The sequence below is a fragment of the Oncorhynchus tshawytscha genome, linkage group LG03, assembly GCF_018296145.1.
Source record: "Oncorhynchus tshawytscha isolate Ot180627B linkage group LG03, Otsh_v2.0, whole genome shotgun sequence".
Lineage (NCBI taxonomy): Eukaryota > Metazoa > Chordata > Actinopteri > Salmoniformes > Salmonidae > Oncorhynchus > Oncorhynchus tshawytscha.
The window spans coordinates 41,642,755-41,786,933 of record NC_056431.1 but is presented as its reverse complement, the minus strand read 5'-3'; the positions used below and the strand labels follow the sequence as shown (position 1 = coordinate 41,786,933).

At 42.0% G+C, this 144,179-nt stretch overlaps 4 protein-coding genes and 3 long non-coding RNA genes across 14 annotated transcripts; 3 read left to right on the top strand and 4 right to left on the bottom strand.

The window, feature by feature from the left end:
• Nucleotides 1-5,363: 5,363 nt before the first annotated feature.
• LOC112245508 lies at nt 5,364-6,818 on the bottom strand. The gene is made up of 5 exons (XR_002952758.1): nt 6,669-6,818; nt 6,467-6,564; nt 6,180-6,283; nt 6,001-6,089; nt 5,364-5,831 (listed from the first exon to the last, which is right to left on the bottom strand). It is a non-coding gene; the product is annotated as an uncharacterized LOC112245508 (long non-coding RNA).
• Nucleotides 6,819-7,039: 221 nt separating this feature from the next.
• LOC121846261 lies at nt 7,040-8,496 on the bottom strand. The gene is made up of 3 exons (XR_006083157.1): nt 7,598-8,496; nt 7,361-7,461; nt 7,040-7,173 (listed from the first exon to the last, which is right to left on the bottom strand). It is a non-coding gene; the product is annotated as an uncharacterized LOC121846261 (long non-coding RNA).
• Nucleotides 8,497-9,346: 850 nt separating this feature from the next.
• Nucleotides 9,347-45,775, top strand: LOC112234149 (activin receptor type-1-like). Of its 6 annotated transcripts, none has more exons than XM_024402166.1 (12): nt 9,347-9,365; nt 25,215-25,288; nt 25,705-25,959; nt 26,347-26,610; nt 27,112-27,372; nt 33,166-33,371; nt 35,458-35,557; nt 36,307-36,453; nt 36,768-37,043; nt 41,259-41,456; nt 44,025-44,155; nt 44,632-45,775. In XM_024402166.1, the coding sequence occupies exons 2-12, from the start codon at nt 25,222-25,224 to the stop codon at nt 44,764-44,766; spliced, it is 2,040 nt and encodes a 679-aa protein (XP_024257934.1). In that variant the 5' UTR covers nt 9,347-9,365; nt 25,215-25,221; the 3' UTR covers nt 44,767-45,775. The 6 variants fall into 6 exon arrangements, with proteins under 6 accessions (XP_024257934.1, XP_024257935.1, XP_024257930.1 ...); XM_024402167.2 differs by lacking the exon at nt 9,347-9,365 and adding an exon at nt 9,645-10,005 and having other exon boundaries at nt 33,169-33,371; XM_024402162.2 differs by lacking the exon at nt 9,347-9,365 and adding an exon at nt 9,647-10,005.
• Nucleotides 45,776-55,035: 9,260 nt separating this feature from the next.
• On the top strand, nt 55,036-88,868 carry LOC112234148 (activin receptor type-1C-like). 3 transcript variants are annotated; one of them, XM_042316079.1, is made up of 10 exons: nt 55,036-55,243; nt 66,499-66,729; nt 75,272-75,523; nt 76,059-76,289; nt 76,463-76,630; nt 77,349-77,505; nt 78,080-78,204; nt 84,251-84,381; nt 85,820-85,949; nt 86,182-88,868. In XM_042316079.1, the coding sequence occupies exons 1-9, from the start codon at nt 55,174-55,176 to the stop codon at nt 85,943-85,945; spliced, it is 1,491 nt and encodes a 496-aa protein (XP_042172013.1). In that variant the 5' UTR covers nt 55,036-55,173; the 3' UTR covers nt 85,946-85,949; nt 86,182-88,868. The 3 variants fall into 3 exon arrangements, with proteins under 3 accessions (XP_042172013.1, XP_024257929.1, XP_042172018.1); XM_024402161.1 differs by having other exon boundaries at nt 85,820-88,868; XM_042316084.1 differs by lacking the exon at nt 76,463-76,630 and having other exon boundaries at nt 85,820-88,868.
• A 3,248-nt stretch (nt 88,869-92,116) lies between these two features.
• LOC112234147 (cytohesin-interacting protein-like) lies at nt 92,117-98,142 on the top strand. The gene is made up of 8 exons (XM_024402160.2): nt 92,117-92,596; nt 93,057-93,106; nt 93,315-93,369; nt 93,482-93,584; nt 95,647-95,740; nt 96,056-96,122; nt 96,464-96,530; nt 96,763-98,142. The coding sequence occupies exons 1-8, from the start codon at nt 92,264-92,266 to the stop codon at nt 97,215-97,217; spliced, it is 1,224 nt and encodes a 407-aa protein (XP_024257928.1). The 5' UTR covers nt 92,117-92,263; the 3' UTR covers nt 97,218-98,142.
• Nucleotides 98,143-103,359: 5,217 nt separating this feature from the next.
• Nucleotides 103,360-116,060, bottom strand: LOC112234146 (polypeptide N-acetylgalactosaminyltransferase 5-like). The gene is made up of 10 exons (XM_024402158.2): nt 114,261-116,060; nt 113,951-114,117; nt 113,493-113,612; nt 113,196-113,331; nt 110,522-110,641; nt 107,731-107,848; nt 107,147-107,476; nt 106,534-106,614; nt 104,827-104,979; nt 103,360-104,447 (listed from the first exon to the last, which is right to left on the bottom strand). The coding sequence occupies exons 1-10, from the start codon at nt 115,403-115,405 to the stop codon at nt 104,307-104,309; spliced, it is 2,511 nt and encodes an 836-aa protein (XP_024257926.1). The 5' UTR covers nt 115,406-116,060; the 3' UTR covers nt 103,360-104,306.
• A 2,325-nt stretch (nt 116,061-118,385) lies between these two features.
• LOC112234158 lies at nt 118,386-127,311 on the bottom strand. Its single transcript, XR_002950860.2, has 4 exons — nt 127,024-127,311; nt 126,879-126,926; nt 125,906-126,015; nt 118,386-118,572 (listed from the first exon to the last, which is right to left on the bottom strand). It is a non-coding gene; the product is annotated as an uncharacterized LOC112234158 (long non-coding RNA).
• Between the last annotated feature and the right edge of the window lie 16,868 nt (nt 127,312-144,179).

Sequence of the window (144,179 nt, the reverse complement as noted above, 5' to 3'; positions counted from 1 at the left end):
TCTACCCTCTAGCTCAGTGCGAATGTTGCCTGTAATCCATGGCTTCTGTTTGGGGTATGTATGTACAGTCACTGTGGGGACAACGTCCTCGATGCACTTATTGATAAAGCCAGTGACTGATGTGGTGTACTCCTCATTGCCATCGGAAGAATCCCGGAACATATTCCAGTCTATGCTAGCAAAACAGTCCTGTAGATTAACATCTGCTTCATCTAACTACTTTTTTATAGACCGAGTCACTGGTGCTTCCTGCTTTAATTTTTGCTTGTAAGCAGGAGTCAGGAGGATAGTATTATGGTCAGATTTGACAAATGGAAGGCGAGGGAGAGCTTTGTACACCTCTCTGTGTGTGGAGTAAAGATGATATAGATTTTTTTTCCCTCTGGTTGTGCATTTAACATGTTGATAGAAAATAGGTAAAACTGATTTAAGTTTCCCTGCATTAAAGTCCCCGGCCACTAGGAGCGTCGCCTCTGGGTGAGCGGTTTCCTGTTTGCTTATTTCCTTATACAGCTGACTCTTAGTCAGTGCCAGCATCTGTCTGTGGTGGTAAATAAACAGGCGCAAATTTTTTTAATGAAAACTCTCTTGGCAAATAGTGTGGTCTACAGCTTATCATGAGATACTCTACTTCAGGCGAGCCAAATCAAGAGACTTCCTTAGATTTCGTGCACCAGCTGTTGTTTACAAATATACACAGACCGCCCCCCCTCGTCTTATCGGAGTGTGCTGTTCTATCTAGCCGGTGCAGGGTCAATCCTGCTGAATGTTCTCCATGTCATCATTCAGCCACAATTCGGTGAAACAAAAGATATGACAGTTTTTGATACCCCGTTGGTAGGATATTCGTGATTGTACCTCGTAACATAAGGCTGTGCTCAAAAAACAATGGCAGACGGAAGAGAGGGTGGTGTGGCTGCTGCCGCTTCTCCTACAGATGCTGTTATTTCATCTAAAACATCAGGTGTACGCCGACCCCAACTAAGTAACTCATGCAAAGATTTAAAGTGCAATTATGTGTTTTATCTCCAGTACATTGCCATGATTGTCAGTTATGTAGCTGCTCTTCTGATAATCTCAGTGCGTCCTTGCTGGGATGACACAATCAATCTACTGCCGAATATCAACACAGGGAATGTAATTTTGGGAAAGAGGTCATCTTAATGGGAGATTTTAACATTAATTATGAAGACAAGTCTTGTAGGAAAACCCTCAAACGGATCACTAATACCTTTGACCTTACACAGCTAGTTAAATGGCCAACCAGGGTGACTTGTTGCTCTAAAACACAGATTGATCTGGTGTTCAGTAATAAACCAGAGAGAGTGACTAAATCATTTCATATGGTTACTGGGCTATCTGATCATAATCTGACACTTATAGCCAGCAAGCTTTCTAAGAGCAAGTTTAACCTCTCTACTGTTAGAAAGCCGGATCAACTAAGAATGCCTAAGAGTGAATTAAATTATTTTGAAAATGCAATTAAGGGAATTAACTGGAATGATCTCTTGTCCTATACAGACGTGGAAGCTGATAGTCAGGTTTTTCTATCCACAATCCAGACTACAATAAACAGCTTCCTAATGAAAATCCAAACCTGGCCAAAAGACAACTTTTCCTTGGCTAAATGGAGAAATCTGGAAATTGATGAAAGAGCGAGATTATGCTCTAAAAACAGCCCTAAAATCCAAATTAGAGCGTGATAGATGTAGGTTAACCATGTTGAGAAATAAGGTGATGAAAGAAATCAGACAGGCCAAGGCAAACGTTTTGATTAACATAATTGGTGAAGCAAAGGGAAATCCTAAATTGATCTGGGAGAATCTAAAAACGTTAACAGGGAAAGACCATAAGTAACACTGCAAAAAGACTAGAAGTCATGGTGAATAACAATCTAACACAGGATGCAGTCGAAATAGCAATAGCCTTCAATTCCTACTTTATTGATTCTGTCTGGGTACTGACACAGAACCCCTCCACTGGTTTCTTGGGCTCAGTCCTAGTGAATGATGCTCAACCTGTCTTCATCATAAGGGAGGTTTCTGAGTCTAAGGTGAACAGGGTGATAAGCTCACTAAAGAACTCTACAGCCAAAGATGTGTTTGGGCTGGACTCTACCTTTCTTAAAAACTACCAAGAGTCAGTCATTGGCCCGATTACTAAGGTCACCAACACATCTATTCGCCAGGGGGTGTTTCCAACGGTATGGAAGTCGGCCATAATAATGGCCATCTTTAAATCGGGTGACCCTGCTGACGTGAGTAATTACAGGCCCATTAGTATACTACCTGTGGTGTTGAAGGTTGTTGAAAAGTGTGTAGCAGAACAACTGATTGCCCACCTCAACAACAGCCCCTTCACATTACACTCGGTGCAGTTTGGCTTCAGAGCGAAACACTCCACAGAAACCGCCAACTGTTTTCTTCTGGAAAATGTGAAGTCCAAGTTTGACAAAGGGGGCGTTGTTGGGGCTGTGTTTCTGGACCTACGGAGGGCTCTTGATACTGTTAACCATGAGGTTCTCATCACAAAATTGTCCAAGTTCAACTTTTCCCCCGATGCCTTGAGATGGATGAAATCATACCTTGAAGGCAGAACTCAGTGTGTCAGAATGAGCAATGAGCTGTTGCCCACTCTTAGCTATGATGTGGGTGTGTCCCAAGGGTCAATACTGGGGCCCCTAATGTTCAGCCAGTACATTACTGATCTGCCTTCTGTCTGTACTGGGTCTGAAGTTCAAATGCATGCAGATGATACAGTGATATATGTGCATGCAAAGAGCAAACAACAAGCTGCACAAGAACTCACTACTGTAATGGTCCAGGTTACAAAGTGACTCAATGGCTCATGTTTGCATCTCAATGTGAAAAAAACTGTCTGCATGTTCTTCACAAAGAAGATAACTGATGCTACTGAGCCAGATGTCTATGTGTCAAGGGAGAAGCTCCAGGTGGTATCTGATTTTAAGTAACTTGGCATCATACTTGATTCCAACCTCTCTTTTAAAAAGCAGGTGAAAAAGGTAATTCAAATAACCAAATTCAACCTAGCTAATTTCCGATTTATATGAAATTGTAGAGGTAGCAAAACTGTACTTCAACTCTATGATACTCCCCTACTTAACATACTGCTTGACTAATTGGGCCCAAGCTTGCTTTACAACATTAAAACCCATTCAGTCTGTCTACAAACAGGCTCTCAAAGTGCTTGAACGGAAGCCCAATAGCCATCATCACTGTTACATCCTCAGAAAGCATGAGCTCATGAGTTGGGAAAATCTTGTGCAATACACCGACGCATGTCTTGTATTCAAGATTCTAAATGCCCTGGCTCCCCCTCCACTCAGTACTTTTGTAAAACAGAAAACCCAAACATATGTCAGCAGATCCACAAGGTCTGAAATGGGAGGTGACTGTATAGTTATCTTAAAGAAAAGCACCTTTAGTCAATCTGCTTTCTCTGTGAGAGCTTCCCATGTCTGGAATACACTGCCGTCAGACACACATAACTGCACCACTTTCACAAAAACATGAAGACATGGCTAAAGGTCAATCAAATTTGTGAACATAATCCCTCGCTGTGTGTTGCCGCTTTCCATGTTGTCTGTTGTCTGTAGCTTGTGAGGTGTGGAAACACTTTGTTGTTTTTATGGATTTTGACTTGTTGCTTGCTTGTCCTATGTTGCTCTGTGTGTGCTCACTGCTCATTGATTGTCTGTATTGTAATTGTTTTTAATAACCTGACCAGGGACTGCGGTTGAAAATTAGCTGGTTGAATAACTTTTACCGTAACCTTTACTGAAACGTTGATTAATGTGCACTGTTCCTGTAAAAAAAAAAAAAAAAAAACTTAAGCTCAAAGTCAATATTCCCACTCGCAGATTTCCCACTCGCCATAGGCAGATTGTGACGAGGCACCCCGCCCTGTGTCCTCTATACCTGCGTCTCTTTCTCTTGCCAGTGACGAGGATTTCAGCCTTGTCGGGTGTCTGAAATATATCCTGTGTGTCCTGCTTGTTGAAGAAAAACATATTTGTCTAATCTGAGGTGAGTGATCGCTGTCCTGATATCCAGAAGCTCTTTGTCTAATCCGAGGTGAGTGATCGCTGTCCTGATATCCAGAAGCTATTTTCTGCTGTAAGATACGGTGGCAGAAACATTATGTACAAACTAAGTCACAAATAACGTGAAACCCCCCCCCCCAAATAATAGCACAATTAGTTAGATACCCATAAAACGGCTGCCATTTCTTCAGGCGCCATCTCTTTTTCAAATCAGCACCCTAGCTGATTTGGAAAGGCACACACCTGTCTATATAAGGTCCCACAGATGACAGTGCATGTCAGAGCAAAAACCAAGCCACGAGGTCAAAGGAATTGCCCGTAGAGCTCTGAGACAGGATTGTGTCAAGGCACAGATCTGGGGAAGGGTACCAAAAAATGTTTGCAGCATTGAAGGTCCCCAAGAACACAGTGAGAAACAGGATTCTCTGGTCTGATGAAACCAAGGCTGAACTCTTTGGCCTGATTGCGAAGCGCCACGACTAGAGCAAACCTGGCACCATCCCCACGGTGAAGCATGGTGGTGGCAGCATCATGCTGTGGGGATGTTTTTCAGCAGCAGGGACTGGGGGACTAGTCAGGATTGAGGCAAAGATTAATGGAGCAAAATACAGAGAGATCCTTGATGGAAACCTGCTCCAGAGCACTCAGCACCTCAGACCGGGGCAAAAATTCTCCTTCCAACAGGACAATGAACCTAAGCACACAGCCAAGACAATGCAGGCGTGGCTTCAGGACAAGTCTCTGAATGTCCTTGGGTGGCCCAGCCAGAGCCCGGACTTGAACCCGATCAAATATCTCTGGAGAGACCTGAAAATAGCTGTGCAGCAACGCTCCCCATCCAACCTGACAGATCTTGAGAGGATCAGCAGAGAAGAATGGGAGAAACTCCCCAAATACAAGTGTGTTCAGCTTGTAGTGTCATACCAAGAAGACTCGAGGCTGTAATGACTGCCAAAGGTGCTTCAACAAAGTACTGAGTAAAGGGTCTGAATAATTATGTAAATGTGATATTTCCGTTTTTAAAAATAAATGAGCAGATATTTTTGAAAACCTGTTTTTCTTTGTTATTATGGGGTATTGTGTGTAGATTGATGAGGGAAAAAACAGTTTCATACATTTTGGAAGTAGGTTGTAACCTAACAAAATGTGGAAAAAGTCAAGAGGTCTGAATACTTTCTGAAGGGACTGTATATGTATCTATTGTAGGTCCTAGGATAAAATAATGAATAATGTGGAACAAATAAATACCATCAAAGGATACCTTACAACTTACAATAATGAACACCTTGTGAAACAGTGGTGAAATCCAACCTGGCAATTATTTAAGATTTTAATACATAAAAGTTTATATTTTTCGGTACAGCTGTGTCATTAATACATTTTCACATATTTGTTTGCACACATGGCAATCATAGACTAAAATACGGAATTCTGTTGTGTAGAATATAGAGGACGTGGTCGGAGGTTCCGCCTGTCACTTGTTCTCAACAGGCAGGTCAATCTCGGAATGGAGACTTGAAGAGGGAGACTGCAAGGTCCAGGCACTGCTGCTCTCTTTGTTCTGAGTGTTTGCAGTGCTAGTGTTTTTAGGTAATCTGTGTATCTCACATATTATGTGCCCAGCATGATAGTGCAAGAAAACTTTTAATCAGATAATTACAACATGACAATAACCGTAGCTGTAGCTGATGTAATGAAAAGTTGGAGGGTGGTTGGTAACGGATGACAGGTGGATCCCCATCTGGGTGTTGGGCAGAACACCTAGATCCTGGAGAACAGGAGCAGAGTTATAGGGAACAGGGTAGGAGACAGAGACGTAAACAAGCAAGCAAGCAAACGCACAGGTTACACTTTACTGTGAGAAAATTTGATGGATTAGTGCAGTGTTATAAATGGGAGATATGTGCTTTTCAACTATTTTGGAAGGTATAGCCTACCTCAAACTGGTCCCCCTCCGACTCAGAGCACAGAGAATCAGACTGATCCGTACGCACTGGCTCTGGTGGGGCTTGGACAGTCAATGGTCCTCAAGTAATTTGGAGGTAAATTGAAGAGGTATATCTTTTATAAACTACCATTTCTTGCTTTCTCAAATGTCAACAAATGCTTAACATACTTTGTCTATTGGGCTTCACTGAAGTTTAGGGCATCAGGGCTTTCAGTGGTCAACCATCCAACTGCTCCAACTGGATAAGATTGTTGGCTTCCACCGAGGTAACCCTAGGAAGAGAAAAAATATCAGTGTTGGGGAATCTAAAACTAGCTTCAGGTTATTTTGTGTGCAAATGCAAATAGTTATTATCTGAGATGTTTTATATATTCACTTTAACAGATGGTGACCCCAGCTAGGAGCAAAAGAGCAGCGAGGTTTCCCAGGTCTCGCCTTCCTTTTGTCCTTCTTACATTTTTGCCTGGATGCGGTGGCACTTGGTCCCCTTCTTGATTCTGCTCCGGTAGCTCTCCTTCTGTTTCTCCTGTGCCTTGTCGATATTCAGTTTCACCTTGATTGATAACAGGAATAAATGCAATTATGGATCATTTTACAAATACATTTCTTTCTCTTGGAGGGCCAGAATTTTAATTAACAGTGGACAATCACTTTTACCTGGTCAAAAATCTCCACATCCTTCTCAGTCCGTGCCTGAAGGTAGTACGCGAAGGCGTTTGTCACGACTTCTTACGAAGTCGTTGCCTCTCCTTGTTCGGGCGGTGCTCGGCGTTCGACGTCACCGGTCTTCTAGCCATCATTGATCCATTTTTCATTTTCCATTGGTTTTGTCTTGTCTTCCCACACACCTGTTTTCAATCCCATACATTACCTGTTGTGTATTTAACCCTCTGTTTCCCCTCATGTCTTTGTCAGAGTTTGTTTTATTGTCAGTGTTGTTTATTTGTTGTTTTGGTGCGCGACGGGTCCTCGTACCCATGTTTTTTCATGTCTGTACTTTTTAGTGTTATGGAGCATGTTCTGTGGACATTTATTAAAAGACTCCATTTACACTCCATTTTGACTCTCCTGCGCCTGACTTCCCTGCCACCTATACACACCACGCTGACAGCGTTCTGATCTGGTCGCCAACTACCACCACATCAGGTGGGGTTTCAGTGATCTGAAAGTACGTAATACAAAAATAGCAATAGACAAACAACAACACTAAGTCAATCACAATTTTGAAAGACTACAGTATATGTAATAATTATATCTACAATTGCATTGTTTCCCTTAGTCAACAGCTGCGGCTCCCTTCCGTACTCGGTGGAGGCCTGGAAGCTGCTGTTGTGTGCAAAGTGAATTACCTTCAGGTTGTTCTCCCCCCATTCCTGGTACCCGTCAAGGGACTTGCCCATGGCGGTCTTGAGGGTCTGGTTGGTCCATTCACCAAACCTGGAGGAGGGGACTAGAAAAGCGATATCTATTGACACTGTAAGATATTGAAATATGTCTGATTATGTACCATGGAAAAACAAAAACAAATTGTAAAAAATACATTTGAAAAACCATTGGTGATAGAATATAACCTATAACATCCGTACCATGTTCAAGCGCTCATGACCTTAGTCACTCAAGAGGACCTCAGGAGAACCGTGGGTGTTGAAGATGTCCATCATCGCCTTGGAGGTGGCCTCTCCAGTCTCGTCCTTAATGGGTATTATACAAAAAAATACATTTTTGGTTCCAAGCACCCTTTTTGATGGGCTACAGAAGGGAATTTAAGGTTAAACACGTTCTCTTCTTTTACTGAATGGGTACCACACACTTGGTAATGTGATCGTTCTCCGTCAGACACCAGCTGTTGACATTCCTTGATTTTGTGAAGGGTCAAATGAGGTCCACCCCTAACACTTAAAGTGTTAAAGGGGAGATGACTTTAATCTTACATTAATCGGTGTCATCCAGTATGCAGATTTTCATATTTGTAAGGATACTGACACACACATTCTATAATATTGAACTCTGCTGTGGTCGAATAAAGCAACCATTACAAAACAACTTATCAGGGCAAAATTTGAATTGGGACACTACACCAATCATATGCCATGGTGAAACAACTTTGATGGGCTTCAACTCCGGGGACACAGTCTTCACACTTTCAAACTTCTAGCAGGTTAGACAGGGTACTGACCTTTAAGCAAAAAGTGACAAATTGAGAGATTGCATGCTCTCTGATATGACATTCATTGAAATCATAATAATTTCATATATGACAGAGATTGATAAATAATGAGATTGATAAACAAAAGCTTATTTCACTTGCCCAGCTGTCCACCCCCTTGACAATTCCCCATGAGAAGAAGCGTAGGCTGATTTTGGTCACCATGGCTTCCCTCCGAAGTGGCCAGCATGCATCTCGGTCAGCACGGCCTCCTTCTCCTCCTTAGTAAAAATCACCATCCTGTGTGGCTGGCCATTCTTCCCCCGTAGGTACGTGTGGTTGCCTAACAAGTTGGAATAGACGAGTTGTTGAAAAACCCAAGTCTAAGTACATTTGCACTGCTATGGCACTTTTTGGTAAGGGGACACTATTTGGCATGACAGATGATAGTCCCTAAATGAGATTTGGATGGGGGGGTAAGGCCCGGTTGGTATTCGGCCGTTATTAATACAAGTTTAGATAGCTGGCTAGACTAACTTAACAGTATAACAATTGTTAGCTGACATGGCTAATTGAGTGACTGTCAGTGACTGACATAAGAAGATAAAAACTGTTGATGCACAACAACCTTTCTAAATTGCACCTTCAGTATCTTACTGTTCTAACTCACAACAGTAAATTGAGACCCCGACTGAGTTCCAAAAAAAGTATTATGCTCAGGTAAAACAATTTGGCAAATCTATATTTCCAAGTCATATTCTTGAAGATCAAGCGGTATTGCTTTAATTGGAATGACTAGAAATCTGACAGACTTTGGTTTTTAACGTAACGACATAGCCTATAGAAGCCTACATAACCAACCCATAAAGTAAAATGCAACATCCATTACAGGCGAGCTATGTAAACTCTAATATTGATTTGTCCTGCAATAGATGTCGTTCAATTGGTAATATTCATTTTGCCTTCTTCTAATGCCTCTTAAAGGGAAAGTCATCTAAAAGTAACTGAAAGTAATCCGATTACGTTACTGAGTTTGGGCATAAAAAAAATTGTTACTGATTACAATTTTGGAAGGGTAACTAATTACTGTAACAGACTACAACCTACCCAACCCTGCTTACTATCTCATAACCGGTAATCAGATGTATTTATTTTTGCTTGCAGGAATGAGCTTCCATACTGATCTAACTCGGTTGGATACGACTAAGGTTGGTTTTTTCTATTACGACTCCTTGTATTTTATAAAATAGCGTATTGCTTATTCAGGGATATTTTGTTCTTGAATGTAGGTCTCGAGGATTAGAATTTGATGAACACTATCACATAGGCTATAATATTTTCCTAACATGCATGTTTTTCAAATCAGATGACTGAAAATGTATACATTTCAAATTCAAATATCCTAGATGACCGCCTCCCCAGGTGGCTGGTGTGGAAATATGCGCAGAGGAAATGATGTGGTCATGGTCCTCTTATTACAGTGAGTTGCAGGCTACTTCCTCCTAGGATTTGCCGTAGCCTAGCTCTGCTACATGAAATATCCGCCTAGGGGTTATTACCGTTCGTATATGGAGTGAAGAACACCAAAGCTTATGGAACTCTGGCGAAGTTACTGACCGCAATTTTGCGTTACTTTGGATGATGAACATTCGTTGTATTGTAACATAGTATCGAAGCAGAAGTAGGGCAATGTCGGCTGAAACCGGAGTCTTGCATTTAAGAAACCAAACAAATAGGCTCTTGTCGGTGAATTTTCGGGATATAGCAGAATAGCCTGACTTGTGCAGTAAGCACATTGTATGTTACGTCTGTGCGTCCTCAAATCACTTCGTAAGTTTAACATGCAAGGTAAGTTGTTTTGGTTTGTTTATATATTTTATTAGGAATGTCTGGCTACCTGTAGGAAGTAGAGTCCTATGCGCAGCCTATACTTTGGACTTGCGGGGACCCTAAAGAGTACAAATGTAGCCTTGTATGTAGCCCACTATCACAGTAGTTTTTTTGCTCAATAAGGCAGTGAGTGGCACATTCCGTCTCTCACAAGCTTTAGGTCAACCAGATAAGGTTAATTTATCTATTTGAAATATTAGCCCTATTATTTAGGTCACTTTTTTCAATCTGGAGAAACAAGAATCAATACATAAAACGACTGTTGTGGAGGAAAACATTTGTTACTATTTACAGAAGCCTAGACAGGATCAACGTTACCACAAAAACGAACTCAAACTCCCCTTGACTCAAGTATGTCAAGATATAGGCTAGATTTGGGTATTTGTTTGGCGGCGATTTTTGATGCTCAGGGGTTCCAGTCACTCATAGGGTCAATTGCGTCAAATTTTCTTTCACTTTGTTAGTGTGCCTTTTGTCATGTAGACTTTGTTGGGAGCATCACTCCTTGATCGTGTGTTTCCATCAAGCCCACGCTGGGCAATAAGCACCACAATGGTCCTGTAGCCAGAGTGGGGGAAGAACTATAAATATTTAACGAGATTGGGGCACACATTGAATACTCCCTGATAGTTCACTTTGTGTGCACAGACAGCACACTAACTAATTACTTTTGGCCTCACTTTGGCTACATTACATAATATGAACACTTTTTTTATAAATCAAATCAAATTTTATTTGTCACATACACATGGTTAGCAGATGTTAATGCGAGTGTAGTGAAATGCTTGTGCTTCTAGTTCCGACAATGCAGTAATAACGAACAAGTAATCTAACTAACAATTCCAAAAAAACTGTCTCATACACAGTGTAAGGGGATAAAGAATATGTACATAAGGATATATGAATGAGTGATGGTACAGAGCAGCATAGGCAAGATACAGTAGATGATATCGAGTACAGTATATGCATATGAGATGAGTATGTAAACAAAGTGGCGTAGTTAGTGGCTAGTGATACATGTATTACATAAGGATGCAGTCGATGATATAGAGTACAGTATCTACGTATGCATATGAGATGAATAATGTAGGGTAAGTAACATTATATACGGTAGCATTGTTTAAAGTGGCTAGTGATATATTTACATCATTTCCCATCAATTCCCATGATTAAAGTGGCTGGAGTAGAGTCAGTGTCATTGACAGTGTGTTGGCAGTAGCCACTCAATGTTAGTGGTGGCTGTTTAACAGTCTGATGGCCTTGAGATAGAAGCTGTTTTTCAGTCTCTCGGTCCCAGCTTTGATGCACCTGTACTGACCTCGCCTTCTGGATGACAGCGGGGTGAACAGGCAGTGGCTCGGGTGGTTGATGTCCTTGATGATCTTTATGGCCTTCCTGTAGCATCGGGTGGTGTAGGTGTCCTGGAGGGCAGGTAGTTAGTATAGCATATACTTATTAAATATTTGCTCATTACGTTTTGCACGAGTATGTTTTAAGAAAAACCCTATCACAGAAATGAGGTGCAGAAAAAAATGTGATCAAATGATCATGCGGCAAAGATTTGAAAGGCATTTCCTTGGCAAAGTAAGCAGACTGGTGCGTCTGAATCTGGTGCATATTTCATTTGAAAGGTATATGGATTTTTGTTTAACACTTACAAGTCATTGGTGTCATAATTTAGAGGTCCTGCTCTTAATGAACTTCTCTCAGGTTATACACACACACACACAGTCAGTTATTGGCTGTGAATGTCAATCTTAATATTAGCAGTTGTCCCTTACTCCCTTCTAATTGATGAAACAAATCATCTCCTTACATCCATGGGCATCAGTGTCTCTCCAGTGTGTCATAAAGTCTCCAAGGTTAGCCTCCATGCTAAAATGAGTCAAGAGGTCGTGATGATGTGTAAATTCTCTGCTATCTGAGTAATCGGGTTACAGCTGCGACTACTATGTGAGATCATCGTAATGTGTCGAGGCAGGTATAGAACCTTGAAAATAGTCTCTTTGAAGCTGATGATTGACTGCCCTACTGTTGCCATTGTCACACATGTGCACGATATGTGTATTGGCAGGTGAATTTGGTCATGGAATAGACTTCTAGACAGCTTGGAATACACAAATGAGTGGTCGGTCACTGGTCATTTCTTTGGTTGGAATCAATATTGAAGGGAATCTGTAGCTCTGACCTGTCTATGAAACAATGCTAGAAATGGTGCCTATAACTGATAGAAATGTCTTTTGAGGAACGTTGTTAATAATAGTTTGTACCTACTAATGGAGCTGTGTGAGTGGTTGGTGAACTGGAGTGTCTCACTAAGGTTAGTTGATTCCTGGAGTCTGCTGATCGCGGTCAGATAGCGCGACGTCAGTCAGTCTGGACGGAGACAGGGCTCCCACTCTATTCAGTTGAGGTGAAAGGTCCGTCTGACTTGTTCGTGCCTGCTCACCCATAACGTCCTGATAAGCTCTCTTTCTCCAGTGTCCCTCCTGACAATGTAATCATTGTGCTTCGGGCCAATGACACTAGTGGATGTTGTGGAAATCTATTGTAGACAAACTCAGAGCGTCAGCGCTCCTTTCTTCCATAAAGATGTCAAGTTAATTTCAAGTAGCGGTCAAAGCAATGGTATCTTGCGTATGCGATTCTGGATATGACCATGTTCCCTTTGACGCTCCTTAATGTTTTTTTTTCAAAACTTTATTTGACTTATGGAGTATTATATGCGAATCTCTAAAGGCTATTTGATTCATGCACCCTTCACCTACTGGGGTATTATAATGGCGTACAGCAAACAGAAATGCTCTATTCTGGTGTTTTTGTTCAAGTCCATTTCAACTCCAAGTGTTCATGTTTGGTTAGTGAGTTCAACATAGTTTCTGATTCATCATACTGTAATGTCAATTGTTTTTAACAGACGGTTTCTAATTCTCTCCCATAGACACGATCAAAGTAATTATTCCCACATTACATGATATCCACTTCCATTGGAGCAGATAGGCTGGCCTTTCCTCAGCAGATCCGTTCCGCAGCTGTTCTTTCAGAGCACCACAAAGTGTATAATTTGCCCACTGAGGCCTGAACATTTCAGAAAGCAGAGGCGCGAGAGAAAGAAAGAGCGCGATGGAAAGAATAGTCCTCCGACAGCAATCATTTCTCTGTGCACAGTAATTTGGCTGTCAGAAACAGCTGGCAGTATGGGCTGAGACAATAGCAGAGCAGAGGGAGAAGAGAGAGCGAGGGAGCACTGGTTGGCCTGCTGGAGGATCAGGTTACACACACGCTGTCTTTAACAGCAGACTGTGCCATGCACAGAGATGCAGTGCTTCAAGTCTGAGCAGGAATCTGGGGCTGGCTCAGGCGTGGTGGTGTAAGTGCCTCCGTCTCAAACCAGCCTGGGAGTGAGAGAGAAGAGGTTGTGTGAGAGAGAGAGCAGAGGGACGGAGGAAGAGCGAGGGAGGCGGGACTTGGCGGAGACTCCGACGACAGACGAGCGATCTCCTATAGTCGCGCTGTGACGCCGGCGCGTTTTTGGATTCCAACCCATTTTAAACATTGTGCGTTGGAGCTACAGACTGCTGGGTTGTTGCATTGGATTCGTGTATTTCTTCTGCATCCACTAATACCAACCATTAGTTAACGGGGGCTGAGCTAGAGCTGCGTTTTGCTCTCCGACGCTTACAAGCTACAAGAGAGTCGTCAGAAGGTAGGAAGTTCTACATAGAAGATCATATGAAATCCCAGGACATAGTGCCTTAAACTACTGCAATGTGCTCGCATAGTTGCTGTCAAACTCCACACAGTTGTCAGTGACTACTTGGATATTCATTTCTCACTGAGCAAACAATTTCTGTACTTACAGCATTCTTATAAATGCATTTTTTTTTAATCAGGTTTTTGCTTGGTGGACTTTTTTTTTTTTTTTTTTTTTAATTGACATTTGTCAATAAAACTCACCAGTTCAACTGTTTTATTTCAAATAGTTTTGTTTTCCTCGTATCCCTGGTTGTCCTGAAAAGCAAATGGCAAAACAGTTAATTACGAGGCTAAATATGAGGGCAGAGAAAGCCGATGAATGAAAGTAGTGAATTTGAGCTTTTTCACTGTGGGATTTCCTGAGACTGATAAGGTTTTAAGGACCCATCAGCTGTGAGGTTGGCACTCTTGACCTTATGTGGTGCACACTGACATGCGAGTAAATTGTACTTTTAGTTTTCTGTCTGGATTAGAGTTGGACTTGGCAGTTGTGGATGCGGGGGCTGCGGAGGAACACAGCATGTGTATGGCATTGCTTGCCCCCCGATTTCCCACTGCTTTTTAAGACGTGTTATTTTTAGTCAAAATCCTTGAGCCTTTAATAATCATAAGCCCTGTGCAGCCACAACATATCAGGATGAGTGCAGCCTCGCCGTCTGGGGCCTAGCTGGCTCTGCAGCCTCGGCTTGATGCTAGACAGGAAGTCAGACAGCGGCTGTGCCCCAGACAGACTTTGGTCCTACGTGTGTGTCTGCTTCCAGGATCTCCTTTGGTGGCTCTCCAGTGGGTTATTGATTTCAAGTTCTATTCTCTCTGCAAATGTGAGTGAAAGGCAAATCGAGAGGAGACTGGAGTCTGCTGTCTACGCAGACTAAAGCAGACACCGATACGCAGTGTTCCTGGCCTCTCTCTCTCCCTCTCCCACTACCCCGAGACTGCACTGGAGACCATCTGCAATACACATTTTATGAGCTCTTCACTCGCTTCAGAGCTCTTATCGCTCAGCTGTTAGGGGGAAAGTTATGGCTCTCTTTGGTTCTTCTCCCTTTCCCCATTCCTGGGCTTTGAAGTGGATGTAGTTTACGAGTAGAATGAATCAATGATCAATACCCTATTTTAGGAGTGACCTCTGTTTGATCGATCCCTTGATTTGTGTGATTTGTACATTTAATTTGGTTTGTTGAATTATTCCCTCATTTAGACAATTTTAAGGATTCCCTTATTTGACTCAAGTCTGTTTGGAAAGTTAAAATGAGCAGTGTTAGGGATGTGGGGCATGTACGGTTTTGTGTAATGTAATAAGCTGATGGTGAAGAGCTACAAAGATGCCATTTTTGGCATGATGTGTCAATGCTCAAACCATTTAGAATTGATCTGCTAGGATTTGTTTATCTGCCAGCAGATACCCATAGACTTAGCCATTGCGCTAGTGCTAGTTAGTTTAGCGAGCCAATGCTATCTCGAATTTACTTTCATACTGGACACAGAGACATAAGAAATGGTATCCGTGAGTTCTTTTGACTCTGGGGAAGTAGATAAAGGGCCTCATTGCAAAAAATCCCGAAGTATCCCTTGAAGACTAACATTGGTGAAACTCTCGCTAATATCAAACATATGTGCGTCTGTGGTGTGTTGCAGTTCTTGGACTTCCTTTCCAATTTTGTGATGCTGTTATTTGTTCTCTCTCCATGGCTTCGTAAGGAAGCTAGTTAACACCCGAGGATTGAGGCAGAACAGGAGATTTCTACACATTTAGAAATAGCCCGAAATCTGTCGCCTATTACCTCTGTTCTCAAGGACATTATGTGAAACTTTTGTGTGCTCCTATGCTTCAAGATCAATGAGAGCAGATAGGCTACAACGTCTTGTCGCCTGTCCTCTGTAATTGAAGGAACAATTGAATGGGAGTTGGTCCGACTCCTACGAAGAATTCTCACTCAGGAATATAAAACAAACCCAGGTCATAATGCTTCCATTGACAGGAGGGTGTGACTGTGGTGGTCCAGTAGTGCTGTGTGGGAAGCCTCAATCTGACGGGTAGACATGCAGGACTGGAGTGGGGGTGTGTGTGTGTGTGTGTGTGTGTGTGTGTGTGTGTGTGGCCGGAGGGGGGGGGTTGCTGATCTTGTTAAGCCCACTCTCAATGGCAAAGCTCACTCTCTGACACAGGACATCAATTCAATAGAAACGTATTGGAATTCTGTGCTGAGGCCACCTATGATTCTTCTTCTCATTGCTACTGTACATTGTGGGCGTTGAAGGCGAAACTACAGTATCTCTGGATATTTGTCCGGGAGTCCAATGTGACCAAGCGGGTCTGATGGTGGAGAAGAGGTGGAACAAGAGTCTGTGTGATACAAATCAAGGTGGTCTTGGAGAGCTGTGTCCCTGCAGCACACTGAACTTCATCAGTGGGTCATTCAGAGGGAGAGTGTTTGTGCATTCCACTTCCTGCAAACATTGCTAAAGGTCATAGAGACTGTGTTTGAATTGGCCCTGTCGAGTGTTGTGATGGTGGTCCATACAGAGAAATTTGCGGTGCCATGGTGACTGCTGCCGGTCGCAGTATACTCTGTCCATCAATATGCTGACTTCGTCTTGAATGTCTTCATCGTGGCGCTTGAATAATTGCCCTTGATATATCTCTCTAGCACAAAGCACATCTTTTTTTTGTTTTTTTTTTGTTCAGGAATTCACTTGATGCTTGGGGTTTTAGTACATTTTTAGAGCTTCTGTGATTGTGCAATCGTACATTTACCATTTCTTGCTTTCAAGTCTCACCTGTACAAAGTGTCAGCGGTTGAGGCTGAAGGCCACAGGGTTATGTTTCGTTCAGATCCTTTGCTGTATTCAATGGGATCAAACCCGCAGCCATCTCCTCAATCCAATGTAATTTCAAAGTAAACAAGGTTGTTTTGGCCATGTCATTCGTCCCTGCCAACATCTTTCATTCTACTCAGTGAGGAATAGATCATCTGAGACTAAGGAGAAACAAAATGGCTGTTCAAGTCTGACCATTTTCAGGAGGGTCTCTCTGGTCGTTGTCGAAGCCAGTGATGGTAAAAAAAAAAAGTACTACTGAAAGAGAAGACATCTTTTGTCTCAGATTACAAGGGATACACACAGGGGCATGGGTATTATATCAGAAATGACCCTTTCCTGCACTGAACCAAACCTGCTGCACTCACCTCTTACCAGGAAAGGAGTGTTAGTACTGTGAGTTTACAAGAAAAGGCCCATTTGCATTTGATGACATTCCTTACATTGTGAGAGAGTCTGCTGTTGAGTGAAGCCCTGGAGAGAAAAAGGAGAGAGCGAGAGAGAGAGCCCAGGCAGGGCTACGGCAGGGTCAGAATGGGCCACTGTAGGGTCCTGGGGGCCACGGAGGGCTGCCTGTGGGCTTTTAATCTCCCATTTGATGAGGCCCCTAGCAAGGGTGGAGGAGGATTTCCATAGCTTAATGAATGTTTTCTTCCAATGAACAGATTTAGTGTGATTATGGCAACCCCCAGTTGTTAGCTGTCTTGCGTGCTGTAATTAATTAACGTAGCAGAGTTGTTTATGGCCCTGGAATTCTTTCGACTGTTTAGCTTTTACAGAGCTCTCAGTCTCCATCTCGGTCTCCCTCTGTGGATTGTTCATTTTTCTATTGTTTGCATTTTTTGTTATTGTAGGATGACACATTCTTGAAGTGTAATATCTCTAAATGGAAGCACAAATGCTGCATGAATATGCAAGCCCCCCCCAAAAAAAAAAATCACACAAAACCAATGATTAATCATTGGATGAGTTAAACAACAGTGCCTGGGTAAGACAGAAGTTGTCCTTGCTCTTGATTTTAAGCACTTAAACTTAAGTGGGGCAATTCACTGCTGTTCAATTGGAAGCAAGGCCATTTTCTTTGCCTTCCCATGCTCCTAGTACACTGTAATAAAAAAACACTAACATCTAATTTGTTGGTTGAAATTGGCAAGTTTTTTTCCAATTTGAATTGTTTTGTATATGGCATATGCAATCTGTTGTGCAGTTATGAGATACTCCTGTTTCTCATATAGCCTATAGTATTTCTATTTGCCGTACGCCACACCTATCTTTAACTCTGACTATTCTCAGCTCTCTCTCTGGAGTTTCCAGACAGGTCTAGTGAACAACCGAATAAACACTGCAAATCTATGTCTGCTTTACTTTGTTCGCACTGATGCACTTGGCTGTTTGGCTGTGAGCAGCGATTGGTGGCATGTTTGATTCGATGTGCTGTGTGAGTCTGCTGTGTAAATGCAAGGTGAGCTAGTTTACCCCCAGCGCTGTCTGTGTCACACCCATATCTACCTCGGAGCGGGCCATCTGCGTGTTCCTGGTGTCACGCTCCTCTCTGAGTGGGATGGGGATATGTGAGGGGAGGCATGGGCCCCGGAGCAGGACAAGACTGGGTCAGCTGTGCCTTGCTCTGCCCAGCTCTCCCTGTGGATCCTCTGGGGCTATTTGTGCCATGGTAACTATGCCAGCGACAGCTCAGACACAGATTCCACCTCCTGTCTCCCAGCTCGGCAGCCTGATGACTCAGCAGCTCCTGCAGGGCTCCCAGGCCCAAGCAACACACACACACACACACACTCTCTCTCTCTCTCAATCACTCACTCAATATACTGTTATACAATGCATCGCACCAATCGTTACCTGAGCATATCACAACCGACCAAACATATGATGGAGTCATGATGGTTGGGTAAAAGCGGATGAATCCAAATATCTGGTGTATGCATGTGACTCAACAGTCAACACCGAAATGTTCATCTTGATGCAAATGTAGGGTTTTGAAAAGGAGCAGGGACTTTGAATCGTTTTGAGAGAGAAGGAAGACTGCATGAAACCTGATTATTTTCTCGAGCTGCCTTGACCACAACTTGGCCACATTTTTGTTTGGTCCCACTTGGTCCTCAAAGACAACATCTCAGCAAAGCCTTTCCACTGCCAACACCCACCCCTTCCAATCCCCTGCTTATGTACATTATTAGGGCGCTCTGTATTTGATCTCCCCTCTTGTATTTTTTATCCTTCCCTTGGTCGACTATTACAGTGATACTAGATTCTATCCCAAGATACAGAAAATGGCAGGGGGGAGCAGCACACCCCTGTCAGGATGTCGGCTCTGTTAACTCATTGCAACTAGGACTGCCAGAGATTTCAATATGCAGGGACAGAGGGAGCACAAGCACACAACTCCCAAAAATGTACTGCTCTTTCTGTTTTGCTCAATGTGTTCTGCAGATGTTGCTGGCCTCGTTTGTCTCCAACTTGCGGTCTAATATCAGGAGGAGCACATCTTAATCCCTCAGCCAAACTACTGCATCAGATCTGTCTGACTCTGCCTTGCCGAACCCAACTTGTTAATCTATCACCCGGCATTGGTGCAAGCTCAAGATGGCGGTAGGGTTTTTGCCTTTGATATGGTTCAAAAGCTAGGCTATACTCTCTCAAATTGGGTTGCGTTCTTGTCTTTGTGCGGAGGCAGACTGCAGACGGTGACATTTTTTGTAAAAGATACCAAATGAAACATGAAACACCCCATTTTTAGTTAAAGGCTAGAGGCAGATTAAGTGGAAGTGGCTGAGATGCATCGGGCAGATAATTGAGGTGATATATTAAGTGCCTGGAGGGACACATCCTGAATCACGGGGTTGGGGAGATCTGTTTCATTTTATGCCATCCCTGTCTGCTTCTGCACCTGTGGTGTTTGTTGCAAAAATCTGGTAGTTACCCAAAATCAGGGGGGAACATCATAGTGCCCACGAAGCTCATCACTAAGCTAAGGACTCTGGGACTAAACACCTCCCAACAACCTCTTCCTCAATGTGAGCAAGTCTAAGGAGCTGATCGTGGACTATAGGAAAAGGCGGGCCGAACAGGCCCCCATTAACATAGACGGGGTTGTAGTGGAGCGGGTCGAGTGGACACCAAGGAACTTGAAACACATCAACGAACTATCATGGTCCAAACATACCAAGACAGTTGTGAAGAGGGCATGACAAAACCTTTTCCACCTCAGGAGACTGAAAAGATTTGGCATGTGTCCCCAGATCATCAAAAGGTTCTACATCTGCACCATCGAGATCATCCTGACCGGCTGCATCACCGCCTGGTATGGCAACTGCTTGGCATCTGACCGTAAGGCACTACAGAGGGTAGTGCGAACGGCCCAGTACATCACTGGGGCCAAGATTCCTGCCATCCAGGACCTGTATAATAGGTGGTGTCAGAGGAAAGCCCATAAAATTGTCAGACTCCAGTCACCCAAGTTATAGACTGTTTTCTCTGCTACTGAACGGCAAGCGGTACCGGATCGCCAAGACTAGGACCAAGAGGCTCCTCAACAGGTTCCACCCCCAAGCCATAAGACTGCTGAACAAATAATAAAATCGCCAGTGGCTATTTCCCACATCCCTTTTGTACACTGCTGCTACTCGCTGTTTATTATCTATGCATAGTCACTTCACCCCCACCTACATATACAAATTACCTCAAATAACCTGTACCCCCGCACACTGACTCTGTACCGGCGCCCCCTGTATATAACCTCATTATTGTTCTTATTGTCTTACTTTTTTATTTTAGTCTACATGGTCAATATTTTCTTAACCAACAGTGCAGTTCAAGAGTAGTTAAGGGCTTGTAAATAGGCATTTCAAGGTAAAGTCTACACCTGTTCTATTCTGTGACTGTGACAAAGTTTTATTTGAAGGTGGAGATCTAGATTCTTCCAACCTGGAATTTGGGACTCCCCCCATTGTCCTCCCTTAAGGCCGATACAAGCTTAATTCCATTGATCTATGTGAGTGTGGGTAGAGTCTGATTTTTGGAGCACCCTTTGGCAGCATGATAACCTCGCTGGTCCGTGCTGCCTAGATTCCCATTCACAAGGGGGTGACAGCTGCCTTTTTTGTTTGTCGTCTTTGTGGTGAAAGCAAGCAAAAGTCATCTGCCCTTGCTATATGCTGCTAGTAGTAGTAGCTAGCTTTAGTCTGACTAAAAATGTAGCAAACTAGCTAGCCTTTTTAGCTTCCCATGTCTCCATGTGAATAATCTGATGTATAGTTGTGTAAAATATGCCCTGGCAAATATGTGTATACTTAGAACATTATCCCAATTTTGGTATGCTACTTCAATGTATTCATTCCCATATCAGCTAAAAATAGAATATAATTTTTAGTCATGCAGGAGAAGAAAAAAAGAAGCACGACTACAGCTGTTTTTACAAAATAGCATAGAATCACATAGTAATCCCTTCTAAACAAAATACCTTGTTGGAGGATTCTAATGTTGTCTGGATTATATTTGGTTATCAGTGCAAAATGGGATGCTTATTCAATGCCAAGCTAAATCAAGCCCGCAATCTTGAAGTGATTTTTGAAGTTGATTAGCTTCCCACATCTCCGTGTGAAATAATCCGATTTATAACTGGATAAATATTATACTTGCCGGTGTAACCTAGAATATTATCACAAATTTTAATGAGGCTTGAATGTATTCACTCACATACAGTGGGGCAAAAAAGTATTTAGTCAGCCACCAATTGTGCAAGTTCTCCCACTTAAAAATGAGAGAGGCCTGTAATTTTCATCATAGGTACACTTCAACTATGACAGACAAATTTAGGGGAAAAAATCCAGAAAATCACATTGTAGGATTTTTAATGAATTTATTTGCAAATTATGGTGGAAAATAAGTATTTGGTCACCTACGAACAAGCAAGATTTCTGGCAATCTCCCCCGATCTGGGGCTCCACGCAAGATCTCACCCCGGGGGGTCAAAATGATCACATGAACGGTGAGCAAAAATCCCAGAACCACACGGGGGGACCTAGTGAATGACCTGCAGAGAGCTGGGACCAAAGTAACAAAGCCTACCATCAGTAACACACTACGCCGCCAGGGACTCAAATCCTGCAGTGCCAGACGTGTCCCCCTGCTTAAGCCAGTACATGTCCAAGCCCGTCTGAAGTTTGCTAGAGAGCATTTGGATGACCCAGAAGAAGATTGGGAGAATGTCATATGGTCAGATGAAACCAAAATATAACTTTTTGGTAAAAACTCATCTCGTTGTGTTTGGAGAACAAAGAATGCTGTGTTGTATCCAAAGAACACCATACCTATTTTGAGTGAAAATCTCCCATCAGCAAGAGCATTTTTTAAATTTTTTAAAATTTATTTTACCTTTTATTTAACTAGGCAAGTCAGTTAAGAACAAATTCTTATTTGAAGATGAAACGTGGCTAGGTCTTTCAGCATGACAATGATCCTAAACACACCGCCCGGGCAACGAAGGAGTGGCTTCGTAAGAAGCATTTCAAGGTCCTGGAGTGGCCTAGCCAGTCTCCAGATCTCAACCCCATAGAAAATCTTTGGAGGGAGTTGAAAGTCTGTGTTGCCCAGCAACAGCCCCAAAACATCACTGCTCTAGAGGAGATCTGCATGGAGGAATGGGCCAAAATACCAGCAACAGCGTGTGAAAACCTTGTGAAGACTTACAGAAAACGTTTGACCTCTGTCATTGCCAATAAAGGGTATATAACAAAGTATTGAGAAACTTTTGTTATTGACCAAATACTTCTTTTCCACCATAATTTGCAAATAAATTAATTAAAAATCCTACAATGTGATTTTCTGGATTTTCTTTTCTCATTTTGTCTGTCATAGTTGAAGTGTACATATGATGAATTACAGGCCTCATCTTTTTAAGTGGGAGAACTTGCACAATTGGTGGCTGACTAAATACTTTTTTGCCCCACTGTATCAGCAAAAAAGGTCATGTTTTTGGCATAGGGGAAAAAGCACATGGCTTGCTTTTTTAATATTATTTTTAACCAAAATAGCCTGGAATCACTAGTTATTACTTCGAAACAAAATACTTTTTTGGGGGGGGATTAATAAAGCTACATTATCATTTGGTTTATTGTCGCTGAGATAATATTTGGTTGTCAATGCAAAATAGACTACTTTTGATGCATTCGGAAATTATTCAGACCCCTTGACTTTTCCCACATTTTGTTACAGCCTTATTCTAAAATGGATTAAATAGTGTCCCCCTCCCTCAATCTCTACTCAATACCCCATGATGACAAAGCAAAAACAGTTGTTTTTTTTGGTCAACATTTTTGCAGTATGATGCTGCCACCACCATGCTTCACCGTCGGGATGGTGCCAGGTTTTCTCCAGAGCATCACATCGTGGTGGTTTCAATCTTCAATTTAAGAATGATCCATCCTGGTCTTGGGGACCTTCAATGCTGTAGAAATGTTTTGGTACCCTTCCCCAGATCTGTGCCTCAACACAATCATGTCTCGGAGCTCTACGGACAATTCATTCGACCTCATGGCTTGGTTTTTGCTCTGACATGCACTGTCATCTGTGGGACCTTTATATAGACAGGTGTGTGCCTTTCCAAATTCTGTCCAATCAACTGAAATATACCACAGGTGGAATCCAAGTTGTATAAACATCTCAAGGATGATCAATGGAAACAGGATGCACCTGAGCTCAATTTCGAGTCTCATTAGCAAAAGGTCTGAATATTTGTGAATAAGGTATTTTTTAAAACATTTGCATAAATGTCAACCTGTTTTCTCTTTGTCATTATGGAGTATTGTGTGTGGATAAATAAAAGGTCATCTATTTTAGAATAAGGCTGTAACGTAACAAGATGTGGAAAAAGCCAAGGGGTCTGAATACTTTCCGAAGGCACTGTAGATCAGACCAAGGAACCAAGCGAGTTGGTGGTAACAAAAACCCGCTTCATTGCCTACACAACACTGCACCCACGGCTGCGCAAGGAATGATCAGGCACATTAACATTTTCATGTGGCACGGGAGTATGTAGGAATTTCGGAGAGTAGTACAAGGAGCTGCCCCTTTTAGTGACAAAACGGCATTGCATCACTGCACTGCAAATGACGCTTTTCCATTGGGTGTATATACTGTATATACTCCTTTACCTGTCTGTACCCTGTGCTCATTTTTGGGTGGCACACTTCACCTGCCCCCCTCCCTTTCCTCCCCGGTGCCCTCCCCTACCTGGTTGTCACTAGTTAACACAGCCACAAAGTCTTATGGCTAAAGCCTGACCATTTATACCACTTTTCTTCTTAATCTGATTTCAAACCTAATCTTAACCTTAACCACATTGCTAACCTCATGCCTAACCCTAACCTTACATTTTTGTAGCCGATTTCGACTTTGTGGCTGCATTATCCCCCGGTCCCTCTGCCCTTTCGTTGCCCCCTGGCCATACTTGTGTGTCCCCTGGGTTCCCCCCCTCTGTCCTCTTACCCCCACGCTGCTCTGCACAGAGCCCATGATTATCTTTCAGTGGGAGCCTCTGTTTTGTGCTCTGATTTTAAAAAGGAGCAACATGTGGTCTGTGTGTGAGCCGGGCCATACAGACGCCGTTGGGGTAATGCTAACATTGCGTGCTTAATCATTTATGTCTGGGAGCCGGCACAAAGGCTTTGGGGGAAACACTGGGGTATTTATCAGCGAGCAGACACAAACACTGCCAAGATAACGGTCTGCCCTGGCTTAGTATGTCATGAACACGCTGCATGGGGAATAGGTGGCGGAATTGTCGGGAGTATTTTGGCCAACGGCAACAATCTTCAAGTCTTATCAATGTGAAGTTGGTACAGGAATAGTTTGGAAAACATGCGTCCTCTTTATGGGGTGTGGATGTGTTGCTATGGAGTGCGGTGGGCTCTGTTTGAATCAGTCCGACAGGTCACAGCCGAAGTCAAATGGACGTAAATGTACATTTTTATGTTGCTGTGCCTAAAGATACATGCAATATTGAATGGTTAGAGGCAGCCTCTTCATTTGGAATGTTTCTATTTGGGCTCCCTGCTGTGATCATCTCGTCCTCCTCCTCGTTCTCCTCCTGCGTCTGTCTGCTCCACTCGCTGCCAAGTAGGCTGTTTTTCTCTCCCAGTACAGCTCAGCCAATAGGAGAGCACTAGTCGCCCAATTGCTTGCCACTCAATGCCTTGTTGCCAGGACAACAGGAAGGCATGAGACCCACTTTACTTGAGCATTTTAAACTTGGTGTTGACTCTTTACTGAAAACAAGGAAAGGTCTTTTTTTCTCTCAGTAAAATTCCCCTCTGTCATGGTGCTCCTTTAGAATTAAATCCTTTACTTTCATCTCTTTCTTTCCTTTTATCCTGTCACACCATTGGCGTGAATTCATTTTAGTGGACATAACAAAGGCATTTATACAGAAGCTGCTTGTCAATTTATCTGTGTGATGCAAATAAATGTGTTTTGTCTTGTCAGGGAATCTTCTGAGTACATGGATTGTAAGCTATCCGGCAGGTCCACGTTTAGCGAACACACTATTCCAATGGAACTTCTACCCTGTCTTCCAGGTCTACAATGTTAGACGGCGATATGTTTTTCCTGGTCTTCATACTTCTGGTTTTACCCTCCTCCAGCATGAAAGGTGAGTTAATAAAAAATGTCTGTCAAGGGCATGATTTGGCTCTCATTCTGTCCCCGTGCCGCTCTCCCTCTCCCCACGCTGTCTTGCAGCATTTTTTAACAACTGCAGTGACAGGCTCTCAGACTGAGCTCTGGGAGAACTGAGGATTTCACACTGTCACTGTCTGGCTGGCTGGGGATACTTATTATTCTGCATCATCTACTTTAGTGTAGCTGCTAAATGATAAAACTCTCAAATCAAAAAGAGAAGAAAATGAGGAAGGTTGAATATACCAAAGCTCCTGCACGAAGATGACCACAATATGACCATGATATTCACAATGCCGAGCAGCCACACAGTATACTGGATGCCATTATTGATGGTTAAATGTGTTTTTCCTTTTCGGCTCTGTCCCATTTTGACTGTTTCCTGTGCAGATGAGGCGAGTGTGAGCGACTACGAGTGTGCGTGCGATGGGCCGTCATGCGACGGAGGAGACCGGTGTTTTGGTCAGCAGTGCTTCTCGGCCCTCACCGTCCAGAACGCCATTTCCGTCCAGCGGAAGGGATGCATTGTGGGCCGGAGCGAGGAGTCCATAAGTTGCGAAAGCCCCCCATCCCATAACCCGATGGTGGAGTGCTGCCATGGCGACCTTTGCAACATGAATGTCACAGTGGCAACACCAGCGAGAGGTGACACATTTATTCTCACGGGATTCATCACGCTCATGCTTTTATCCCGCCCTCAACGTAGGCTTAGCACTAGCAATGTGCTGACTCACAAACATTTCTACTACCGATACCGAAACGTAGGCTTAGCACTAGCAATGTGCTGACTCACAAACATTTCTACTACCGATACCGACCTACCTAAGCAGCACATCACCACTTTGCACATAGATCTAGCTAATGACACATTTTACATTCAGTGTGTTCATTTGTGTGAAGGCCATTTGGGGACATAAGTGAATAAACAACAACTACCAGAACATGTGTTATATTCTCTTCAATGATTGAGAATTACAAGCGTTTGTTGATTTCTCCGATCTCCTCTTTTTTTTCTTTTCTTTTTTTTAACAGATGAGGAAGTGATGCCTGCCTTGCAAGGCATTGAGTGTGTGTGTGAGGGGCGGTCGTGTGATGGCGGGGAGCGCTGTACGGGCCAGCAGTGTTTCTCCTCTGTCAAGATCAGTGACGGGTTTGTGGTTCACCAGAAGGGCTGCCTTCGGGATGACGACCAGGGGAGAGCCACCTGCGCCACCCCTCCTTCTCCCAGCCACATAGTCAAGTGTTGCCAGGGGCACCTGTGTAACCTGAACATCACTGTGGAAACACCAGCGAAAGGTAACCTACCACCCTGTTTTCACTGAAATCATTACTATGTATTTGAATGTTTTAGTATCTTGGCCTCACCGAAGCCTTCTCACTTTGTTTCATAATTCATTTAGATTTAATTAGTGGTACAGATAAGCATTAAATCAGCAATCAGCAGTTGAAACAATAACAGAGTACTCCCTGCCCCTTATCCCGGGTAAAAAGCTGTGGGATGGGGCACGAGAAATGTTACCACTCTCAAATTCATGAACAGCACTATAGGATGCAAGGACTGACCATCCATGGTATCATCATTATATTTTTGGAGGCTATAAAGTGTTTCTTTAGTTTACACACAGGAAAGCTAATGTTTATATGGGGAATAACTTGCTCCTGGGTGAAGCTTGCCCTAAGTACAGATCTAGTATCCGCTTCCCCCATTCTTAACCATTAGTGGGGAAAATTCTAAACTGACCTAAGATCAGCGTCTAGGGGCAACTTCACCCTACTGTCTTCCTGTTACCTGTATAGAGGATAAAGTGAAGTCTGCCGGCGAGCACGAGTGTGTGTGCGAGGGGCGCTCGTGTGCCACCGGGCGGCGCTGTGTAGGCCAGCACTGCTTCTCCAGTCTGACAGTCAGCGACGGAGCCCTGGTCTCCCAGAAGGGCTGCTTCAAGGTGTACGAGCAGAGCAGGATGACCTGCAAGACGCCGCCCTCCCGCGACCAGATCGTGGAGTGCTGCCAGGGCCACCTGTGTAACATGAATATCACCGTGGAGCTGCCTGTCATGGGTAAATAAATGCACTTGCGTCCCAAATGGAACCATATTCCCTGAGTAGTGGACTATATAGGGAATAGGGTGCCATTTGGGATCCTCTCTCAATGGCTCACATTAATTTATATGCATCCCTATTCTAATGAGAGGTCTGCGTGATGCACATTTGCATTCAAACCAAGGTTATTCATGCCAGGAAAACGAAAACATTTCTGTGCCATATGCTCTCGGTGATCTGCTGTCTCTAATGGATTCACTGACACGGTTCACAGGCAGGTGCTCAATTGATAAACCAGTGGTGACGAGGCGCTGTGATTTTTCTTTGGGATATACTTTTCTTACCCATTCATTCATGATGCTCTACCAGTTTTGCCTTATTGTCAGGCCAAGTGCAAACAGGACTCTAGGAATCCTCTTTTCCAATTAGGACTGTCTGTAACCGTCTATAAGGGTTAGTTCTGCCTGCGTTTAAGGTCCGAGGAAGGCTCATTCCATCCACTTGGCCATTCTCCAGCGAGGGCACCACGCCAGGGTGTGTGAAATTGTCTGCCATAGCCGTTTGCTGCACGGCCATCTATTGGTTTGCTTTTCAGGGTCGGTGATGGCGGTTACACCCGGAGCACCTCTACAGCAGAGGAGGGGAGAGTCTTGAGGGAAGAGACGGACGTTTGAATATTGTTTAGTCACGGTCTACTACCTCCTCTGTCCTCTCTGAGATTGTCAGCGTGGTTTGACACAGAGCTCTGGGGCAAAGCAGAACAGAGGACACTGAGATGCGTCCCAATTGGCACCCTATTCCCTACGGCAGTGGTTACCACATCCTGTCCACAAGTACACCCAACAGTATACATTTTATCCCCAGACAAACACACCACATTCAACTCAAGGGCTTGATGATTAGTTGACAAGTTGAGTCAGCTGTGCTTGCCTGGGGCCACAATAAAAATGTGTACTTTTAGGGGGGTTGGGAAACACTGCCCTACGTGGTGCACTCCTTTGGACCAGGACCCAAAGGTTAGTTTACTAGGGAATAGGGTGCCATATGAGACACAGACTAAATACCATGTATAGCTGTGGTCACCCAACTCTGTTCTATGAACCTCAATGACTACTCTCCCATCCCCAGTAAAAAGAGTTTGTGTATCCACGTTAGATATTTCAGCAAAAAAAAGAAATGTCCCTTTTTCAGGACCCTGTCTTTCAAAGACACAGATCATTCATTGTTAAGGGTTTTAACACTGTTTCCCATGCATGTTCAATGAACCATTAACCATTAATGAACATGCACCTGTGGAACGGTCATTAAGACACTAACAGCTTACAGGCAGTAGGAAATGAAGGTCACAGTTATGAAAACATAGGACACTAACAAGGCCTTTCTACTGACTCTGAAAAACACCAAATGAAAGATGCCCAGGGTCCCTGCTCATCTGTGTGAACGTGCCTTAGGCATGCTGCAAGGAGGCATGAGGACTGCAGATGTGGCCAGGGCAATAAATTACAATGCCCGTACTGAGAGACGCCAAAGACAGCGCTACACGGAGACAGGACGGACAGCTGATCATCCTCGCAGTGGCAGACCATGTGTAACAACACCAGGATTGGTACATCCGAACATCACACCTGCGGGACAGGTACAGGATGGCAACAACTGCCCGAGTTACACCAGGAACACGCAATCCCTCCATCAGTGCTCAGACTGTCCTCAATAGGCTGAGAGAGGCTGGACTGAGGGCTTGAAGGCCTGTTGTAGTAAGGCAGGTCCTCTCCAGACATCACCAGCATCAATGTCGCATATAGGCACAAACTCACCGTTGCTGGACCAGACAGGACTGGCAAAAAGTGCTCTTCCCTGACGAGTCAATGTTTTGTCTCACTAGGGGTGATGATCGGATTCACGTTTATCATCGAAGGAATGAGCCTTACACTGAGGCCTGTACTCTTGAGCGGGATCGATTTGGAGGCGGAGGGTCCGTCATGGTTTGGGGCGGTGTGTCGCAGCATCATCGGAATGAGCTTGTTGTCATTGCAAGCAATCTCAACGCTGTGCATTACAGGGAAGACATCCTCCTCCCTCGTGGTACCCTTCCTTTAGTCTCATCCTGACATGACCCTCCAGCATGACAATGCCACCAGCCATACTGCTCGTTCTATGTGTGATTTCCTTTTAAGACAGGAATGTCAGTGTTCTGCCATGGCCATCGAAGAGCCCGGATCTCAATCCCATTGAGCATGTCTGGGACCTGTTGGATTGGAGGGTGAGAGCTAGGACCATTCCCCCCCAAAAAATGTCCAGGAACTTGCAAGTGCCTTGGTGGAAGAGTGGGGTAACATCTCACAGCAACAACTGGCAAATCTGGTGCAGTCCATTAGGAGGAGATTCACTGCAGTACTTAATGCAGCTGGTGGCCACACCAGATACTGACTATTACTTTTGACCCCTCCCCCCTTTGTTCAGGGACACATTGTTCCATTTGTGTTAGTCACATGTCTGTGTAACTTGTTCAGTTTATGTCTCAGTTGTTGAATCTTGTTATGTTCATAAGTATTTACACATACGTTTGCTGAAAATCAACACAGTTGACAGTGAGAGGATGTTTCTTTTTTTGCAAATACATTTGAAGTCGGAAGTTTACGTACACTTAGGTTGGAGTCACTAAAACAAATTTTTCAACCATTCCACAAATTTCTTGTAAACAAACTATAGTTTTGGTAAGACGTTTTAGGACATCTACTTTGTGCATGACACAAGTAATTTTTCCAACAATTGTTTACAGACAGATTATTTCACTTATAATTCACTGTGTCACAATTCCAGTGGGTCAGAAGTTTACATGCACTAAGTTGACTGTGCCTTTTTTAAATAGCTTGGAAAATTCCAGAACATGTCATGGCTTTAGAAGCTTCTGATAGGCTAATTGACATCATTTGAGTCAATTGGAGGTGTACCTGTGGATGTATTTCAAGGCCTACCTTCAAACTCAGTGCCTCTTTGCTTGACATAATGGGAAAATCAAAGTAAATCAGCCAAGACCTCAGAAAAAAAGTGTAGACCAAATGCCTGAAGGTACCACATTCATCTGTACAAACAATAGTACCCAAGTATGAACAGCATGGGACCACGCAGCCGTCATACCGCTCAGGAAGGAGACGCGTTCTGTCTCCTAGAGATGAACTTACTTCGGTGCGAAAAGTGCAAATCAATCCCAGAACAACAGCAAAGGACCTTGTGAAGATGCTGGAGGAAACGGGTACAAAAGTATCTATTTCCACAGTAAAACGAGTCCTATATCGACATAACCTGAAAGGCCGCTCAGGAAGGAAGAAACCACTGCTGCAAAACCGCCATAAAAATAGCTAGACTACGATTTGCAACTGCACATGGGGACAAAGATTGTACTTTTTGGACAAATGTCCTCTGGTCTGATGAAAAAAAAAATAGAACTGTTTGGCCATAATGCCCATTGCTATGTTTGGAGCAAAAAGGGTGAGGCTTGCAAGCCGAAGAACACCATCCCAACTGTGAAGCACGGGGGTGGTAGCATCATTTTGTGAGGGTGCTTTGCTGCAGGAGGGACTGGTGCACTTCACAAAATAGATTGCATCATGAGGCACGAAAATGATGTGGATATATTGAAGCAACATCTCAAGACATCAGTCAGGAAGTTAAAGCTTGGTCGCCAATGGTTCTTCCAAATGGACGATGACCCCAAGCACACTTCCAAAGTTGTGGCAAAATGGCTTAAGGACAACACAGTCAAGGTATTGGAGTAGCCATCACAAAGCCCTGACCTCAATCCTATAGAAAATGTGTGGGCAGAACTGAAAAAAACGTGTGCGTGCAAGGAGTCCTACATACCTGACCCAGTTACACAAGCTCTGTCAAGAGGAAAGGGCCAAAATTCACCCAACTTATTGTGGAAGGCAACCCAAAACGTTTGACCCAAGTTAAACAATTTAAAGGCAATGCTACCAAATACTAATTGAGGCTATGTAAACTTCTGACCCACTGGGAATGTGATGAAAGAAAGAAATCTCTCTATTATTCTGACATTTTACATTCTTAAAATAAAGTAGTAATTTTTACTTTTTATTTTTACAGGAATTGTGAAAAACTGAGTGTAACTGTATTTGGCTAAGGTGTATGTAAACTTCCGACTTCAACTGTACACACACGTATGTGGACACCACTTCCAATTAGTGGATTTGGCTAAATCAAATCTTCTGTAAACTAACAAATGTTTCTAAAAACATTAAACTAACGAGTGAGTTACCCTAATTATATATTTTGTTGACAAGACCACCTTGACTTTTTCCTCATTTTGTTACAAAGTGGGATTATAAAGTGGATGAAATTGTGACTATTGTATAAAATCAAGCACACAGCCATGACATCTACATAGACACACATTGGCACTATAACGGCCTTACGGGGAGCTCAGTGACTTTCAACATGGCACCGTCATAGGATTCCACCTTTCCAACAAGTCGGTTCGTAAAATTTCTGCAACAGTAGAACTGCCCCGGCCAACTAAGTGCTGTTATTGTGAAGTGGAAACGTCTCGGCGCAACAACGGCTCAACAAACCATTTCTGTATGGACCTCGCTTTGTGCACGGGAGCATTGCCATGCTGAAGCAGGAAAGGGCCTTCCCCAAACTGTTGCCACAAATTTCAGGACACAGAATCGTCTAGAATGTCATTGTATGCACTAGCGTTAAGACCTCGAACCATGAAAAACATCCGCAGACCATTATTCTTCCTCCTCCAAACTTTACAGTTGGCACTATGCTTTGTAGCAGGTAGCATTCTCCTGGTATCCGCCAAACCCTGATTCGTCAGTCAGACTGCCAGATGGTGAAGCTTGATTTTAGCACTTCAGAGAACACGTTTCATCTGCTGTGGCGGTCACAAAATTCTGTGAGACGGTGATTTGTCAATCAAATTATTGACTCTTGATTAACAAACACATGTATTATCTCTTGGCTTCGATAAGCCACTGACGCATAACTTTTTGTAGTATTTTTCAGTAGAATCAAAAGGCGTACTCGGAGTTATCCTTATGTTAGGTCCTGATCTGGCTATGCCATATGGCTGTGGGCTTCACTCGTTTTTCTTAGAATTCTGTGGCATTTTATAGTATGAAGAATACAATTGAACAAAGCTGAATAAAATAAAGGATATTTTCTCCAAGATTTGAAGGAGTGCGTACGAGGCTATTTTGTTGAGCGGTTAACAAGGAAATCGGTACTCCTATATGCTTAATTTAGAGTTAATGTAACTTTAGTTCTTAAAACGTTGGGCTATATGTTTTGATTTTTAATAAATTGAAAGACAAGTTTGCACAGGCTGTACACACTTCATCAGTCTCTTATTCACAATTTGACAAGCACTTGATAATGCCTCAAATTTCCTGTTGACATCCCCTTTGTGTGGCTGTAATGCACCCCATTAATTAAATCAATGACGTTGTGCCCTTGGGCTAAATATAATCATTATAATTCCCTTCTCCCTGAGTGCTGAGTCCCCCGAAGCACCTCTCACTCACTTCTCTTCATCCATGTAATCGGGTCTTTCTCACAGGCTATAAGTGAAGATCGACACATCGGGGACATAGCGTCCTTATCCAATTCCAAGGTGCATATTGAAGATAATGGAAGAACTGTCCACATTTTGTCAGCAACAAGATGAGTAGGTCTAATGAACAGCAAAAGCACTCGCCTATGTCAATGTCCTTGCCCCCATAATACCAAAGTACTGTATGTACCTAGATGTTCTAATGAACTTAAACTCTTTTCTTTTCCTCGTAGCAGGCGACCTTCCCAACTACAGCTTGACTACACTGGCCATCGTCATCGTGGCTCCTGTCATCGTGCTCATCGTCCTCTCAGGCATCGCCATCCTGGTGTTCAGACGGATCCACCAGAACCAGATGGAGAGGCTGACGGCCCGGGAGGCGGAGTACGGCACCATAGACGGACTCATAGCCTCCAACGTGGGGGATAGCACACTGGCGGTGAGTAGGACATGATCATACTGCACCATACCAGGGCCCATGTTATCAGAATTTCAGAGTAGGAGAGCTTTACAAGGATCAGGTCCTGCCTGTCCATAATGTAATTTCATTATGATCTAAAAGTTAACTGATCCTCGATCAGCACTCTACTCTGAGAGGCTTTAGAAATATGGGCCAAGGTCTGGGATGGGCTGGGTGGGGAGCTGTGGTTTGAGTGGTTAGTCCACACAGTACAGCACTGAAAACATTTATGGACTCTCAAGCTATGTGATTATGTTGAGCAATTTTGTGTGCACTAGACTAGAGTGCGTGCTAGGTAGTCATGCACTCCATGTTCCTGGGTGTTCATGTAGTTGGCCTATATCAACTGTGCTGGGATTAATTTTCTGCCCTCTCAATTGGGAATGAAAGTATTTCTTCTACAAATGTGATGGAAAATGGGCATCTTGTTTTACCAGAGAAAATTGAGTCTTATCACGGATACACATGATTTCAACAAAATTGCTCGTTGTGTAGAATTTTTGCGTACTGTCGTGAAAGAATGCTTTGAGCTCGCAACTGTAATCAGTGATTGTTTGATAAACTTTGTTTGAAAATCCCATGAATTTAATTAAAAACTTTAAGGAAAACACTAAACACGTCTAGTGTTTACAGCAAAGCGTGACAACTGACCAGTATCCCTAAAAACAGTGGGCTAGAGGAAATACAGATTTTTGGATCTATTTCAAGCTATTTCCAAACCCATCACAGTACTTGGCAACGGAAACCCAAAATATGCTGCCGCAGAATGTTTGTTTCAGTGTAATTAATAAGTGCTTGGCAGCACCCAGAGGAAAGTTATTAGGAACAGTGGTGGCAGTCAAACATGTAAACACATTTCCTTAAAACACATGCAGGTCTCCCTCTCCCTAGGCACTGGGTGCCTAAGTCTGTGGTGATTATGATAATGCTGTGTCTGAATTTCCCCCCACTCCTCTCTCCCCTAACCCCCTTCTACCGAACAGCCCAGATCTGCCCTCCCACCAAACAGGGATGTTAAACTCACAACAAAATGACTTCTCATTTGGATTTACAGCTTCCATTTAGCATTCCTTTACCTGCTTTCACACAACTGTTGTTTTATGCATGAAGTATCTATCTCTTAAATGTTTCCATTTTTGTCCTCTCTGCTTGTTAGTGTTTTTCTCAGCCAAATCTGGAGTTGCTCAACACTGCTCCCTTGTGTCAGTCATGGTGCCCTGCAGAAGCCTGGAGATAAGATGCACATTAAAGGCTTAGCAGCATTGTGCCTGTTTGGAGTCTAGGGCTGGGATTACATCACATCTATCAGCCCCCTCAGCTCACTAATCACCAGGGACTGCTGTTGTTTACCAAGCAGAGGACTTTCTGCTGCTGCTCCAGGGAGGCCAGACACACAGACAGACCCAACCAACCAACAGGACCCTGAATAGCTTCTACCCCCAAGCCATAAGATTGCTTAATAGTTAACCAAATAGCTACCCAGACTATCTGCATTGACCCTTTTTGCAGTAACTCTTTTGACTTATTTACATACACTCCTGCTACTGTCTATCTATCCTGTTGCCTAGAAACGTTATCCCTACCTATATGTACATATCTACATCAATTACCTCGTACCCCTGCTTATCGACTCTATACACACACACACACACACACACACACACACACACACGGCTATATATATATATATATATATATATATATCTAGAGCCAAGTTATTGTTACCCATTGTGTATTTATTTATTTTTTAAATCCTCTGAATTGTTTGGAAGGGCCGGGTAAGTAAGCATTTCACTGTTAGTCTACACCTGTTCTTTACGAAGCATGTGACAAATAAAATTTGATTTGACAGACCGACGTCTCTGCAGTGTGGCCACTAACCAGACAGAGAGACGGCAAGAGAGCCCTTGGAGTCTGAGCAGTATGAACAACTCCCACTCCAATCAGGCTCCAACGAATCCCAGATGCTCTGCTATGTCCAGGGCTGGGACAGCTTTTTAATCTCGGGACTACCGGCACCCTCTGGATGCTGTTCATTTATTGGCTGTCCCTCCCCTTCTCTCAGGATTTGCTGGATCATTCGTGCACGTCGGGAAGCGGCTCCGGACTCCCCTTCCTAGTTCAGAGAACCGTCGCTCGACAAATCACACTCAACGAATGTGTGGGTCAGTATCCAATACAGTCTGTTCTCTCTTTGTTCAGTAGCTGTGGTGTACGTTTAGGATCAGGGCATCCATTTTATGCATGGATGTGGTTTTTGAGTAAAATGCCCCTTTAAGACATCTTAAAGTGAAGCACTGTTGGAACAGATTTGTTTTGCAAAACAGAGCCCGTGCTGTTCCCTGACCCTCAGAGTTTTTCTTAGTATAATTGTTTTGGAAGTGTTCTTAGTTTTCTTACAGCTCGGTCTGAAACCTGGCCAGAATGCCAAAGTAACTACCAACAAAAATATTTTTAACAAACATGTTTGGTTTCGTGTCAAATGGGGATGTAGTTCATGCAAAAGGTCAAGTTGAGTAAGATGACCAAAATAAAGGTACTGTGTTCCATTAACTAATGGTCTACAGTTTTGTGTAACACTGACTTTATAAAACCAATAACAATCTCTATGTACAGAGATTATCTGACTTTTGAGTTAGGAGGGGAACATTCCTGTTCTGTATTCCTGTCTTAGTTTGACTGGTTGATATTTTTCCACTGTATTTGATGAATGTCATTTGAGGCCAGATCTGTATTCCCAAAGCATCTCAAAGTGCCGATCTGGGATCAGGTCTCCCCTGCCCGTATCATTTTAATAATGATGATCTAAAACTGATCCTAGGTCAGCACTTCTGCTCGAAAAACATTACTTATGAAAGCAGGACTTGAGAATGTCTGCTGTTTTCTCATCTCTCCCCTGTTTCCCCCGCTATAGGTAAGGGGCGCTACGGTGAGGTTTGGCGAGGCCAGTGGCAGGGGGAGAGTGTGGCCGTGAAGATCTTCTCCTCCAGAGATGAGAAGTCCTGGTTCAGAGAGACTGAGATCTACAACACAGTGCTGCTGAGGCATGAGAACATCCTGGGTACGTACCTCCAGATACGCTCTGGGCGAAGCAACCCAGCCTGACAGGAGCTGGTCTATATTGGGCAAATCCAAACTCCCACTAAAGTGGAATGTTTTTTTTAGTGTTTTTTTTACTTAGTCCTGCATTGGTGTCAATGGAAGACTAAGTAAACATTTGACCTGTGGGAGTTAGGATTCACCCCATCTGTCTGGCAATGTTTTTTTATTTTAGTGAAAAAATATCTGTCATATTGAATATGAAGAAATACCTTTCCCAGCTTTTCCCTGGGCTCTAATATGTGTGTGTCGGTCTGTGTGTGTCCTTGACTGCAGGCTTCATCGCTTCGGACATGACTTCCCGAAACTCGAGTACACAGCTGTGGCTAATCACCCACTTCCACGAGATGGGCTCCCTGTACGACTACCTGCAGCTGAGCACCCTAGACACAGCCAGCTGTCTGCGCATGGCTTTGTCTATCGCCAGCGGCCTGGCACACCTCCACGTGGAGATCTTCGGCACCCAGGGCAAGCCGGCCATCGCCCACCGAGACCTCAAAAGCAAAAACATACTCGTCAACAAGAACGGCCAGTGCTGCATCGCCGACCTGGGTAAGAGCATAGTGTTGTGGATATAAAGCATACTGTGTGCGTTCAGTCAAGATTTGTATTGGTTGTCAGAGGCGGCTGATGGGATGAGCTATAGAAGGACGGGCTCATTGTAATGGTTGGAATGGAATAAATGGAACGGTATCAAACGTAGAAACCACATTTGACTCGTTCCATCTATTCCATTCCAGCTATTACAGTGAGCCTGTCCTCCTATAGCTCTTCCAACCAGCCTCCACTGGTTGTTGTTCATTTAGATGTTGTAAATTAAAATAATGTGACTGATTTCTGTTGTGGCCATATGATATATTGGTGGTAATAGGGCCTCCCGAGTGGGGCGGTGGTCTAAGGCACTGCCTTTCAGTGCTAGCTGTGCCACTAGAGATACTGGTTCGAGTTCAGGCTCTGTCACAGCCGGCCGCGACCATAGATACTCGGCGCACAATTGGCCCGGATTAGGGGAGTGCTTGGCCGGCCAGGATGTCCTTGTACCATCACGCTCTAGTGACTCTTGTTTCCTCCAGCACATTGGTGTGGCTGACTTCCGGGCTAAGGGGACATTGTGTCAAGAACCAGTGCGGTTTGGTTGGGTTGTGTTTCGGAGGACGCATGGCTCTCGACCTTCGCCTCTCCCAAGTCCGTACTGGAGTTGCAGCGATGGGACAAGACTGTAACTACCAATTGGATACCATGGAATTGGGGAGAAAAAGGGATAAAAAATAACATTTAAACTGTCACCAAAGTTCTTGGGAGCTATCTAACTTCAAAGTTTGGATCACTTGACGCAGTTGCTGGGACTGCTGGTCTCTAGCCTAGCAGCTAGCTAGCTGCATATCAAGCAAGTTTTCTTGAATGCAGCCCGTGACACAGTTAGCCATTTGTGGCTGGGACCACAGGTTGTCCCGGGTTTGTGGCTGTCTACATCCCTGCTGTTATGTTATTTTCAATTTTCCCCGTGACCTGCCCTATCTGGAACTGCGAGGAGATACAGCATAACCTCCGTTGCTTGCTACCATGACAAAGACCAAAGCCGGAACTATTTGGTATTGTATTAGGATCAGCAGCTACTCTTCCTGGGGACACGCAAAACTTGAAACATAATACAGAATTACATAATACAGAACATCATTAGAACAGCTCAAGGACAGAACTACATACATCCCATTTTTAAAAAGGCACACGTAGCCTACATATCAATGCATACACACAAACTATCTAGGTCAAATAGGGGAGAGGCGTTGTGCCGTGAGGTGTTGCTTTATCTGTTTTTTGAAACCAGGTTTGCTGTTTATTTGAGCAATATGAGATGGAAGCAAATGTCATGCAATAAGGGCTCTATACTTTGTTTTCTTGAGTTTGTTCTGGATTTGGGGACTATGAAAAGACCCCTGGTGGCATGTCTGGTGGGATAAGTGTGTGTGTGTGTGTGTCAGAGCTGTGTGTAAGTTGACTATGCAAACAATTTGGGATTTTCAACACATTAATATTTATTATAAAAAGAAGCGATGCAGTCAGTCTCTCCTCAACTCTTAGCCAAGGGAGACATGCGTAGCATTTATATCAGCCCTCTGATTACAATTAAGAACGAAACATGCCGCTCTGTTCTGGGCCAGCTGCAGCTTAACTAGGTCTTTCCTTGCAGAACTGGACCACACGCCTGGACAATAATCAATATTAGGCTAAACTAGAGCCTGCAGGACTTGCTTTTTGGAGTGTGGTGTCAAAAAAGCAGAGCATCTCTTTATTACGGCTAGACCTCTCCCCATCTGTGCAACCATTGAATCTATATGTTTTGACCATGACAGTTTACATTCTAAGGTAACGCCAAGTAATTTAGTCTCCTCAACTTGTTCAACAGCCACACCATTCATTACCAGATTCAGCTGAGGTCTAGCACTTAAGGAGTGATTTGTACCAAATACAATGCTCTTAGTTTTAGAGATGTTCAGTAATGGTTTATTACTGGCCACCCATTCCAAAACTGACTGCAACTCTTTAAGGATTTCAGTGACTTCTTTAGCTGTGGTTGCTGATGCGTATATGGTTGACTCATCATCAGCATACATGGACACATGCTTTGTTTTAATGCCAGTGGCAGGTCATTGGTAAAAATAGAAAAGATTAGAGGGCCTAGAGAGCTGCCCTGCGGTACACCACACTTTAAATGTTTGACATTAGAGAAGCTTCCATTAAAGAAAAACCTTCGTTCTATTAGATAGCTCTGAATCCACGATATGACAGAGGTTGAAAAGCCATAGCACTTAAGTTTTTTCAACAACCGGTTATGGTCAATAATATCAAAGGCTGCACTGAAATCTAACAGTACAGCTCCCACAATCTTCTTATTATCGATTTCTCTCAACCAACCATCAGTCATTTGTGTCGGTGCAGTACATGTTGAGTGCCCTTCTCTATAAGCATGCTGAAAGTCTGTTGTTAATTTGTTTACAGAGAAATAGTATTGTATTTGGTCAAACACATTTTTTCCCAACAGTTTGCTAAGAGCTGGCAGCATGCTTATAGTTCTGCTGTTAAAACCAGTAAAAGCCGCTTTACCACTCTTGGGTAGCGGAATTACTTTGGCTTCCCTCCAGGCTTGAGGACAAAGACTTTCCTCTAGGCTCAGATTAAAAATATGACAGGAGTGGTTATAGAGTCAGCCACCATCCTCAGTAGCTTTCCATCTAAGTTGTCAATGCCAGGAGGTTTGTCATTATTGATCGTTAACAATCATTTTTCCACCTCTCCCACACTAACTTTACAAAATTCAAACTTGCAATGCTTTTCTTTCATTATTTGTTTTTTATGCATGAATATAATTGCTCACTGTTTGTCGTGGGCATTTCCTGCCTAAGTTTGCCCACTTTGTCAATGAAATAATCATTGAAATAATTGGCAACATCAAATGGCTTTGTGATGAATAAGCCATCTGATTCGATGAAAGATGGGGTTGAATTTGTCTTTCTGCCCATAATTTAATTAGAAGTACTCCAACATTTTTTCCATCATTCTTTGTATCATTGATCTTGGCTTCATAATAAAGTTTCTTCTTTTTGTTGAGTTTAGTCACATAATTTCTCAATTTGCAGTAAGTAAGGCAGTCGGATGTCCAGCCAGACTTATTAGCCACTCTTTTTGCCCCATCTCTTTCAACCATACAGTTTTTCAATTATTCATCAATACATGGAGCCTTAACAGTTCTAACAGTCAGTTTCTTAACAGGTGCATGTTTATCAATAATTGGAAGAAGCAATTTCATAAATTCATAAAATGCAGCATCTGGATGCTCCTCGTTAATCACACAGCAAAATATTTTGTAATGATCTCTTACGCACAATTTTAGGCCCAGCTGTTGGAACTTTGGCTTTCCTGGATATAGCCACTATACTGTGATCACTGTATCCAATGGGTACAGATACAGCTTTAGAGCAAAGTTCTACAGCATTATTGAAAATGTGATCGATACATGTGGATGATCTTGTTCCTGTATGTAGTGTTTGTAAACACTACAGTGTAGGTTGATTTAATAACCTGAACCAACTCATCTTCCATCTTATATGCATTGACATGTAGACTACGTGTGCCTTTTTTAAATAAATGTATGTAGTTCTGTCCTTGAGCTGTTCTTGTCTATTGATGTTCTGTATTTTGTCATTCTGTATTAGGTTTTGTGTGGACCCCAGGAAGAGTAGCTGCTGCTTTTGTAACAGCTAATGGGGATCCTAATAAAATACCAAATACCAAACCACTCCAACCCTCTTCCCTCATCTACCCTGTTTTTTTTAGCACATTAGAGGAAGAACGGAGCAGGAAGCTCTTTAAGCCTTAACCAAACATGCATTAAGGAGCACTCATGTCCCAAACTCAAAGTTCTCGGTGCCAATGATAAGTGAGTAATTTCAGGTAGCTCTGACTACTCATGGAGACTACTCCTAAGATCACGACCGTCATCCCTTTTAAGTTGTTTATGAGCTGCATTCTGCTCACAAACAGGATGTTGACAAGTTTTTGTTGTGATTACGATCGTGGCGTAATTTGATGTTGGATAAATGTGGTTGTTTTAAACAAGTGTTTTTTTCCAATGCTATTTTAATCACGTCCACCAGAGGACAGTATACTGTGCTTCAGATATATTTAGTTAATAGGGACAATCATTTTGGTACATAGACGCCATATTTTGAATCCTTTTAATGATAATAAAAATATTTTCTGGCCTAGGTCTTGCTGTGATGCATTTCCAAGACACAAACGAGTTAGATGTGGGCAACAACCCGAAAGTGGGCACGAAGCGCTACATGGCCCCAGAGGTCTTGGACGACTCCATCCAGATGGACTGCTTTGAGTCCTTCAAGAGAGTGGACATCTGGGCCTTTGGCCTGGTCCTGTGGGAGATTGCAAGGAGCACGGTCAGCAACGGTCAGTACAATACACGTTGAATGGTTTCTTCTGTTCTCTCTCACTCCTTTCCTCATTGACCATCAAATCAAAGTTGATTTGTCATATGCATAGAATACAGTGTAGTGGACACAGTGCAATGAAACACTTACTTGCTAGCTCTCATCTAAAACAGTGCAGCAACTATAACAAGTGGTCAGTAAAAATGTAGAATTAAAAACAAACATTTTAGAATGTCATACATTTAGGGCTATTTGATAAAGCATGTTAAACATGTCATGTAGTAGTTCAATCATACAGAGCTTCTGTAGGTACCTTTCTGTTAACTGCCTGTCTGCATATGCATGCTGTTCCTGGAATAGTCTCAAATGTCCCTGTCAGAGCGTAATCAAAACCTATCATAATACAGTTGAAGTCGGAAGTTTACCTACACTTTCGCCAAATACATTTAAACTCAGTTTTTCACAATTCCCAACAGTTAACCCCTAGTAAAAAAATCCCTGTCTTAGGTCAGTTAGGATCACCTCTTTATTTTAAGAATGTGAAAGGTCAAAGTAATAGTGTAGAGTGATTAATTTCAGCTTTTATTTCTTTCAGTGGGTCAGAAGTTTACATACTCAATTAGTATTTGGTAGCATTGCCTTTAAATTGTTTAACTTGGGTCAAACGTTTCAGGTAGCCTTCCACAGGCTTCCCACAATAAGTTGGGTGAATTTTGGCCCATTCCTCCTGTCAGAGCTGGTGTACCTGAGTCCGGTTTGTAGGCCTCCTTGCTCGCACACGCTGTTTCAGTTCTGCCCACACATTTCTATAGGAATGAGGTCAGCGCTTTGTGATGGCCACTCCAATACCTTGACTTTGTTGTCCTTAAGACATTTTTCCACAACTTTGGAAGTTATGTTGGGGTCATTGTCCATTTGGAAGACCCATTTGCGTCCAAGCTTTAACTTCCTGACTGATGTCTTGAGATGTTGCTTCATAATATCCACATTTTTCTTTCCTCATGGTGCCATCTATTTTGTGAAGTGCACCAGTCTCTCCTGCAGCAAAGCACCCCCACAACATGATGCTGCCACCCCCGTGCTTCGCGGTTGGGATGGTGTTCTTCGGCTTGCAAGCTTCCCCCTTTTACCTCCAAACATAACTATGGTCATTATGGCCAAATAGTTCTATTTTTTTTTCATCAGACCAGAGGACATTTGTCCAAAAAGTACGATCTGCACTTGCAAACCGTAGTCTGCCTTTTTTATGGCGGTTTTGGAGCAGTGGTTTCTTCCTAGCTGAGCTGCCTTTCAGGTTATGTCGATATACTCGTTTTACTGTGGATATAGATACTTTTGTACCCGTTTCCTCCAGCATCTTTACAAGGTCCTTTGCTGTTGTTCTGGGATTGATTTGCACTTTTCGCACTGAAGTACGTTCATCTTTAGGAGACAGAATGCATCTAATTCCTGAAAGGTATGACGGCTCTGTGGTCCCACGGTGTTCATACTTGGGTACTATTGTTTGCACAGATGAATGTGGTACCTTCAGGTGTTTGGAAATTGCTCCCAAGGATGAACCAGACTTGTGGAGGTGTACAATTATTTTTCTGAGGTCTTGGCTGATTTTCTTTTGATTTTCCCATGATGTCAAGCAAAGAGACATTGAGTTTGAAGGTAGGCCTTGAAATACATTAACAGGTACACCTCCAATTGACTCAAATGATGTCAATTAGCATATCAGAAGCTTTTAAAGCATGACATCATTTTCTGGAATTTTCCAAGCTGTTTAAAGGCACAGTCAACTTAGTGTATGTAAACGTCTGACCCACTGAAATTGTGATACAGTGAAATAATCTGTCTGTAAGCAATTATTGAAAAAATTACTTGTCATGCACAAAGTAGATGTCCTAACCGACTTGCCAAAACTATAGTTAGTTAACAAGAAATTTGTGGAATGGTTGAAATACGAGTTTTAATGACTCCAACCTAAGTGTATGTAAACTTCTGACTTCAGCTGTATGTAGAACATAATGTCCAGCTGGATTTGAGAATTGATTCCTCCACTTTTAGAGGAAGTGTTTAGCAATCTAATAGCAAGACCGCTGTATCACTTTGCTAAGTTGTATTGACCATTGGCAGAACAAGTCGAGGATTAAAATCAACAGTCTCATTGAGGAAATGAGTGAATGTGACGTCAGGGGAGAAGTCTCCCCCATGTCTGTGGTCTAGTCTGGGACTAGAGGCACTGGCATCTTATCTGAAATGGATCTTGCTTTCTCCACACAGTTAAATTGCTTACTTTCCCCATGGGTTTCCACCTAGTACATAAGTAGCAAGTGAGAACTATGCAAACAAAGTACCTTGTTAGCAATTTTATGTGCTATTTCTCGTATTTTGTGACACTTAAAAAAAATGCTGTCAAATTAAGTAGGATGGAATACAGTATAAAACCCCCATTCGGCAGATTTTATGGATATTTCTGTCATGTATTTTTCCTATTCTCTGTTACACTTGCATATTGCCCAATATTAAAATTCCCGTGCCGATTAATGTGAGATCTCATTGACATTTATATGTTGTGTATTCTCCAACACACTCCGCGTAGGCATTGTAGAGGACTACAAGCCTCCCTTCCATGACGCGGTGCCCAGCGACCCCAGCTTTGAAGACATGAAGAAGGTGGTGTGTGTGGACCAGCAGAGACCCAACATCCCCAACAGATGGTTCTCAGACCCAGTGAGTACAGAGATGAGACAAGCAGAGGTGGAGAGAGAACTAGCTAATATGTTTTCATAAAGAATATGAGCCTGTCCAAATCTCTCTCTTTATAAACAGTGCAGCATTTTGCACAATCTGCTAGGTTGTCCTTTCTCATCAGACGGTTACTTGTCTCTGTAAACAGCCTGTCAACCGCATTTCCCAGCTCCATTGAAAACATAATACGGTCTGATTGGCAGTTAAAATCTTTTGTGCTCAGAATTCATTTTTGCTTAGAATTCTAGCCTTTTTTATATTACTCAATCTGATATTTGTTCTTTTCGCTGCACCTGTGATAACATCTGCAATTCTGTGTATTGGACAAAAGCTTTTTTTAATTTGATTTTAAGAATAATTGCTTTACCCTTTGCTTTGCGGAACTATACACTTTCACACTTGATTTTTTAAAGTGAACTTTAATGGATTTTTAACTCTTATTTCCTCTTGCTTTCCAGACTTTAACGTCCATCGCAAAACTTATGAAGGAGTGCTGGTACCAGAATCCATCCGCCAGATTAACGGCGCTACGCATCAAAAAGACTCTGACAAAAATCGACAACTCTCTGGACAAAATTAAAACGGACTGTTGAGCTTCTTCCTTGTTGGTGCGCAGGGAGAGGAGACCTAAAGGCCTTTAAAGACATCCAGCAGGCAGTTCGGTTCCCCTGGACAACACACAGGAGAAAATGGACTGGTTGAGCTCAGTGCTCTTAAAGTGGCACGTTTGTATTTATTTTAAACACTTGGTGGGACAAATTTTGGCATCCAAAGATGGCTTACAGGGCATTTAAGACTGCCAATAGTCTTGGATATTAGGTGACTATCCCTTTTTAAGATATAGGAATATTGAACTAATAGTCACATTCTTCAAGGAAGAAACTGTTACCTGGGCATTTGAGTATTGTATATCGCTTTAGAGCTGCCGATTTTCTGAGAAATGTCTGAACATATTTAATTTAGCAATATTGGCCGTGCTTTATTGCTGTTATTGCACTAGCGATCTTTGCATTCCTGGCTTGCACTGTCGCTGATGCATTTGGAGAAAAGAAACAACTTGCCAAAAAATGTTATGTTTTATAGTTCACACAAACTCCAGTAATCAGAATGAGGGGAGAGAAGAAAAAAAAGTTAAGTTCTACTTTGACTGCATCGCTCTTGCACTGCTGTTTACAATATTGTTAGAACAATTCTCTTGGTATTTCATCCAACCTGTAACGTATTTAGCTAACACACTGTGTTGTAGAATTGTGCTGCAGACAGTTATAGCCACTCTTTACTCCTTACTTTGGCGACGTCGTCTAATGTGTCCTGTCACAGAAACGTTTTATATCACCATACATTTCACATTTGTGTACCTGTTTTTTGTTTGGTTGTTTCATCAGCTTAATTGAGACAAATGTTAAAAGAGCAAATAAAAATATTTACTAGATGACGCTGAACTCGATTCATACGGGAGCAGAAGTTATGCCTGTAAAGTTGTATCGTCTTAATTTGTGCATTGTCAAAGTAATTGAAGTCAAACTTCAGCCTTTTTTTCTTTCTTTTTTTACATTTTATATCAAGTAGTGATTTCTATGAATTAAATAGAGAAAAAAAACACAGATGCTCTCTGTCTCATCTGTCAGTTACAACATCAAATGAACCCTTTTTCCCCTCATCAAAACATATGCCCCACATTATTTGCCCACTGCGGAGCTCTGCACATCTACCTAAACTTGAACTTTTTTACATGCCGTGATATGTTTGCAAAATTCTGGAAACCTTCCAAAATCCCCAGGTTTTTCCAGAAATGACAGTTGGAAGATTCCCAGAATTTAGGTCGGAATAAACAGTAAATCTGGAATACTCCAACCAGAATTGCTGGAAATTCTGGGAAGTTTGTGAACGTTACCATAGTTTTGCAACTATGTCAGGATAAGCAAAGTATTAGGTGGTGAGTATTAGCATTGGTTGTTATGCAAATCCAGAGCGCATTTTAATTTCCTCAGCTTTGCATATTTTCCTTTGTCCTCCCGGACTAGACAGTTCCTTTGCCTTGGCATAGTGCAGCCCCTAAAGTCTTACTGACCTGCAGCAGAGATGTAAGCTGCTCACTGCACAAAGGAACTTTTCTTGTGTCCAGCTTGTCGACTACGAAACAAATAATGAAATGCAGCAAAGTATGTAGGGCATGTTAATCCATTTCCATATTAAACACAGCTCAATCTCGGTTGTAAAATGCAACAAATACATTTTCATTTGGGAAATGTCAGAGGGTAATCTAGGCCCTAATGACTAAATTGAACTGCTTAAATTGTGGCGCAGTTGCCCGAAGAGAAACAAAAGGCAAGTCTAGAATGGTACAGTAAATGGTGTCACCTGCACTCATTTGTATTCCTGAACCGTCATGGGGCCGGTAAATAGCAAAACAATGGATATGTCAGTTGTCTGCCGGAACTGACTGTGGCACCCAAAATGAGCATCTCCAAATTAGCATATGTTATAGACAACATCCTAGGTAATGTCCCAAATGGCACCCTGTTCCCTTTTATAGTGCACTACTTTTGACAGAGGCCAATAGGGATCTGGTCAAAAGTAGAGCACTTTTTATGCGGAGTAATGTGCCTTTCGGGACTCACACATGGTCAATATTAACTGGGCATTTTAACGGTCTCCTGACTGTGCTACTGTGAACTGATCCACAATCACCAGATGTAGTTTTGAAAACACGGTCTCATTTTGCTGCTTTGTGTTTACGGGCGGTTGTTCACTCACTATGCTTCCCATTTACATGCAAATGATAGCAAATGGCAGAAGTTATTTTAGACTAATTCCCACACAAGATGACAGTAATGCATATTATTTGTGTGCTTGTTTTCCCTCAGCTTTTAGGTTTGGTAGCTTTTTAATTAAAACATTGAAGCAAAGTGTTGCCTGTGGTGGTGGGGATCATTCAACAGAGCTCAAGAGATCCTGAGGGCCTTGATTTCTTCATATTAATTTCTAAACTTTGTCACTAAGCTGGCAAATCATTTTCTTTGAAGCAGTTGCTTTTTCAACTTCCTACGCAGCCTGACACCCTGGAAAACACACACACACACACACACACACCCCTCTCTTTCCCTCTTCCTTTCTCTCTCGTTCTTTCAATCTTCTGAAGCTGTGCTATTCACCCAGGAACAGCATGTACTGTAGGTAGCCTTGGCCTTGAAGAATAGAGGGATCATGTGAGAATGAAAGCGAATAGAACCCCCGCGTTCAATGTGGCTTTGCTAATGGGTTACTATGGAAATGCATTACATTTCCATTTTTTGTCATTTAGCAGACTTAAAATAGTGAGTGCAATGTGGTCACCCATGGCTGTTGTGTAGTGATTTTCATTCAGGTAGCTGTATGGGAGGCCTTCTGTCAGATTCACTTTGGATTTACAGACCATAGAAAGAGAAGGGAACACTGCCCGTACCTCGCTCTTCAACTAAGGTGCAAGAGGAAATCAATCGATTCTTGAAGGACAGTGGAAGTTAAGTGTTTATTGTTAAAACCTGATGAAGGCTAAGGATGCATTGGTCAATAAATAAGCACGCTTTTATCAAGTTACACTGTCCTGCAAGAATTCAGTAAATAGTACGGTACTCTCGAGTGGTTGTTGGACTTGGTCTGTATCTGAAATAGCCTTAACCTTATTCTGTTGCCCAGTTGGCTGACCTCTACATTCTGAAAGTTACAGAACTTAGATCTACATTAGGGACCTGATATGGAGGACAGAGTCCCAGACTACACCAGAGGCATGTCAGGGGTTGAGGGACTGTTGATCAGAGAAGTGCAGGGGCTTTTCGAAACAGTTTTTCCAAATGTACCACATTGGTTTCATAACTGGGATGGTGTTGCCAAAGCCTAGAGTTTTTCCCTGACCACGTGACCTGACCAGGAGGTATGTCTGGGCTTGAGGTACCGTAGAACAGACAGCACACAGGGTGCATACACCATATGGTGCTAGTGCAGTGTCCTGGCTATTGTACCATGTAGTTTGGCGCCAAGTTAAACACAGAGAATGAAGTAAATGACTTGCGATTTCACTTAGGGGCTCATTACACCTTGGTGTAATGGCTTTGATTGTACAGCTGCAAGGTTGTCCAGCTCTGGTGAATCCCTACACAATTGAAACAGTAGGAACAGTATTTTAAAGGTATAGCACCTACCAGTATTTGCAGATGGCATTCACCATGGCTTTTCATCAGTTTCATTAAAACAATTGTGTTGTGTGTTAAGGGTGTTTTTGGTATCCCTGGTGAATTACAAATGTATCAGCTTTTTTGACAATTGGTTTTAGATGGACAATTAGCTGGTAGATGCACCACTTTATATCAAGGTACCTTTTTAAAAACAGGATATAGGGGTTATAAGCAGTTCTGAAACTAGTTTATAGATGGTGAAAAGGGAAATCTAAATATTGCTTATCGTAGATGTTGATTCTGGTGACAATATTGCTTTACTGGATCATGGTGATATTGTCTTCTGATATGCCTACATAGGTGAATGAGAAAATGTGAATGCAGTTGATTGTGGTGCCAGATGCAGAGGTGAGTCATCATACCTCAAACTGTTTTAGTTTTACTGCTATGATGTTTTGAGAACCCAAGCACAGGACAATTTTATAAATGGAAAATTGATTGAATGTAGGCTGCAGTTTTCACAGACAAGTGTGTGCTCCACAATTTAAATGGATTAAACAGACAAAGATATTCAGCGCTCTCTCATTCACTTGTCTTTATCAGTGGGCTAGACCCAGCAAGCACATAATGTTCTGAGAACCATATGTTTCTTAGGGCTTGGTGAGAGCGTGGTTGTCCTATGGTTATTTTGCATATAACTTTCTGGGAATTGTGCAGGGTAGTTTCTTGACTTTGGAACATTATCAGCAGCACATTTTAAGGAACTTGACAAAAATGTTATTTTCTTGGGATTTCATTACTTTAACAGAATGTTTCCTAAAAATTCAAAAGTGGTTACATTTCATTTAAATGTTGGTAAGGTTCTAGTAACATTCTCCAACTGGTTTGACATTGGGAATGTTCTCAAATAGTTCAGAGAACATTAACGTTCTTTTGTGGGGTATTTTAGTACTTCAGCATAATGTTTCCTACAGGTTTCCTCATGGTTGTATTTAAAGTCATGTTCTCATTGTTCAGAGAAGATTAAAGCCCCCATGCAGTCTTTTTTAAATGTAATTTTAAAATTGTCACTTTGTCTAATAAGTCACTGTATTTATTTTTATAATACTCATATTTGTCCATTTATCTTGCTTTATCTTCCTTGGGCCACTGAAATGCTCAATCGCATTGTGTAGGCATTAGGAAACTAAATATAAAATGAGATATTTACATACACAGACTGATTGCCTTTTCATTCTCTCTGTATTGTTGGGAAGGGCCCATAAGTAATCATTTCACTGTTAGTCTACACCCTGTGTTTTACAAAGCATACAACAAATTACATTTGATTTGGCCTTACCCCTTAAAAACAAAACAAAGGCCTGTCAGTTGGAGCTGGAGTCGCACCCTGAAAGCGACAAAGTTCCACAGGTGTGTAGGCTACTTTGTTTTGTCATCAAAACAAAAGGCATACATAATGCGTCTTAATTTGCTATATCATTATTGTACTGTTTTCAATAGGTCACAAGAAGATGCAGGACCAGAACAGCCTGTTTATCTGGTGGACCGTCCTGGCCGTCTAGTCATTGCAGAATGACATGATTATCTACAAGGCTATAGGCCTATGCGTCTGAGGCAATACTAATAAACAATACTAAGTATGCTTGGTATTACTTGCTGTGTTAGGCCTCTGAGATGCAATGGCCCATGGTATAATCTTCAGTATCGAAGTCTATTTCATCACTTTGCAAAATAGACTTTGTGATGACACTGGAGTTAACATTCCATGTTTTTTAATGAGTAAACATTCTTAGGTCAATAAAGAAATCAGACTCTATTGAAAGGTTGTCATTCTTTGTAAATTCTCTTGTCAATTATTTACATAAGACCATAAAACAGATGCACTGCAATTGTTTTCTTTATTGTAAACTGTCAAAGTGCTCTGTTGTGGCACATGTATTTGTATAAATAAAACCTATATCTGTCTCAGATCGCAAACAAGGTTATAATGAAAGTACAAATCATGGCATGTTTGTCTTTTCAAGTTATTGTTTTTACAACTCAAGCTCTGGAAGGTATAACTCGTTCTCAATAAAAGGTATTTCCATTCTGATCCTGTTTTTGTGACTTATGGTACTTTTCTAAAATTCTACGGAATATTCCGTGATCAGACTCTCTCTTATCCAGCTAGTAAATTAAACGCATATCTGCACCAAAACAAAATCACAGAAAGCATTGACTCTTTCATATAAGGAAAGACGAGTGATATATTAATTAAACAACTTTATTGAAAGAATAAGGATAGGGGAATACATTTTCTAATTAAAACCTGAAAACAATGTACAAGTTACATCATTATAACTATAATATCATACACTACTGCTTGCCCTTGCATTCAGGTGCCACACAAAAAAAGTCATTCTCTTATCTTTCCTGTAACAAAGCCAACAATTTCTAGAGTAGTTCCTTTCTGTTCTGACAATCAGCCAAATGCTAGCTTGGTCTTTGATCTGTTTGTGCTATATATCAAACTCCTATGTATAGCCAAGCCAACATGGCATGACAACTATCATACATGAGTTAGCAAGACAGCATAAACAGATCTGGGACCAGGCTATAATTCTTTTTTTTAAATATATTTTTTTACCCCTTTTTCTCCCCAATTTCGTGGTATCCAATTGTTTAGTAGCTACTATCTTGTCTCATCACTACAACTCCCGTACAGGCTCGGGAGAGACGAAGGTTGAAAGTCATGCGTCCTCCAATACACAACCCAACCAAGCCGCACTGCTTCTTAACACAGCGCCATCCAACCCGGAAGCCAGCCGCACTTTACAGTTGGGATGAGATTTTGATGTTGCTGTGCTGTGCCTATTTTTCTCCACATATAGTGTTGTGTTCCTACAAAATAACTCAACTTTAGTTTCATCTGTCCACAGAATATTTTGCCTGTAGCGCTGTAAACATCTAGTTGCTCTTTTGCGAACTTCAGACGAGCAGCTATGTTTTTTTGAGAGCAGTGGCTTCTTCTGTGGTGTCCTCCCATGAATACCATTCTTGTTTAGTGTTTTACGTATCGTAGACTCGTCAACAGAGATGTTCCAGAGATTTCTGTAAGTCTTTACCTGACACTAGGATTCTTCTTAACATCATTGAGCATTCTGTGCTGTGCTCTTGCAGTAATAGCTTTGCAAGACGGCCACTCCTAGGGAGAGTAGCGACAGTGCCGAACTTTCTCCATTCATAGACAGTTTGTCTTACCGTGGACTGATGAACATCAAGGCTTTTAGAGATACTTTTGTAAATCCTTCCAGCTTTATGCAAGTCAACAATTCGTAATCTTTGGTCTTCTGAGATCTCTTTTGTTTGAAGCATGGTTCACATCAGGCAATGCTTCTTGTGAATAGCAAACTCATATTTGTGAGTGTTTTTTATAGGTCAGGGCAGCTCTAACCAACATCTCCAATCTCGTCTCATTGACTGGACTCCAGGTTAGCTGACTCCTGACTCCAATTAGCTTTTGGAGAAGTTATTAGCCTAGTAGTTCACATACTTTTTCCATAAATTATGTGTTCAATATAGACAAGAAAAATATTGTAATTAGTGTGTTATTAGTTTAAGCACACTGTGTTTGCCTATTGTTGAGACTCAGATCAAATTTTATACAAATTTATGCAGAAATCCAGGTCATTCCAAAGGCTCCACATACTTTTTCTTGCCACTGTATGCCTGTAGTAAAGTCAAACCAGCTAGACCTCCAGCCGGGGCTTTTATAGGTCATATGATATATCATAAGGGGTATACATTCATTCTTGCATTCAGCAGCCAGAAGGCTTTACATTTTTTGGGGGGGGGATCATATATCAGTAGCCTAAGCAGCCGATAGTGGGGCGCTAGATCTGCACTATTGTCTAAGATTGATATGCATTCCCGGTAATACACTTGTGACCGGCATGTACATAAAGCATCCTCCATTCAGGCTAAATTGTCCGAAAATACGAAAATGGTGGTGGAAACGATATAGTGACGAAGCATGCAACCCATGAATACCATGTCCTTTACTTATAATAGGAAAATAACTATCTGGACACTTGATGAATGGTTGCTGCTGCTGATGATTTCAAGATCTAGGCGATGCTTGATGGAGCTGCTGGGAAATCCACATGTATACCTAGCCTGATTTACAAAGTAGTCAGATGCAAAGTGTGCTGTGCAGAGGAGGTTCGACTGATTTTCTGACAGTTGATTATGAAAACAAATCAGATGAAGTGATTGTTTGGATGGAACACTCTTGCTTTTGGGCGGGACCAGCACCAAAACTTGGAGAGAATATGTAAATAGACTATGAACGTTAATTGGTTTATTATAATCAGATTGCCGTGGACCTTATCCCTTATGAAAAAAGATTGCAGTCAGAGTGCAGTATAACTGGAGTCCACTGCAGTAAAACTGCAATTAGAGTGCAGTATAACTGAAGTATGCTGCAAATCCTGTGTCCAAAATAACACCGTTTTTTTATTGCAGTAATTTTGCAGTATAATTAAGCAATAAGGCCCAAGGTGAAGACTTCTAGCTAAGGAGTTCATCTTAACTATACCACAATGACTCTCATGTATTTCTGCCAGTGGTCTGCTTTGCTTGCTTTGTGAAATCAACACCCTGTAACCCCAAACGAGTGTCATCCCAACTTTCTTTTGACATAAATACGTAACTATTTTCAATACAGGATCTTTCTCAGTTTCAAGTGCTATATCTTTAGCAGTGATTGGCAAGTCATCTATAAATGACACTCTACACAGTGGATTTGGGGTATGACCCCTACAATCACTCAGGGGGAGTCTGGACAACACATCTGGATTGCCATGCTGCTCTGATGGTTTGTACTGTATCTCATCTGTGCAAGCTGCTCAAATCAAAGACCATCACTGCCTTCTAGCTGCTGCAAGTGTTGGGACACCTGTCTTAGGACTAAGAATCTTAGGGTCTGTCAGCAAGGTACATTTCCTACCATACAAGTAAAGTTCAGAAAACGCTCTAAGAATGTTATTTCAACTCTGTCTCTCCTTTATTTTGTTAAGTGTGTTCAGGTGTGTGCGATTTACCGGTATTTACCACACAAAACCTCCCCCTTTTCCTGGGATAAATAACTGAGAGAAACCGGTAAATAATAATATATAATTTATATGAACAGCATGCAGTGAAATGGAACTGTTAAATTATATAAAATGTCTAAATCTGGCTTCTCTACAGCCTCTGCATGATGAATCATCAATGCTCAGGATGGGGACAGACAGCCCATCTCAGTATGGAGCGCAGTTCACAATGCATGTTGTAGACCTTTCATCTCATCATGGTTACTTTTTTTCTTGTGACAGGCAGGTCTGCATTTGCTCCAGCATAGTGTATGCTGCAGTAATATAAAGACCAAATACACGTCTAATTTACTCATCTCCATCTGGCTTTTGAGGGTCACCTAATTTTTTAATTGTAAAGATGTTTTGTTTTTATTATTGCAGCTCCAGAGTTTTAGAACAGCCTATCACTCGAATATCGTTGCTTTAAATCAGTGCCCCATGCGAGCTTCAACTCCATTCAAATTGCATCCAAAATAGATCATCCTGTTCTAGATCGATACAGTGCATTCGGAAAGTATTCAGACCCCTTGATTTTTTCACATTTTGTTACCTTACAGCCTTATTCTAAAATGGATTAAATCGTTTTTTCCCCCTCATCAATCTACACACAAATACCCATAATGACAAAGCAAAAACAGATTATTAGAAATTTGAGCAAAATTTGGGCGTCAACCCAGATCAAAGCTCTAATCAAATCCAGACAGGCCTATTTATATGCTTTTATATTGCGTTTGAATTTGGCAAGAAATATGCGACCTACACACTTCCTTAAACCTAAAATAAGTAAGAAGAAGAAGTCATTTTGTGTGGAAGTCAAACATTTGTTTTACGTTGGAGGCAGACACATTGAGCTCTTTAGATAACCCATCTCCCCTTGTTTATAGGAGGGACACCTGTTGGTGATTTAGATAGTCAAAATATGTAACATTTGTGAACATCACCAGCGTCATGATATGTTTGTTAAAGTAATAAAGGAGGTGAAATATTTTAGGTAGAAAAACAGAACTATATATGGACATAAAGTATGAAAAGGCTTATTCATTCAAAATTAGTTTTATTTATCATATCATATTTGTATATGTTTTATTATACTTTTATTGTGTATTAGATTATATCGGTTCAATAGTTGTTTTCCTCAGACATAAATAAACAATTCCAAGTGAAAACCAAAGGTCACAGCTTTCTGGGGGCTGGGACAACACTACTAAATTAAGAAAATATTGCCCTCTTGCTAGATTGATGGCTAAAGCCATAGCGAATCTGTCAGTTGTTGTCAGTTCAACTGGTTTTAAAAACTATGATTTCCATTCTCAGAGACTTGATAAAAACCTCCCAAGATTTTTTTCAGGGAACCAGAGTAAAATGTTCTCAGAACCTCCCTGTAACCTAAAAATGAACATTCCCAGAACAGGCAAAATGTTCACTTCTGTTTGCAAAACAATTCGTATTGCGGGTCTGGAAATCTATGTGGCTCACTTCCCACAACCAATGTGAAACCAAAAACAGACGTCCCCAGAACTTTTAATGTGCTAGCTGGGGAGCGTTAATCCTTTTAAATTCCAGTCGACAGAGGCGGAGCAAATCTGCCTGCTTATTCAGCTCTCTCACTGCTTATTTACAGTGGAGCAATGCGAAGTGTGTACGTGACGGATTTAAATACGAAAGTCATGATTTTCTCTAGAAACATGGTATAGACATCGCGTCCGCGAACCAAGCAGATGTGGCTCCGGCCATGACTCATCCCAGGCTCAACACGGTTGAAGCGGCGTTGATATTTATATCCGTCGCACAGCTGAGCACAGGTAGGCTATAAGACAAACTTTGTGCGACCACTGCATGTATCATGTGTTTCGTGATAACTTGTTTAGGCGGTAATTGTAGGCTGTTTTTCTGTGTCCTGTGTTGTAGTTGGACTTGAAATGTAGCCAACAGCCTGACAGTTTGAGTGGACTCAATCACACGATGTCCGCAGTTCATGTATGATATAGTTTGCATACATCTTTTTGTTACCACATTTTGTATCCTGAATATTAAGTAAAATAATTACACTCTAACCATACGAAAAATAGCTCATGTCAAAAGATCAGTCTAAAGCGCTTGGTTTATTTTGGAATCAACGTGATAGAAGTTCACATGTATGTGCTCAATTCATATGACTTGGCCAAACTGTAGGCTACTATGTCATAAACCTAATTTACTCTACTCTTGAAATTAATTTATTTCGCCGAGACTGAATTTGTCCCATCTTTCTAAACTGAACCAAACACAAATTGTATTACCTTTTACTTTTTTAAAAATTATTTAAAAACGTTCTCTGCAGTACTATGATGATTTTTTAATTGATTAAATAGGTAGATTCAATGTAAAATCATGATAAGAGCCTCTTTACATTGCTGGTCCAACTCGAGGTGTCAAAAATGCACCCTCCTCCTCCACAACCTTAAAAATATTTTCACATGACCCTCCCCTTGTACTGAAAATAAAAATTGAACACCCTCCTCCCTCATAAAATTAACAAAAACAATTATATTACCTCCATAAATAACTGTAGCAACTCTGTGTTCATAAACTAGGATATCGATTTTACCACTTCAGTGTTTTTTTTTGTGTGGCACAGTTGATGCCATGCAGGTCTACCCGGCCAGAAGATTGAGGGTTCGCGGACCACCACGGACGAGCTCACCCTGCCTGTTTTCATTACGCTACGATCAGAGCGGGCTGCAGACAAACATTCTGGAAATCAGATGTTCAACATTTGGATACTATACTCATAGAAAACAAATGCAAATAATTTTCCACCAACAGATTTCTGTGCCAATGCACCACACACAACCAATAAACAACGCGTAAATGCATACCAATTTAGTCATTTTGAGCGTTCATCATCATCACCAGTTTTGACAAACTCAATTTAATTGAGGTGTTAATCTCGACAAACCGAAAATGCATCCATTCCTTCCTACTTGTTATTTTTAGTATTTACGTTGCTGCGTTGTTGGGTTTAGTGCTTGCAAGAAAGGCATTTCACTGTACTTGTGCATGTGACATTAACTTGAAACAGGATCGATCGAAGGCTTGGTTTGACAATCTCCGAATGTCATTCAATTTTTGCGTGTTTTGTAACAGATGTCTATCCTTTAGTGGAATGGATTTAGCGCAGTTTGGATGCTGTAATTATTAGTGTGGATGAACGTGTGCAGGTAGCGTAATCAGATTAAAACATTGACTAGTTGTTTATACCACACGTACACTGAGTGTACTAAACATTAGGGACACCTTAATATTGAGTTGCACCTCCGTTTGCCCTCAGAACAGCTTCATTCTGTCTGGGCATGGACTCTACAAGGTGTCGAAATCGTTCCACAGGGATGCTGGCCCATGTTGACTCCAATTGTTGCCACCGTTGTGTCAAGTTGGCTTGATGTCCTTTGGATGGTGGACCATTCTTGATACACACGGAAAACTGTTGAGGGTGAAAAACCCAGCAGCGTTGCAGTTATTGACAATCTCAAACCGGTGCGCCTGGCACCCACTACCATTCCCCGTTCAAAGGCACTTCAATCCTTTGTCTTGCTTGCCCATTCACTCTCTGAATGTTTCAATTATCTCAAGGCTTTAACCTGTCTCCCCCCTTCATCTACACTGATTGAAGTGGATTTAACAGGTGACATCAATAAGGGATCATAGCTTTCACCTGGTCATGGAAAGAGGAAGTGTTCCTAATGTTTTGTAAACTCGGTGTAAAAGATAATACATTTTTAAAAGTATTGAAGCATTAGGTTCCCGGTTGACGAATAGCCCCTCGGATTGGAAAGGAAGCAGAACGCGTGTTAAACCTTCCTGAATAACTGGGCCTGCTGGGTGCATATAGTCCGTTGTTTCCCAAACTCGATTCTCGGGACCCCAAGGGGTGCACGTTTTTTTGGTTTTTGCCCTAACACTACACAGCTGATTCAAATGATCAAAGCTTGTTGATTAATTTATTATTTGAATCAGCTGTGTAGTGCTAGGGCAATAACCAACAGGTGCACTCCTTGGGGTTCGGAGAACCGAGTTTGGGTAACGTAGGCCTATGTGGTCATGACTTGAGAGAATGATGATCGGCAACAGACAGCTCATCAGTATTAGAAGTAAAAATAGAACCAGACTGGTTTGCCACTGTGCCTTTCTATAATCTATTGAGAGTGGACCCACAACTGATCCAAATGGAATGAAACATTTAAATAACAGGGCTTTTGCTCTAATATTCAAGTTACATTTTCACTGCATATTACAGCCTAGAGTAGAATTGTGCTCACTTGAAAACAATAATGCAATTATTCATTGGATTGTGGTGTTGTGGGATAATTGTATTGTCCCTTAACAAGATCAATAAGGAAGCTTTTTGAGTTGCGTCTCTGCACTCTTCTATCATGTGTAATGACGGACCTGGTCCTGCCTATCAGCTATTTCTCTCTTGTGGATTTTATATAGAAAATTGGTGCAGATTTGATAAATTTGTATGCGTGGTATGATTGCTAGTTAACACATTGCAGATCTGGACAAACGATCCAACTGTCACTATGGATGGAGGGCAGGATAGACAGTTGACTGGTATACTATACTGAACAAAGTTTTTCCACATGTTTACTGAGTTACAGTTTATACAAGGAAATCAGTCAATTGAAATAAATTCATTAGGCCCTTATCTATGGATTTCACATGACTGAGCAGCCGTGGGTGGGCCTGCAGGGCATAGGCCCACCTACTGGGGAGCCAAGCCCAGCCAATCAGAATTTGTTTTTCCCCACAAAAGGGCTTCATTACAGACCGAAATACTCCTCAGTTTCATCAGCTGTCCAGGTGGCTGGTCTCAGACGATTCCGCAGGTGAAGTAGCCGGATGTGAAGGGGCTGGGTTAGTTATGCATGGTCTGCGATTGTTCGTCCGGTTGGACATACTGCCAAATTCTCTAAAATGACGTTGGAGGCGGTATGTGGTAGAGAATTGAACATTCAATTATCTGGTAGCAGCTCTGGTGGACATTCCTGCAGTCAGCAGGCATTGTCATTAATACGTGTCACATATCAGTTTGCAAACAATGTAAAAAATAAAAATAAAATAACTTAGTTAATAAAGCCGCATACAAACATGGTCTCTTTTTTTTGCTTTCTTGAGTAAGGCAACTCCAAAATGCAGGTGTTTCAGCCTAGCTCAGTGCTTTCTGTGGTGGGGCAGCCAGCGGAAAATACGGAGCGTAGGGGTTGGCAATGTTCTCTAGTTGCGCCATGATTGGCTCAGTGTTCTGTCACTCATGGGGACACTACGTCACTGGCAAATCTAAGGGTAGAGCTCAAATTCAAGCCCCTTCGGTGCTGCCATAGTGTTACATTAGAACTGCCCATCCAAGAAGGCTCAAGGTCATTGGCCACAGATGAAATGACGTCAAATCACGTTATATCTACAGAAGCTTTGATTGGACTGAACATCATACTTTCAAAATCTTAGCTAGCAGTCATCATCATGAATAAAGTTGACAATCTACTGGTAAATCCTTTTTAATCCTTGTCATATGAAGATAAATAATGAATATAAATTATAGATAAAACATATCTATGCTCGTCGGCCATTGGACATAAACATTACACAAGTTGGAAATCGCAAATTCAACAATGAGTGGTTTAGAAGGAATCAGTGGCTAACAGCAAGCATTGAAAAGCAATACCTAGCCTGCTATTCAGTGGAGTGGGTGTGTGGTCCGTGTTCAGGGTTTAAGGTAGGGATGCACGATATATCGGTGAGCATATCGGAATCGGCCGATATTTGTTAAAAATGCCAGCATCGGCCCGATGTCTAGTTTAACACCGATGTGCAAAACTGGTGTCAAAGCTGACGTACGTTTAAATATAACGTAAGTAGATGACGTAATGACGCCAGGAAAAATACAGCGCTACACAGAACAAAAGCAGAAAAATACTAAGCGCACTTCCAACAACTAAACAAGTTCAAGTCCAGCAGTCATTTGAAGGAGTTATAAAATTTCAGCGACACAACTCAAAGGCAAAATCTGTTAACGCCAAGATAATGGATTTACTTATGCTACTTGCTATGGGCGTCACAATTGACATTTGGACCAACAATGTCAGCCCCGCAATTATGCTGAGTCTGACAGCATAGTGGGTCGATGAGGATTTTGTACTGAGGAAAGCCGCATTGCATGCTCAAGTGCTCAAGCTCAAGTGTGCTGGTTCTCATACCGCTGCTGCCATTTCGATGGCATTTGAAAACATGTTTGAAATTTGGAAACATGAACACACTCCTAGCTCCAACTGACTGGAGAAATAAGATAATCAACTGTGTCTGCAGCAGACATGAAACCCTCTGTCATGGCATTGAAACGCCTGCTCAACAAAACTGCCCACACAGACCGTGGGGTTAACTTGCGAAAGTACTTGAGGCTGTGAACAAGCGAGGCTGTGAACAAGCGATTCGGTGGCATTCTCTCTGAGCCTCTTCACTGTGTCGCCACCATCTTCGATGCTAGGTACAAGGACTGCTACTTCAATGCAGACAAGAAACAGGGTTTACCTGAAATGTTAGACACAGCTGGACAAGATGGAAACGGACACAGGGACTGTGCCCACCGAGGAAGAGAGGCCACGGACAGACAGAGCTGATACTCCACTGCTTGACATGTATGATAAATTCCTGGTTGAGAATCCCTGGTTGGGATCCTTGTCATGTTGAAAGACCCAGCCACGTTTCATCTTCAATGCTCTTGCTGATTGAAGGAGGTTTTCACTCAAAATCTCACGATACATGGCCCCATTCATTCTTTCCTTTACACGGATCAGTCGTCCTGGTCCCTTTGCAGAAAAACAGCCCCAAAGCATGATGTTTCCATCCCCATGCTTCACAGTAGGTATGGTGTTTTTTGGATGCAACTCAGCATTCTTTGTCCTCCAAACACGACGAGTTGAGTTTTTACCAAAAAGTTCTATTTTGGTTTCATCTGACCATATGACATTCTCCCAATCTTCTTCTGGATCATCCAAATGCTCTCTAGCAAACTTCAGACGGGCCTGGACATGTACTAGCTTAAGCAGGGGGACACGTCTGGCACTGCAGGATTTGAGTCCCTGGCGGCGTAGTGTGTTACTGATGGTAGGCTTTGTTACTTTGGTCCCAGCTCTCTGCAGGTCATTCACTAGGTCCCCCCGTGTGGTTCTGGGATTTTTGCTCACCGTTCTTGTGATCATTTTGACCCCATGGGGTGAGATCTTGCGTGGAGCCCCAGATCGAGGGAGATTATCAGTGGTCTTGTATGTCTTCCATTTCCTAATAATTGCTCCCACAGTTGATTTCTTCCAACCAAGCTGCTTACCTATTGTAGATTCAGTCTTCCCAGCCTGGTGCAAGTCTACAATTTTGTTTCTGGTGTCCTTTGACAGCTCTTTGGTCTTGGCCATAGTGGAGTTTAGAGTGTGACTGTTTGAGGTTGTGGACAGGTGTCTTTTATACTGATAACAAGTTCAAACAGGTGCCATTAATACAGGTAACAAGTGGAGGACAGAGGAGCCTCTTAAAGAAGAAGTTACAGGTCTGTGAGAGCCAGAAATCTTGCTTGTTTGTAGGTGGCCAAATACTTATTTTCCATCATAATTTGCAAATAGTTTCATAAAAAATCCTACAATGTGATTTTCTGGATTTTTTTTTTTCTTCTAATTTTGTCTGTCATAGTTGAAGTGTACCCATGATGAAAATTACAGGCGTCGCTCATCTTTTTAAGTGGGAGAACTTGCACAATTGGTGGCTGACTAAATACTTTTTTGCCCCACTGTATATGATAAAATCACTTAGTGTATTAAAGTAGTCATGGTTCAGTATTTGGTCCCACAGTCCTTGCACATAATGACTCCATCAAGCTTGTGACTTTGCAAACTTGTTGGATTCGTTTACAGCTTTGTTTAACCCAATAGGAAGTAAGTACATTTCCTGAATAGCTGGGCGCATATGTGGTCACATTATTATGGGACAACTTGGGAGAATGATGTGCCGTCTGTTACGGCTCATCTCAGAATACAGCCAGACTGACCTGCTACTGTGCTTTTCTAGACCTTTTGAACTTTTGAGTGTAGACCCACAACTTATCCAAACAGAATGAAACATTCAAATCACAGGGCTTTCGGTCAGTAATTCAAATGAGATATTCACTGCAGTTTACAGCGTAGAGTAGAATTTTGTACCCACTTAAAAACAACAATACAATCGAAGTTCCGTGGCGCCGTGAGGTCACCTAGGCAGAGGGCTCCTGTACATTTAAATATTTTTTCTGTTTTTTTGTTTGACACTCCTTACTTTTTTCTTATTTGATTTTGTATTTTTGAACAGCCAAATGTGTACAGATAAGGTCTGGATTGCGTCTATTTGTTTCCTGCCTATGAATTCATGGAAAATCATATTTCTAAAGATGGCTAGCTAGCAATTCTGCCAGGCTACGGTAGCAATGCTAACTAATGTATTTTGATTTGAATACACCAGACTATTTATTTTTTGGTCTGACGGTCTCCTAACCCAATAAAGAGGACTACAATGCATGGTGAGCTGGAAGTGACAAGTTGATTGCTCAGGAGGTTATCATCTGAAGGTATGAGCAGCTGTCACAATTATCCTGAGTGAGAGAGAGAGCTCAAAAACAAACTTCATCTCGTTCTACAAGACCAGAGATTCCACGGTTACGGAGAAGTCGTTCACACCACCAGGATGGCGAGACGCCGATGAGACACCTTCAGTGGAGAGTGAACTGTGCTCATCCTATGTGGTTCCTTCTTGACTGTCGCGCCATCTGTTTGAGTCTTGAAACACTCCACTTTAAACTAACAAAGAATCGTAATCCAGACCTACTCTATCATATCTGTATTTTATTTTTGTTTGTTTTGCTTTTTCAAGAGCTTTGAGATTCTTTTTGTAATTAAAAGTGCAATAGAAGTTGAATTAATTCTTCATTGCATTGTGGTACTGTAGTCTAGAGTCATTGTATTGTCCCTAAACAAGATCAATAGGGAAGCTCTTCGAGCTTCGTGTCTCTTGCCTTCAATGTTCTTTCAATGCTCAATGAAGCACCTGGTCTCTCCGCTGCCTATCTGCTATTCCTCCTTGTTATTGTGAATTTATATAGAAAATTGGTGCAGCTTTGAAGGACTTTTGTGTGGTATGATTGCTAGTAGTTAGCCTATTGCAGATCTAGACAGACATTTGGCTAGGATGGAAGAAATTGTATAGTAAAACTTCCAAAAGGACGAATGTAAACCAGTAAAAATAGCACTACCCTCCCCTGTGCCCAATTTTTAAAAAAATACAAAATAATACAACTCTCCCCTATTTTTGATATTCTCTACCGTCGCCTCATGAAACGTTTGTCAAATCCAAAATGCAGGAGTATAGAGACAAATGTACAATTTTAGCTTCACTGTCCAAATGCATACGGAGCGGAGTGTACCGTAGTTCATAGATATAATTTTAAAAAAGATGCATTACAAGGTCAAAACATTTTTCCACAAACATGACTTGCAAATTGACATAGTTAATGTATGACAATTTATCGTTACCCAAAATTCCATAATCATCACAATTCTACCCATGGGCATAAGCAAGAACGGCAAGTGAGATCCAATCATCACTATAAGAGAATTATGAGTTGCTTTCGTATAGGACAGTTCAAATCAATGACCATTTATAAACAGTACATGCTGCTAGTAGTAAAACAATTTGCAATGCGGTTTTATATCGATTTGTCATGATTGTGAACCCCAGATGGCAATTAAGACATATCCAGAGCCACAGGTTGCCTGCCTGTCGGAGCTGTTTTCCCCCCATTTAGTTTTCTTTCTTGTAAACAGGCACTCATCTACTCTGCCTCATTTGCAGTCTTACCATTGGCTGGTTAGGTTGAGTGTAGCTACTTTCTCTCTCTGCACTTTATGATTAGGTATAATTTACCAGACATCTGTTCACAGTAGAGTGCCTCTTATGCCAGAAACCCTCTATCTTAGTGTGCCTGCCCATGCTTGCCATTTGTCAGACACACGAAGAAAGTCCTCTACTTTCACTATGGCTTATAGGAAGGGCAGAGTATAATGTAAACAATCAATGGTAGATGGAGCGACAGGTAGCCTAGTTTTGACCCCAGCTCAGATGGGAAAAACTGGTGTGGAGTGAGCTGGCATCATCCCAGATGCAGTTGAAGTTTACATACACCTTAGCCAAATACATTAAAACTCAGTTTTTCACAATTCCTGACATTTAATCCTAGTAAAAATTCCCTGTCTTAGGTCAGTTACGATGTCCACTTTATTTTAAGAATGTGAAATGTCAGAATAATAGAAGAGAGAATGATTTATTTCAGCTTTTCTAGTTTGCGATCCATTACATGACTTAGTGATGGTGTGGACCAATAGACTTTCTCAGCTACTTGATCCAAAGTAAGAATCCCCGTCTTAAAAGGAGAAATGATTCTGATTAGCTTTTTGTCATTCGTGATTACTCAACTGGCAGCTTGGTTAAATAGTACCCCAAAACACCAGTCTCAACGCCACAACAGTGAAGAAGCGACTCAGGGATGCTGGCCTTCTAGACAGAATTCTTCTGTTCAGTGTCTGTTCTTTTGCCCATCTTAATCTTTTCTTTTTATTGGCCAGTCTGAGATATGGCTTTTTCTTTGCAACTCTGCCTAGAAGTCCAGCGTCCCGGAGTCGCCTCTTCACTGATGTGGCGTTGAGACGGGTGTTTTGCAGGTACTATTTAATGAAGCTGCCAGTTGAGGACTTGTGAGGCATCTGTTTCTCAAACTAGACACTAATGTACTTGTCCTCTTGCTAAGTTGTGCACCGGAGCCAGTTTGTGCTGTTCTGTGAAGGGAGAATCCATTTGGAATGGATTAGTCTATTCATCTTCCCATCAGCAGTGTTGTGGGGTGTTCTGATAGTCTGGGAAATCGAGCTTTGCTCAGACATGTAGCAGGGACCCGAGTTAAGGACATGAGAGATTCCCTACAGCTCTGTATCAACCAGGCAAACATTACCTCTACTCCTATAAAAGTTGGACGTAGTCCCATCCAGTGGCGGTCGGTGCCGTTTTTAAGATGAGGGAGGACGATTATTTTCATGAGCATGGCCTTATTTGTATTACAACATAATGGTTCTGTCATTCATTTTCCATTCCCCCAGTTCAATGTAACATCGATTTGGTTTAGGCTACTACATTATACTCAAATTTGACCTATACCCATCATGAGGTTGCTACAACCTAGCCTATGAAAAGTTGACAACGTAGGTGCACACAGGTTTAGATTTTTTTTTTTAGGTGACACATGGACAGACAGTGACACATTCAATACTGTCTTGCACACTCTTGCCTGCATCTAGCTGATCTAGGGTGTAGTCATTAGTCCAACAGTTGCAAACAAGAGTTTCTATTGGACAAAATGAGGTATGTTTATCTTTGTTCCATTTGCTTCCTTTTAAGAAACGTTTTTCTACAGAATAGGCAGAATGAATATACCCCTGATCACACATAAACACAGTTCACTTTCATAGCAGCCACATACAAACAGCTTGTTGTATTCCTACTCGCATCTCTGCGATTTCCACCTCTCAGCTTTTCCCTTCGCTTGCACAACACATCAGCTGTCTGTGACCAAGTGAAAGAACCTTTCCAAGCCAAACCTTCCTATCATAACTGCTACACACAGCCTACATCGTTGTCACCATATTAGCTAAAGTAATGTCATAGCTAATAGAACTAACGTGTTAGTAAGTTAAACCTGCTACAATCATGGAGTACAGTGTACAGTCAGTAAGCAATTTGGTAGTTACACTGGCTGGCCCCGGTGGCAATAAATTAGTAAAACCAAAAGCTTACCTTGACTTGAAAGAGTTCCAGTGTTGGATAGTCATGGCCAGATAGCTAACATAGCATCCCTAGCTAAGTAAGTGAAAGTAGAAACAATTACGAAATATATCTCTCTCTTGCTTCACCTTCATTTTTGAGGAAATTAATGTGTTCAAAATTGTTCAACTATTGTCTTTCTCTCATAGTCAACTACTCACCACATTTTATGCACTGCAGTGTAACTAGCTAGCTTTAGCTTATGCTTTCAGTACTAGATATATTCTCTGATCCTTTGATTGGGTGGACAACATGTCAGTTCTTGCTGCAAGCGCTCTGATAGGTTGGAGGACATCCTCCGGAAGTTGTTATTAATTACTGTGTACGTCTATGGAAGGGGGTGAGAACCATGAGCCTCCTAGGTTTTGTATTTAAGGCAATGTACACAGTAGAGGACGGAAGCTAGCTGTCCTCCGGCTACACCATGGTGCACCCTACATGGTGCTGTTTAGGCTACTGTAGATCTTTATTGCAAAACCGTTTTTTTTTTATCAATTATTTGGTGACATGTCTATATTTAGTATAGGATCATTTTTTAATGTTTCACTATAAAAAAAATGAAATTCACTGAGGAAGGATGGTCATCCCCCTTCCTCTACTTGTCCCATCCTACAGAATAGACCACCAATTCCTTGTGAGTAGGAGAGCCTTGCTGTCCTCGTGGCTTTATCAAAACAGGACAGGAGTGGGTAGGCATCCAAGAAGAGCACAATATTATCTGGGTGTTAAACTAAAGGTCATTATAGAATACTCTTTTAATTGTTTTTACGAGCATGTCCAGGATTACATAACAGGTAGGATGCTTCAGCTTCAAAAGTACGAGTGGCCACTAGCCATAATGGCCACTATCCCTAGAGGTCTGTAGTAGACATTGGTCAATGGCAACTGAGCGCCTCCAATTGTATTGTTGAAAGAATGTATGCAAAATGGTTTTAAATGGATAAAACGACTGGTTTCCATGCGGTACCTGAGACGGCATGTCCTAAAACATGAGGTATACAGTTGTTAATGTTGTTCTTCAGAAGTCTAAGTAATATGCAAGAAAGGCTCTAGAAAATCACAAACTTGGGAGTTTACTAAGAAGCGTATTCGTAGAAAGCCAAGCATCTAATGTCACACTGTTGCGTTTCAGCTCTGAAGTGTGTGTGCCAGCTATGTGCCAACAACACCTGTGAGACGGGTGCAGACGGGGCCTGCTGGAACTCTGTGATGCTGATCAACGGGAAGGAGGAGGCCATCAAGTCCTGTCTGTCCCCGGCTGAGATGAGGGGACAGGTCTTCTGCTACAGCTCCCGGAACGTCTCCAAGAGGAACTGCTGCTTCACAGACTTCTGCAACAACGAGACCCTGCATCTGCATCCAGGTATTTATAAAGTCATGCTACTTATCGCAGTCTATTGTACTGTTATTAGAATCTATTGCCCAATCATTGTGGTTTTCACTTCCTGGAATTTAACCCCATGGTTTTCGAAACTCAAACACATGTCCCTTAACCATTTAATACTCTCAGCCTGACCTGTGTTTATTCTACCAAAGGAAAGCGTTATAAAGAAATAGAAAACCCATGCGGACATCGTTTGTAGCTAGAGCGCATTCCAGGAGGGATTTCCCGCTCAGACCGTGGTCTAGCCAGACGAGCTAAGCTACCATTGATTGGCCTAGCGTATCCCGTGACATAATGTTGTCAGAGGTTACCCGCCGCCTGCCAGTGATCCCGCCCGTCAGGTTTATAGACACCTCGTCAGGCCAGGCGTGTGGAATTGGTTAGAGCGAACCGCCTGCTTTTGTCGACGGTAGAGGGCTTAGAGGTAGGTTAGTTAAAGCTGTCGGTACATGTTGCTGTTCTCAACACGGAGACCTCGGTGAGTAAACATTCTCGTCTTTGACGTTTCAACGTCGCCTGATTTCTGTTACTGCTCGGTATGGAAGATCTGTAGTTAGTTATGGTGCTTTGAAGCTGTATAACATCCACATCCTTCTCCCTTTTTAGTTCCTGGCGTTTCACTTTGCTCTCCTCAAAGTTACTCTTCATTAGGAATGTGAGGGTTTGTACACATTATAATCGGCCAAATGTATATTATTACTATTTAGGCCTCGAAATGGATATACAATGACTGTACAAAACATTAGCAACACCTTCCTAATATTGAGTTGTGCCCCTTTTTGCCCTCAGAAGTGCCTCAGTTCATTGGGTGTCCTTTGGGTGGAGTCTCCCATCATGTCCTTTTGGGTGGTGGACTATTTTTGATACACACAGGACATGAGCGTTGCAGTTATTGACACACTCAAACCGGTGTGCCTGGCACCTACTACCATAACCTGTTCAAAGGCACTGAAATATTTTGTCTTGCACATTCACTGTCTGAATGGCACACATACACAATCCATGTCCCAAGGCTTAAAAATCCTCCTCACCTTCATCTATACTGATTCGAAGTGGATTTAACAAGTGACATCAATAGGGTTCATAGCTTTAACCTGGATTCACCTGGTCAGTCTGTCATGGAAAGAGCAGGCATTTCTCATGTTTTGTATGCTCAGTGTACAGCTCGCAGTAGCACTGTACCTTGCAAGTTAACATTGGCTCGCTCCCTAAATAGCCCAAAACCCTAGAATTGTACTCTTGATATCATATCATTTTTTATGTGTGTGTGTGTGTGTGTGTGTCATAAACCTTCTTATATCTAGAATCGTATATGTAAGGTTTAGAATAGTTAAATCAAATCAGACTGTGCTGGGATAGAACAAAGGCCTGCACACCCGGTGTCTCTCCAGGGCCAGGGTTGGTAATAACTGATTTACAGTGACACTACAGGACCCAGACCAATCATCAGAGTGTACTTAGACCCTTTGAAGGGAAAAATCAACACACACAGTATGATAAAGCTGTTAAAGGTAACATTCGTCAGTTGATCACAGACGATCGTCTACACAACAACTTCGGGTATGAATGGATACGGGGATGTTGAAGCGATCTCTGCTGTTTCAGAGGAGAACTGCACTCTTGCTGACGACCTTTTGTTTAAGAGGCTATGGACTTGTATTTTAAGAGGGCACGGACTAGACTCTCTATTCCCTCTATTCTTCAGTGCCTGTGCTATGACCTTGATTACCGTTCCCCTGGTAACCACATTGATTGTATGCACCGAAGCAGAGCGGTCGAACAGCTTCCAAATTGCCCGAGCTACAGAGAAAAGATAAGCGCTATATCAATAACTCATAAAGGCCACTTAGACAACGATATAACTTACTACTATCCCTGTGGATGAAGTGTGTGTAGCTGTTTTACAGTTCATATAAGGTAATCAGTCAATTTGGCCCTAATCTATGGATTCCACATGACTGGTAATACAGATAGACATTTGTTGGTCACAGATACATAAAATAAAATAAAAGTAAACCAGTCAGTATCTGGTGCGACCATCATTTGCCTTGTGCAGCCCGACACATCTCCTTCGCATAGAGTTGAGCAGGCTGTTGCTTGTGGCCTGTGGAATGTTGTCCCACTCCTCTTCAATGGCTGGGCAAAGTTGCTGGATATTGGTGGGAACTGGAACACACTGTCATACGCAACGATCCAGAGCATCACAAACATGCGCAATGGGTGACATTTCTGGTGAGTACAGTGCCTTGCGAAAGTATTCGGCCCCCTTGAACTTTGCGACCTTTTGCCACATTTCAGGCTTCAAACATAAAGATATAAAACTGTATTTTTTGTGAAGAATCAACAACAAGTGGGACACAATCATGAAGTGGAACGACATTTATTGGAAATTTTTTGGGGAAAAAATTAACAAATCAAAAACTGAAAAATTGGGCGTGCAAAATTATTCAGCCCCTTTACTTTCAGTGCAGCAAACTCTCTCCAGAAGTTCAGTGAGGATCTCTGAATGATCCAATGTTGACCTAAATGACTAATGATGATAAATACAATCCACCTGTGTGTAATCAAGTCTCCGTATAAATGCACCTGCACTGTGATAGTCTCAGAGGTCCGTTAAAAGCGCAGAGAGCATCATGAAGAACAAGGAACACACCAGGCAGGTCCGAGATACTGTTGTGAAGAAGTTTAAAGCCGGATGTGGATACAAAAAGATTTCCCAAGCTTTAAACATCCCAAGGAGCACTGTGCAAGCGATAATATTGAAATGGAAGGAGTATCAGACCACTGCAAATCTACCAAGACCTGGCCGTCCCTCTAAACTTTCAGCTCATACAAGGAGAAGACTGATCAGAGATGCAGCCAAGAGGCCCATGATCACTCTGGATGAATTGCAGAGATATACAGCTGAGGTGGGAGACTCTGTCCATAGGACAACAATCAGTCGTATATTGCACAAATCTGGCCTTTATGGAAGAGTGGCAAGAAGAAAGCCATCTTAAAGATATCCATAAAAAGTTTGCCACAAGCCACCTGGGAGACACACCAAACATGTGGAAGAAGGTGCTCTGGTCAGATGAAACCAAAATTGAACTTTTTGGCAACAATGCAAAACGTTATGTTTGGCGTAAAAGCAACACAGCTGAACACACCCTGAACACACCATCCCCACTGTCAAACATGGTGGTGGCAGCATCATGGTTTGGGCCTGCTTTTCTTCAGCAGGGACAGGGAAGATGGTTAAAATTGATGGGAAGATGGACGGAGCCAAATACAGGACCATTCTGGAAGAAAACCTGATGGAGTCTGCAAAAGACCTGAGACTGGGACGGAGATTTGTCTTCCAACAAGACAATGATCCAAAACATAAAGCAAAATCTACAATGGAATGGTTCAAAAATAAACATATCCAGGTGTTAGAATGACCAAGTCAAAGTCCAGACCTGAATCCAATCGAGAATCTGTGGAAAGAACTGAAAACTGCTGTTCACAAATGCTCTCAATCCAACCTCACTTAGCTCAAGCTGTTTTGCAAGGAGGAATGGGAAAAAATTTCAGTCTCTCGATGTGCAAAACTGATAGAGACATACCCCAAGCGACTTACAGCTGTAATCGCAGCAAAAGGTGGCGCTACAAAGTATTAACTGAAGGGGGCTGAATAATTTTGCACGCCCAATTTTTCAGTTTTTGATTTGTTAAAAAAGTTTGAAATATCCAATAAATGTCGTTCCACTTCATGATTGTGTCCCACTTGTTGTTGATTCTTCACAAAAAAATACAGTTTTATATCTTTATGTTTGAAGCCTGAAATGTGGCAAAAGGTCGCAAAGTTCAAGGGGGCCGAATACTTTCGCAAGGCACTGTATGTAGGCCATGGAAGACCTGGGACATTTTCAGCTTCCAGGAATTGTGTACAGATCCTTGCGACATGGGGCCACGCATTATCATGCTGAAACATGAGGTGATGGCAGCGGATGAATGGCACGACAATGGGCCTCAGGATCTCGTCACGGTATCTCTGTGCATTCAAATTGCCATCGATAAAATGCAATTGTTCGTTGTCCGTAGCTTATACTTGCCCATGCCATAGCCCCACCCTCACCATGGGGCACTCTGTTCACAATGTTGACATCAGTAAACCGCTCACCCACACAACGCCATACATGTGGTCTACGGTTGTGAGGCCAAATTCTCTAAAACGATGTTGGAAGCAGTTTATGGTAAAGAAATTAACTTTCAATTCTCTGGCAATAGCTCTTGTGGACTTTCCTGCGGTCAGCATGCCAATTGCGCGCTCCCTCAACTTGAGACATCTGTGGCATTGTGACAACTGTGAGATATCTGTGGCATGTGACAACTGCACATTTTAAGGTGGCATTTTATTGTCCCCAGCAGAAGGTACACCTGTGTGATGCTCATGATGTTTAATCAGCTTCTTAATATGCCGCACCTGTCAGGTGGATGGATTATATTGGCAATGGAGAAATGCTCACTAACAGGGATGGAAACAAATTTGCGCACAAAATTTGAGAGAAATAAGGTTCTTGTGCATATGGAACATTTCTGGATTTAGTTTATTTCAGCTCATGAAGCATTTTACATGTTGCGTTTTTACATGTTGATGAAAGGTAAAACATTTTGAATAAGTAGAATAAACAGAAGGATCTGTTCCATATACTTATTATACATGTTTTGTCCAGTATATTTCATTAGCCTTCAAGTCACAGTTGATCTTGGCTTTGAAATCAGTGACACACATTCAGGGTTTTTCTTTATTTTGACTATTTTCTACATTGTAGAATAATAGTGAAGACATTAAAACTATGAAATAACACATGGAATCATGTAGTAACCAAAAAAGTGTTGAACAGTAAAAAAAAAATATATATATATAATATACAATACCTTTCAAAGGTTTGGGGTCACTTAGAAATGTCCTTGTTTTTGAAAGAAAAGCACATTTTTGGTCCATTAAAATAACATCTAATTGATCAGAAATACAGTGCAGACATTGTTAATGTTGTAAATGACTATTGTAGCTGGAAATGGCAGATTTTTTTATGGAATATCTAAATGGGCGTACAGAGGCCCATTATCAGCAACCATCACTCCTATGTTCCAATGGCACATTGTTAGCTAATCCAAGTTGATCATTTGAAAAGGCTAATTGATCACTAGAAAACCCTTTTGCAATTGTGTTTTCACAGCTGAAAACGGTTGTGCTGATTTAAAAAATAAATAAAACTGGCCTTCTTTTAGACTAATTGAGTATCTGGAGCATCAGCATTTGTGGGTTCGATTACAGGCTCAAAATGACCAGAAACAAAGACCTTTCTTCTAAAACTTGTCACTCTATTTTTGTTCTGAGTAATGAAGGCTATTCCATGTGAGAAATTGCCAAGAAACTGAAGATCTCGCACAACGCTGTGTACTACTCTCTTCACAGAACAGTGCAAACTGGCTCTAACCAGAATAGAAAGAGTGGGAGGCCCCGGTGCACAACTGAGCAAGAGGAGAAGTACATTAGTGTCTAGTTTGAGGAATAGATGCCTCACAAGTCCTCAACTGGCAGCTTCGTTAAATAGTACCCGCCTGGCCTCCCGGGTGGCGCAGTGGTCTAAGGCACTGCATCGCAGTGCTAGCTGTGCCACCAGAGACTCTGTGTTCGAGCCCGGGTTCTGTCGCAGCCGGCCGTGACCGGGAGGTCCATGGGGCGACGCACAATTGGCAAAGCGTCGTCCGGGTTAGGGAGGGTTTGGCCGGTAGGGATATCCTTGTCTCATCTGGGCGCAGTGCACACTGACCAGGTCGCTAGGGGCACGGTGTTTCCTCCGACACATTGGTGCAGCTGGCTTCCGGGTTGGATGCGCGCTGTGTTAAAGAAGCAGTGTGGCTTGGTTGGGTTGTGTTTCGGAGGACGCATGACTCTCGACCTTCGTCTCTCCCGAGCCCGTACGGGAGTTGTAGCAATGAGACAAGACAGTAACTACTAATAATTGGATACCACAAAATTGGGGAGAAAAAGGGGGTAAAAAAAAAAGTACCCGCAAAACACCAGTCTCAACGCCACAACAGTGAAGAGGCTCGCCTCTTGTGGCGTTGAGACTGGTGGCACAGCTAGCTAGTTGAGTCTCTGGTGGCACAGCTAGCACTGCGATGCAGTGCCTTAGACCACTGCGCCACCCGGGAGGCCAGGCGGGTACTATTTAACGAAGCTGCCAGTTGAGGACTTGTGAGGCATCTGTTCCTCAAGAGGCGAGCCTCTTCACTGTTGTGGCGTTGAGACTGGTGTTTTGCGGGCACTATTTTTTTTACGCCCTTGTCCTCCGAAACACAACCCAACCAAGCCACGAGATGCTGGCCTTCTAGGCAGAATTCTTCTGTCTGTTCTTTTGCCCACCTTAATCTTTTCTTTTTATTGGCCAGTCTGAGATATGGCTTTTTCTTTGCCACTCTGCCTAGAAGGCACGCATCCTGGTGTTGCTTTTCTTTCAAAAACAAGGATATTTCTAAGTTACCGCAAACTTTTGAACCGTAGTGTGTGTGTATATATAATGCTGACGTCAATGGATCACGTGAAAATGCTCATTTAGATATGTTTTATGGATCTTATTGTAACCGGTTAGAGCACATGACTGAAAGTTCAAAGGGTAGATGAGATCACTTTATCCCACTACAGTTGTAATGTTTGAAATCTACAATAAAATGGCTCTGTGCATGTAAAATGCTGAATCTGCCTAGTGCATGGAAATGGAATATATGATCTAGCTCCTATGGGTACGTTACAATGGCTACCTGTCCACCCATTATGCCCATCAATGTTTTGAATGGGGAAGCCTGTTCTATAGACTCTATTTCTTGTCATAATGACTGTTCTTTGTTTCAAACCGGGGACGTTGATTTCCAGAAATTTGCCTAGTCTTAAGAACACGTTGTTTCATACCGTCGTGGAGATATTGAGATTTGGATACAAATATTTGAATATGTCAAAAAATGATGAATGACTTGAGATTGCTGTCCTAACACATGCCACTACCGACATTAGACACAGATAAGTGGCCTATTCAAAGCATATGGGGAAGTAGATATGTCCCAAGTGCATCCAAACTGATATGCATGTTGAAAAACATTCAATCTCCACCAGTAGGGCAATGGAGGTTAGGGACGGACCCCCCCCCCCTGTTGTTTTGCTTCGTTGAGTGACTTGCTTTGCTCTACTTGGACGTGTGGTAGAAAGGCTTTTAGGTCAAAGGGAAAGAAGACATGTTATGAAATAGTTGACTCGGGTTGTCGTGTCCACATATCTGAATCTGGGTACAGTTCTCACCCTGTCAATGATGCAAGACGACTTAGACGAGGACACTCGAAGACTATTGCTGTAATTGGGGATAAGACCATCAGGTCAAAATAACATGACGCCACTTAAGCTCTAGAGTGCACTTTCTGTTTTGTTGATATTAAGGCTATTCCAACTTTGAAAAGTAACTGCTTTAGTACTTTTTTAGTATTAGTATTTCCATTGTAATTCCAGGACATTTGCATAAATGTCATTGTCAGTGCTCGTTAATTTCCAAAAATAATGACACAAACTGGATATGTCTTGCAGTACAGCCAGAGCCATGTCATATGTTGAGTGATTCATAGTCTAGATACTTATCTCCAAGATGCATTTTGCAGTCGGTGCATGACTCCATGGAATTTGTATTATTTATTGGTAAAACAAGCTGAACTTATAAAACCTATGCCCAGTAAAACCCTGCTTCTGTATCTTGTGCTGCTGACGAATCTGATTGCCTGAGAACATCTGGCAAAGAACAGGACTTTTAGAAACGTTGTTTAATTGCAACCCTAACTTTGCATCTGCAAATCCTGAGAGGATTTAGATTAGCTGAAGGGCTGTATTGATTTTCTGAATTTGATCGTTTTCTGTCGAGCCTGGGTTACTGTGCCTTTCTGTGTCCATACTAACTCACAACATCGTTTCGCAAGTCAAAGTTGTTTTTAAGCAGAATAGCACCCAGGCCAGGTTCGGTCCGACTGAATGATCATGGAGTAAATGATACTGGCAACCCCATTGGGATCTGGTCAAAGGTAGGGCACTACCTTTGGTTGTCATTTGGGACACAACCATATTCATAACATCATTAGCTGCTGGTGAACAGAATGGGGCCTTTGTTTTTGGTGAGATTTCTTCAGCTTCATATTTTGACCACAAGCTGGGACAGTATGTTACTACATGACGTACTGTACATTGTTGGAAGTAATGGGTTAATGAATAAAGTTGAAAATGACCACTAGAGGGCATAGAGATCATGAGAAGTATTAGCCTATGTATTATTTGAGTTCAGGAAGTATATATATTTTTTTAAATCCCTAAACATTCTCCATCCACGTTTAAAAAAAATCTTATATCACAAATGCATGGGCCATTGCACATTTTAATCTACTGACCTTCTTGTTACTGAATGAGGCCCTATGTTTTTGAATACATAGTATGGTGTGTATGCTTCTGTGTGTTGTGTAGGCTATGTTGAGAGGCCTTTGGAGGAGCCCGGCTGGGGCAGGCTGGAGCTGGCAGCGGTCATCCTGGTTCCCTCTGCCCTGCTGTGTGTGAGCATCCTGCTGGGGGTGTGTGTGGTGCAGGGCCAGCGCTGTGCCAACAACAGGGCCCACAAGAATGACGTGGAGGAGCCCCTGGATGACCAGAGTCTCATGCCCCCCGACAAGTGTATTAAAGATCTCATCTATGACATGAGCACGTCCGGCTCAGGCTCCGGTAAGAGAGAGTCTACAAATGGATTTACAGTCATAGAAATAGAATCACAGGAATGTACATCCCTTTTCAAGTCAATGGGTCTGTAATGGTGATTCCATTTAGGCGCACACCAGAGGAGAGCAGGCTAATGGCACTCTGATAGATAGACCTCATGGTTAGTGTAGCGAATCAATCTGTTGAACACCATTTTATTTGCTTGATATGGCCACAATGGGCAGGAAGTGAGAGAAACAAGTCGAGTTCAGAGAGATGATGTTCCTGGCAGATCAGTTGTAACTCCTGATGGCTCCCGAGTGGCGCAGCGTTTTAAGGCACTCTCAGGGCTAGAGGCGTCACTACATACCCTGGTTCAATTCCAGGCTGTATCACAACCGGCCGTGATTGGGAGTCCCATAGGGCGGCGCACAATTGGCCCAGCGCCATCCGGGGTAGGTCGTCATTGTAAATAAGAATTTGTTCTTAACTGACTTGCCTAGTTAAATAAAGGTTAAAAAAAATAAAACCTGATTAAACAGATTTAGTTTTTGTTTCACAGGGCTGCCGCTGCTGGTACAGCGGACAATAGCTCGGACCATCGTGCTGCAGGAGACCATTGGGAAGGGACGCTTCGGGGAGGTGTGGCGAGGGAGGTGGCGAGGGGAGGACGTGGCGGTGAAGATCTTCTCATCCCGAGACGAGAGGTCCTGGTTCAGAGAGGCAGAGATCTACCAGACCATCATGCTCCGACACGAGAGCATCCTGGGATTCATCGCAGCTGATAACAAAGGTACTTATTGACACATTTGGGCAAATGGCACCCTGGTCCTCATTAAGTGCACTACTTTTGACCAGGGTCATCTCTATTGTTTTGACCATTTGAGACCAACGTTCTCAATAGGACTGTACGCATACACTGACTTCAGGTGTATGACCATGCCCTTTGCTGTTTTTGCATTGCAGATAACGGCTCTTGGACCCAGCTGTGGCTGGTGTCAGAGTACCACGAGCACGGCTCTCTGTTTGACTACCTGAACAGGTACACAGTGTCTGTGGACGGCATGATCGTCCTGGCCTTGTCCATCACCAGCGGTCTGGCACACCTCCATATGGAGATCATTGGCACTCAGGGTGAGGGACTGGCACTGCAATCCTCTCAGCCTAGATCGGGCACTACAGCTCCCAGGTCCTAGCCACAGCTCCACAGATATATATATTTGCCCTCGGCTCTTTTTTTGCAGTATAGTAGCCTCCAATTCAGTAACAATTGCAGACCTGTGTATCTGTCAGTCTAGTGTTACAATGATGCCATTCCCGCTATAGATTATCTATTTAACATCCCACAGGATTCACATGTATTTATTTACCAAAGGTCAGAAGATTACTCACTGTGACTAGGTGAGGGCCTCCTACTGTACAGAGCACGAACAGCAGAAAATCCTCTTTTGTGGAGCACCTTGTTATTCTTAGCTACTATCCCAAGCACACTTATTGGTGTTGCTAGTTACTTGCTGTAGTGACCTTGTCACATTCATAACCAAAGCCCTACTTCAATAGTTACAATATGACACCTACGGTATTTTCTTCTGAATGGGTTTTCTTTGTGTCAGATGTGTACACAGTACTACTGTTAATCTATTGTGAGCACCAGACTTCTGTTAGCAAGTTATTGAAATGACATGAAGTATAACTGTATTGTAATGTGTTATTATCTATTATTAATCTATTATTCCTAGCCCTGGACATCTATTTTGCAAGGGCCATACAACAGGGACAGCAAACCCCATGTGTCACGTTAGCAAGTTGAAATGACATGTAACATAACTCTGATTTGGGATCTGTCTTACAGGGAAACCTGCCATTGCCCACAGAGACATCAAGTCTAAGAACATCCTGGTGAAGAAGAATGGGACAGCCGTCATAGCAGACCTGGGATTGGCTGTGAAACACGACTCCAGCACCAACACCATCGACATACCGTCGAATCACAGAGTAGGAACAAAGAGGTAACGAGGCAGCTTTTACCTGAGAGAAAGGCATGGGCATGTTTATTGGCCACTTTAATCTACTTATTCAATTATTAGTATTTTATCTTTATGTCCTTTTAGAGAGATGGAGGGAGAAATATTGGGCCGGTGATCAGGAAGGTCTCACATTGGCTTTGTGTACGTCCCAAATGCCACAGCTCTGGTCTAAAGTAGTGCACTAGAGAATAGGGTGCCATTTGGTACACACACCAAGTCTTTACCTCACATCACTCGCCCTCGTTTCGTTTAGGAAATTGACAGCGATCCCCTTCCACGTGCTCTCTCCATCATTCAGAGCTCCTTTTTTTTTTAGGGTCACCATATGCTTTGCTTGTAAACTGTTAGCAGAATGATTGGACCACAGCTCACATGGAGCCCTGTATCTATAATAATAAACTGACCGTGCGTATCTCTGTGTGCCTGCTGCCTGTCTGCGTATCTCTGCCAGGACATTGAGTCTTCTTACTCGAACGGACATATGCGTCATTGTTGACTCTCTCACCCTAAAACCCAGTTAATTAGGAGTTAACAAGTGTATCCTCCCTCCCGGCAGGTACATGGCACCAGAACTGCTGGATGACACGATCAATATGAGCAGCTTTGAGTCATTCAAGCGGGCCGATATCTACTCCCTGGGCCTGGTGTTCTGGGAACTGGCACGGAGGTGTTCCGTCAGGGGTAAGTTATATTTAAAAAAAGAAGAAGAAGAAACAAACTGAAGCAAATAAAATGGAAATCCACAGACTGTGCAACAAATACACTCCTAGAAATGACACTATTTAAAGCTGAAGCTAATATTCTATTCCCTGTATAGTACACTACTTTTGACCAGGGAACCTCTATGTAGGGAATAGGGTGTCATTTGGGACACAGGTCAAGTCATTTAACTGTTGGTACAAATGCAACCTTAAGCAAATGGAAGTGTCTAGTCTGTGCAGGTAATGCACTGGAATAAATTACACTGGAGCAGTGACTGATGCAGTTATTGGTTTATTTGGGTAGATGACTCGAATGACTTTATTCAGTGATTCATCACTTTTATAAATATTAAATTACAGCACAAGTAAAAAATGCCTTTTTGAATGACCAAAAACGTCACCCATAATATTTTTACACTATTAAAATGTTCAGAATTGAATCAAGTTGTACCTTTTTTCTCTCATCTATCAGGAAGCCTGAAAGAACAGGCAGAGTGGTCAGGGAGTTTATATTAATGAGCGCACCTTGACTGACAGCTTTTTCAAATACCCTTGTGGTCATTGCCAGGTAACAAGGTCATTCGGAGCCTATTTTATCAGGTAAGTTGATTGAGAACAAATGATCATTTACAGCAACAACCTGAGGAATAGTTACAGGGGTGAGGAGGGGGATGAAAGAGCCAATTGTAAGCTGGGGATGATTAGGTGAACATATAAGGGACAGCTTGGGAATTTAGCCAGGACACCAGGGTTAACACCCCTATTCTTACAATTAAGTGTCATGGGATCTTTAATGACCTCAGAGTCAGGACACCCATTTAACGTCCCATGTGAAAGACAGCACCCTACACAGGGCAGTGTCCCCAATCACTACCCTGGGGCATTGGGATATTTCTTTTTTAGATCAGAGGAAAGAGTGCCTCCTACTGGCCCTCCAACACCACTTCCAGCAGCATCTGGTGTCCCATCCAGGGACTGACCAGGTCCAACCCTGCTTAGCTTCAGAAGCAAGCCAGCAGTGGGATGCAGGGTGGTATGCTGCTGACCAGGACCAACCCTGCTTAGCTTCAGAAGCAAGCCAGCAGTGGGATGCAGGGTGGTATGCTGCTGGCATGGGTTGTTATCAATAAAACGTCATGATATGGTGCAGAGTGTTGATTTGGCTGCCGGGGGGGCGCAAGGAGACCACCAGTGCTGCTAAAACCAATGACAACTACGTGCCATTTTCAAGGGATTGTTAAATGTTAGAACGATTTGTTTTTAATATCATCACCTCTTGAAGAGCATTGTCAGAACTTCCCATTTCAGATTACTCCACATTTATCTCTCTCATCGGAGTTATACAGCATGTAACTGCATACTTTTCATGATCTGTAAACATCAATTGATCCTCGTCCTGTTGAAGTTGTCAGTAGGTCTACTGTTCTCACCACCATATAAGCAAAGCAAATATAGTCTAGCCATCTAAACTAAATGTCCCTTTTTCAGGACCCTGTCTTTCAAAGATCATTTGTAAAAATCCAACTAACTTCACCGATCTTCATTGTAAATGATTTAAACACTGTTTCCCATGCTGGTTCAATGAACCATGAACAATTAATGAACATGCACCTGTGGAACGGTCGTTAAGACACTAACAGCTGACAGACGGTAGGCAATTAAGGTCACAGTTATGAAAACTTAGGACACTAAAGAGGCCTTTCTACTGACTCTGAAAAACACCAAAAGAAAGATGCCCAGGGTCCCTGCTCATCTGTGTGAACATGCTGCAAGGAGGCATGAGGACTGCAGATGTGGCCAGGGCAATACATTTCATTGTCTGTACTGTGAGACGCCTAAGACAGGGAGACAGGACGGACAGCTGATTGTCCTCGCAGTGTCAGACCACGTGTAACAACATCTACACAGGATCGGTACACCTGAACATCACACCTGCGGGACCGCTACAGGACAGCAACAACTGCCCGAGTTACACCAGGAACGCACAATCCCTCCATCAGTGCTTAGACTGTCCGCAATAGGCTGAGAAAGGCTGGAATGCCTGATGTAAGGCAGGTCCTCACCAGACATCACTGGCAACAACATCGCCTATGGGCACAAACCCACCGTCGCTGGACCAGACAGGACTGGCAAAAAGGGCTCTTCACTGATAAGTTGCGGTTTTGTCTCACCAGGGGTGATGGCACCTCATGGTGCCATCTATTTTGTTAAGTGCACCAGTCCCTCCTGCAGCAAAGCACCCCCACAACATGATGTTGCCACCCCAATGCTTCACGGTTGGGATGGTGTTCTTCGGCTTGCAAGCATCCCCCTTTTTCCTCCAAACATAACGATGGTCATTATGGCCAAACAGTTCTATTTTTGTTTCATCAGACCAGAGGACATTTGTCCAAAAAGTACGATCTTTATCTCCATGTGCAACTGCAAACTGTAGTCTGGCTTTTTTTAATGACGGTTTTGGAGCAGTGGCTTCTTCCTTGCTGAGCGGCCTTTCAGGTTATGTCGATATAGGACCCGTTTTACTGTGGATATAGATACTTTTGTACCTGTTTCCTCCAGCATCTTCACAGGGTCCTTTACTGTTGTTCTGGGATTGGTTGGCTCTTTTCGCACCGAAGTACGTTCATCTCTAGGAGACAGAACGCGTCTCCTTTCTGAGCGGTATGACGGCTGCGTGGTCCCATGGTGTTTATACTTGCATACTATTGTTTGTACAGATGAACGTGGTACCTTCAGGCATTTTGGAAATTGCTCCCAAGGATGAACCAGACTTGTGGAGGTCTACAAGTTTTTTTCCCTGAGGTCTTTGCTGATTTCTTTTGATTTTACCATGATGTCAAGCAAAGAAGCACTGAGTTTGAAGGTAGGCCTTGAAATACACTGCTCAAAAAAATTAAGGGAACACTTAAACAACACAATGTAACTCCAAGTCAATCACACTTCTGTGAAATCAAAGTGTCCACTTAGGAAGAAACTCTGATTGACAATAAATTTCACATGCTGTTGTCCAAATGGAATATACCTCAGGTGGAAATTATAGGCAATTAGCAAGACACCCCCAATAAAGGAGTGGTTCTGCAGGTGGTGACCACAGACCACTTCTCAGTTCCTATGCTTCCCGGATGATGTTTTGGTCAGTTTTGAATGCTGGCGGTGCTTTCACTCTAGTGGTAGCATGAGACGGAGTCTACAACCCACACAAGTGGCTCAGGTAGTGCAGCTCATCCAGGATGGCACATCAATGCGAGCTGTGGCAAGAAGGTTTTCTGTGTCTGTCAGCATAGTGTCCAGAGCATGGAGGAGCTACCAGGAGACAGTACATCAGGAGAAGTAGAGGAGGCTGTAGGAGGGCAACAACCCAGCAGCAGGACCGCTACCTCCGACCTTTGTACAAGGAGGAGCAGGAGGAGCACTGCCAGAGCCCTGCAAAATGACATCCAGCAGGCCACAAATGTGCACGTGTCTGCTCAAACGGTCAGAAACAGACTCCATGAGGGTGGTATGAGGGCCCGACGTCCACAGGTGGGGGTTGTGCTTACAGCCCAACACCGTGCAGGACGTTTGGCATTTGCCAGAGAACACCAAGATTGGCAAATTCGCCACTGGCGCCCTGTGCTCTTCACAGATGAAAGCAGGTTCACACTGAGCACATGTGACAGAGTCTCTGGAGACGCCGTGGAGAACGTTCTGCTGCCTGCAACATCCTCCAGCATGACCGGTTTGGCAGTGGGTCAGTCATGGTGTGGGGTGGCATTTCTTTGGGGGGCCGCACAGCCCTCCATGTGCTCGCCAGAGGTAGCCTGACTGCCATTAGGTACCGAGATGAGATCCTCAGACCCCTTGTGAGACCATATGCTGGTGCGGTTGGCCCTGGGTTCCTCCTAATGCAAGACAATGCTAGACCTCATGTGGCTGGAGTGTGTCAGCAGTTCCTGCAAGAGGAAGGCATTGATGCTATGGACTGGCCTGCCCATTCCCCAGACCTGAATCCAATTTTGCACATCTGGGACATCATGTCTCCCTCCATCCACCAACGCCATGTTGCACCACAGACTGTCCAGGAGTTGGCGGATGCTTTAGTCCAGGTCTGGGAGGAGATCCCTCAGGAGACCATCCGCCACCTCATCAGGAACATGCGTGCGTGGAGGCCACACACACTACTGAGCCTCATTTTGACTTGTTTTAAGGACATTACATCAAAGTTGGATCAGCCTGTAGTGTGGTTTTCCACTTTAATTTTGAGTGTGACTCCAAATCCAGACCTCCATGGGTTGATACATTTGATTTCCATTGATAATTTTTGTGTGATTTTGTTGTCAGCACATTCAACTATGTAAAGAAAAAAGTATTTAATAAGAATATTTCATTCATTCAGATCTAGGATGTTATTTTAGTGTTCCCTTTATTTTTTTGAGCAGTGTACATCCACAGGTACACCTCCAATTGACTCAAATGATGCCAATTAGCCTATCAGAAGCTTCTAAAGCCATGGCATAATTTTCGGGAATTTTCCAAGTTGTTTAAAGGCACAGTCAAGTTAGTGTATGTAACTTCTGACCCACTGGAATTGTGATTTATAAGTGACATAATTTGTAAACAATTGTTGGAAAAAATACTTGTCATGCACAAAGTAGATGTTCTAACTGACTTGCCAAAACTATAGTTTGTTAAAGAAGACATTTGTGGAGTGGTTGAAAAACGAGTATTAATGACTTCAACCTAAGTGTATGTAAACTTCTGACTTCAACTCTATACTGAGATCATGTGACACTTAGATTACACACAGGTGTACTTTATTTAACCAATTATGTGACTTCTGAAGGTAATTGGTTGCACCAGATCTTTTTTAGGGGCTTCATAGCAAAGGGTTGAATACATATGCCCGCACCATTTTTCAGTTTTTTTTACATTTTTTTAAACAAGTATTTTTTTTTCATTTCACTTCACCAATTTGGACTATTTTGTGTCTGTCCATTACATGAAATCCAAATAAAAATCCATTTAAATTACAGGTTGTAACGCAACAAAAACTGCAAGGGGGGTGAATACTTTTGCAAGGCACTGTGTAGGCACCCGTCCGCCCTACAGTGTGCTTTAAGACTTTAGGAAATGCAACTAACAGCAGGGATTGATGCGGGGGGGGGGTCCATGTGCCCCACTTTGATCAAGTGGGCTTCAGTCACCCACTTGGCTTCAGTCATTCCCAAGATTGAAGCGGGACACAAATCCAGCTATGGCCTCCTCCTTATCAGGCCTCTCACACTGGGCAGACCGGTGTCCTGGGATGGACAGCTCACACAGCTTCCTCACATACGGCGCTGGATCAAGGCTGACCTCATTGAAGAGGAGATCCAGGATCCTGTCTACGTAGCTTGTTCTTTTTTTTTTTGAAAAGGGAAATGTTTGTTAAATGGGTAGTGAATTTAAAGTAATTTTATTTACTGTTCTGAGTTATGAAGCTATCAATTTGTTTATGTAGTGATCTACTCATTCTACAATATGTATTCTGGTATTTTTGAAGTACTCCATTTGAAATATGCAATATTTAGTCATGCACTTGTTGCTGAAACTTTTCAATGTTTGTATTTGGAATGTGTGTGTCTGAAATTCTCAATTGATTTGAAATGAATAACTATGACTTATAGTATGTTGGGTCGGGCTTCAGGGCATATCCCCCCCACAGATCCTTATGTGGACAACGTTCCATTCACATTTGATTGACTAACCGTGAAATGCTTACTTACGGGGGGGGGGCAGTAACTTCATGATCAACTTTCTCAATGTATCAGCTACAGTCATTTTTCATACTTGGATCAACCTACTATGAACTGTCTTCATCAAAATATCATCAAATTTGATTTTAAAAAACAACAATGTGATTTTCACTGTTGGGGACTTAAAAAAAAAAAATCATTATATTACCACCGATATTGAATAAACAACATGTTTAATATTGCCGTGGAATTCATGGAGGTACATTTGTGCCGCGGAACTGATGATAAAATGTGTCCTCTTTTTTCCCAAAGGACTTCAAGAAGATTTTCAGTTGCCTTACTATGATATGGTGCCTTCAGATCCCTCTGTGGAGGACATGAGAAAGATTGTCTGTGACCAGAAACTGAGACCTAACATTCCCAACCAGTGGCAGAGCTGCGAGGTGAGATACAATTCTGACTGCAATAGGGTCGCTGAATTCCGGTTAAGTTCCCCAAAATGTCCATGTTTTTCTAGTTGGAGGATTCCTGGAATCAGCAGTAAATCTGTGAATACTCCAACCGGGAAGCCTGGGAATTTAGGTGAAGCTACCTGAATTTTACAACCCTAGACTGGAATGTTTTATTATTTTTTTGTGTTTTACCACTACAGTGCCATAAGGTAAATACTGTATGTTGACTTGGCTAGCATGTTGAATTATACATTGAACTGCTGTTTGTGAAAAGGCTTTTGCTTGCGATGACTGTGATATGGGGTTGTGTTACACCTACAGTGCCTTCGGAAAGTATTCAGACCCCTTGACCTTTTCCACATTTTGCTATAGCCTGAATTTTAAAAGGATTTAATTGAGATGTTTTGTCACTGGCCTGCAGACAATACCTCATAATGTCAAAGTGTAATTATGTTTTTCCAAATGTTTACAAATTGAAAAGCTGAAATATCTTGAGTCAATAGGTATTCAACCCCTTTTGTAATGGCAAGCCTAAGTAAGTTCAGGAGTAAACATTTGCTTAACAAGTCACATAATAAGTTGCATGGACTCACTCTGTGTGCAATAAGTGTTTAACATGATTTTTGAATGACTACCTCATCTCTGCACCCAACACAAAATTATCAGTAAGGTCCCTAATTATATCATTAAGGACTGGGGAGTTTTTCAGGATAAAAAGAAACAGAATGGAGCTAAGCACAGGCAAAATCCTAGAGAAAAACCTGATTCAGTCTGCTTTTCACCAGACATTGGGAGGTGAATTTACCTTTCAGCAGGACAATAACCTAAACAACAAGGGAAAACCTACACTGGAGTTGCTTACCAAGAAGACAGTGAATGTTACTGAATGACTGAGTTACAGTTTTGACTTAAATCTATTTAAAAAATATATGGCAAGACCTGAAATTGGTTGTCTAGCAATGATCAACAACCAATTTGACAGAGCTCACACAATCCAATGCACAATCCAGGTGTGGAAACGCTTAAACTTATCCAGAAAGACTCATAGCTGTAATCGCTGCCAAAGGTGCTTCTACAAAGTATTGGCTCAGGGGTGTGAGTCCTTACATAAATGAGATATTTCTGTATTTTCAATATATTTGCAAAATTGTTCCAAAATCACATTTTCACTTTGTCATTAGGGCGTATTGTGTGTAGATTGGTGAGAACAAAAAAATATTTCATTTTTTTATTTATTCGGGCTGAAACACAACAAAATGTGGAATAAGTCAATGGGTATGAATACTTTCGAAAGGCATTGTACCTTAGTTGAATGCACTTACTGTAAGTCGCTCTGGATAAGAGCCTGTGTTAAATTACCGTAAAAGTCTGGTCAGACCATGTACAATCTGGGCCTGTTCATTGATAAAAATCCCTCTTGATTCGTTAGGCACTGCGGGTGATAGGCAAGCTGATGCGCGAGTGCTGGTACGCCAATGCTGCAGCTCGCCTCACCGCACTGAGGGTCAAGAAGACCGTCTCTCAGGTGACTGTACTCAAGGACATCAAAGATTAGCTTGGTAAGCTAGCCCACTGACTGCTGCCCCCCTGTCCAATGTACTATTATTAGTCGGGAGCAAAGCATCCTCTGGACCACACTGAAACACTCAACTGGGTGTTATTCATTAGAAACCAAACTGAATAAAACAGACTGGAGCGGGGAGGGGTCTACCTGAATTTGTCAAATAAGAAACTGAAATATTATATATATATTTTTTGCTATGTTGTGCACTAATGAATACGACTCAGCAGTGTGCATTCTCAGCTTGTGATGCCAAAGGAGCCTACTGCTGCTACCCAGCAGGGAACACTCCTGTCCTGCCCTGCAGTGTGTGACTGGAACTGCATCACCCAATCAAGAAAGAACAGGAAATGAAACTGTGACCTTTTTAGATGACAATGGATGATTTATAATGTACAGATTTTGTCTCTGCTACCTCAGATGTTTTTAAGTGCCCAAAGCTTGAAGTTGCACATTGAATGCTTCATGCTATAAAATAGTGTATGTACTGTAGTGCTAGGCAACATGCAAAAATGATTGTAAATGTTACTGAGTAATGCACTCACTGCTATGCCTGATTAGTAAAGGACACCCAAGGTATACATCCATAAAGATAACTGCTACTTGGGTGCTGCCCCCATCCCCGCCCTATTCTATTTCGTATCCATATATATTGTTGTATATGACTTGAAAAACAATGCCTATATCAACTATACTCCATATTTAAGAAAAACAAAGTCTAAGATGTTGTATAACACAATATATTATTGTTAAAGGGGCAATCTGCAGTTCTAACAACAACAATGACAAAGTGGACACCCACTGCTATTTTGGTTAATAGCTGAGGGATGGGGGCTGGAGAAATGTAAGCTATAGATGCAAGGACTGACCAGCCATGATATCAACATTATAGTATTAACCCTATAATTAGGAACTAGAATACTAATAGTTGAAATAAGTATAGTGATTTTAATAGGATCTCTGGTTTTAACCATGCTTTGAGGATATACAGTATTTGTGTACAATGGCACTGTTTACAAACAATGGCGTAAAACAAGTTTATATTTTGGTTTTCGATGTGCTACGACAGTTTTACTTAGCTCGTTTACAAGTTATATTCTTTAAGAATCAATAATGTAATAAAAGTGAAAAAACGGACGTCGCTATTGCAGATTGCCCCTTTAAACACATCCACATGCACATGTATTTTGCCTAACAATCACATCTTCTCTGTGAAGCACAACTTTTGTTATATTACAGAAGACAGAATTTTTAGAAAAAAACATTTAAATATATTTAATATATAAGATAGAATTATGGAAAGACTTTTATTCCATAGAAATATTGTTATATCCAAAGCCTTTAATTGAATGCTACAATATGTAGGGACACTATGAAATGCCAATGTGAAAATATATACATATATATATATTTTTTAAATAAAGTACAAAATGTACTACATTGTTGGTATAATGTACACAAAGCAGTACACCCTTTACCCAATATAATATGCAAACACAAAAAAATGACCAAATTGTTCACCAAATATTTTTGTTTGTCTACTAAAGAGGGATTTTTCAGTGAGCCGAGTTTGAACAGTGGCCGTGTTCAGACTGCTTATGTGAACACTAATGCCATTGTCAGACTTGGCTTGTAATCTCTTGCCATAACAGGCTTAGGAACGGGGACATAAGCTAAATCTGCTGTGGGTGTCTCCTGTACACAACGTGGCAGGCCTGGTGCTCTGTTTGTGTAAGGCCTGCAGCAAGTTCAATCAGAGGTATACGACGTGTATATCGCACAGACATTTTGCCAACGTATGTTTGGAAATTTACAAATGTATTGCCTGTAGTGTCATTTTGCTTAAACAAAGCCTGCGATTTGAGATGGTTTAAGATGGGTGCTGTTTAGAAAAATACACTTGGCTTTTAATGACTTATGTAGATTTGTTCTTGTTTACTTTAATATAGTTTGCTTATGCAAATCAGGGCTCTATTGAGTTTGGATCGCTAAAGTTCAGAGTTACAGCGTGATTGAAATCTAAAGGCAATGTTCCCGCGTTAGCGAAGCCTGCATTCACGGTAAACTCTGCATATGTCTGCTCAATCGGAAATGACCTTCTGATCTCACAACCTGGAACGCTTCGGCGATACAGATTGAATAGAGCCCTAAGCTGTTTAACATCTTTGTAGTTCATGCAAGTTAGCCTCTGTCTGGGGGATCAATGTACAGTAGCATGGGCAATGTATCATGGGCAATGTAGCATCTGCAGTTGCTTCATAGGTGTACATAGTGACAGGCTTGCTGCTCTGCTGCCCATATAGCTGTATCATTAAGTCAATGTTACAATTATGTTTTGTACGTAAAAACAATGACCGTTTCACTTTTAATATGTGTAATTATTTCCCCAAAATTGCAACAAAATATATATATTGACATTGCAGTATTTAGTGCTCTGCCTGTATCCTGTGGACAAGCAAGATAATGTTAATTGTCTAATTGGAAATGAAGCTGTGCTTTTGTTGTCATGGCCTACAGTCGAGTCAGTTTCCCTGAGGAACTGAACAGTCTGATCAATGTTTGACGACTGCTCAAGATGACGTGTGGAATTGTTTTGCTTCTACAGACCAACTGTCGTTCTGAAGAAAGGAGACTTAATTCTGTAATTTCTGGTCAAATATCTGTTGAAAGTTGTGTATGACACAATTTGGAAGTGTTGCCTGCTCTGGGACTGTGGTATTCGTTTTCTAAAGAAGGTTTTGCGTTGAGAAATGTCCTCCTCCAATAAATTTGCTTAATTCTTTCTGTTGACAAGAGCAACTATTTTGTGTTGTGAATTCAGATATGGGTCTCTTATGTCAATATGTCTTTCAGTCTTACACTATTTATTAAAAATATGTGACAACGGTGAGTCAATAAACTACATTTAATTGAAAATGACATTTTTCTTTGATATTTTTAATACCTTATTTTCTTGTCATATGTAATTCCCCATTACAGATTATGATAGAATCAGGGCATGATTTGAACTTCCGGAATGAGAGCGTTTCCCTCTCATTTTCGGTCGTTTACCTGAAATGACAAGTTCTTATGTATGTCATCTGTTTATCCTCTGCGAGGATTCATAAATGTACTGTGGTTCAGAAGGCAAGACGGCTAACTTGACAACTACAGCAGATTTGTCCGTTTTAAATGGGGGAAGTAAGCCTTGTCACCTTGGCTGTTAGCAGCACTACTCAGATGAATCAGCCACTCTCGAATGTGCTTCGGTTGAACCATATTCTCTGTTCAATTCTACAGCACTGTGACCGGGAACATGGACAATCATAACTTCACAGATGTGGCTTTGTGGGATACATTTCTGAAACCAGGCTTGTTCCCCCCCCCAATGGTGACGTAGAAGTATTCAAGGCCTGACAGTACAAATCAAATGAGTTTATGTTCTGCAGAGCTGAGGGAAAACTGTCATTAAACCACTTACAGTACCCGTACTTTACAAACTCCCCTGCTCTTTCCTCAGTGAATTTCCAACTAGGCAAGGCCTGTCTGAACAACTGACTGTAAACGTCCTACATTCACACAATTGGTCAATTAATATCCCAGCTACTTAAAGCTGAACAGCACAATGTAACATTTGAAACATTAGCGAGGAATGTTTTTGTCTTGATGAAATATTGCAATATGTTAAACGTGACAACCATCAGAATTACATTTCTAGTTGAGCCCTGTGTTCCAAATGCCACCCTATTCCCTACATATTTCACTACTTGACCAGAGCCCTAAAGTGCATTCAGAAAGTATTCAGACCCCTTTCCCACATGTTGTTACGTTACAGCCTCATTCTAAAATGGATTCAATAAAAATGTTTCCTCATCAATCTACACATAATATCCCATAATGACAAAGCAAAAACAGGTTTTTTTAGATTTAAAAATAATAAAATGTATTAAAAATATAAAAATTATACCTTTTAATTACATAAGTATTCAGACCCTTTGCTATGAGACTTGAAAGTTAGCTCAGGTGCATCCTGTTTCCATTGGTCATCCTTGAAATGTTTCTACTTCTTGATTTGGAGTCCACCTGTGGTAAATTCAATTGATTGGACATGATTTGGAAAGGCACACACCTGTCTATATAAGGTCCCACAGTTGACAGTACATGTCAGAGCAAAAACCAAGCCATGAGTTCAAAGAAATTGTCCGTAGAGCTCCGAGACAGGATTGTGTTGAGGCACAGATATGGGGAAGGGTACCAAAACATTTCTGCATTTCTGTTCTTGAAGGTCCCCAAGAACACAGTGTCCTCCATCATTCTTAAATGGAAGTAGTTTGGAGCCACCTAGATTCTTCCTAGAATTCTTCAGAGCAATCGGTGGAGAAGGGCCTTGGTCAGGGGAGGTGACCAAGAGCCCGATGGTCACTCTGACAGAGCTTCAAAGATCCTCTGTGGAGATGGGAGAACATTACAGAAAGACAACCATATCTGCCCTCCACCAATCAGGCCTTTATGGTAGAGTGGCCAGATGGAAGCCACTCCTCAGTAAAAGGCACATGACAGCCTGCTTGGAGTTTGCCAAAAGGCAACTAAAGGACTCTCAGACCATGAGAAACAAGTTTCTCTGGTCTGATGAAACCAACATTGAACTCTTTGGCCTGAATGCCAAGCATCATGTCTGGAAGAACCTGGGCACCATCCCTACGGTGAAGCATGGTGGTGGCAGCATCATGCTGTGGGAATGTTTTTCAGCGGCAGGGACTGGGAGACAAGTCAGGATCGAGGGGAAAAGATGAACAGAGCAATATACAGAGAGATCCTTGATGAAAACTTGCTCCAGAGCTCTCAGGACCTGACTGGGGAAAGGTTCTTCTTCGAACAGGACAACGACCCTAAGCACACAGCCAAGACAACACAGAAGTGGCTTCAGGACAAGTCTTTGAATGTCCTTGAGTGGCCCAGCCAGAGCCCTCACTTGACCCGATCGAACATCTCTGGAGAGACATGAAAATAGCTGTGCAGCGACACTCCCCATCCAACTGGACAGAGCTTGAGAGAATTTGCAGAGAAGAATGGGAGAAACTCTCCAAATACAGGTGTGCCAAACTTGTCGCGTCGTTCCCAAGAAGACTTGAGGCTGTAATCGCTGCCAAAGGTGCTTCAACAAAGTACCAAGTAAAGATCCTAAATACTTATGTAAATATGATATTTCTGTGGGGGTTTTTTGTATACATTTTGCACAATTTTGGAGGCTTGTGTGTAGATTCATGAGTAAAATGTTTTATTTAATCCATTTTAGAATAAGGTTGTAACGTAACAAAATGTGGAAAAGGTCAAGGGGTCTGAATACATTCCGAATGCCACTGTATAGCGAATAGTGTGTCATTTGGTGCGCATTCCTTGTCTGTACACAGTGTTACAGTGGAGGGGGAAATCTACTGGCCTGACAGTCCCGTGGAAGCTTGGTAGCTGGCTCTGCAATGGGTCACACAGGTTCAATGGGCTAGAGAGGATTAGAGTGAGGCAACACTGCCGTTAACTATTCTGTTTCGTGAGGGCTGGTCCCAAATGGCAACCTATAGGGCTCTGGTCAAAAGTGGTGCACTATATAAGGAATACAGTGCCATTTGGGACAGTGTCACAAAGACAGGCTTTAGGTGTGGGACATTCTGATGTTTCAATTTGACCAAATGTAATTGGTTTTGTATCCCAAACACATCATACATTTTGGTGTATTTGAATGAATGCAAATGGAAAGGTACTGTATACTCATCTAAAACATATTGTTCTTTATCTTAGAAAATGAATGAGGAAAATAGTAGTTTTTTATATGTCCTGTGAGTCTTCTGTAGCACATCCGACTTTGTTTTTATTCGTGACCATTGGCCTGTGTGTGATTTCCTCTTTGATCAAACCACCTCTGGCGGCTTCTAGCCATTGACCCATGCCGTGTGTTTGTAAAGCAAGTCTCTAGCCCCGAGCGAAAGCCTGCTTTTGTCTGTCCTCACAAGACAAAGCTCTTTGCTTGGTGGACCAGAGAGGCTCAGGTTGACTCGAAGCCATTCAGAAAACAGAAACTGGAGTAAGGGGAAGCAGGTGATGCTAGACTCGACCACAGAGGTGGTAGTTTTTCATGCATTGCTGATTTCTGACAGACCATAAATCGAATCGCACAGACTGAACAAAGAAAAGGGGGATGTTTGAAAAGAAAAGAAAAAACGTAAGCAGATTCCTTTTCCCGGCCGCAGCAGAGCAGACAAACAGTTCACAAGAAATATACGAGAAAAAAAGTGAGCACAGGGCTGTGATTGACGAACACAGGTTCGCCATAGTCACATGGTGTGGATTTCCGCTTTGACACATTTGCTTTCAGCAGCACAGCAGGGCAGGGACACACCACATATGACACATGCAGAGTTACTGTACGGAACTATCTGTAGCAGAGCTGCAATATGGTGCTGTGAAGAGAGAGCGCTCCACTCAACCATGCAATCCACCACGAACCTCAACAGGCTCCTGCGACAGAGCAGGCAGGACAGTTACATTATGGAGGGCTCTCTGAGGAAGAAGGGTCGTCTGTGGTATCAGCGCTCTCTGAAGGAACCCCATAACAAAACCAGTCAGAATGGGGGGGCTACTCCCGGGACTCTGCCAAGAGGCTCGAAACAGGTGAATGAGAAACCTTGGAAAGAAACAGGAAAAGATGGAACAGTTTTACTGTGTATTTCAGTCATGTGACCTATAAGCTGCACACAGTTTGTTATTCTTAGAGGTCATTGATGTTTGTAGATAGTATATGAAACCGTTTCAGTGGCATCCGAGAGGAATACATGAACTCTTACCAAAACAAAACGGAGCCCTTACAAAGACAAAAAGCTGTTTGACAATTGTAATATTTTTGTTTTACATGAGACAGACTAGTTCACTCGCAGAAAAAAATGTACCTGGAAACACACTGTGTTTAAGATAAATGAACATATTTTGTCACATTATTTACCAAGAATATGAAGAGACTGGTCTAAATATTGTTTATTTTACATGAAATGAATTTATAATCAGAATAGTTATTTTCACTGTTGTATTTATAAAATGTATGAAAATGTATACAAATATATTTTTGACTTTCCAGTCCAACAGAGCCCGCTCAAACTCCTTAGTGGATTACACTGACCCTCAGAGGTAAATACAAGCCCTTTGTCATTTGTATAGTGCACTGTTTGCTTGCTCTTTGGGGTTTTAGGCTGGGTTGCTGTAAAGCTGATGTAAGAAGGGCTTTATAAATACATTTTGATTTAAATTTGATTGACTGTTTACTATGATACAAACACAATTATGTTCAATGACTCAAGTTATGACAAGTGTGTAACTGAATTCTGCCTGCACATAGGACTACCATTATGTTGCAAAAGCAAGACAATGAGACTTTTGGATTTGAAATTCAGGTAAGACATTTAATCCGTTTTTTTACAAGGAATGCAAAATACATTTTCAAGAAATATTTATCTGCGCTATCAGTACTGCCTAGTGACAGAAGTATGATTCCTCTTGTTCTAGACGTATGGCATGCAGCTGAAGAAAAGCATGGCGGTGGAGATGTGCACGTTTGTGTGCAAGGTGCAGGAGGACAGCTCAGCTGAGAGTGCAGGTCTGACCGCCGGTGAGACACCCACCTCCTACTTCCTCTGTGGCCTAAACTCAGCGCTTGATTCAAACAGATCCGCTTTAGCTGACATCCGCATACAGTGAGGGGGAAAAGTATTCAATCCCCTGCTGATTTTGTACGTTTGCCCACTGACAAAGAAATGATCCGTCTATAATTTTAATGGTAGGTTTATTTGAACAGTGAGAGACAGAATAACAACAAAAAAATCCAGAAAAACGCATGTCAAAAATGTTATAAATTGATTTGCATTTTAATGAGGGAAATACGTATTTGACCCCTCTGCAAAACATGACTTAGTACTTGGTGGCAAAACCCTTGTTGGCAATCACAAAGGTCAGACGGTTCTTGTAGTTGGCCACCAGGTTTGCACACATCTCAGGAGGGATTTTTTCCCACTCCTCTTTGCAGATCTTCTCCAAGTCATTAAGGTTTCGAGGCTGACGGTTGGCAACTCGAACCGTCAAGCTCCCTCCACAGACTTTCCATGTGATTACGGTCTGGAGACTGGCTAGGCCACTCCAGGACCTTAATGTGCTTCTCCTTGAGCCACTCCTCTGTTGCCTTGGCCGTGTGTTTTGGGTCATTGTCATGCTGGAATACCCATCCACGACCCATTTTCAATGCCCTGGCTGAGGGAAGGATGTTCTCACCCAAGATTTGGCCCCGTCCATCATCCCTTTGATGCGGTGTACTTCTCCTGTCCCCTTAGCAGAAAAACACCCCCAGCATTATGTTTCCACCTCCATGTTTGACCGTGGGGATGATGTTCTTGGGGTCATAGGCAGCATTCCTCCCCCTCCAAACACGGCGAGTTGAGTTGATGCCAAAGAGCTCCATTTTGGTCTCATCTGACCACAACACGTTCACCCAATTGTCCTCTGAATCATTCAGATGTTCATTGGCAAACTTCAGTCGGGCATGTATATGTGCTTTCTTGAGCAGGGGGACCTTGCGGGCGCTGCAGGATTTCAGTCCTTCACGGCGTAGTGTGTTACCAATTGTTTTCTTGGTGACTATGGTCCCAGCTGCCAAGAGATCATTAACAAGATCCTCCCGTGTAGTTCTGGGCTGATTCCTCACCGTTCTCATGATCATTGCAACTCCACAAGGTGAGATCTTGCATGGAGCCCCAGGCCAAGGGAGATTGACAGTTCTTTTGTGTTTCTTCCATTTGTGAATAATCTCACCAACTGTTGTCACCTTCTCACCAAGCTGCTTGGCGATGGTCTTGTAGCCCATTCCAGCCTTGTGTAGGTCTACAATCTTGTCCCTGACATCCTTGGAGAGCTCTTTGGTCTTGGCCATGGTGGAGAGTTTGGAATCTAATTGATTGCTTCTGTGGACAGGTGTCTTTTATACTGGTAACAAACTGAGATTAGGAGCATTCCCTTTAGGAGCACACTCTTAATCTCAGCTCGTTACCTGTATAAAAGACACCTGGTAGCCAGAAATCTTTCTGATTGAGAGGGGGTCAAATACTTATTTCCCTCATTAAAATGCAAATCAATACTGATACTTAAAGTGGACATTGCCATTGGCTGCACGGGGTCGCATTATGAGAAATCCCATGCAGCCTTGTTTACAAGTTCGAACACTGAAATGTGAGATGTGATCTACAGTACACCTCGATTAGGCTGGTAGAAATGAATAGTTTTATGATTTTTCAATTTGAGCGTCATTATTATTTAGCCAACACTTTCTCGTTCTGAACTTCTAATGCGAGTGGGATGGGCGTGGCTTCGTGACAATGATCAAGAGCAGCTGCTCACCGATTTGACAGCTCCAACGCAGTTATAACTCTGCCACTGCCACAATATCAGCTATGCGGGTGTCAGCTTTCGCCGCTTAACGCTTGATCTGATTGAATCAGAGAGATGTCCATGTTACACCCATTACAATACATGTAACTTTCACACAGAGAAAGGCCAACAACGCAAAGGCCTGACTTCTCTTTCTCTCTCTGTCTATCTCTCATATGCTCTCTTTCTTTCTCTCTGTCTCTCTCTCTCTCTCTTTCTTACTCTCTGTCCCTCTTCCTCTTGCTCTGTTCACATAGGTGATGTTATCGTCACCATCAATGGGGTCAGCATTGAGGGGTCAAGCCATCAGGGCATCGTTGACCTGATTCGAGAATCCAACAACCTATTACGGTGAGTAAGACCTGCAATGAGACCCAAGCCAAAGGGTTACTGTCTACCTCTGAAGAATGAGAAAAACATTGAGCATAGAAACATTCTGATGAACCTTGATATTGTATCACGGTGTCAGAATTATTTGTGAGATTTGTTTGGGAGCATCTCAAATGGCACCCTATTCCCAATATTGTGCACAACTTTTGAACAGAGCTCTATGGACCCTGGTCAAAGTAGTGCACTATAAAGTGCCCTATGGGACATGGTCAGAATTAGCGCACTATATACGGAACTATGGCTGCTTGTGCTCATTTAGTCCCTGTGTAATCTCAGGATGGAGACGGTGTGTGGGACGGTGGTGAAGAGGATTGAACTGGAGAAGAAGATGAGCTTGCTCAAGGTGTGTCTCTCTTACAGGGCGAATGTTTGGCTTCAATAACACACCCTAGTTGAATAAGACCTTACAGTGGAAAATATGGGTGCTGTGCTCTGTGCTGTAGCCAACCACATAACCCCACCCAGCACAGCACAACTAAGCACACATGACAGAACAACGGTAGCACAGTATTGAAACAGGTTCAGTATAGCTATATGTATGCTCAACACCATTTCATCACTGACCCTACATAGATGAATTGGGTCACAGGGTAACACGTCATTATACAGGTCATGTTAAGTACTGTATGGCTGACCTCCGAGTCAACCGAGTCTAATCGTCATTCTACATCTTTGTCCACACAGCAAACCCTGAGAGAGAAAAGGGTGGAGTTGCAAGCGCTCACATTACAGGAAAAATGTCTTACGCGAGGTGAGAGGTTTTGCCCAGCTTTGAAACCCGCAGAACTTCCTTTCTCATTAGCTGATGTGAAAATGACAAGTAAATCGCTGATCTGTCTATTAATGAGCTTTGTTGAACATCATTGTGAGAAATGAACTGGGGGGGAAAATCCTGTCAATCAACCACATCCTTTATAATGCACATGAATACTGTGGTTGGATAAGTTCACACTGTCAACTAACTACCCTCCTCTTGTCTCAAGGTAACCTGAATGACAGTTCTCTACACCCCTCTATGGACTCCCTGATGTCTCCAATGTCTCTGTCGGGACACAGTGGCCACCGCGGCCACCGCTTCTCCAGTGACAGTAGCTGCCAGAGTGGGATGACGGAGGACAGTGACCTGGCCAGTGTGTTTGGCGACCTGGGCTCCCCGAGCCCCTGCAGTGTGGCCAGTCCAGACGATAGTTGCTTCTTCTCCAGAGACTTCACCGAGGAGGGGCCCCTCAGGCCCCCAGCCAGCCTCAGCCGTACCCGCAGCGGTAGCCTGTCCAGCCGCAGCAGTTCCCTCTCCTCCCCCTCCCCCACATGGGATGCCTCCAGAGTCTCCTCCCTGTTTGGGACTCTCCCCAGGAAGGCCAGAAGAGCCAGCGTCCGCAAACACATCCTGAAGTTCATCCCTGGATTCAACCACTCAGTGGAGGAGGAGGACACCTGAACTGAGCTATGAACTAACACTATAGTACGTCTTTGTGTGATTTGACGTCCAATACAAACATTTCTCGCTGAGACAGTCCTAATATGGATGCCATACCTGGACTTGGGAAGAGACACATACTATATGAGCATTATGGACATGAGAAGCATTAGGAGGAAGCAAACATTCTCCCTTTGAAAAAAAGCCTTCAGTTATCTACAGATACTATGTGCATGATGGACTGCTTTGGTGTTGCACTTTCACACAACCATTTTCAGAGGATTTGTTCTTGACCAAAATCCTAGAGGAAACAGCGTCAATTCTTAAAATTGTAACACTTCTTTGTAATAAAGAATGCAGTTATTTGTAATAAGGAACGCAAGAACTCAGTTCATGTGTGTGCAGCCAATGAAACAAAGATTGTGCTTGCCATTTCTAAAATTGTGACCATTGGATGTAGGGTGATAACTAAGAGAGACTATGAATGAAAAGGCTCGATCTTCCTCAATTAAACATTTTGCTCGTATATAACTTAAGACATGTATGCGTTGCATATTTACATGTGATCAAACAAGTTATTGGACAGCATGTCTGGTAGTTTTGTCACGTTAAAAAGTGTGAGTTCTTAGCTACGTGGTTAACTGCACAGTTCAAAACAGGATGTGGGCAGAGAAGGTGCTACGTTCTTCACTATTTCTGTTCCCATTGCCACATTTGGCTTGCTTATGTATCTACAACTTTCTGTCTTGATAAACTACACATCTGAAGTTTCCTGTAATTCAGGACATTTTTCAGTAACTTGGAGTGTCGTGTAAATGTAATTTGTTTTATGCTTGCTGTCTTCATATTGCTGCTTTTATTAAGGTTCAAAGCATGTATGTTTTGAAATTCTCTGAACACAAGTGACCTGTAAAAAATGCACAAATAAACTGTCACTCGTCACATATTCTCTATCTCATACTCTCATATTGCCTTCTTCTGTTGCTTAAATGAAAGGGTAGGTAGCATAAAAGTAACTTACATGAAAGGGTAGGTAGCATAAAAGTAACTTACATGAAAGGGTAGGTAGCATAAAAGTAACTTACATGAAAGGGTAGGCAGCATAAACGTAATTTACATGAAAGGGTAGGCAGCATAAACGTAACTTAAATGAAAGGGTAGGCAGCATAAACGTAACTTTAATTAAAGAGTAGGCAGCACAAACGTCACTTTGACCCACGTCTGACTTGAGACTCAAATGGATATAATTTTTTTTTTAACTTGACTTAGAACCTCAAGACTGGGGACTCCGCAGCAAGAGACAACATTGCACTCACAGGTTGGTGGCACCTAAATTGGGGAGGACGGACTCATGATAATGGCTGGAGCAATATACAGTGCATTCGTAAAGTATTCATACCCCTTGAATTTTTTCACATTTAGTTACTTTCCAGCCTTATTCTAAAATGGATTAAATAGTTTTTTCCCCCTCATCAGTCTACACATAATACCCTCTAATGACAAAGCAAAAACGTTTTTTTTTTAATGTTTGCACATGAACAAAAAACTACACATTTATATATTACATTTACATAAATATTCAGAGCCTTTACTCAGTACTTTGTTGAAGCACCTTTGGCAGCGATTACAGCCTCAAGTCTTCTTGGGTTTGACGCTACAAGATTGGCACACCTGTATTTCGGGCGTTTCTCCCATTCTTCTCTGCAGATCCTCTCAAGCTCTGTCAGGTTGGATGGGGAGCGTCGCTGCACAGCTATTTTCAGGTCTCTCCAGAGATGTTTGATCGGGTTCAAGTTCGGGCTCTGGCTGGGCCACTCAAGAACATTCAGAGACTTATCCCGAAGCCACTCCTGCGTTGTCTTGGCTGTGTGCTTAGGTTCATTGTCCTGTTGGAAGGTAAAACTTCGCTCCAGTCTGGGGTCCTGAGTGCTCTGGAGCAGGTTTTCATCAAGGATCTCTCTGTACATTGCTCTGTTCATCTTTCCCTCAATCCTGACTACTCTCCCATCATGTTACCATTGGTGTATTAAAACCAGTTGAGCTGACAGCTGATTTGCACTGTTTCGATAAGGGTTTTTCTTAATTTTATACTATTTATTATTATATTATATATCACAAAGTTGTAAGGACGTAATTGTCTAGAATGTCATTGTATGCTGTAGCATTAAGATTTTCCTTCACTGGAATTAAGGGCCTAGCCCAAACAAGGAAAAACACCCCCAGACCATTATTCCTCCTCCACCAAACTTTACAGTTAGCAATATGCATTGGAGCAGGTAGTGTTCTCCTGGCATCCCCCAAACCCAGATTTGTTCCTCAGACTGCCAGATGACGAAGCGTGATTCATCACCTCATAGAACACGTTTCCACTGCTGCGTAGTCCAATGTCAGCGAGCTTTACAAAATTCCAGCCGACTCTTGGCATTGCACATGGTGATCTTAGGTTTGTGTGCGGCTGCTCAGCCATGGAAACCCATTTCATGAAGCTAATGACAAACAGTTCTTGTGCTGATGTTGCTTCCAGAAACAATTTGGAACTACAATAGGTAGTGAGTGTTGCAAAAACTGTCCCGTTTTTTTAGCTTGTGTGGCCTACTACTTCATGGTGGAACCATTGTTGCTAATAGATATTTCCACTTCACAATAACGTTACTTACACTTGACCGGGGTAGCTCGAGCAGGGCAGAAGTTTGACGAACTGACTTGTTGGAAAGGTGGCATCCTATGACGGGTGCCACGTTTTAAAGTCAATGAGCTCTTCAGTAAGGCCATTCTACTGTCAATGTTTGTCTATGCAGATTGCATGGCTGTGTACTCGATTTGAAAAATCTGTCAGCAATGGATTTGGCTGAAATAGCCAAATACACTCATTAGAAAGGGTGTCCACATTCTTTTGTATATATATATATATATATACAGTATCAGTCAGAAGTTTGGACACACCTACTCATTCAAGGGTTTTTCTTTATTTGTACTATTTTCTACATTGTAGAATAATAGTGAAGACATCAAAACTATGAAATAACACATGGAATCATGTAGTAACCAAAAAAGTGTTAAACCAATCTAAATATATTTTATATTTGAGACTCTTCAAAGTAGCTACCCTTTGCCTTGATGACAGCTTTGCACACTCTTTGCATTCTGAGGTTGGGATATACTGTGAACATTATAGTGTAAGAGCTGTTTGAAAAGACTGCCTGAAATGTCAGCCTATTTTGGTGGGAGGGAGTCACAATAGACCAATAAGGAAGGGAGTTACAAACCTCTCTGCCAATGATAACTCATTTTCCCCTTCCCACTCAGACCACACAGACAGTCCAAGCAAAATTGCTATTTTCTAAGATGCTATTTAAAATTTTAAAAAATTGGACAAATTTAATTGAAAACAATTACATTACGGTACTTCATTGTTACCCAGAAACTATTTGACTTTGAGATAAAAACAGCTGCATTGGACTTTTAAACATGCAACATGTGGATGGGGCCTCTATAGGAATAAACTCTACTCTGTAGCTTACCCTGCTTTTTGGCTATATCTACAGTAGAATGTCAATCTAGCCTCAGAATGTCACAGGGAGAAGGTGGTCACTCAGGAGGGTTTAAACTGAAGCATCGTTACAATCAGTTCACTTGTTCAAGCCACGCAGACAAAGAGGCATTTATTGGCCACACACTCGAAGAACTACAAGCACACTAGCACAAAAAAGACAAACTGGCATCGCATCATTGATTAAAATGCAGAATGGTAAATCTCTCTTACAATCAAACAGGATAACGTGGACCGAGAATGAGCGTTTTCCTTGGACAACTGGAATGGACGACCGCAATTGGCCAGCTGAGGATTTACAAACTCTGGCAACTGATACGACAAAAGCTCAGCATAAAAAAAACAAGAGGTGGAGACAATTGTCAACATCAGAGAAGTCAGACTATTTTTCAACACCACAAAGGGGGGTCCAAAAAAACTATTTTGAACAAACAAACAAAAACATGGTCGACACAGAGGAGCGCATTGCTCCTCCACTGGACCTGGAAGTGGATGGGCTGGAGGGGAATGCCCAACAGCCCAACAGTGAGAGTCGGGATGAGGTGGAGGACAGACAAAGGTTGTCAAGGTAACAGTTCCCAGTCTTCATGAGGACAGAAGTCTGGCCGAACCCCTCATAAGAAATTCTCCAACCACAACATCAGCTCCAAATATAGCATTGTCTCCTACAGGAAGAAACGCAAAAGGTAACACTCGCCAAAAGATTGACGAGTTTGAGTCCATGATGAAGAATCTAGAACATTCTATTGATGTCCGTTTCCTTGAAGCAGGCTATACTGCAGCTTTACTTCAACTACAAGGAGTTGGATGTGGACTGAGGGGCATGCTAAACCAGTCACTATGCAAACTGGCATAACGATCACCTATTGTTAGGGGGTTGTTTATCTGTCTAATACACAATCTTAAAAGACTGTGTATTATATCTCAAATGTTGACGTTTTACTGTAATGCGATGTCCCTACTCAAGCCAAATGAATGTTCGACATGTAAAAAGTCTAAGTTCCCACCGACTTGGAATGACTACTGATAAGAGCTCAATATGCACAGAAGTATTGTAATAATATAATCCCCAGAATTAAGTTTACTTCAATTGAAAATAACAGTGGGAAACATGTAATTATGTAAGGCAGGTATTTGATTAGTAGATCAAAAAAAATAAGAGGCTTGGGGACATAGTAATCCTACTAGCAGATTTACAGTGCCTTCGGAAAAGTATTCAGACCCCTTGGCCTTTTCCACATTTTGTTACGTTTATAGTCTTATTCAAAAATGTATTATCATTTTTTTTCACTCATGAATCTTCACACAATAACCCATAGTGATAAAGAAAAAACAGGTTTTTAGAAACATTTGCTAATTTATTCAAAATAAAAACCTGAAATATGACATTTACATAAGTATTCAGACCCTTCACTCAGTACTTTGTTGAAGCACCTTTGGTAGCAATTACAGCCTTGAGTCTTATTGGGTATGACGCAACAGGCTTGGCACACCTGTATTTGGGGAGTTTATCCCATTCTTCTCTGCAGATCCTCTCAAGCTCTGTCAGGTTGGGTGGGGTGCGTCGCTGCACAGCTATTTTCAGGTCTCTCCAGAGATATTCGATCAGGTTCAAGTCCGGACTCTGGCTGAGCCACTCAAGGACATTCAAAGACTTGTCCCGAAGCCACTCCTGCGTTGTCTTGGCTGTGTGCTTAGGGTCGTTGTCCTGTTGGAAGTGAGTGACTTCCTGTCTGGCCACTCTACCATAAAGGCCTGATTGGTGGAGTGCTTCAGAGATGGTTGTCCTTCTGGAATTTTCTCCCATCTCCACAGAGGAACTCTGGAGCTCTGTCAGTGACCATAGGGTTTTTGCTTACCTCCCTGACCAAGGCCCTTCTCTCCCTATTGCTCAGTTTGGCCGGGCAGCCAGCTCTAGGAAGAGTCTGGTTGGTTCCAAACTTCTTCCATTTATGAAGGCCACTGTGTTCTCGGGGAGCTTCAATGCTGCAGAAATATTTTGGTACCCTTCCCCAGACACAATCCTGTCTTGGAGTTCTACGGAGAATTTCTTCGACCTTATATAGACAGGTGTGTGCCTTTCCAAATCATGTCCAATCAATTGACTTTACCACAGGTGGACTTCAGTCAAGTTGTAGAAACATCTCAAGGAAACTCCATAGCTTAATTTCAAGTCTCATAGCAAAGAGTCTGAATAAGTTTGTAAATAAGGTGTTTAAAAAAAAAAAAGTGCAAACATTTCTAAAAACCTGTTTTTGCTTTGTCATTATAACGTAACAAAATATGGAAAAAGTCCAGCGGTCTGAATACTTTCCCAAGGAACCTGGCCTGTATAGATTTCAATTCAGTTTGGTAAGCACTGGAAGTATGAATGTAAGCATCTTAAAACCCACCGCAATTTTTATTTTATTTTAAGGTGATCAACCCAAGAAGTTCTGCTATTTAAATGTATATAGTTCCCGTTAGGCCATAAGATCAACTACTAAAGTTAACCCCTAAAGCTCTCTGTAACAGCCATACCTTTCCATGCCGTAATATTTCCAGTGAGAAAGTGTAGGCCTATAGTTTCTCGTGAAATATTTGTTGCAAAAAAATTGGAAAAAGAAACCCACATTAAATGATCATTTTTAATATCTATTCAGAAAAGGAGAAAGAATATCATTTTATCAACAACAGTCCCCTCTAGTGTTAGAGAAATATACATACAGTATGTACTAAACCTATAACCATATAGTAATAAAGAAGCAGCTCTTATTATCCTAAGTGAGACATAAGGTGTAGGGTGAAGTGGCCCGTAGACACCGATCTTGGGTCAGTTTTGCATTTCCCCCCACTAATCGTTGAGGTTAGGATTGGGGGAAGGGAAGTCGAACCTAGATCGGTACCTTAGGGGAAACGTCAACCCGGAGCTGAGTCATAACCTCACATAATACAATGCAATTCTTTTTAATCTCATAAAAATAAAAAATGTCTTTAGCAAAGCTATCTGTGATATGTAATGTCTACACAGGCTCATGCACACTCCATGCATTTCAATTTGTACATAAAATGGTATTTCAAACAGAGAATATGTATTTACATGAATCATAGAAAAGTGGCATAATATATCCAGCCATTTGGCACTGAAACAGTAAGAAATATGGTACATTGTGTGGTCAAACCGAGAGCTACAATATAGAGAACATCTGTAGAAAAATAGTCGATATGCCACGGCTCTTTAGAGAACATTTGTTTTTGCAAAGCTGATGAACATACAGTGTAAAACCAAAGAGCTCAATAAAAAGTGCAACTCCAGTAAACAATGCATCCGAAAACACTGATTTACATTGTCTAATAGCTGCCCTTTCAAATCATTTCCGGGGCCTCATAAGTCATGCAAAATTCAAAAGTTGATCATGATTAAAAAAAACAAAAACATTGCACATCCCAACACCACCCTCAAACCAACACCATGCATATTCCTATTGCGACAGACCACATCCAAAACACACACACAGCACAGTCAAGTACTGGAGTGTCGATCACTAATGCATGAATAGTGCTGTAGCCCTGTACTCCCGTCATTCAGCGCGGTAGTGTGTGAACTGCCACTTCTGGTAGGGACTGGTAGGCTCACACCTCTTCAGCTGCATGCGGTCACCCAGAGCCCCAGCCTCAAGACACAAACGCTGGGAAGCAAGCTCCGTAACGAGGTGCTCCACCTGAACAAAGACGACACAGGGAAATAGTACAGTAAGCACCACGATGCACATAATGTTAACTTTCAATCAGCAAAGGAGCACTGCTGCTACCTCGCTCTCCAACCAAGGTGTTGTGAATTGAGCTGCAAACCCTGACGAGGCTAAGGACCAAAAATGCAATGGTTTTAACAATAAAAGAAGCCATTTAAAAATCAATATCCACCATCCTCAAAGAGTTGCTGAATTTCCTCTTCACTCCAACCTTCAAGCACACTGTACATCTTCTGTATGCTAGTTGCTGACAGTAGCTTGGCATAAGAATAACAAATATTCGTCACAAAAATCAATACCCAGAGAACTCTAGTAGAGGAGGTAAAGGCCCACTGTAAAGCGAACCTACCAGAGCAGAGTTGGAGACCTTGTGGAGCCAGCGTAGCTGTGGCTTGGTGTTGTCACACGGCTGCATAGCCAGGCTGCTACCTTTGTCCTGAGCAGTGAGACAGACATCTTTCTGGCGAACGTGCCTCATCCAGGTGTAATTGAAGTGCTGATTCTGAGGTTTAGGGACAGAGGGGATAGTTAAGATGTGTCCCAAATGGCACCATTACCTATATAGTGCACTGCTTTTGACCGAGACCCATAGGGTAGTGCAATATCTAGGGAATATGGTGCAATTTGGGATGCCAGACATACAGTATCAGTCAAAAGTAGAAGACACCTACTCATTCAAGGGTTTTTCTTTATTTTTTACATTGTTGAATAGCGAAGACATCATCAAAACTATGAAACATGAGGAATCATGTAGTAACCGAAAATGTTAAACAAATCCAAATATATTTTATTTTTCAGATTCTGCAAAGTAGTCACCCTTTGCCTTGACACACTCTTGGCATTCTCTCAACCAGCTTCATGAGGAATGTTTTTCCAACAGTCTTGAAGGAGATCCCACATATGCTGAGCACTCACTGGCTGCTTTTCCTTCACTGCGGTCCAACTCATCCCAAACCATCTCAATTGGGTTGAGGTCGTGTGATTGTGGAGGCCAGGTCATCTGATGCAGCACTCCATCACTCTCCTTCTTGGTCAAATAGCCCTTACACAGCCTACCGTTCACCTACTCTGCATCTCACAATGACACGGCGGTTGGAAGCAAAAATCTCAAATTTGGACTCATCAGACCAAAGGACAGATTTCTACTGGTCTAATGTCCATTGCTTGTGTATCATCTTGGCCAAAGCAAGTCTCTTCTTCTTATTGGGGTCCTTTAGTAGTGGTTTCTTTGCAGCAATTCGACCATGAAGGCCCGATGCTTCTCTGAACAATTGATGTTGAGATGTGTCTGTTACTTAAACTTAGTGAAGCATTTATTTTGGCTGCAGTTTCTGAACCTGGTAACTAATGAACTTATCTTCTGCAGCAGAGGTAACTCTGGGTCTTCCTTTCCTGTGACGGTCCTCATGAGAGCCAGTTTCTTCACAACACTTGATGGTGTTTGTGATTGCACTTGAAGGAACGTAAAAATTTCCCCAGATTGACTGACCTTCATGTCTTGAAGTAATGATGGACTGTCGTTTCTCTTTTCTTATTTGAGCTGTCCTTGCCACAATATGGAATTGGTATTTTACCAAATAGGTCTATCTTCTGTATACCACCACTACCTTGTCACAACACAACTGATTGGCTCAAACACATTAAGGAAACAAATTCCCAAAATTAACAAGGCACACCCATTAATTGAAATGCATTCCAGGTGACTACCTCATGAAGCTGGTTGAGAGAATGCCAAGAGTGTGCAAAGCTGTCAAGGCAAATGGTGGCCACTTTGAATGTAAAATATATTTGTGTTTGTTTAACACTGTTTTGGATACTATATGATTCCATGTGTTCACTATTATTCTACAAATGTAGAAAACAGTAAAAATAAAGAAAAACCCTTGAATGAGTTGGTGTGTCCAAACTTTTGACTGGTACTGTATAATTAGGCTTCATGATAACTATGGGGTTTTCAAGGCCGGTTGGGTGTGTGTTTTACTCAACAAGGATTCCATAGTGGTTTATAGTCATAAGACAGTTGTTCATTTCAAATGGGGCATTTAGGAGTATTTACCAGCTTGCTGAGATCACATATCTCAAAGGCAAGGGAGCCTTTCTGCAGAGCGAGGCATTTTCTTACTCCACGATTGAAAACCTAGCAAAGGAGGATCACAGGTATAACATTTCATGTCAATGCGTTGAGCAGTCATAACAGTAGTTTACGTAGGCATTGTCACTGCACTATTGACACTAGAAAAGCTTCTCATTTCTTTCCATTCTGTGCCTTCAACAGATCCTGACAGACAACTGTCACAAGCCAGTCACTTTTTGTTCAGATAAGAGGACAATTGGCCTCTGTGTTGCAGAGGCATTGAGAGCAGACAAGTAAACATCCCACTTTCATAAAAAAGTACAATTGTCTGTCAGCATCGAGATGCGGGATAAGTTAACGGAAAAATAAACTAAGAGTAACAATTGTTTGCCAGAAAAAGAGCAAACGCAATATATTCTAAGATAAACAGCCTAAAAGCAAAAACTGGATTCCTACTAATTCAGTAGAGACAATGATTTTAAGCATTTCAAATAAAGTTATAAACCACAGGAATAAACTGCACAAGGGTTTTGAGCATCTGGAAAAGTGCTATAAATATCAAATAAATTATTTTTATAATAAAAAGTACACCTACTAGCCCCTCAGCTTTGACCAATGGAGCAACCATGTCTGGGTACACATTATCCAGGTACCATTTGAAGCTCTTGCACTTGAGCTTCTTCCGGAGCTCGATCTGGTCTGTGAGGTTGCCAATGTCGATGACACTCCTATCCAGCAGATGGTAGTATCCATGGCCGTAGAACAGGTCCTTGTACTCATCCAGCCACACCTCTGCCACCCTGGCCAGGTTACGCTCGACCGTCTTCTGCCTGTCCTTGGGGAACTTGTATGGGTTGGCGCCTCGGAAAATGTGGCCCACTCTGGAACATGGGATGATCTCGATCTCACCTCCACACATCCAAATCTGCAAAAACAACACAAGTAGGATGTGATCAGAACATTTGATCGAAGTCCCACGCGGCACCCTATTGCTCATCGGGCTCTGGTCAAAAGTAGTGCACTACATAGGGTATAGGGTGCCATTTAAGAGGCGGCCTTGATCATGAGCGGAGTTAAGTGTGTATTCCTGGAACAGGTTGAAGAATAACAAAACCTGCAAATAGTTCAATCTCTAAAAAACAACAACACAAAAAAACCCAGAAGAAATCAGTCACTGACCTTAAAAGAGATCTCCATGTTCTCTCCACCCCATACATCCAAGCCAGGATCATAAGAGCCCAGTTCATAGAAGTACTTCTTATCGATGGAGAAAAGTCCTCCTGCCATGATGGGACACCTGAGAAACAAAGTACACAGTCATACACAAGGGAGGGACTAACCTGAACTTATGCAATAAGTACCATTTGTTTCGCTGCGAAACATTTTCTGTTGAGATTTCCTGGAGATTGAATTACTCAGTTTCTCTCAAAACACAACATTCCTCCTTGGTCTTATTAACTTAAGAGTAATTTGGATGAGTCAGAACTTGGCCCTGTTGGAATACTTCCATCCTGCATCCTTCCTTCCTCCTTTCCTTGAAGTAGTCACTGATCTCAGCTGATTGGATTGGTGAAAGTAATAGGTTGGCGTAAACTAGCATTGACCTATCCAATCGTGTATAGATCGATGATTAACTGAAGGAAACAAGGAACGAAGGATGAATTTCCAAAGTATTAGAAGAGGGCCCCAATACTTATGTACTTGAACTAATCCGCAACTGTTACAACACAACAAATTCTCCAGTGTTAAATCAACACTAGCTAGGTTTCATGCAAATATTCCCAAAAATGTGCATAAAAACAATATGCTCATTTTCCCACCACAGATGCGTTTCCATCAAATTGACTTGCAGATAAAGGCTGTGCGTGATGGCGTAGTGCACATAAAAAAATACCTCTTGCGGTTAAAATTCCCATGTACCAAATTAAAAATATATATATGGTTGGCTAGAGAGCACATATAGCCCACATGAGAGAGATTATTATGGACAAAAGAGACAGATTCAATTTATTAGTCAAATGGCAGCCAAGCATCGATCATCATGTCACCACAATAACACCCTCAATATTTACTGGAAAGGAGCATCAAGCTCATCACCTTGCACTGTGAAGTTAATCTGTAGTTAAATAAATTGCATGCTTTCCCAATGGGTCATAGTGGGAGGACCACAACATTGTCATCACATGACTCCATGTTTACTTCAATATTATTGTTATAATAACCATATTTGCACATAAAAGCGTTTCCACCGACATCTCCCATCATTCATTTTACGAATACATAGAGAGCCCACCTTGTCTAGCGTATTTCGTTTTTTCAACATTTGGAAAATTTACCCAAAAATGTTGTTTCCATCAGGCCTGGCATGACATTTGTTTATCCATCATGCACTTTACACACATAAAAAGTTTGGATGGAAACCTGGTTAGTGACAATGTTAAGTTTGCAGAGTTTCAAAAGAAAAAGCCATAACTCAGACTGGCCAATAAAAATAAAAGATTAAGATGGGCAAAAGAACACAGACATTGGAACTCTGCCAAGAAGGCCAGCATCCCGGAGTCGCCTCTTCACTGTTGACGTTGAGACGGATGTTTGCGGGTACCATTTAATGAAGCTGCCTGTTAAGGACTTGTGAGGCGTCTGTTTCTCAAACGAGTCACGCTAATGTACATGTCTTCTTGCTCAGTTGTGCACCAGGGCCTCCCACTTCTCTTTCTATTCTGATTAGAGCCAGATTGCCCTGTTCTGTGAATGGAGTAGTACACAGCGTTGTACGAGATCCTCAGTTTCTTGGCAATTTCTCACATGGAATAGCCTTCATTTCTCAGAACAAGAATAGACTGACGGGTTTCAGAAGAAAGGTCTTTGTTTCTGGCCATTTTGAGCCTGTAATTGAACTCACAAATGCTGATGCTCCAGATACTCAACTACTCTAAAGGCAGACAGTTGTATTGCTTCTTTAATCAGCACAACAGTTTTGAGCTGTGCTAACATAATAGCAAAATTGTTTTCTAATGATCAATTAGCCTTTTAAAATTATAAACTTGGATTAGCTAACACAACATGCCATTGGAACACAGGAGTGATGGTTGCTGATAATGGGTCTCTGTATGCCTATGTAGATATTCCATAATTTGAAAAAAATTAAAGCCATTTCCAGCTACAATATTAACAATGTCTATACTGTATTTCTGATCAATTTGATGCTATTTTAAATGGACAAAAAAAGGGCTTTTCTTTCAAAAACAAGTACATTTCTAAGTGACCGCAAACTTTTGAACGGTAGTGTATATTCCAGACTATGACATCGCTCGTTCTGATATTTTTTTATTTTTGAATTGTTGTGCGTATTCTTGTGTACCTATTAGGCACAAGAGTGAAAGCCCTGTCTAGTTTAGTTAAAGTGAGAGTAACTTGGTGAGTTAGAAGGGAAGTGGAGGGGGTGAAAGATAAAGGGAGGAAGAGGGAGCACTGTTGGAGCTAGAAACTTCTGCGTACGTGACCAATAAATTCAGATTTTTTTAAATTAGCCAATTGTCAATCCTGTGGACTTCACCAAGTGAGTTCCTACCGTTCCTCCTATGTTATCATGCAACTGTTTATGACAATACATATATCATAACCCACTGGGCGTAGACGTCAAATCAACTTCAATTCCATGTTGGTTCAACGTAGTTTCATTGAAATGACGTGGAAACAACATTGATTCAACCAGTGTGTGCCCAGTGGGAATTACTTACTTTGAAAGCCAAGTTTTACCCTAACAGTGGTGTTAGGAACCTCCTGCTTTACAGGCCAGCAAATCCCATTATGCTGGCTTGCAGAGTGATGTGTAATTCTCACTCTTAGAGTTAATTTAACACCCTGAATCAACACTAGAAACGCTACACTGAAGGAAAAATAAACACTAGCCAATTTGCTGTGTTTGTAAACACACAGTAATGAGGGACGTTATGAAATCCAGAACTACCTGATGGGATCTGAAGCCTTCATGTGATTCTTCTTAATGACTTCCTCTGATAACCTGCGCCACCAAAACACCAAGGGCCATTTGAATACCCCTCTTTGGAAGTTGTCAACCAACGCATAGCTGTAAACAGAATATCATTAAACAAATATTACATTACTGGATTAACAATGCGTGAGGTAATGAAATGTGCGAAACTCAAGATAGCGCCGACAAATCACATATATCAACAACATCCAGTAAACAGGATGTTGCATCAAACCTGGCTGCATAAAAACAAGTTGATACAATTCTGGTCATCAGGGTTACTTTTCACAGCAATGTATACAGGTAAGTTCAACATGAACCCTAGAAGTCAGAAGGCCGTTGACTCAAATATTCAGAAAATGTTAAAAAAAAAAGCTGTGAACGTAATATTTCTAATGATGTAGGATTTGTAGGTAACACACAAAGCTTCCATTGCTGCAATGTTATCACACATTTTGCAACTCTAGGGACATAGTCAGATAAGTAAGCAATGGCCGAGCCAGAACGGCCCAGTCTAGGTAAATAAAGAGACATTGTGCCCCCAGATGATACTTACAGACCAAATTTGGGGGTCTAACTCCTAGACAATAAGGTTGAATAATAACTCTGAAATTAGAGCTTGGGCAATAAACCAAAATGTAACACCGACCGAAATAATCACTTCTTGAGAAAATGTTACTGATAATTCCGATAAAGTAGCCTACACTAGAGAAATATGAAGTTTGAAATGAAATAAGTACGCTAATATGGGCGAGTGCTAACAGGACAATTGATAGCTACAACTTTTAAAGTAGTAGTAGTTTTAAGTGTAATGTAAAAAAAACTGATGCACATTAATGTTTGATATTTATTGTTCAATTCATCGTGATAATTCAGTCAATTTACAGTGGAGCAAAAAAGTATTCAGTCAGCCACCAATTGTGCAAGTTCTCCCACTTTAAAAAGATGAGGCCTGTAATTTTTAATCATAGCTACACTTCAACTATGACAGACAAAATGAGAAGAAAAAAAAATCCAGAAAATCACGCTTCACAGTAGGTATGGTGTTCTTTGGATACAACTCAGCATTCTTTGTCCTCCAAACGCGACGAGTTGGGTTTTACCAAAAAGTTATATTTTGGTTTCATCGGACCATATGACATTCTCCCAATCTTCTTCTGGATCATCCAAATGCTCTCTAGCAAACTTCAGACGGGCCTGGACATGTACTGTCTTAAGCAGGGGGACACGTCTGGCACTGCAGGATTTGAGTCCCTGGCGGCGTAGTGTGTTACTGATGGTAAGGCTTTGTTACTTTGGTCCCAGCTCTCTGCAGGTCATTCACTAGGTCCCCCCGTGTGGTTCTGGGATTTTTGCTCACCGTTCTTGTGATCATTTTGACCCCACGGGGTGAGATCTTGCGTGGAGCCCCAGATCGAGGGAGATTATCAGTGGTCTTGTATGTCTTCCATTTCCTAATAATTGCTCCCACAGTTGATTTATTTAAACCAAGCTGCTTACCTATTGCAGATTCAGTCTTCCCAGCCTGGTGCAGGTCTACAATTTTGTTTCTGGTGTCCTTTGGTCTTGGCCATAGTGACGTTTGGAGTGTGACTGTTTGAGGTTGTGGACAGGTGTCTTTTATACTGATAACAAGTTCAAACAGGTGCCATTAATACAGGTAACGAGTGGAGGACAGAGGAGCCTCTTAAAGAAGAAGTTACAGGTCTGTGAGAGCCAGAAATCTTGCTTGTTTGTAGGTGACCAAATACTTATTTTCCACCATAATTTGAAAATAAATTCATAAAAAATCCTACAATGTGATTTTCTGGATTTATTTTTCTCATTTTGTCTGTCATAGTTGAAGTGTACCTATGATGAAAATTACAGGCCTCTCATCTTTTTAAGTGGGAGAACTTGCACAATTGGTGGCTGACTAAATACTTTTTTGCCCCACTTGTATCGTGATATGGATTTTTTTCCATATCGCCCAGCTCTAATAGGGGGCGTCCCAAATGGTATCCTAGTCCTTACATAATGCACTACTTTTGACCTGGGCCCATAGTGCAAATTCATACAAAATAAATAAGATATACCTTATCTACATACAGTACCGGTCAAATGTTTTAGAACACCTATTCATTCAAGGGTTTTTCTTTATTTTTACTATTTTCTACATTGTAGAAGAATAGTGAAGAAATCAAAAGTTTGAAATAACACTTCTCAAGCCAAAGGGTGGCAATATATAAAATATATTTTGATTTGTTTAACACCTTCTGGGTTACTACATGATTCCATATGTGTTATTTCATAGTTTTGATGTCTTCACTATTATTCTACAATTGAGAAAATAATAAAAATTTAATAAAAACCCTTGAATGAGTAGGTGTTCTAGAACTTTTGACCGGTAGTGTAAGTATTCAGACCCGTTTCTGAGAGACTCAAAAATGAGCTCAGGTGCATCTCGTTTCCATTGATCATCCTTGAGATGTTTCTACAACTTGATTGAAGTCCACCTGTGGTAAATCCAATTGATTGGACATGATTTGGAAAGGCACACACACCTGTCTATATAAAGTCAAATGGGTCTGACTACTTTCCAAATGGACAGTATACAGGAAATGTGCCATTTGAGACGCAAGCATTTAGTATTATGGTAATGATACATTACCTCATGTCCTTGTCACTGATGACGTCGATGACTGGGCAGGCCACTTTCCTCCTGTCTATGTACACTCTCTCCAGCAGAGGTTCCAACCAGCCCACGTTGCATTCAATATGCGAGTCAAGAAAAGTCAAAACATCACCTGAAGGGAAATGCAAACAAACCACTGAAGACAAACAAACCCTTGACTGCATCATGTACGGGAGGACAAGACTGAGATTTCTTTGCATTGAATATTTAGTTTAAACAGCATACAATGTAAGCGAGAGTGGTCATACGATATAGCAGGATGTGGTTGGTTACCTTTGGCAATGGCGGCTCCTGCCAGCCTAGCTCGGATCAGGCCCTGCCTCTCCTTCAGACGGACGATCCGCACTTTGGGAAACTGGGACATGTACACATCCAGGGGGTTCTTGAGATATTCTGAAAGAGTAGATGAGAGCGAGTGTGTTTAGGGCACCGAATTGATTCTGACTATGTGACCTGCCCAAGAAAAACTCCAGGCCCTATTTATAAAGCTATCGTTGCTGTCTGAAGATCTCCAAATCTGTAACTTTACAGTATATTGCAAAAAAAATGCCATATTCTACAATTAAGAATATACAAAACTTCAGTAGCTAGGTTGAACACATTTTCTTGGTCCTAGAGTCATGAAATTGTCTTCAGTTGGGCCCAGAATTTCCCTGGACACAACAGACGGCAGGGAAAAACTCTGAACCCATCCTCTACTGTTTACCAGGAAAGCTCCTCCTCCCTCTTACCTTTGGAACTAAAGTCATCCACCAGGATGATCTCTTTGAGAAGGTGTGGTGGAGAGCGATTGAGGACACTGTGGACGGACCGGAGCAAAGTGGACCATACCTCATCCACAAAGCAGAAGATCACACTGGTGGTGGGCAAGTCATCATGGACCACACTCTCAGAACACCTGGAGAACAACACAACACAGTAAACAAGAGTGGTTACCTAATGCTAACTGTACTATATCACTATATGGGTGTCTGTATGAGGAATACAAGTGTGGGAATACGTGAGTATGCATGATGTGGTCAAGGCCAGAGTGTGACTCACGTATGCGGTCTGGTGTCTGGGATGGCTCGGTCCACAGGGATCTGGTCACTCAGGTACACGTTGAAATGGCCTTCATTCCACCGGTTCCTCACCTCCTGCTCTTTGTCACTGGGCACCATGGCTGCTTTCCCAAATTGCCCAATTGCATCGGCATCTCTGGGGGCTTCGGTCATGTCTAATGCCAGCACTTTGTGAACGCCTGTGTTTCGAACGTCTGTGGAGTTTGTGGGAACTCCTGGTTGACGTTTTAACTTTGCTCTAGGAAGTACGGTCTCCTTTAAGGCATACGGCTTACCTTTATCAACTGCATTGATCCGTTTGTCCTTAATATTGACGACCACCTCCTTTCCTTTCAGTACATCCTTTTTGACAGATTTAACTGTGCGGTCCACGGCAACTTTGTATTTTATAAAGCTTTCTTGTATGCCAGGCTCCAGTGGATCTCGGACTCTCTCATTCTTCTTTTGGTCCATTTTTGCTTTGGCTTTTTGCATTAGGCCTATATTTTCCTCTGCTTTCTCTGTCTTTTTTGAGGTCAATGTTTCCACATGTTTTCCTTCTTGAACACCAGGTGGCACTTTGGTGAAGTTCGAAAGCACTGCCACTTTCTTATCCTCGGACTTCACCACATTTAGCATCAAGTCCACTGCCTTTCTTGACAGGTCTTTGACAGGCAAAGGATCTTTGACGGGCGTTTTCGTATTCAAAGGCACACTCAACTGTCCTGTGACATGATTCACTGTTTCGATTTGGTTAGGCTTAAAAATGACATAATTTCCTTGTTCTGACTTTGGTTGGGCATTCCCCCCTTGTTGCTCATGTGAATTGACTTTGTCCTTCAACTGCGGGTCCTTTTTGGCAGCAGGTCTTCGCTTTCTGCCCACTTCAAGGACTTTCTTTTCATTCTGGAGTGGACCTTTATTACCTGCCTCGTCCAGGTCCAAGTCTAACTGTGTACGCTCCGTGGCCTGCGGTGTGACAGTCAGCCTTTCCTTCACTACGCTTTCTTTCAGAAGTTGGCTGTTAACATCATTCATTGACAGGCGAAGTGCTACCATATCAAACAGTAGCCAAATGACAGATGCAATGAAAACAAATGCAAGTGCCCTCCCACTACCCCTAAAGTATTTCCTTACAGCCTTCATTTTTAGTACGTCTGGATATACTAGGTCACAGTATCTTATTAATGCATGCACGCGTCATACTTCTCCCCCTCCCCGTTCAACATCTCTTTACTTTGGGGTAGTTTTAGTAGGCTATTGCCTGCGTGGCATTCCACGCGGTTTTGGCCAAACAACGGTTTGTTGAACTATTGTGAATTTTGTAGCGAAACGCAACAATGTATCAATAAAACTTACCTCCGCGTTGCCCATTTACTTCCCTGAACAGTACAATGTGTATCGTGCGCTTCCCACTAATATGGAAGTACACAGGCAATTATCTTGCAATTTGTTGTTCACTTACTTGCCCTCACCTAATGTCTTTGAATGAGAAAAGAAAAGATCATATTCCCTTGAGCAGAATGCAAAACCACAGACATCCATTTGAGTTCGTTGACACATTTGCGCCCTGTTCTGTCGTGGAGGTAGCGCCCATCAATGACATATTTCAACGTTGAGAGCACACACAGTGACTGGATAGACAGCTTCATTTTATGCAAACCGTTTTAGGGTACGTCGAAGGTGGCGTGAAAGTGGATGTGGCCTGTCTAATGTAAACAAAAGAAGGCATGATGCGTCGCACAGTGAGTGTAGGCCTGAACAAAAACTGATTTTTTTTCTTTTTTTCTTTCCCCCGACAGTTTTTTGGGGTCAGTAATGGACCTTTGCACATCCGTTTTTTTTACTTTGAAATTATAGCAAAGTGTGACGTGTCAATATGGTGATAATAGGGTAAATCAAGCATAACCGGTGTAACCAGTACAGGTGTGTCGCTTACTTTGGTGTCTGCAATGCGTACATTCACAATTTAAGTAAAACGTTCAACTGAGTGTTTGTCACTCAGTGACTCACTCGCGCACACACACACACACACACACACACACACACACACACACACACACACACACACACACACACACACACACACACACACACACACACACACACACACACACACGAGCGTCATAAAAGCTGTATTGCAATAGCCATTAGCCAGTGATTAAGAGAGGACACAACAGGTTTTCACTTCATCAGCAGTCATCTCTTGGGAGCCCTGTTGGCTCCATCCAGACCATTAAGTGCCCCCCAACACTTAGAGAGAGCGAGAGCGGGAGGCAGGCAGGCGGGGTGGATGTTGTGTTGTCTCTCCTGGTGGCTGCCCTTAGCCACAGTACATGGGCTTTCATTAGTGGCTTGGCTAAATGATTGGCCTCAGGAAAGCCCTGAAGCCTCACAATGCATGTGTCAGTTTATATATCCTATTCATTGGACAAGTTATTCATGTATTCATTATCATTTATCTATTGTGGCACCCACAAACATGCAGCGCTTATTGAATGGATAGATCAGCTTTTTGGTTTAAGGTGAATAAATCTACATCATATGTTGTGTTATAGGGATAGGTACTGAATTCTCAATATGCTGTATATTGTCCTTGTTTACCGGTAGCCATTTTCTTTTGAAATTGAGAGGGATTATGCAAAAAACATGACTGACAATTGAAGCTCTTAATTTGACACGATCATGTGTAAAATGGACAACATGTAGTTGTAGGATATCTTTAGGACATGCTAATCAGACCTTGGAATTAAAATGACAACATTCGGTCTCTGTCATTTACACAAGAGGTCATGTTTTGCTAATATGTCTCTCGTTGGAACCGACAGCCAGCAAGAATGGTGGTTAAGTCTGACCCACTGACATTTTCAGCTCCAAATTATGCACAATGTGTGAATTAAATTAATTACGGAATTCATTAAGAAATATGGCTGGAGGAAATGAGTGTAATATTTAGTTATGTGATGTAATTTTCTTTAATTCTTAAAGCTAATTTGTTTCATAACAGTTCCTGCCGGTAGTTTCTCCCAGTGTTAACTATGATGTATGTAATTTGTTAGCCATTTAATTAATTACGATTAGATTTGCTGAATGTACAGCTTGTTTTGACAGATGGTACCCATCAGGGAGACCTTTGCACAATTAATTTGAAATCAATTACTTCCCTTTTTTCTTTTTGTAACATATTTTCCATTTGTGTGAAAAATATCCATGGCACATGCATCAACTGGGTTTTTACTTCAGCTTAATTTAATGGTCTATTATCTACAATTCCCCTAACAATGTACACGTCAGATAAATGAGCCAGACTCAATTAAAGTTTTCAGTTTATCTCTTAACTAAGCACTGATAGTTCACTCAATGGCTGTAAACTCAATATATTGTAAATCTCCTGCATACTATGTTTACACATACAGAGGTTGTCTAGCTTTTAATCAGCAAGGAAGCATTTCATATAATATAGCAATATAGTCCTGCTACTCAATTGTCATGGAGCATCCCTAGATCTCTAGTCCATCAAATCTCTGTAAGGGACACTATGTCTGCGTCTCAAATGGCATCCTATTCCCTTTACAGCACACTAGTTTTGACCAGGGCACATAGGGCTCTGGTCAAAAGTAGTGAACTATATAGGTAATAGGGTGCCGTTTGAGACACACCCTGTGTCATAGACCCTCTCATCTATGAACATCTCAATCACCAAAGGTACCATAATGATGAAACTAGGCCTTCAACCAGGTAGAATATTGTCTGCCATATCATTCACAAGACAAGGGTCCACTACATATGATATATTGTTTGCTCCCCAGGGGATATTTAATTCCCACTTAATTTGTCTCATTAATTTGCTATTCAGTATCATTGTATTTGTTTCCCCCAAAACAGTATCATTGGTTTGAATGATATTTCAAACCAATATGTTTTCTGGTACTCCATCTCACAGATTATTGATATTAACCAATGTCTTGCCTGCATCTAGTATTTGTTACCTTATTGAATTCTAATGGTTCTATTATGAGAGGTTTACTATAGTATAGTATAGTATAGTATAGTATAGTATAGTATAGTATAGTATAGTATAGTATAGTATAGTATAGTATAGTATAGTATAGTATAGTATAGTATAGTATAGTATAGTATAGTATAGTAGTATACTGCTCACAGTGCTGTAGTGTAGAGTACCTAGGAATGTATTTGCTTGTTCTGAAGTTCCATTTCCTTTCACACCACAAGATGGAGCTTTTGTTCTCTTCATGTTCTTTCCTTTGGTCTAGTAGTCCAGAATCAAACCCCTACCATTCATTGGGAATTTCCTAAGATTGAAAGAGAATAAGTTCCAAACATGATTTGATACATTTAAAGCATAATCTCATTGTTACCCACAGAAATACTCAAACAATGTTTTTTTTCTTCAAATAGATCTGTCTCATTCTCTCATCTCAGTCGTTTCTCTTGATGTGAATAGTTTGACTCATTTCATAATCTGGAATAGAATAGTCCAAAAATATTCGTTATCATTATGCTTCAATTAAGATGTAGTTAAAGATCAGATAGGATATGCTGTCAGTGGTGAGACAATGAAATGTATTCTTATTGATTCACTCTTTTTCTTCCGTCTCTTTTTCATTTCTTCTCAGCGTTTGTGGGGACAGAACAGCACAGGGAACATCGCTGCATTCTACCCAGGTAAAGTTGAGCAACTTGTCAGTCATATTTTTTATTTTTTATATTTGTGTGAAATATTTGGTTGCCTTCTATCAAAGATTAGTTGTAACTATACAAGATAGGTCAATTATGATGATGAACTTTATTAACAGACACTATGGGGTTTGTCACATAACGATAGGCATTTACCACTCTTAGAGTCGGCTTCCCAACACCGATAAAGCCTAATCCTTCATTTTCAATGAAGATTCTCTACTGAGGTTGCTTTGTAGTCCATGACTAGATTTACTCTGTGTCTGGGAAACCACACCATAGAGGTTGAATGTCTTGTTGACTCTCTACCAGAACTTTATGAACACCATGCATGACCCATGGATGTGTATATGAGGATGAGAGGGCAACATAATTATTCTGAATCAGTGAACAAAACCTCACGCACATCATCCAGCAAGAAGGAAGCAAGGAGCATAAACACCATGGTCAAATCCATATCCTTTAACCAGTTGATATGAAGGTGATACAGATTTGGCTCCCACTGGACGTGAGTTAATGTGTGACATAAAAAAATAACTACATCATTTGTCTCAATCCAGTGGGCTGACTTGGCATGGGCAGCGAGTCCTAAATGTCAGGCTGTAATGAGTTCTGGCCAAAGGTACACAGTTAGGAGATGGAGCCCGCTGGCACCTGGGATGACACTGGCCAGGCAGCCACATACCCCTCAGCCATTTGGACTACACATGCATCCAAATAAAGTTTTAGTCAATTCTATTATGATTTCGGGGTCTGGCTTTGGTGAAGTTTATTTGAACATCTTGGTACATATGCAGAAACACATAGAGTGTTATGTCATGCGATTTAAAACGCAGGTGAAAAGATATGATCTGCTTGAATATATGGACAGTGCTTCATCAATACTGCTATTAATGATGTGTATCGTATAAGGTTGTGTAGACTGGGTTTCCATCAGTGAGAGAGTTAATTGAAGGTACACATTGTGCGGGATTTACTTTTACGTAAATCCCGCACTGATGTCAATTAGAGATTGGTTCTTGTCCGTGATCACACAACAACGTTTTAAAAAATGTCACAAAGTCACAGTACTTTAGAAATGAATGCGGGCCGATCTGGTTTTGAGGAACTTGACTCTTTCTGTTACATTTCTACCAGACCTATTGGCAAACACGCTTCTTTATTATCTCACAATGGCAAAGAAGATGAGGGAACATTGTATCTAAATGAGCTTTTTCTATTTCCCGGTAAATGAAATCAATTCTATCCTTTATGTTACTTTTCATCTGCCTTTTGTCTTGCTGCGGAATCTTCTCTCTTTCTCCCTCGTTCATCTGTTTTGCCCTTTCCTTGATCTGATAGCATTAAACATATAATTAAGTCATAAAGGAGGGAACTGATGAGTGTAGCAGATGGTAATTGCGTCCTACATTTGAATGAAATGATATGCATTGCTACAATTTACAGCCTTCACCTCATATTTTATTCAGCAACCTTTTATCTCTTTTCCTGCAGAATTATTCTGCAATACATTTAGACATCTTATCAATAGCTGGAGTGATAGTGGGAGAAACATGGGCAAAAAAAACTGAGCCTCCCACATTTTACACTGTTTAAAATGAATTTCCATAATAAAAGACTTATCAGCCGTGCTCTATCACAGTGGAGGGGCGGATAGTCTTATTTCCAGAAGTCTCCCTTTCGTTTGTGGACAAGCTGTCATTCTTCTCATGGTATTCAGAGGAAATGCCCAAAACTGAAAATAGTTTCGAGTTGACTTCAGGCAAGCCTTCTTTAACACGAGACACTGGAGGTGAAAGGGTTTCCTTTCCATGGACCTAGACAGTCAGTATCGAGAACATTGGACTTATTCCAAAGGATGGAATAATTAGACCCGCAGCTCTTCTCGAGCACCAGGCAAATGCACCTTCTGTGCGGTCACGTCAACTAAACGTGTCATTTCCTGTGGTATAGTCTGTATCTCTGTTTACGGTATCTGGATCTGTCTTTAAGCTCATTCAAGCATTTAAGGTCATGATCACAAAGAATAGCCTAATGGAATTTCATAAGAATGTCAACTGAATCGTGTTTTTTACTCTGTGAATTTCCTCTTCAACCTCTGAGTTTTACTAGTACTGTATGAATGACTTTGATACTTCTGATATTTGGGTTTAATGGCTTCTGTTTGTTTAGAAGGGAAGGGAATGACTGCATTTCTGGGCCGTGAGCCATGGTTGTACTGAAAGGGGGGCTGGGGAACACCCAATAGTTGAGAAGGCTGCTATAGTGGGGTTACAGTACGACATCACACTTCTCCCTGTCTGGTCAGTGTAATGGACCTGGCAGTGGTTCTACTCTAGCAGTTCAGGATGTTAGTATTGAAATGATGAAATGGGAAAACCTGTTAGTGACAGGAATTATGGGGAGTAGCTGTCCCCCTCCCCCCCCTCCCCCCGTCCTCCTATTTTGGAGAAACCAAAACCTGTCCTGCCTTGTGCCTTTCCCACAACTGTACCCGTAGTCATCCCGTTGGTCCACGAATTAGTGCACAAATATGAGTTGTGGTCCAATGCTTACATCTATGTAATCCATCTTTGACAAATGCCTGTGAAGGATGAAAACTTTCTTCTGAAAACTTTTTTTTCTTGAAGCTCTGTGAGGATGAGCTGGTTGTTTATGCCGTTTGACATGCTTTCCTCCTGCTAGTCCCCTGTGAAGTGCTGGACTCCGCTGATATTTGAGAACTGGTAGCTGGTGCGATATAGGTTTAATTCTCATGTTCCCCCCAACCTGCCAAGCACAGCAGCATGCCAGCTGGAAGGCTTACACAGGGGTGGGGGGAGTTAGATATTAGCAGGGGCAAAAAGAGACAAACAAATACAAGTGTCTGCTAGCAGACCTTGGAGGTGCCACAAAGCTCCGTCCTGTATCTTACCTCAAGGCACTTAACGTTTAGTCACGATACAGGTCCATTACCTTTTAAGTACAAGTGCTTAGGTTTGGTCTACTGTTTTTACAGGCCTCTGGCTGCATAGAGAATCTATCCTGGGTGACCCGGCTGTATTTATTGATGCCTCTTGAGTTTCCAATTGCTGGTAATAGACTGAAGAAAAAAATAACAGATAATGTGTTTGATCGATCAGCGTGAACAAATTTAATTTGTTGGGATCAATAACAGTTTACAGTTGACAGAGCCAAAGAACGACATTTATTTGAGCTTTTTGATTGAAGGTGTCTCACTTACAGAGAGGCGGCTATGTGAAGCAATCCTGGCTGTGGTTTGTGTACCAGACAGGGACCCCTCTGCTGTGTTATTGCCAGCAATCTGTATTTAAAACTAATATCAGTGTGTCCTGCATCGCTGCGGGCGAAAGGCGCCAAACCAATCTGATATATGTGTTTCTTTTGGGTTCCTTGTGATGTGAATTAGAATGTGAAAAATAACAATTCCCCCACATTCCCCTCACTGGCTATCCATTTTTCCGTTTGAGGGTAATGATTAGATTTTGTGAGCAAAATAATGATTTGTACGATGTTGCCAATGTGGCCAAAGCATAATAGAAAAGTGATGTGGAACAAAAAGGAAAGGAAATTAACTGACGTGCCCGGAGAAATATGGGTCCCGTGCTCAACCTTTTACCGTCTGCTCCATGTTTCTGCATTTCATGATCATGCTCTGTGAAACGCCCTGAAGACATGAGAGCCCTTGCTCTGTGTCATACGGTCATCAGCCGCCCCTTTACCTTCAGCACAGAGACCAAACAGCATGAGATGGAAAGTCTACATGGATAAAAATTTACAGTGGAAGGTAATGCTCCGGGCAAACGCAATTCAGAGGGAATGTACTGTGTGTAAACCTGTATTATGGCACCAGCACTCTCTACTATATCTGTTTCATTATTACCAGCTAAATGTGGTACTGTACAATACTTAGCCCACCACAGCGTGAGAGTGCTGTGCTTGCAAGTGTGCATTCCATTAGTAGTATATTATAGGCTACCACATTAACGTGAAAATAACGTTGCACTCAATACTTATTCAATCCTGCTCATAACATTGTCTGATGTAAGCAAATCCAACCAGAACCTAATATCTAAAGTGTAAAAACGGGCACCATGTATCGTCTGTATCAGTGTGATTGCATGGGTTGGTTTTATTCGGAAGGAAAGACTAGAACATGTATGGAGGACATTGCGAAACAGATTGCTGGTCCTCATGTCTTGTGTTTGGCACAGGTTAGGGAAAGGCCTGAGATGCATATTGTTTGTGTTCATTTGAATAAGGACAAATGTCAGATTTCCATGGCTGCAGGCAGCGTGCATGTTAGATGATCAACTCTTTTGGGCTCCTGGATGTGGGGTCATCAGTACTCTTTCCAGGTCAGTGTCACTGCATGGGGGTTTGGGGCCATAATTGACCTTTTGACAGAGCGCAGGGAGACAGCCCTTCTCCCAGGGCAGGAATAATCACGTTAGATTCTCTGGGAGCCGTGCTCATCCAAGGTAATGAAAATGTTTTGTCACAGATTGGGTTGAAAATAAGAACGATTTCAAAAATAATTTAGAATTTCTCATCCGGATGTATTATAACACGAGCTCTGTTTCTATGTTATAACTGTATCCTTCAACCGATATTGGTCTGTAAGGAACAGAATGTTTGATATTTCACGTGGAGAGCAGGAGAGCATGCCATGTTCAAAGTCAAATACCTGTATTCAAGTTACAGAACGTCATCTATTTTCACACGCTGTCTTAACGCCTTGTCTGTATCGTTTTGTACTCGTAGGTTACTGCATATTTTCCCCATTATCACACATGCATTGATAAGAGGATATGAAATGAGTCATTCCTTCAGCAGTAAAACAAGTCACATCCGTTGTGGGTGTACTGTGAGACTGGAGAAAGAGAGAGAAAGGTTGAATACACTCCATCTCCCATAAACCCCCAGGGTTCCCCCAGAGCTCCTTCCTGGGTCAGCTTCTCCACACGAGCGTGCTTTTTCACCCTTCACTGTGCTTGTTATTCCTCAAATCTTGGCACCCACAGCCAAGTCTCTGTGGTAATAGCCTCAAACATGAAGTTAGTCACACCATGTAGTATATGGCATGTACTGTACTTAGGCTTTTTCTCCTCCACCACCCTTCTTTTTCTTGCTTTAAAAAAAAAAATCCTTCCTTTAGGTCCTTCCATTATTCTTGTTCTTCTTCTGCTCCTTCTACTTCTTCTTCTCGCCCTCCTCTTCCTCCCACGGAACATTTCCTTGGGCTTTGCCGCTGAATGCCTGCATATTGTTCGACAAATGTACCTTTTTGCATTTTCATTCATCGCCGTTGTCAGTTTACAGGCGAACACAATTTGCTGTTAAAGAAACGACTTCCGGTTTGCTGATACGTCTTTTAGTCACAAAAGAGTCGGGGGCACAAGGTGTTAAAATGTAGATCACATACAAGTTGCATGAGGGAGAATGTGCTTCCTGGCATATATTTGGGTTTTCTTCAAAGTGTTTACAAGAAGAAGAAAAAAAGTACAGGCAGCTCAGAACACCACAAACCTAAACCATTGAGAAAAGGGTATCACATTATTCATTCAAATACAAGTCGCCCTGTAGCCCACGGGTATACATTGTAGCACACATGATTGAATCAGGTAGTGGCAGCCTAGGCTTTTTGTATTTTGCGCTTGAAGGGAGGAGAGAAATTTGAGCTTAGCTGTACTACTTCAAATGAGAAGAAAAAGAATGTTTTCAGAAAAGCATTGTAAGCGGTCATGTGAAGTAGCAGAGTTAAAACGCTGTTGGATTCTCCGTCAGGATATCAGATTGGTCCCATGGATGTACATCCCATTTCACTTGATTTACAGTTGTAGGATTGTTGAATAGAATTGTATGTCTTGTAGGGATTTATACAATACCATTGCTGCGGTATTGCCCTGTGGTCTATTCTTTAACTGCTAACCTTATAGTGTGCTTTGGTATTATCATTGTTCTGGCCACTGATTTTATGAGACAATAGATCTTGAGCTCTCTATTTATTATTGATACTATTTTTTAAATGAACTGGAAAATATTCTACATTGCAAATGTATCTCTATTGCATATTTTCAATCAGAGGGGGTGAGACTGCAGAGGGAGCTGTTGTATCTGGACTACAGTCAGTTTTAACATCCCCTGCCGGTCACTACACTGCATACTGGCTCTGACCTCACACTCACACTCACACTCAAAGTTTTGCTTTCACTGGTCTTTTGAAATCGTTGAGCTTGAACACTAAGCCGAATTTTGAGGATTAGCCCTCGACCACTTTGAGTGAGTAGCATGTACCCACCCTACTCTAAATAATTCTGTGTATCATTTGTACAGGGCAGGTGAAGATTTTCGAGACATTCTCAACCTTTTATTTATCGGTATTCACATGCTTTCAGACCCTCAGTTTTCTCATTGTGCCATACTTGTAGTCTTCTCATAAACGTTGGCTTTGACTCGGGGATGAGGGGAGCTGTTTCCCTGTCTCCACTCCCCCAGCTCATTATTGCCCATACTTTATGTCATAAAAAGGGGACAGAAGAAACTCTATTAGTCTCCCTTCATCCTCATTAAAGCGCTGTCCTACAGAGGTGTGCATATGTAATGTTCCAATACGGACTGTGGCAGGATATAGGTGCTTCTAATGGTTTTAATGCTGGGGAGGGAGAGGTAATAGAACACAATACTGGACAAAGGTGTCCGTAATGAGGCCGCTATGCGTCCTGTGTCTCCTAAATCTCTCCCGATGCTGCCGTCACAGGGGTGCGACTAGTGAGAGAGGGAGGAGGGTATCTTCAACATTCTTTCTTTGGTTGTTCTTTCTTTCTTTCATTTGTTTGTTCTTTCTTTCTCTTTTATTTCTACATGCTGTTTACAAACCATACTGCATACAATTTCAAGCATACTGTTTGGTAAAACGAATACGGTAGGCAAGAAATATCAACATACTAGGCTCCACCATCCTGAGAATGTGTCATCTCCTGTTTAATGGCGTTGATCCCTGCCAGAGGCATCACGCCCATAAGAGGCACAGTGGCACGTGCCCCCTCAGATTTGTCCTGTAAAATAAAACATGTTTGTTGTTGTTGTTTCTCTGTAATGCTACTAGCCACCTAGCAATTTTATGAATTAAGCTTTAGCTAGCCCAGATAGGTTCCCAGTCTCCCAACCTCATAACGAGATACAAAGAAGCCATTTCAGGATGTCAATCAAGTTAGAGGAGCTAGCTTGTCTAACTATATGTAACTGCCAAAATAAGGGAAACACTGATAGGGTGTTGGGCCACCGAGCCAGAACAGCTTCAATGCACCTTGGCATGGATTCTACAAGTGTATGGAAATCTATTGAAGGGATGCGGCATCATTCATCCACGAGAAATTCCAACATTTGGTGTTTTGTTGACGGTGGTGGAAACGCTGTCTCAGGCACCACTCCAGAATCTCCCATAAGTGTTCAAATGGGTTGAGATCTGGTGACTGAAACTGCCATGGCATATGGCTTACATCGTTTTCATGTTCATCAAACCATTCAGTGACCACTCGTGCCCTGTGGCATCCTATGGGGGAATATTCATGGTAGCCAAAACAATACATGACCCTAAGCATGATGGGATGTTAATTGCTTAATTAACTCAGCACCTGCTTTCAATATACTTTGTATCTCTCATTTACTCAAGTGTTTCCATCATTTTGGCAGTTAACAGTATCTTAGCTGGCATGCCTGCTGGCAAGGTTGACTTTAGAAAAGCAAGTAATAACTAAATGTACTGAATAAGACTCACGTTCCATCTTTCACCCAGATTTTAGCAGAGATGCAGAGAAGCATATTAAGATTCTTAAAATAAAATAACCACTAGTCAGGAGGATGCAGACAGCTCAAGAGGTATGCTTATGCAGAAAAAATATATATATTTTTGTGTCACCTTTTCTCATTATCAGCTGATTATCAGTTGTTGTCAAACACGCCGTTCCTACAAGATGAAAATCAAATTAGCATAGCATCCTGGCATTTAAAGCATCCTCGATTTTCTAAATTTCACAGACTATAAAATAAATCTTTTTGCATACCTTAAATGTCTACTATTTAGAATGCAAGTATGGATATTCGGACATGGGCCTCTGTCGTTCTGTCTTTCGTTTCTTTTGTTCCTTCATTTTTCTTTCACCCGTCCCTTCTCCTCTGATTCCCATTGACCTCTAGTCTAGGTCTGTTAGACATAGTCCAGGTCATAGCAGACGAACAGCTGAAATATCAAAGCCTGCCCAAGGCCTTTACATCTGCTCTTCTGCTCCAAGTAGTCGGAGTGGGGAGATCAGCCAAGGTAGTGACGAAGGGAGGGACAGTCTTCTTCTTCATGGCCTGTCCCCCCCCCCTCTATAGGGCTGAATTCAGACGCTCCATTTCTGCTGTCACAAGCAAATCGCAGGGTTAATTAGGTCTTAATCCAGAGTAGCTATCAATATATAGAACGGCACATTCTCTAATGGGATTTAATTAATTGAAATAGTGTTCAGTCAGATAATATGCGAGCCGAAGGAAGCCCAGAGCTTAGGCACGGGCCTAGCCAATCCATTTGAAACAGAGAAAAAAAAAGAGAAAAAAAAAGAATCCATCTGGAAAGAAAGGATCTGTCAGTGAAGATGCCCAATTGTGTGAGATCATGGCTGGCTGTTCAGCATGCGAGGTTCTGAAGTGTATCGAGAGGCACAGCTGAATGACTGGAATAGTCTGTGTTGTATTGATAACTAGCAGCCTGTTTTAAAACCCTGGCAGAACAATGAAACCAAGGCCTGCTGTGCTCCGCTGAGTAACAATACCTGTTTTCACTAGAGGGTTCAAACGTAAAGATGATAAACAACAAAAACAACAACAACAAAAGAGCTATTTTCTTTTTATTCTGGCACGTTTGGATAGTCATATTTTGTAAAAACAAAAACAAATATATATATATATATATATATATATATATATATTCCCAAATGTTGTACCTGCTTAAAACTGTCAAGCCTGTATAGGCTACAGTGCCTTCAGAAAGTATTCATACCCCTTGACTTATTCCACATTTTGTTGTTACAGCCTGTATTTTAAATGTTTTTTAAAAATGTATTTATTTTCTCACCCATCTACATACAATAGTGAAAACTTGTTTTTAGATTTCTTTTGCAAATTTATTGAAAATGAAATACAGAAATATCTCATTTACGTAGGTACACACACCCCTGAGTCAATACTTTGTAGAAGCACCTTTACAGCTGTGAGTCTTTCCGGGTAAGTCACTAAGAGCTGTCCACACCTGGATTGTGAAACATTTGCCCATTTATTCTTTTCAAAATTATTCAAGCTCTGTCAAATTGGTTGTTGATCATTGATAGACAACCATTTTCAGGTCTTGCCATAGATTTTCAAGTTGATTCAAGTCAAAACTGTAACTCGTCCACTCAGGAATAATCACTGTCCTCTTGGTAAGCAACCCCAGTGTATATTTGGCCTTGTGTTTTAGGTCATTGTCCTGCTGAAAGGTGAATTCATCTCCCAGTATCTGGTGGAAACCAGACTGAACCCGTTTTTATTCTAGGATTTTGCCTGTGCTCAGCTCCATTCCAATTATTTTTATCCTGAAAAACTCCCCTGTCCTTAACAATTACAATAATACCCATAACATGATGCAAAACATAACACTTTGTATTCATGGCAAAAATGTTTTACTCCTGAACTTATTTAGGCTTGCCATTAAAAAAGAGGTTGAATACATTTTGACTCAAGACATTTCAGCTTTTTCCTTTTTTATCAACTTGTTCCACTTTGACATTATGGGGTATTGTGTATAGGCCAGTGACAAAAATCTAAATTGAATCCATTTTCAATTCAGACTGTATCACCACAAAATGTGAAAAAAGCAAGGGGGTGTGAAAGCACTGTATATAAGAATTGATAACCTAGACCTTAACAAACACAAAATAACAGTGTATAACAGGGATCGATCCCAAGACAATAGCAAAAGCTTTGAATAACAATATGAAAATCACATTGTGCTTGACAACACACTCAGGGCTCTCCTTCCCTCCTACCCTCCCTTCCTCCTTCACCCTCTGCCTCTCTCTAGCTGTGTGTGTGTGTTGTGTGGGGAACGGGAAAGCAGCCGTAGCGTGGAGCAGAAGGAGACAGTAGCTCAGAGCAATGGTGGAGTGTAAGTTGTGTTGATGTGGATGGCCTCTGGTCAGGAGCCAGGGCCTGGCTGTAAAAAGGCTTGGTCTTTTGTGCGTCAGAGCCATGCTTGCCAGTCCCAGTCCTCCCTGTCGCTGGGGGTAGGGAAGCATTTACCCACCACATGCATTCATTCCAATGGCATGGTTTGATGTGGGGCTAAATGGCATTGTTACAACACACCTCCGAGAAGTGTTGACAGGTCCATATGCTAATTTTAATGAATACAACAGGGCTGTGGTTTAATTTACCTTAACTCGGCCGCAGAATGTCTCTCTGTACCCAGACTAGCCAATATAATTGCAGCGAACTCAAATTAGCTCATTAGGAAATGTATTGAATTTACACGTTATTTCCAGTAGTTAAGCTGAATTATTTTCCCCAAGGACCCAATTACACACTCATTTGTCACTCAGGTATATGCTGTTCCGTTGACTTCCACAATGGCGAAACGGAAGCCACTGAATAATTTGTAAGAAAGATGTAGTACAGGCACATCTATTGACATTCATTTGTGTAGAAAAATGCCGAATAAAAGAACCGAAGATGAGAAAAACCATTTTGCTTTTGTTCTCATATTCAGTTAGTTTGGTTTACACATACAGTAAGACGTTGTAATATCTGAACATATATCTTGTTTCGTTATTATGTTTCTTTGTTCACAACCAAAATGTTTAGCGTTTTTGTAAAGCCTTAATCACGTGGCAGTTTGATTATCTGCGGCGATATAGCTAGTTTCACATTGAAAGCCTGGTTGCGAGCCATTTTCAGGCAATGAAAAGGACAAAAAAAAGCAAAGAGAACAAAAAAACACCACAACACAGAGCAGGAAACGTGAGTCATGGCTCAATATCAGTGATTATGCCGGCCTACTGGAGTCTGAAATGAAAGTGAACATTCATGGACTGAGTCACTTGTTGAACCATGTCATCCTGTGTCACAATGAGAAGATTGTTAAGAGGAGGGACATGGTGTGGAAACTATGTGAGAGAAAGGAGTGTCCAAAATTCACAAAATCTGTGTTCGTCCTGTTCGAAGATTGACCAATTTGCTGGAAAACAACTAGGAATTTTGGAGGGGTAAGCAGATGGGTATTCAGCCTCTTTCACTACTGTTTCACAAAGCTCTGCATATTCTTGTGGTAGATGACCTAAAATGACACTGGTCATTGGTTGTGTTCCAGTAGGCAAACTGAGCCACTGCTTCACTGACTTTTAATATAGTTCAGCATTTGATCTTGACATTTTGTTTGTTATGGTCCCTATCCGGACTGTGATTGGTTAGGCCATTTATCAGTCTGGAATGAGCTTACAATATCTTGGATAATGCATATTTATTATTTTATTTTGGGGTAAAATGATGCTTTTCATTCTCAAGCCACTTCAAGCCACTTTAGGCACTTCACACGAGTTAACAAAGCAAACAAGTATGTCCTGCATCCATACAATGGTATGTGTATTTGCACGTCTGTATGTGACCCTAACAATGTAATTTTAATATTGTAACATAATTAACAATATCTTTATTTCTTGGCCCTGATAAAGAGCCTTCTAGTTAATAGATGTGCTGTAGGATGTGGCGGATGGAGGGTGTCCTGGCCCATGGAGTGCCTATAGGGAACTGGGACCAGGCCCAGTCCAGTCTGCATGCTGAGGTCTAAACATACATCCTCCTCTGCATTGGACTGTAAATGCCAGTGGCAGCTAGTGGCACACAAGTTACTCGTGCTTAACAAATGATTGGCCTACATGAACAAACAGCCATAGCTACTTGCCACTCAGGCTATATTGTACCATATCGTACCATCAAGACCAGGCAAAGATAATCTATTTAGTGCTATAGACAGTAACGTCGTTTGTCAGTCTAGATTTGAACACAGGAACTGCTGTGCCCCTGTCCAGTAGAGCCCCCAGAGAAGGCAGAAACACCCTTCAAATTATGTTGTGGCCCTCTCAAAGATTTGGATCAGGAAAATGTAGACATTCTCAGTTCTACAGTAGGAGTCTAGAAGTGTTCAAATCACATTATATTTGTCACATGCACCGAATACAAGGTGTAGACCTTACTGTGAAATGCTTACTTACAAGCCCTTAACCAACAATGTAGTGTTATAAAAAGATAGGTAAGAACATTTTTACTAAATAAACTAAAGTAAAACAAAGTTAGACAATAAAATAACAATAACGAGGCTATATACAGGGGGACCGGTACCGAGCCAATGTGCGGGGGTACAGGTTAGTTGAGGTAATTTGTACATGTAGGACTGAAGTGACTATGCATAGATAATAAACAGCGAGTAGCAGCAGTGCAAAAACAAAGGGGGGGGTTATGCAAACGGTCCGGGTAGCCATTTGATTAATTGTTCAGCAGTCTTATGGCTTGGTGTTAGAAGCTGTTCAGGAGCCTTTTGGGCCTGGACTTGGCGCTCAGGTACCGCTTGCAGTGCGATAGCAGAGAGTCTATGAGAGTCTATGACTTCGGTGACTGGAGTCGTTGACAATTTCTCAGGCCTTCCTCTGACACCGCCTAGTATAGAGGTCCTGGTTGGCAGGAAGCTTGGCTCCAGTGATGTACAGGGCACTGTTGACCTGGAGGCGTGTTTTGAAACGGCATTTGACAACATTTTTGCCCGAATTTTCACTCAACAAAACTGAAATGTTATTGTTTTTTTTTCTCAGAATACTGATGTAATTACTTCTATGTTTGGCATGACCTACTTCCTGCTCGTGATCTGTCCTGTAGAGTCAACACAGGTTAGAATAGTAAAACGTTCAGTAAGTCTCAGAGATATAAACATGTTTTTGATCAACACATATACAGTTCATAGTCAGCGTCTCACGCGCAGGACTCTGTTTGGAGAGATATGAATTATCAATGTCACCTTTGAGCTCCGAAAGCCCGCCCTGGTGTTCATAGTATCAAGCATAATGACATTCAGTGTAGCCCAGATCACATTTATGATAGTATATTTGATACAGTTGTAAACCAGCAAAGAATAAGCCTACCTAAGAGAATAAACCTTTTTTTTTTTCAGTTTAAACAAAATCTATTTTCCACTGTAAATCACTTGTCACTCTTTTGCAAATGTAACTGTTACAATCTGAAAGAGAAGAGGGGGAGAAAGAGAGAGAGAGAGTACAGATGATCTTTTCGACCATTTCCCTGGCACCGGTGCATGACAGAGACTGACAGGTCTTTCAGTTGACTGACAGGTGTCCTTTGAAATGCCGCTGAACCAGCTTCTGTTCAGACTGTTGAAATGCATATTTGGAGCTCTTATCATAAAGCCATGGATGGCCCAGATAGGTGCCGTTAACATTGCAAATGGCTCCGGAATTATTCATTGTCGGCGTGGCTGGGAAGAATAGGAGGGTGAAGTTTGATTATTCTGCTCACACAATGGCAGGGTACTTAATGATTCCTCTCCACCTTGGCAGCGCTGTGTGCCGACTTCAGGCAGCTAGCGACGGGTGACACAGGTCTGGCCAAGTGTTAGAGCAAGATCATACGTCCGGGCCCCATTTTAATTTCTAATACATTAATCTTTCCCGTGCAGATCCTCCATGAATATTCCGCGGCTCCTTGTTTGTCGGGGAGGCCTGTCTCGCTTTCATCTATTCGGGTGGTTTCATTCACTGTGAAAGGCGGCTAAATGGACCCGATCAGTCAGTGACAACTGTGGCACAATAGAGCCCAGTAACACGTCCCTTTTCTCCTTTCAGCCTTCTGATAGACAACACTGACACCTGGTCCTCGGGGACTCCCGCAGCCAAGTCACTGTGCCGCTGCTCCTTGAGAGACTTCCCTTACTTTATCGGCCCATAAAGGGTTGTCACAGGTGAATGTATCAGCAGTGCTGGGGAGCTGCACCCCCTGAACTGCCCGGCGCCACTCCGGGTCGGGCTTGGCATCACAAATGGATTAAGGTGGCTTAAACGCTGTCATACAAGCAGGCTCAGCGCCTTGAACTTAAAAAAAAAAAAAGTAAAACCATTGTCTTCATTCTCGTACGTTAATTAGCATTGTCTTAAGTTCATTATAGCAGGGCTCGTGTTGTTTCTAATGAGGCGGCATGGCCCACCTACAACGTCCTGGGCTTTGTAGCGTCTGACCTAACACTGCCTCTGTCTTAGCATTCCCATTCACAGTGAAATGACACACACCGAGGAACGCTGCAACCTGCAGGAGTTTTCACAGTCTGCCTTCTACACTCATTGATTTGGAAAGCACTGCATTTTTTTCAAGTTGCGTTATTAGGTCTGCATTGATTAATGGAACATGTGTTGTGTTGTTTGTGGCGTTATAGCTACTGAAGGATGTTCTCTTATACAGACTCTGTAGTGTTTGACTGTATTTGAAAAAGCTGTCTGCTACTCGGTGGCTTCCAAGTGTGGTAGGTAAGTTTCTTCTCTTTTCTTGGGATATTTCAGGACAATGTGGTTGTGCTTAATCCAAATGAGGCTATCACTCATAGCACTCTGTTCTACGGTTAAATGAGGCTCACAGGAGCTTGTTGTATTCCGCGATGGCTCCACAGAATACTATAACTCAGCAGAGAGAACACCTTTACGGGTGGAACTTAAATGTGCAATGGCATGCAGTATATGGGTATTACAAGTGTCAAACGTAGGGATGTAGATGTGGTGACGTTCATAATTATCATTTCTGATTTGGACTCAAAAGCTCAAGAGCTCTACAGGGAGAGGCGAGGGGAGAGCACCGATATTTGAATGCAGAGGACAGCCCACTCCCTCAAGGAACATCTCAAGTGCCATTGGCTGCTAGAGAATTGGGATTTATACTTCCTGTTTTCTATTAACATGGAGATGAATACAGGTGTTCTGTGTCGTAAAATTAGTTTAGCTCTCACAAATTGCAATTACAAGTGTTGAGGAGGGGAATTGATCTCCGTGCAGATTCCCAGTCAGCGAGAGTTGTGAAAATGAGAAAAATATCCGGAATTAAAATGGAACATAATCATGTATAATTCTGTCCTCTACCCCTTCAGCTCTGTTTGGCAGCCATACCTGTTTGTTATTGGTGGAGGGGGGAAGCAGACTTGCACGCTTCGATACACCAGTCAGCCACAGAAAATGCACAACAAATAAACTGTGAAGCATCGTCCTCTTCAAGGGTGAAGACTTGGGAAGGGCTTCAAGCCCTAGGAAGTCATCCAAAATCCCCCAGTCTGTCTGTCCTCCTAAGGGGCTTGCGGGAGGCATTATGGCGATGGGGGTGGAGAGGCACTCCATTCTGAATGTAGCAGCAAGGTGAGGTAAGGCTGGAGTACTAGGGCTTGGGTGACAGCCTGGATGGGCTTACGCTGCTTGGTTGAGACTGGCTGAACGCTCCGCCTGGACAGTTTGCTCCCAGTCACTTCCTTTCCACTAAGGATCAAAAGATGGAGAGTGGAGCTGAGAGGCCAGTAGACCTTGAGTTAACATGGCCCTGTTTGGGAGAGTAAGTTGCAGCACTAAGACACATTGAATGTTGGACATGCCTGTCCACCCACCGTCTCTCGATAACCTCTCTACCCAATCAGCATCTCTGTGAGTGTTGATATATCACTCACTGCCATGTCTGAAGAGTTTCCTTGTTACTTATAAAGTCATCTGAAATAAGTGAGTCACAAACCCAATTGGGATACAGCAGGCAATGTGTTAAACATGATATTAAAGAAGAGCACCTCTTCATACTGTTCCTCAGGGATGTCCTCGGCGGGAATAAATAGTCAATGGTAAATGTTCACAGCTATAGTACTCTCTGCCTATCAAGTTTTGAGATTTCTCCTTAAAGATTTATGCGTCGTCCACTGCGAGCCCCAGTGAGCAAAGCTCGTTGAAAAGATGTCATTTGAACCAGTTTTGCAGTGAAACAAAGTCTTTCCGGAGAAAAATAAAACACCCCTTCAGTACCATTTACCTTCAGTACCATGATGCAGCTCTCACATTCTCAGCACAGCCAGTAACCGAGAGACTCTTGTATCAAGGCGATGCATTAATTCACTGTGTCAACTTGTCCCCCTGGAATATTTATGATGCTAAATACATTTAATTAGAACCTCTAGCTCTGATGGGAGAAAGTGCATTGTCAGTAAAAAAAATAATAATAATAATAATGTTGGTTACCTTTTGAAGCTTGCAGGCTGGTGCGCTTGCTTACTCACTCAGAATGACATGTCAACTAAACATAACACAGAGAGAATTTGAATCATTTTTTTGTGTGGTCTGGGTACTATTAAACTATCATAGAGGGAGACAGTGGCAGGACAGGCGGAATCATCCGAGGCTTCTTAGTAACATGTATGTTGGTCACTGTAGAACGTTTTTAATTATCTCTCGAAAGAGAATCGCTATGATACCGTTGCCTCTTACTGGTAGGAAAGAACCAGGTCTGAGATATCTGAGACTTAGTTTGCGAACATCTGAGCATGTATTGTTCACTAGTCATTTTCTTTGAGCACTTTTGTGTCATGACTGAAATTGCCCTCTGTGTTAGTAACAAATTAGGAAACCTTGTTTATAGTTCACCGATAAACAAATAACAAAATCACCTTGTAGATGTGAAATGGGAATAGAGGGAGAGACTCAATGCACCCTAAGGCTGGCTGGAGTAAAGTGAGACATCATGTCTGGCTCTGATAAAAAAAAACAGCCTAAATAATAGCCATCTTGACATCTGTCATCTTGCTGGAAATGGATGGGGAAATGACCAGCTCTCTATCGCCCTAGCACGCGGACACCCGACCATGTATCAGCAACTGAATGATGCAAATAGAAGATAATATCTGGCTTTGCTGAATTACATTACACCAAATCTAATGTCATTAAAAGAGTGGGTATAAGCAGTCCTTTGGAGGTGGTGTGGACAGCCTGGGCTTGACTGACACACAGATGAAGTGCACTGACAGGGCGCACAATAAAGTCATCAGAAAATGTGACATGTCATTTAGAGGGACGGAAGGATGAATTGTCACTGTCAGAGCGGATACATTTTCTTATCCCTGATGTCCCATACACCACCGTGGGAAAATGGGACAGCATATGCTTTTCATCCAAGTATTCCGATAGAGGACAAGTATTCTCACTCCTTCACTCACTCATGTTTTGTCAGCTACACATTTGCTGTGTTCTCACCTGACGAGGAGCAAAGGATGCGTCCAATGAGTGCTTAGCAGGCTATTTGTGTTTTTACAAACCCTCCAGTAAAAGCTACTGTTTAAGAGGTTATTGTAGGTTGAGGTGAAGAATATGAGCATTTGTTATGATATGTTCAATACATACATTTTGAGAATTTGACTTGTTATTCAGTTCTACAACACAATTAGCAATAGTCTTATTGCACACAAGCCTCCATCTTACAGTGTTGTCTTTGATGTGTGAAATTAAATTGGAACGGGAGTATGTTTATATGTAACGTATTGTAGTATTTCGAAAAATATATACCGGTATGTACTGTATATTTTATGAAGATTTTATTTGAACAGAAACCTTTTTTTTTCTTCTCGGTTCATGAACAAAAAACAAGAGACATAAATTAGTATTAGCAAATAGACTAAACAAATATACCCAAACAGTATATTTGTTCCATTTCTCCATTAACAAAAGCTTTCCCCAGACATCTGTGTGGATGTAAGCATCATCTCCACCAGTATACCTGGGAGCCTAGATTACAGCGGCTGGCCAAAAGATGGCAATGTTGCAGTGCTGAATTCCAAATGAGCCATCTACTGCTTGACCCTCCACTGTACCCTGATAGACTGGCCACAGATTTCCCCAGCAGCACACACTTCTCCAAACTGGCCCAGAAATCTGCCATACAGACAGGATTACAACAACTGCACTAGAGACATAGCATGACAGTCAACCGTCAAAGTAACTCGATTTAGGAATAGCTTTTAAAGACAAATAAAAATCCATCACTTCATATGTGCCTCCTAAAAGAGAATAGTGGCAAAATGTGTTAAAAAATATTTTCTGAACAGATTAGAAATATATCTGATTGGATGAATTTGTCAATATTGTCTGATATCAATTTGAAGTTACAAAAGCTTGCTTTGCCAAAGTAAATGATAGGGGAAACGTGAACAATACGTGTGAGAAACTATACTGAAATTACATAATAAGTAGATCTGTTCGCTTCCAATACTTTCCAAATTTGTTGTTTTTAATACATTTTTGGAAGTAAATATAGTAAAGTAAAGTAAAGAAATGACACTTCAAACTATTGACATAATTTGGATCAATGCACCACTATTTAAATTCTTCTTTTCCCATGATATATGTTAGAAACAGGTCTTTATCCATATAAAACGTATTCCTTTCTCTCCTGAGTGTTCCTGGGTAATTACAGCTAGGAGAAAGGCATTGCGTTGATATTTTTTTTAGAGTAGCCAAATGGACACTCAGCAGGCTAGCAATTCGGTAGCTATTATAGGACTAAAATACCTGGAAATGTGCTCATCTTAATGGATTAAGGAGACATATCCTACAGTGAAAGGGTTAACAGAACCGGGTCTGCCAAAGATAAATTGCCACTCTCAACTAAATTACATCCTTCTGAGATGCTTGCAGAGGTGATCGAGAGAAACCCCAAAACTGAAAAGACTTCATGTTTCCATTAATAATAAGGGAGTTCACCCCCCAAAAAAAAAAAAGAAAAGAAAAGAAAAATGACATCACCTAAGCTTCGGGCCCCCCTTTCGATGGAGCCAGAGTACCAGAGTGACACCCCACTAAACACAGACGTCAACAATTCCACGTCTGTTCCACGTTGGTCCAACCTACGTTCATTGAGGTGACGTGAAAACGTTGATTCGACCAGTGTGTGCCCAGTGGGACTTGTTGGCTCCGCTGTTTTTTAAAAGTACCAGGAATAGAACACACTCCCTTCCCCATTGCCATTTTACCTTGCTGTGTTATTTCGGGCCACATCAAGCTTATTGCCTCTAAACTGTCACCACTCAGACGGACCCATGGTGGATCTCCCATGGGATTCTCCTCGGGGACATAGAGAGCTTGCCTGACGCCGGCACGGACTCTCATCACTCTGTTGCATGTGCAGTCTGCGCCGGCATGTTTACACAGCACTCTGACAAGGATCATTCACACTTACACACGTTTCAACCTCTACCATGTCTCCACCAGCCACTGATCTGTGTTGTGCAGGATTGTGTAAAAAGAAGACATTTTTTTCTTCTTCTTCTCTGCATTTGCTGTACGTCTAGAATCAGACATTCATCTGACTAGAAGGTTCCCTCAGAGTTGAACTGGTGTGACCGGCCCTGTTTTGAACTGCTCTCTGTTCCTCAGGGGTATAAATTGCAATGTACAATAGGCTGTGGACGTTTTACCGCATAAGGTCAAATGCATATGAAGAACACAAGAGCTGAACGCAGGCAGGCTGAGCCACAGTCAGGTAGCCAGCCTCTCAGCCTCAGGCAACTATTGTTGTGTATCGGTTGCAGGTATTAGAAGGAGACTAGTGCCACTCAGGCAGATATTCAAATAAAACCCTGTACAGGGAAAGATACAGTGGTATAAATATTTCTCTGGGAGAAAACGTATATTGAATTTCATGTGGGACATCATGCATCATCATGTTCACCACTTGAGTCTAGTATTGCTTCTGAGGGCATAAACATGTAATACATTGCTCGTTTGTACAGGATTTGTATTTTTTTGTTACAAACATTGTTGTGTTGTTTTTATTTTTGTATTGTGAGAGAAGAGAAAATCCATATTAATTGTTTATAAATGTTGCCTTTTTGTAGAGGTATCTAATTTCTTAGAAAATAATGTAACGAAGTCATATGAAGCATTTACTTGAGTCTAGAAATCCAGAGATTTAGTAGGAAGCTCTGATTTTCTGCTCCTGAACCTAATCCAACTGTTCTCCCACCTCTTCTCCCTTATGCCCGTCACATTTTCTAATTAGGTTTCCCCCGTGGAGGAAGAAGATGGATTATATTTTAATATCTGGGGGCCTAAAATTAGTTTATATTTTAGCGAGTTAGCACTTCTTACCAGTTGATTTACTCTTGAAGCTGTAAAACCTGTGAGCTTGCAATGAATCATGCTCTCTGCTCTTCTACTCAGGGAAGAAGAAGAGGGTTCGGGTTAGGGAGAGGCAAGCCTAACCCTAAATCATGCTCTCTGCTCTTCTACTCAGGGAAGAAGAAGAGGGTTCGGGTTAGGGAGAGGCAAGCCTAACCCTAAATCATGCTCTCTGCTCTTCTACTCAGGGAAGAAGAAGAGGGTTCGGGTTAGGGAGAGGCAAGCCTAACCCTAAATCATGCTCTCTGCTCTTCTACTCAGGGAAGAAGAAGAGGGTTTGGGTTAGGGAGAGGCAAGCCTAACCCTAAATCATGCTCTCTGCTCTTCTACTCAGGGAAGAAGAAGAGGGTTCGGGTTAGGAGAGGCAAGCCTAACCCTAAATCATGCTCTCTGCTCTTCTACTCAGGGAAGAAGAAGAGGGTTCGGGTTAGGGAGAGGCAAGCCTAACCCTAAATCATGCTCTCTGCTCTTCTTCTCAGGGAAGAAGAAGAGGGTTCGGGTTAGGGAGAGGCAAGCCTAACCCTAAATCATGCTCTCTGCTCTTCTTCTCAGGGAAGAAGAAGAGGGTTCGGGTTAGGGAGAGGCAAGCCTAACCCTAAATCATGCTCTCTGCTCTTCTACTCAGGGAAGAAGAAGAGGGTTCGGGTTAGGGAGAGGCAAGCCTAACCCTAAATCATGCTCTCTGCTCTTCTACTCAGGGAAGAAGAAGAGAGTGCTTCAGTATCACTAGCTTGATCACAATAGGTAAACATGTAATCATTTACACTATTTAGAAATCCCCACGCCAGTGTTGCACATCACTTGACACGCTTTCCCTCCATTGTTCTCCCCTCTCACTTATTAACTACGCTACACTTTGAACAAAGCGACATCGTCAATGACTAATCATCAACGCAGCAAGACTCCCCTTTCTTGAATTACTTGGCTCTATACTGGGCTGTGTTCATTCAAGAGCTACAGTACATGGCTACACAGTGTTTTTCCACATGGTCTAGAAGTCAGTTTACTGTTATCCGATTATGGGCGTCCTAAGAGGCTTTTCACAGTCCCATCCATCATGCCTAAGGGCCTGTGGGAGAGCTTGGACATGGCTGGCACAATGATGTAAAGCACTGGGGACCTCCACACTGTACATGCAGAGCAGACCAACACCATGTATTAAGTGACTACACGTAGTACACCGTTCCCTTATGTTCTCCATGTTGTACGGGCACACTCTATGAAGGGACCGGATGACTTTTGACCCTTAAACTGTAGAAACACGCTCACTGTGTTCCTTTATACAACGGGTGGATATAATCCTGACTGCTGATTGGTTAAAACCGCAGTCCAGCCATTGTCTATTCCACATATGACTAATGTACAGCTGTAGACTTCAACGAAACCACTACACAGCGTATGTTGGTCTCACAGACAGAATGTGACGGTAACGTGCCCTGCTCATATTTCATAGCCCCGTTATGATAAAATACACCACATACACATTAACCATACATGAAGATCTTGCAGCGATCTGAACAAATGATCACGATTGATAATGATGGACTGCAGGAATGTGGTGTGAGGCAGGTGTGGTTATGTTGGTCTACTGTGTAGTGTGTAGCCCTCCCCTGCAGCAGCAGCCACACAGTGAGTGGAGTAGATCAGTAGAGCCAGTACAGTACGCCTGTTTGGTGGCTCGGACTGTGTTTGGACTGTGCTAGGGGATCATCAGTTGCCCTATCTCCCTGAGGGAGACGAGCGTGCAAGGCCAATTTGATATGCGGGCCTTGGCCCCTGGGTCTGGGTGGAGGTGGGCTGGGTCCACCCAGTATTCCAGCTTCATTAATCATCCCGCCAAGGCTTACTGGCAAACCCCCTCTCCGCCCTCTCTCCCCCTCTCCTAGACAACCCCTCGGATTATACAGAGCCGTCGAAATGTCAGCCCAAATCTGAGTCTTGATGCAGATAATCATTTCAATAATATTTCTCCATTTGTGCCCTGGATACCAGGGGAATAGAGCTTTTCCACTGTCAGGTAGCGAAAGACTGCAGTTGGTGGGAATACTTGACTCTGAGCCAGATAGCTTAGCCGTGCTTTCAGCATATGTTCAACAAGCAGGCCTGTGCCGAGCACACGTCAGAGTTTTATTAATTTCAACCAGCGAGGGATGCATATATATTTAGCTGACCCCTCCCCCTTCTATGTTCCCTATGGGAAAGGCTACGTACGTAGCGATATAAAGGAATCCTCTGACAAGGGAAGAAACCCAGTCTTCTTAGTGGATCTCTGACTGCAGTCACACGAGACAGATTAAAGTGAATTAGTTGTAAACCAATCGGCAACTTGTGTTATCCAACATGTCACCAACATTTCCAGGAACCCCCTCTCATAGTTACTAGGCCTGATTTGCTTAATAGAGACACATGAATGAACAATGTGAACTGTGATGGATTCCCTTCCCCAAAATTGTAGATTTTGGATATGCATAATTTAGCCATGCATAATTTAGCTGGCATAATGTAACTAATTATGGCATTAGTTTTTATGTAACAAATTACCCCACCACGGATGCATGAAGTGCAGTGATGGTGAACAGGGGGTCCAACACAGAAGAAACACTCCTACAATCTGAGGGAAAACATTGTCATTATCTCAGAGTTGAACTTCCTTATAACAGCTTTCTGGTTCCCCAACAATCCTGGGACTCCTTCTTTTCATCTCGTGACTTATGGGGTTGTGGGGGAGGGGAGGGGAGGGGAGGGGAGGGGAGGGGAGGGGAGGGGAGGGAGGGGAGGGGAGGGGAGGGGAGGGAGCGATCGGGAGCGCTGCCGAAAATGTCAATAGAAATAGTAAGTCTGAGAGAGGGAAGGCTTGCCTAATTAGTGCCCATTTAGATTTTATGATGGCTCAGAGATCTGCCTTTCCTGACAGAGAGCACTGTAGTTACAAATTGTACTAGCCTGAGGCAACCATAGGAGTATCACGATTTATTGAACCTATCCTACCAGCATATTTCATTTGCCATTATGAGATGCCATCTCCCAATGATGCCAGATTATTTATTACAGGTTAAATTGTACGACCTGGGTGGTTGAGAAAGATTTCAGCGTATCGTTTCTCTTAATGATGTCTTCATTATCTGACTGAGGCTGACTATGTTCAGAACAGAAGCCCCTTTCGCCACCTGCTCTCAGAGCATTTCGTGCGCTCCATTTAGTATGATATGTTGCATTTTGTATGGTACGTATTAATCTGTGGATGTCCGTCACCCATTTCTTATGATATGTTACGAATTACTATTTGTATGATTTGTTATGAATTTGTAAACGTACAATATCTTACGAATGTGCAAAACGCACAATATGTTTACGAATTTGCAAGCATATGATATGTTACAAATTCTAACTAGCTGGCAAACATTAGCTAAACTATGGTTTAGGGGTTAGGGATTAGGGTTAAGTTTAGGAGTTAGGTTAAAGGGTTAACGTTAGGGTTAGGTGAAGGGTTAGCTAAAAGGGCTAACATGCTAAGTAGTTGCAAAGTAGCAAAAAAGTTGTAAATAGTTGAAAAGTTCCTAATTAGCTAAAATGCTAAAGTTGTTTGTGATGAGATTTGAACTCACATCCTTTGGGTTGCTCGACAATCAGATTATATGCCTACCAAATCCACCCCACCAACTAACCCTCCTTTCGTTTTTGCCTTAAGTAACCATCTGTCTTATGTAACCATACGAAACGTAACATATCACACTAAATGGAATGTCCCGATTTACGTACAGAATAATATGGAATGCTCTGAGACCAGGTTGCCTGTAGGATAAACAAACAAAAAAAATCCACTTTTTCACCCAATGCACTAAGACTCCTATCCTGACTATTTGCTATTGTCAGTACATCCTATCCTTTTAAAGATAGTGTATTTGAAGGTCTTTATTTCAACTGTAAACTGCTTTTGTGCACAGCCCCATGTTTACCTTGTTTTATTGCAAGGTATAAACCACCCTATGTTAATCTACTACAGTAAAAACATGTTTGTGATTTTATAGAGTTGCATGCAATTTGAGCAGCTTGATGCTGGAATGTAACCAGCAGTGGTGTTAGAAATCTTTTTTTTTTTTGGTGCGTTTATCATAACTCAGACAGCACCTTAAGTTACTTTGTGCAAGTTTGAAAGAACTCCCAGGAGGGACACTATGCATGGCCAGATATACGTGCTTGGATTTACAAAGAGATCCTGTACTTTGGTCCCCTAGCTATCCCTAATCCAGCAAGTCATAGGAGAGATGGAAAATGCCAGAGGAGAGGTGAATTGCCTCCTTTTTTTTTATCCGACTGCCTCAATGTTATGAAAACCAATAAAGTTCATAAAATACATTGCAATGTCCATGTATGTTAGGATATGCTTTGGGATCATAACGTACACAGTCTAAAACAGAAAGAAACACAATTTGGTGAATGTACAACGTGAAAGATCCTCATTCTTATTACCTGATATCATTAAGATGAATATTCAAATACATATTTGAATATAGAGCGTTGTATTTCATTCCCATGTTCATGTGGCTCTTTTAAGATAAGCATTTAGCTCATTGGGTTTCATAATCTTCATATAAGCCTTGGGATGGCGTTGTGATGTGAGGCAGTCCTACCTCTGACCTGCTTGAGACGCCGCGGACGCTCCAGAGGTTTTATGTCTGTTATGTATTGGGTCATGTTTATTTGCTATATCCCTTAAACCCTTGGATGTTGGTATTTATCCCATTTACACATCAATATTACCTCTCTATGAAGGCCATGAGAGTGGCATTTAAGTAGTTGTGTAGGGGGTGATATTAAAATGCACTTCATACTATGAGGGGAGCACGTGTGGGAATAGCCCGGCCCTGGACTCCCATTACCCAGTATAAAAGTGTCAGACACTTTAATTACATTCATGCCTTCCCTCCTCAGTCCTCCCCTTTCACTGCATCCATTCGCAATTG

Excerpts from the sequence above, each read along its gene's own strand:
- LOC112234149 (XM_024402166.1), top strand. The coding sequence starts at position 25,222 with ATGTTAGACGGCGATATGTTTTTCCTGGTCTTCATACTTCTGGTTTTA. Across the intron at positions 25,289-25,704 it reads ACCCTCCTCCAGCATGAAAG|ATGAGGCGAGTGTGAGCGAC; the intron begins GTGAGTTAATAA and ends TTTCCTGTGCAG. Across the intron at positions 26,611-27,111 it reads TGTGGAAACACCAGCGAAAG|AGGATAAAGTGAAGTCTGCC; the intron begins GTAACCTACCAC and ends TTACCTGTATAG.
- LOC112234148 (XM_042316079.1), top strand. The coding sequence starts at position 55,174 with ATGACTCATCCCAGGCTCAACACGGTTGAAGCGGCGTTGATATTTATA. Across the intron at positions 66,730-75,271 it reads GACCCTGCATCTGCATCCAG|GCTATGTTGAGAGGCCTTTG; the intron begins GTATTTATAAAG and ends TGTGTTGTGTAG. Across the intron at positions 84,382-85,819 it reads ACCAGTGGCAGAGCTGCGAG|GCACTGCGGGTGATAGGCAA; the intron begins GTGAGATACAAT and ends TTGATTCGTTAG.
- LOC112234147 (XM_024402160.2), top strand. The coding sequence starts at position 92,264 with ATGGTGTGGATTTCCGCTTTGACACATTTGCTTTCAGCAGCACAGCAG. Across the intron at positions 92,597-93,056 it reads TGCCAAGAGGCTCGAAACAG|TCCAACAGAGCCCGCTCAAA; the intron begins GTGAATGAGAAA and ends TTGACTTTCCAG. Across the intron at positions 93,585-95,646 it reads GAGTGCAGGTCTGACCGCCG|GTGATGTTATCGTCACCATC; the intron begins GTGAGACACCCA and ends CTGTTCACATAG.
- LOC112234146 (XM_024402158.2), bottom strand. The coding sequence starts at position 115,405 with ATGAAGGCTGTAAGGAAATACTTTAGGGGTAGTGGGAGGGCACTTGCA. Across the intron at positions 110,642-113,195 it reads ATCAGTGACAAGGACATGAG|CTATGCGTTGGTTGACAACT; the intron begins GTAATGTATCAT and ends TTCTGTTTACAG. Across the intron at positions 104,448-104,826 it reads AGGTCTCCAACTCTGCTCTG|GTGGAGCACCTCGTTACGGA; the intron begins GTAGGTTCGCTT and ends GTCTTTGTTCAG.